The 123,139-nt window shown below is 45.2% G+C and overlaps 2 protein-coding genes, 3 long non-coding RNA genes and 1 other non-coding gene across 14 annotated transcripts; 5 read left to right on the top strand and 1 right to left on the bottom strand.

The window, feature by feature from the left end:
* Positions 1–32,124: 32,124 nt before the first annotated feature.
* Positions 32,125–34,470, top strand: LOC123585196. The gene is made up of 3 exons (XR_006705974.1): positions 32,125–32,228; positions 32,680–32,754; positions 34,400–34,470. It is a non-coding gene; the product is annotated as an uncharacterized LOC123585196 (long non-coding RNA).
* Positions 34,471–51,301: 16,831 nt separating this feature from the next.
* On the top strand, positions 51,302–66,485 carry POGK (pogo transposable element derived with KRAB domain). 8 transcript variants are annotated; one of them, XM_045453077.1, is made up of 7 exons: positions 51,302–51,411; positions 52,465–52,587; positions 52,845–52,978; positions 59,080–59,206; positions 59,959–60,057; positions 61,348–62,839; positions 64,647–66,485. In XM_045453077.1, exons 2-6 carry the CDS (start codon positions 52,524–52,526, stop codon positions 62,817–62,819), a joined length of 1,896 nt encoding a protein of 631 aa, XP_045309033.1. In that variant the 5' UTR covers positions 51,302–51,411; positions 52,465–52,523; the 3' UTR covers positions 62,820–62,839; positions 64,647–66,485. The 8 variants fall into 8 exon arrangements, with proteins under 8 accessions (XP_045309033.1, XP_045309037.1, XP_045309038.1 ...); XM_045453075.1 differs by lacking the exons at positions 51,302–51,411; positions 52,465–52,587 and adding exons at positions 51,474–51,587; positions 58,194–58,356; XM_045453078.1 differs by lacking the exon at positions 51,302–51,411 and adding an exon at positions 51,489–51,587.
* LOC123587115 lies at positions 53,931–54,064 on the top strand. The gene has a single exon (XR_006707169.1). It is a non-coding gene; the product is annotated as a small nucleolar RNA SNORA52 (small nucleolar RNA).
* Positions 62,831–86,168, bottom strand: TADA1 (transcriptional adaptor 1). Of its 2 annotated transcripts, none has more exons than XM_045453084.1 (8): positions 86,018–86,168; positions 80,613–80,704; positions 80,258–80,323; positions 76,069–76,166; positions 74,418–74,627; positions 72,834–72,985; positions 70,494–70,656; positions 62,831–63,392 (listed from the first exon to the last, which is right to left on the bottom strand). In XM_045453084.1, exons 1-8 carry the CDS (start codon positions 86,089–86,091, stop codon positions 63,213–63,215), a joined length of 1,035 nt encoding a protein of 344 aa, XP_045309040.1. In that variant the 5' UTR covers positions 86,092–86,168; the 3' UTR covers positions 62,831–63,212. The 2 variants fall into 2 exon arrangements, with proteins under 2 accessions (XP_045309040.1, XP_045309041.1); XM_045453085.1 differs by lacking the exon at positions 62,831–63,392 and adding an exon at positions 68,600–69,822 and having other exon boundaries at positions 86,018–86,163.
* Positions 86,169–86,171: 3 nt separating this feature from the next.
* On the top strand, positions 86,172–89,915 carry LOC123585195. Its single transcript, XR_006705973.1, has 3 exons — positions 86,172–86,698; positions 87,445–87,536; positions 89,897–89,915. It is a non-coding gene; the product is annotated as an uncharacterized LOC123585195 (long non-coding RNA).
* An 8,801-nt stretch (positions 89,916–98,716) lies between these two features.
* Positions 98,717–117,702, top strand: LOC123585191. The gene is made up of 3 exons (XR_006705972.1): positions 98,717–99,133; positions 105,208–105,353; positions 116,707–117,702. It is a non-coding gene; the product is annotated as an uncharacterized LOC123585191 (long non-coding RNA).
* Positions 117,703–123,139: the final 5,437 nt, after the last annotated feature.

Genomic DNA, 123,139 nt, shown 5'->3' with positions numbered 1-123,139 from the left:
ACCCACGAGCAGTAGTCTCCAAAAGTCGTTCAGCGTGTAAAAAGCCCTTTACAAAAAGAGGGCACCAATGCCCCTCTCCATACTTTGGATCCACAGCTCAGCACCTCCCAGCTACAGCACTCTCACTGCTCATTCCATTCAATGATGCATAAGCAGCAAAAGCCAACCAAGTCCCAGGGCCCTCTAGGTCCTTCTGAAGGAAGAAGGTAGGCCTGGTGCTGACAGGGCTCCCAGATGGAGACACTAGATGGCACATTTGCCTAAGCCCTCTGGTGTTTCTTCATCCTCTTACAGTCAGGTTTCCAGGAGCTGTGTTGGGCCCTGCCTTCTCCACTGATGTCCCCTTCCAAGTTCTGCAGGGTTGAGGCCCTCCTCATCCCCCTTGACACATCCTTGCTCTCTTATAGAAACAAAGTTTTCCCCACAATTCGTTCAGAATCAGTGTCTCAAGAGTCCTATCCTCTGCTGTCCACCTGTGAGTCTGATCCAGCCCTTGTGACTGGGGAAGAGATTTTGCCACAGGACTCCTTCTTTATTAATTCATGGGTTTCAGAACTATGTGACCATTCCATGTCCAGGATATTTGAAGGGGCCCAGCAGAGGATGTTTGGTGTGTATGCTAGGCCAGAGATTTGGGCAGGGAACTGGCCTCCTTCTGAGCTGAGGGCAAATGAAGCAAGACATCTTCTGTCAAGTGGATATCCATTCCACTGGAAATGTCGAGCTTTGGCCCACCTGATGCCCATTTCCTTCCCCTTGCTGTATTTCTGACAATTTATTCTTTTCTCCCTCAGGAGCCATGGAGCCATCACTCACTCAGCTGGCATCCCTGGCTAGGCCACAATCTCCCACTCTGCTCCTGTGTTCAGTGAGAGCTGTCAGGCTCTGCTACCAACAGAAAGAAGACCTTCAGCCCCTGGGTGCTTGGTGCTTGGCCTGCTGTGCTATGGAAGGTGAAGGAGAGCCAGGTTGCCTCACTGACCTGGATGATGGAGTTACCTTCATTCTGAGGAGAAGTTTGTACATGGGCACTGTGAACCAGGAGGTGGTGAGCATTGAAATAGCCCTTTCCTGGAATTAGGGAACCTAGTATTTGTTGCAGATTCCTGAAAAAGAGCCCTCAGAACCTAATAGCTACAACTCAAACACATGCTGCCTCACTCAACTGATGGGAAACGTGGCAGGGATAGACCAAGCCAGAAGTCACTGGCTCTGAAAGAATGAAGGCAGGCTTCTTGCTGACAGTGATCCCAGTTGTAGCCCTTCCGAGGGCCCCCTTGGCCTAAGCCCACAGTCCATTCTTATTCCAGACACAACTTGGTTGATAGGAGACTGTGCTGGGTACTTCATTCTCAACTTTCTCCCAGTCTCCTGTGTGTTGAAGATCTCTGGCAGTGTGTGCCTCTCTTGCCACCCCTGAGCCCTATTGTTGAAGAACAGTTTGCATGGACACCATTACTGGACAGTGTCTCAGAGTAATATCTTCTTGTTTTACTTTAGGGTTTGGTGGTGTGCTTGTGATGGTGATAGAAGTATTATATTGGGCCCTTCTCAATTTGGTTTCAGAATGATGTGGTTCTCCCAAAATTCAGGATGTGTGAAGTACCCAGGGAGAATGCTTGTAGGTTGGATAAGCCTGAGTTTGGGAGTGGATACCACCTCCTGTGTGGGACATGGGGAAGGGAATGTGGGGTCATCTTCCCTCGCTTTCCCCCATGCCCATTTGAAGGCACAACTTTGACTCTTCTTGTAGTCCTTCCCCTCCATTTTTGATTTTCTAACGTGGTCACAATTTACACGCTGAGTCTATGTGACTGTCCCATACCCAAAGGTGTTACAAGGATGGGAAGTGAGTTTCCAGACAGTTCCTGAGCCAAGGCATGGTTCCAAGTGTGTGACATTCCAGAGGGCAATTGATGCTCATGTCACTGAGCACTTGTTTTTCAGTAGTCTATTATAGTAAGAGTAAATAATTTCTCTTCTTTGGAAACAAGGTTCTCCCTGGAATTGTTTTAGAGCCCTTGTCTCAAAGTCATATTCTTTCCTATTATGCTGGAGTCAGGTACAATCCTGGTGAGTGTGCGATAGGTTTGGCCAAAGGGGCCCTGAAGTTTGGGTTTCAGAATTTGTGGACATCACCAGGCCTAGATCATCTGCAGGTGCCCAGTGGAGAATGCTTGTGTGTAGGCTAAGCCAGAAGTTTTAGGAATGGAGCTGGCTTCCTTTCTGGATTGAGAGTTGGTTAAGAAAGATATCTTTTTTGCTTATGGATGCCATTCCCTTTGGAGTTGCAACACTTTAATACTGCTTGTACTCATGAACATCACATTGCTGCTTTTCTAGCTAGCTCTCCATTCATGTCCAGGAGCCATGGCTGTATGAATGGTGCCAGTTTCCCAGTCAGTTTCTGAGGAAATTGAAGGTATATGGGTTTAATATCCTGGAGGAAACCTGGCTGTTCTTTCCCGGAGCACATGGTGTTGCTTAGCTGGCTAGGGTATGCACGTGCATGGGTATCCAGTTGGACTCTCACCTCTCACTAATGGAGATCCTTCATGTTGACTAAAGGAAGGTTTTCATGTAGGGAGGTTGTTCCAGGATCTGATCAGCACATAAAGTACATTTGGCTGGAATCCTGCACCAAGACCTACTTCCAAACACTTGCCCAACAGCCAGGAGCACATCCCTGCTACAGCTGTATCATTGCTGCCCCTATATACTGATGGCAAGGGCAGGACACATACCCAGAGACAAGTCTTTCCCTATGTTTCTGAGAGAAGAATCTGGGCAGGCTTCTTGCTGACAGGGCTTTCAGGTGGAACTTATGGACAGCACTGTTTACCAAAGCCCACAGGTATTTGTCCCTCTTGAGTCAATCAACGAGCTGGCAAAGACTGTGCTAGTCATGTCACATCTTTATCCCTGATGCTGAACTCTGACCCTCCCTCCAGCCATTTTTACCCCTTTCCTCCATTTTAACTCTGAGTCCTTCCTGGGATCCACTCCATGTGATTGTCTTACAGTCATATCCTGGGTCTTCACCTGAGGATTCTGGTCTAGTCATTGTGACTAGAAGTCGCATAGTGTGATGGTGTGGGTTAGTGTAAGGTGTTGGCCCACAATCCTACATTCAAGCTCCATCCCAGTCATTGCAAACAGCAGAACCTCCTTTTCTATTTCTCTCTGAGTTATCTTGAGTTAGTCACGTTTCCCAAATTCCTTGTTTGGTCAGACCTGGGATCCGGGCCTTGGCAGGAACAGAGTCATATTTAGGGCTAGGCATACCGCCTGGAAGATGGTAGTGGTCCATCTGCCTGCAGTGTAGAACCCCTCACAGAGTGCTGAGTTGAGGGCAAAAGTCAGGATTTGTGACAGGCTTTGGTTCCAGGTGCAAGGGCTAGGTTGATTGTGTGGTCCAGGCTTAGGATTTTACCCAGAATCCCACTCTGTGGCTGCATCTTGGTCACTGCATATGGCACCAGTAGCTTTTTTGTCCCTGGCCGCGTTATCTTGCATCAGACATGTGTCCCAAATTGTTTCCTCAGGACTACCATTCAAGCCCTATTAGGGTCAGAGCCATGGTTTGGCTTAGGGTTAGCGCATGGAAAAATGGTAAAGGCCTACTTGGAAGGCTCAGTTGAGAGAGCTCAAATGTAGGATTGTGTACGAACACCTAACAATAATCCACACCATCACCCTAGCACTGGACATTATCCATAAACCTGAACCTCACCCTAACACTTGCCCTCCTCTCAGACCATTGGGGAGTGCCACACACCATTGCTGTACAGGCCAATACCATCTCCTGGTGCTAAAGCTAACTTTAGCCATGGCTCTGGCTCTTTCCAAGCCTGAATGTTAGTGCGTCAGCATTAGGGTCAGGTTCTGTAGTCAAGAATACTCTATCTAGCATGGGTATCATTCAGAATATGAAGAGAGTTTCTCAGACTACCAAAAACTAAATAGTTCATGATGACAAAACCAGATCTTCAAGAAATATTAAAGGGAACTCTTTTGGTGGAATGGACAGATGAAAAGTGTCAGTATAGAGATAGAAAACACAATGCAGTTAAATGAATTTTTCTGTACATAAACCAGTCAAAGAACTCATAGAAAAGGATATAAAATGTAATACCGTACACCTCAAACGTGTGGAGGAAAGGAGAAAACAAGGGGTTCAGTCAAATTATGATCCGCTTAATGTAGACAGCTATATACAGTAGAGGTCATATACAAACCTAAAGGTTGCCAAATATCGAAAACCACTAATAAATACACAAGGAATTAAGATAAAGGAATCCAAACATATCACTAAAGAAAATCAGCAAAACATGAAAGAGAAAATGTGAAGAAAAGGATCAGAGAAAATATTCCAAAAAAATCACAAAGTAATAAAATGGTATCCACCAATAATTACTTTGAATGTAAGTGGGATAAATGATCCTATTAAAACCATAGGGAGGCAGAATGGATTACAAGACAAGACCCACCCACATGCTGCCTACAAGAGACCCATTTTAGACCTAAAGGCACCTGAAGATTGAAAGTGAGAGGATGGAATAGCATTTGTCATGAAAATGGTTGTCCAAAGAAGGCTGGAGTAGTTATCTTATATCAGTCAAAATGGATTTTAAAACCAAGTCTGTAACAACAGACAAAAAGGACGCTATATCATAATAAAGGGGACTATGCAACAAGATGATACAACACTTGTAAATATATATTGACCCAACTCGGGACCACCCAAATACATTAAACTCTTAATAACAAATGAAGGAACTAATTGATAATGATACAATACTAGCAGGGGAGTTTAACACCCCACTTACAGCAATGGACAGACCATCTAAACAGAAAATAAACAAGGAAACATGGCTTTTGGACGACCTACTGGCCCAGATGGACTTAACAGATATATTGAAATCATTCCAACCTAAAACAGCAAAAAACACATTCTGTACAAGTGCACATGAGACATTCTCAGAACACGTACCATGTTAGGTCACAAAATGGATCTCCACAAATACAAAAACACTAAAGTCATTCCATGCAACTTTTCTGACAACAGCACCATGAAACTGAAAGTCAACCACAAGAAAACATCTGCAGAGACCATAGATACATGGAGGTTAAATACCATGCTACTATGTAATGAATGTGTCAGCCAGGAGAAGAAGAAGAAGAAGGAGGAGGAGGAGGGGAAAGAGGAGGAGGAGGGGGCATGAGGGAGGGAGGAGGAAGGAGAGAAAGGAGAAGGAGGAGAAGAAGGAGGAGGAGGAGGAGGAGGAGGAGGAGAAAGTTTAAAACTGCATGGAAAGATCTAAAACTATAAAGAACTTGTCAAACTCAACACCCCAAAACAAATAATCCAGTGAAGAAATGGGCAAAAGACACACATACCCAGTTTTCCAAAGACATTCACATGGTAACAGACACAGGAAAAGATGCTTTACGTCACTCATCATCAGGGAAATACAAACCAAAACCACCATGGCATACCACCATGTCAGAATGGCTAAAATTAACAACTTGGGCAACCACAGATGTTGGCGAGCATGCAGAGAAAGAGGAACCCTTTGGCACTGCTGGTAGGAGTGCATACTGGTGCAGCCACTCTGGAAAACGGTATGGAGGTTCCGCAAAAAATTATAAACGAAACTACCTTATGACTCAGCAATTGGACTACAAGTAATTAATCCAAATGATATAGGAGTGGTGATTTGAAGGGGCACATGCACCCCAACGTTTATGGCAACATCATCGACAATAGCTAACATCTGGAAAGACCCGAATGTCCATCGACTGATGAATGGATAGAGAAGATGTGGTATATATGTAACATGGAATGTTCCTCGGCGATGAAAAAGAATGAAATCTTGCCATTTGCAACAACATGAATGGAACTAGACTGTATTATGCTAAGTGAAATAAATCATTCATAGAAAGACAAATATCGCATCGTTTCACTCATGGCAATTAAGAAACATAACAGATGAAATTAGGGGAAGGGAAGCAAAAATAAGATAAAAACAGAGAGGGAGACACACCATAAGAGACGCTTAAATACTGAAAACAAACTGAGGGTTGTTAGTGGGGTTTGGGTGCGGGATGTGCTAAATGGGTGATGGGCATTAAGGGGGGGACACTAGTTGGGATAAGCCCTGAGAGTTATATGTAAGTGATGAATCACTAAATTCTATTCCTGAAATCATTATTTTACTATATGTTAACTAGCTTGAATTTAAATTTTTTAAAAGTGCATGGACAAAAATTAGAATGAAAGCATAATTGTCCAAAACTGCTGGATGGAGCAAAACCAATTCTAAGATAGAAGTCATAGCAATATAGGTCTACTTCAAGGTGCAAGTGAAATATCAAGTAAGCAACCTACTCTTGCATCCAAAGAAGCCAGGTTTCTTACAAAAACCTAAGAAAGAAAGAAAGAAAGAAAGAAAGAAAGAAAGAAAGAAAGAAAGAAAGGAGAAAGAAGAAAGAAAGGGAAAGAAAGAAAACAATAGAAGGGATCAATTAAAGGAAAAGCTGGCTCTTTGAAAATAATCAATAAAGTTGATAAACCTCTTGCCAGACTTACCACAGGAAAAAAAGAAAACACTAAAATACATAAAATCACAAATGAGAAAGGAGAAATAACAACCAACACTACAGAAATACAATCTCATAAGGGAATATTATGAAAAAATACATGCCAGCAAATTACCAACCTAGAAGAAATGATTAAATTCCTAGAAACATACAAAAGACCAAAATTGAAACAGGAGGAAATAGAAATTTTGAGCAGACTGATACCCAGTAAGGAAATAAAGTCAGTAATGATAAAGTTCCAATAAGCAATATCCAGGCAGGACCAGATGGCTTCACAGGCAGATTCTGCCAAACCCTTAAAGAAGATTTAATACCTATTCTTAAACTATTCCCAAAAATAGAAAAGGAAGGAAAAGTCTGAATTCATTCTATGGGGCCAGCATCACCCTGATGCCAAAACCAGGTAAAGACACCACTAAAAAGAGAAGTGCAGGCCAATATCCCTAATGAACATACATGCGAAAACTCTCAATACAAGAATAGCAAACATCATTCACAACGCATTGAAAATATCATTCATCAGGATCAACGGGGATTCATTCCTGGGTCACAAGCGTGGTTCAATATGGGCAAGCCAATCATTGTGATACATTGCATCAATAAGAGAAAGTCTAAGAACCGTAAGATCTTTTCAATAGATGCAGAAAAAGCATTTGGCAATATACACCATCAATTCATGTAAGTAAAAAAAAAATTCAGCAAAGTAGGTTTAGAGGGAGCATAACTCAACATAATAAAGGCCATCTATGAAAAACATAGCTTGCATCATCCTCAATACGAAAATACTATGGGCTTTTCCCATAAGTCAGGAACAAAACAAGGATGTCCACTCTCACCACATTCACTGAACATACTACTGAAAGACATAGCCAAAGCAATCAGACAACAAAAAGAAATAAAAGAAATACAAATCAGTGTGGAAGAAGTAAATCTCTCACTATTGACAGGATAATATATATACTAAACCCTAAAGACTCCACAATAAAAATGGCTAGGACTGATAAGTGAATTCAGTGAAGTCTCAGGATCCAATATCAAAGTACAGAAATTTGTTGCATTTTCATAGACTAATAATGAAGCCAAAGAAAGAGAAATTAAGAAAACAATCCCATTTACAGTTGTGCCCAAAATAATAACATACCAAGAATAAATAACCAAACGGAAGAAAGATCTTACCCTAAAAACTATAAAACACTGATGAAAGAAATTCAAGATGGCACAAAGAGATATTTTTTAATGTTTTATTTATTTTTGAGACAGAGAAACAGAGAGCATGACCGGGGGAGGGGCAGAGAGAGAGGGAGACACAGAATCCCCAGCAAGCTCCTGGCTCTGAGCTATCAGCCCAGAGCCCAAAGTGGGGCTCGAACCCATGAACTGTGAGATCATGACCTGAGCCAAATTTGGACGTTTAACCAACTGAGCCACCCAGGTGCTCCAAGATGGCACAAAGAGATAGAAAGACATTTGAGCTCATGGATCAGAAGAACAAATATGTTTGAATGTCTACAGTACCCAGGGCAATATACTTATTTAATGCAATCCCTATCGTTTTTCACAGAACTAGAACAGACAATCATAAAATTTCTGTGGAACCATAAGAGACCACAAAGAGCCAAAGCACTCTTAAAAGAGAAAATCAAAGTGGGATGCATGGCAATTCCAGAATTCAAATTGTATTTGTTAGGATGTCCCTGGAAGGGGACAGCCCTCTGGCCAGCGCGCAGGAAGAAACATTGCCAGTGCGCCAGAAGAAACTGAAGGGCAACCAATCACCGAGCGCCAGCACAACCCAACGGAGAGCCCCGAGCGGCTCTCCAGAACGAACTGAAGGTCAACCAATTACGAGCAACAGCACAGCATGGCACGAGAGAAAGACCCACCCGAGCCTAAACCCGGAACTGCTACAGCTTAAATTCCCTACCCCACCATACCCGGGTGCGACTTCCCTGACTCCCTCCTTGAGTCAGGGAACCTCGCCCGGAACCTTAGTTCCCAATAAAGCCTTAAACTGCAAAAATTCTTTTTGACTCTAACTCCTATCTTTACCCCGCACAACGCCTGACACTAACATTTGGTGCCGAAACCCGGAGGGAGGGGGTAGCTCGCCTCTCTCGGCTGAACTCCCCCCTCCTCACCAAGCCAGATGCCAACCACCCTACTCTCAAGAGCCTACAGGAGCCGGTAAGTAGGACAGACCCCTCCTTCCCCCCTTCCAACTACGGCTGACACCCACGAGAGATGTCTAGCAAGTCAGTCTCCTCTCCTCCGCACGCTGTAAGGCCCGCACGCCGAAAGGCCCCTTATCGCAATGCGAGGGACTCCTCGCCTTGCCAGGGCAATGGGGAGTAACGAGTCTAAACTGCCTCGATCTCTTACCCGGCTCCAATGTCTGTTAAAAAGCTTCCGGCTCCTAGGCCTACAAGGCGAACTTCGTGGTAACCGACTCGTCCGCCTTTGCACTGTAGTCTGGCCTCAGTACAAATTAGATAATGATTCTCAATGGCCACCTCAGGGGTCTTTACAATACCAAATCTTAACGGATCTGGAGAATTTCTGCCATCGGCTGGGAAAATGGGGAGAAATACCCTATGTTATGGCCTTTTGGGACCTCAGGTCTCGCCCCCACCTATGTTCCTCCTGCCCCTCTGCATGTGTGCTGCTTGCCCGCCCACAATCCCCCCCCCCCCCACCGCGACGACCCCACCTCACCAACTTCCCCGATCTCCGACCGGTTAGAGGATCTGGCCACGCCACCCACTGGCCCTCGCCCCCCTCCATACCCCAAACTCCCAGCCGTCCCACCCTCGCCTCCCGTATCATCCCGAACTCACGCTCAGGCCTCTCCCAGCGAACAGACCCCAGTGGCCATCTTACCTCTCCGTGTGGTGGCAGGGCCTGAAGGCCTGGTTCGTGTTCTCGTCCCCTTCTCCCTCCAAGACTTGTCCGCCATCGAAAAGCGACTAGGGTCATTCTCAGCAGACCCCACCCAATACATTAAGGAATTCCAATACTTCGCCCAAGCCTACAGTCTCACATGGCATGACATTCATGTGATCCTCACCTCTACCCTCACCCCTGAGGAGAGGGAGCGCATCCAGGCCGCAGCCAGAGAGTATGCAGAGCAAACCCACATGACTGACCCCACTATGCCCGTAGGAGCCGATGCTGTCCCGGCGGCCGATCCCAATTGGAACTACCAACATGCAGGCAATGGTCACTGGCGCCGGGACCAGATGATCCAATGCCTACTAGCAGGCATGAGGGCAACCTCAAACAAATCAGTAAATTTTAACAAACTTCAAGAAATAATACAGGACCCCAATGAAAACCCCGCAGCCTTCCTTAGCCGGCTCACAGAGGCACTTACCCAATATACCAGATTAGACCCTACCACCCCCGCCAGGGCCACGGTATTGGCCACCTATTTTATTTCCCAATCAGCCCCTGATATTCAAAGAAAACTAAAAAGGGCCGAAGACGGCCCTCAAACCCCTATGGCCGACCTGGTAAAGATGGCTTTTAAAGTTTTTAATGGCCGAGAGGAAGCTCAAGAACAACAGTGACAGGCCCGTCTCCAACAAAAGGTACAATTACAAACCCAAGCCTTGGTAGCTGCCCTGAGGCCAGCCGCAGTAAGGCCCTCTGGACCACAGCCCCCTCCGGGGCTTTGTTTTAAATGTGGCCAAGAAGGCCATTGGTCTCGTCAGTGTCCCCATCCCAAAAAGCCTAGCAGTCCATGCCCATTGTGTCAGCAGATGGGCCACTGGAAATCCGTTTGTCCTAACCCAAGGGGCGACAGACTCGCAACGCCTCCACGTGGCGAGGCTTCACCCGGATTGGACTCTGCCTTCCAACTGCTGGAGATGGAGGATGACAACTGACGAGCCCCAGACTCAGTAACTCCGGTGACCCACGCTGAGCCCAGAGTAAAACTCCAGGTAGCGGTTCAGTCCATCTCCTTTCTGTTGGACACGGGGCTACCTATTCCATCCTGCCGGGCTATTCCGGCCCCACCACGCCGTCCTCCGTTTCGGTCATGGGCATAAATGGCACCCCCTCCATTCCCCCATGCACACCGGTACTCACCTGCTGCCTGGATGGCCTCCACTTCTCCCACTCCTTCCTAGTCATCCCCTCCTGCCCCGTCCCCCTGTTGGGCCGAGACATCCTCAGTAAATTAGGAGCCTCTATACATTTACCAGCTATTTGCTCCTCTCCCTCCCCCACTCATCTCCTACTGGCTGTTATCACGGACGACACAGACCACAGCCTTAACCCACACCCAGACCTCCCAATAGACCCAATCGTATGGGATACATCCACCCCAACAATCGCCACCCATCACCAACCCGTCCTCATTAGACTCAAAAATCCATCACAATTCCCATCTAGACCCCAATACTCAATCTCCCACACCCACCGACTAGGCCTGAAGCCCATCATTGATCGCCTACTCACGGAGGGCCTCCTAATCCCATGTCATTCCCCCTGCAACACCCCAATCTTGCCTGTAAAAAAGCCAAATGGCTCATATAGACTAGTTCAAGACCTCCAAATAATCAATGAAGCTGTAATTCCCATCCATCCAGTAGTGCCCAAGCCATATACCCTCCTCTCCCAAATCCCCCCATCCACGACCCATTACAGTGCTTGGTCTCAAAGATGCCTTTTTCACCATTCCCTTACATGCTGAGTCCCAATTCCTCTTCGCCTTCACATGGCAAGATCCAGTCACTTCTCTGGCCTGCCAACTCACATGGACGGTACTTCCCCAAGGATTTCGTGATAGTCCCCATCTCTTTGGGCAGGCCTTGGCCAGAGATCTCCTCAAAGCCCCACTCTCCAGTCACTGTACTCTACTATAGTATGTAGATGACCTTCTATTATGTGGAACCTCTTTCGACCACACCAAACAAGATACAGTCCAAATCCTAAATTTCCTGGCTAACCTGGGGTATCGAGTCTCCCCAAATCTGTACTAATACAGTCACATTCCTGGGAGTCTCACTCATACCTACTACCGAGGCCCTAACCCAACATCGCCTCCAAGCCCTCCAGACCCTGTCCCCACCTACCAATGCAGGCGAAATCCTCTCCTTCCTGGGTCTAGTAGGCTTCTTCCGACACTGGATCCCTAACTTTGTTATACACGCAGCTCCCCTATACAAAGCAGCCAAAGAAACCCCCCAAGGCCCACTCTCCAGCCCGGGATCGGTCGCAAGGGCCTTCCAACGGCTGGTCACATCTCTACTCACTCAACCGGTCCTTTCCCTCCCTAATGTTTCAAAGCCTTTCCTCTTCTACACAGATGAGAGGGCTGGAATTGCAACAGGGCTCCTAACCCAACCGTGTGGCCCTAAGTTACAAGCTGTCGCCTACCTTTCTAAACAACTGGACCCTACGTTCAGGGGGTGGCAACCCTTCCTTAGAGCACTTGCAGCAGCAGCCACTCTAACCCAAGACGCACTCAAACTCACCCTACACTGCCCCCTAACGGTGCTTTCATCGCACCGTCTGATCTCCTTACACTTAAGGCCCTGGCACACCTCTCCCCATCACGCATACAATTGTTCCATCTGCTCTTTATTGAAAATCCTGAAATATCGCTCCAACTCTCCCCCAGACTCAATCCTGCCACGCCACTTCCGCAAATCAACCCCAAAGACACTTCACAGCCACCCTTCCACTCCTGCACTGAACTTACAGATATTCTCTCCAAACCTCCATCTAACTTAAAGGACCGTCCCCTCACTTCCCCTGATCTTACTCTATTTGTAGACGGTGGCAGCTCACTAGTTGACTGCAAGGGCCACCGACGAGCAGCGTACGCTGTAGTTACATTAAGCCAAACTCTAGAGACCCAGACACTACCCACAGGAACCACATCCCAGAAGGCTGAACTCACAGCCCTCATGAGGGCTCTCCAATTGTCCAGAAACAAAAGGGTCACAATATACACAGACTCAAAATACGCTTTCCTTATTGCACATACACACTCCCACTTATGGGAAGAAAGAGGATTCCTCACAACTAAGGGTACCCCCATCATCAACGGGCCACTCATAGCGAAACTCCTTGAGGCCCTCAAGCTCCCACAGGAAGTGGCCATTGTCCACTGCAAGGGCCATCAACCCCTAACCACAGAGACAGCTATAGGAAATCACAAGGCTGACAACACTGCCAGACAAACAGCTCTCTCTCTCGACCCAGTTCCTATGGGCATCCTCACCGAAGATACAACTCCCGATTGTACCCCAGATGAACAAAAACAATACATGGCCCATCCCGATGCCCACACCAACGCAGGCTGGATCACGCTGGGCCCCCGACTGACCCTCCCAAATAGCCTAGTCCCTTCCCTACTAACAAAAATCCACAAAACCCTACACATTGGGCCGGAGGCCACCTTCCGCTTCCTTGAGCCCATTATGTACCACCCCCACCTACGACAACTGATCACCAAAACACACCAACAATGCACCACATGCACCGCAGTCAGTTCCCAAGGGAGGATGAGGCACCCAGGCCCCACTCATCAGATGCGGGGCCATCTCCCAGGCGAAGACTGGCAAATAGATTTCACTCACATGCCAAAACACAAAAAATTACAGTATCTCCTTACTATAATTGACATATTTATAGGGTGGAAAGACAGAAGTCTTCCCCACCTCATCTGAAGGGGCCTCCACAGTGGCTGAGATCCTACTCAAGGACATCATTCCCCGCTTTGGTCTACCAAGAAGGATACAGTCTGACAACGGGCCTGCTTTCATCTCAGCAGTCACCCAACAGGCCTCCAAAGCTTTGGGTATTACTTGGAAACTCCAAAAACCATACCACCCCCAGTCCTCGGGTAAGGTTGAAAGGGCCAGTGGCCTCATAAGAGACCATCTCACTAAACTCTCCATAGAGACTCGGCTTTTTTGGCCTCAACTCCTACCTATAGCACTCACCCAACTCTGAGCCGCTCCCCGAGGACCCACAGGCCTCAGCCCATTTGAACTCCTATACGGGCGACCCTTCCTGTTACCCCAACCCCTACCAAAAGATCCTCCTCTGGCTGCCTATCTCCCTTACCTCAGCCTGCTCCGACACCTGATTCGACAGTACGCTGACCTCACTCTACCAGCTCCCATCGATCTCTCCTCTCTCTCACTATCTGTAAACCCAGGAGACTCAGTGCTCCTTCGAGTAAGACAAAAACCAACCCTTGCCCCCCAGTGGGAGGGTCTCTACACGGTCATACTCACAACGCCCACGGCTGCTAAATTATTGGGCCACACCCCGTGGGTTCACACCTCTGACCTCAAACGGGCCCCCCCTTTACCCCCTATACCAGAAGAGTCGTGGACCTCCCAACCAACCGGCCCCCTCACCCTCAAACTAACCCGACAGGCCCCTTCATGATGGACCCTTCTCCTTGGTTTTCCACCTTCACACTCACAATATTACACAAGCTACAACTCTCCCACTCATCTGACCCCATCACCCTCCCCTTATTTCTCTCCTGGGTCTCTGACTGTTGGCTTCAGGGAACTCTCTCTGATTTCTCCCCCGTCAAAATCTCCTTCTTTACCTTTTTACTAACCATACTTATATATCATGATGATACTTCCCCGTTACTCCTTGTTAACATCATCCCCCTTATGCGCTCACAACCCTCCTATAGGTGGGTTTTTACCTATCTGAAACGTTTAATGGACACACCTCTATCATATCCTCTACCCTTTGCCCCATTGTTGGGTGCCAAAATCAAGTCACCTTTAAATTTCCCTCCTTCAACACACTCCAAGCCTCTACGCGGATTACTCCCGCCATTTGCTTTTTATATGACCAGACCGACAAAATATGCTCCCAGACCTCCCCCAACCAATATGGAGGATGCTCCTATCACTATTGTAACATACACTGGCTCAACCTATACTGCTTCACAGGACCAAGGACGGGCTGCTTCTGCTTAAAAAATGGCAACTTTTGGGGCGCCTGGGTGGTGCAGTCGGTTAAGCGTCCGGCTTCAACCAGGTCACAATCTCGCGGTCCGTGAGTTCAAGCCCCACGTCGGACTCTGGGCTGATGGCTCAGAGCCTGGAGCCTGTTTCTGATTCTGTGTCTCCCTCTCTCTCTGCCCCTCCCCCGTTCATGCTCTGTCTCTCTCTGTCCCAAAAATAAATAAACGTTGAAAATAAAAAAAAAAAATTAAAAAAAAAAATGGCAACTTTACCCTTACTGTCCCTGATCCATGGGATCCCCGCTGGCAAACCAGAATAAAGGGCAAACTGTATCAGAACAGCCACTTCTCTAACCCCATCTCCTCTTTAACCATCTATCGAACTTATGAGCCCTCTATGTCTCCTTCCCTCTCCAACCTTAAAGATCTTACCCAAGTAATCATGGACCAAGAAGACCAGCTCAACACACAACTACAGACACCCCCTGCACAACATCCCTTCTCATGGCTTACATTGATCAGACAAGGAGCGATCCTGCTCAACCACTCAGGCTTAACCAACCTGTCACACTGCTTTCTTTGTGCATCCCTTCAGCAGGATCCAGTAATAGCCGTCCCATTACCCACCCCCTTTCCCAACACCACTAACTCCATCAACCACCCCAGAAGTCAAATCTCCCTACAGATTCCCATCCTCACTGAGACCCCTCAAAGCAACATGTCTCACCCAATATGCTACTCCTCTCATGCCTCCCCAACTTGCCCCTCCCCCCTGCCTATGCCTAGCCACAACACTCCCCCAGGGGGATTCTATTGGTGTAATGCACAGCTTATAAACAAATGCCCAAAAATGCTTTTATCTGTCTCCCAGTCACCATTATCCCCCAATTCACCCTACACGGACAGGAAGAACTCCATCAACTCCTCAAACTCCATCTCCAAAAATGAGCCGTTTTCCTCCCACTAATGGTCAGACTATCCCTAGCCATGTCCCTATTGGCCGCCGGGGTTGGGACTGGCTCCCTCGCACACTCCATTACCTCCACCAGGGACCTGTCAAACAGGATCCAAATCACAACAGAAGCCTCAGTAACCTCCCTATCCACCTTACAAAGGCAGATCAACTCCATAGCACAGGTCACTCTATAAAACTGACAAGCCCTAGATCTCCTAATAGCAGAAAAAGGGGGAACATGCCCGTTCCTGAGGGAAGAATGTTGCTACTGAAAGGGCGGACCTACGCCGGCTGACTCCATCTTGTTCTGTGTCCTCCACCTTGAGTGACTATGTCCCCGACATGCCCCCTTTCCGGGAAAATCGCAGAAACCTCAGACCACACCTCCTCCCCTTGAGTAACTTCCCAATCAAAACACACCTGGCGACCTGCGTAAAAGGACTCCGACCCTTCCCCAGCCAATCGGCCGAGGCCACGACCCTTCCCCAGCCAATCGGCTGAGGTCACAGCCATTACCTCACCAACTGCCCCTAGACCCCAATAAAACCTTTGTGCTTTTGAAACTCGCTCTCTCTCCCCGGCATCTCACCGCTGCGTTGGTGCAGGTAGGGGATTGAGTTCGAGCTAGCTCGAACAAAGGCTCTTTTGCTTTTGCATCGGACTCGGCTCCCTGGTGGTCTTTGGGGATCACGAATTCTGGGCATAACATTTGGGGGCTCGGCTCAGGATCCCCAAGACCCCTGAGGGACCCCCGACCCAGAGAGCCTGACTGGCCACGGTTAGTGTCTGTTCGTTCCGTCTTTTCTGTGTGAGCTCATTTCTGAAATTCTGGTAGTGCCCGACGTGGTCTAAGTGGACGCACTGGAGGACCACGGGCCGGGAGTTTCGGAAGATGTTCCAATCCTCCCTTTTGGAGGGACGTGGAATCCCCTCATCGGTTTTGGAGGGACATGGAATCCCGCCATGGCGGCTGCCAGCAGTAAGCAGTAAGTTCAAAGGTCTGAGCTAGCTTTCAGTTTTGCTTCCATGGAGTTGGAAGACTGTTTCTAAGGGCCCTCTGTTTGTCTGCTTCTGTGTTTCTCTGTTTTGTTCTGTGCACTTACTAGACAGACGTTATGGGACAGACTCAGACTACCCCTCTACCCACCCTCTTGGCTTAAGCCCTTCCTAGCCCCACTCCCTCCGGAGCCAAAACCCATTCTTGCCTTGCGGGAGAAAGAGAAGAAGGAAAACAAGAAAAGTCTTGCCCAGCCTTCAATACCTCTCTACCCTGTCCTACAGGGGGGGACTGAAGAAGAATTAATTTTTCCTGCCCCGTATAACCCCCCCTAGGATACGGGAAGAATACCATCCTCCCCCTCTGGGGGAGGCAGACGCTGTTCCGAGAGCGGGAGGCAGAAACGCCTTCCAGTGGGAAGCCCGCTCTTTACCAGACAAAGGGCTCAGAGGGAGCAATCCGCCTCCGACTCCACTATTCCGCCCCTGGGAGCCACCGGACCCCCAGACGCGGAGGGGAATCAGCCCCATCACTATTGGCCTTGCGCCACTAGTGACCTCTACAATTGGAAAGCTCAGAATCCTAAGTTTTCTGAGAAACCGGCAGGGCTTATTGATTTATTAGACTCTGTTCTTTTTACCCATCAGCTCACGTGGGACGATTGCCAGCAGCTTTTGCAGGTCCTGTTCACGACTGAGGAAAGAGAAAGAATCCTCAATGAGGCCCGAAAACTAGTTCCGGGCGCAGACGGGAATCCCACCACCAACCAGGCTCAGATAGATGCCTCCTTCCCCTTAATTCAGCCCCAGTGGGATTTCAACATGGCAGAAGGTAAGGAGAGGCTCCGGGTCTACCGCCAGACTCTAATGGGGGGTCTCTGAATGGCTGCTAGAAAGCCAACCAATTTGGCCAAGGTAGGAAATGTACAACAGGGAAAAGATGAATCTCCGGCTACCTTTTTAGAACAGATCATGGAGGCAGGCATTCCGTACCTATACCCCCATGGATCCAGAGGCTCCAGAAAGCAAAGCAGCTGTTATCATGGCCTTTGTAAACCAATCGGCCATAGACATTAGGAGAAAATTACAGAAAATAGATAGACTAAGAGAAAAAAGTCTGCAGGACTTACTGGTGGTAGCCGAAAAGGTATATAATAACCGGGAGCCTCCTGAGGACAAGCAGGCTCACGCCATGGCGGCTGCCAGCAGTAAGCAGATTCGAGACCTGGCCAGAATACTACTAGCTACCACTGCTGACTCCCCCGAGGAATGAGACCGCCATCTCCGGCAGCTGGCAGACAACGCAAGAAACGGTAAAGGAACCACCAAGCGGGGGAAGCAGAGGCTGCAGAAAGATTAGTGCACATACTGCAAGGAGATAGGGCATTGGGCCTGAGATTGGAAAAGGCCAGCGGGAAGGGAAGCAAGACTGATGGAGTAAAAGTCCTAGAGCTAGATGAACTAAGTGATTAGGGGAGTCGGGGTTCGGACCCTCTCCCCGAACCCAGGGTAACTCTTAAAGTGGAGGGGATCCCTGTTGACTTCCTCGTTGACACCGGAGCAGAACATTTGGTCTTCCACACCCCACAAGGAAAACTAGCCAGCAAGAAGTCCTGGGTACAAGGGGCAACTGGTATGAGCCAGTATTCATGGACTACCTGAAGAACGGTAGATTTGGGGACAGGCCAGGTATCCCACTCCTTTATGGTAATACCAGAATGCCCCTACCCGCTGTTAGGACGGGACTTACCAAGATTGGAGCTCAGATAACTTTCAGACAAGGGGGGCCTCAGGTCACTGATGGCAAGGGCCACCCCATCCAGGTCCTGATCATGAAACTGGAGGATGAATACTGCCTCCACCAGGAGGCGCCCCTGAGAGAGGATAATATAGACAGATGGCTACGAGAATTCCCCTCGGTTTGGGCAGAGACGGGTGGGGGGGGGGGGCGGATAGGACTAGCTGCTCACAGGACCCCTGTCCTGGTAGAGCTCAAGCCAGGAGAAAGTCCAGTAAGGATCAAACAATACCCCATGTCTCAGGAGGCCCGGAAGGGGATCCAGCCACACACCCGGAGACTACAAAGCTTAGGGGTACTAGTTCCTTGCCAGTCTCCCTGGAACACCCCCCTACTGCCGGTCAAGAAGCCTCACACAAATGACTACCGAGCAGTACAAGACCTCTGGGAAGTAAATAAGAGGGTCACGGACATACACCCAACTGTTCCCAACCCATATACTCTCTTGAGCTCCTTGGCGCCCTCCAGGGTCTGGTATACTGTACTAGATTTAAAGGACACCTTCTTCAGTCTGCCGCTGGCACCCCAGAGCCAACCCTTGTTCATCTTCGAGGGGCATGATCCGGAGGAGGGCTACAGGGGCAACTCACCTGGACACGGCTACCTCAGGGATTCAAAAATTCGCCCACCATCTTCGACAAGGCACTACATGAGGATCTGGGTGAGTACAGAAGGGAGCACCCTGGCCTCACCCCCCTACAGTACATAGATGACATCCTGATTGCTGCCAACACGGCCAAAGACTGTAAGCGAGGTACCCAGGACCTGCTGGCTACCCTGGGGGCCTTAGGGTACTGGGCATCTACGAAGAAGGCTCAGATATGCAGGGAGAGGGTAAGTTACCTGGGATCTATCCTGGAGGGTGGACAGCGGTGGTTATCAGATGCCAGAAAAGAAACTGTCCTAAAGATCCCTACTCCCACCTCCTGAAGAGAAGTAAGGGAATTCCTAGGATTAGCCGGCTACTGCTGCCTCTGGGTTCCAGGTTTTGCTGAGATCGCCAGGCCCCTATATGAAGCTACCAAAGAGGGGAAAACATTTAAATGGGCTGAAAAAGAAGAAACTGCCTTTAATCAGTTAAAAAAGGCCCTCCTAAGTGCCCCAGCCCTGGGCCTACCAGACATTACAAAGCCCTTCCCCCTCTTTGTAGACGAACATAAGGGAACTGCAAAAGGGGTTCTAACTCAAGCCTTAGGCCCCTGGAACTGCCCGGTGGCTTACCTGTCCAAGAAACTAGACCCAGTGGCTGCCGGCTGGCCACCATGGCTAAGAATTATTGCAGCGACAGCACTCTTCGTCAAGGACGCAGACAAACTGACCCTAGGACAGGAGATCTGGATCACGACCCCACACGCCATTGAAGGGGTCCTGAAACAGCCTCCTGATAGATGGATGAGCTACACGCATATGACTCATTGCCAGAGCCTCCTACTCAACCCTCCATGAGTGCGGTTCCACCCCAGTGCAGCCCTCAATCCTGCAACCCTGCTGCCCGACCCTGACCCAGGTGCTCCACTACATGACTGTGCGGGAATCCTGGAACAAGTACATGGATTCCGGATGGATCTGACCGACCAGCCCCTCCCCGATGCCGAGGCTACTTGGTTCTCTGATGGCAGCAGCTTTGTGCGGGACGGACACAGGTATGCGGGTGCAGCGGTAGTCACCAAAACGGACACCGTATGGGCGGAGGCTCTACCCTCCAGAACGTCAGCCCAGCGAGCAGAGCTCATAGCCCTCACCAAGGCGCTGATGCTGGGAGCTGGAAAACCGGCCTAACATCTACACAGACAGTCGTTATGCGTTTGCCACAGCTCATATTCATGGGGCAATTTATCAGGAGAGGGGGTTACTGATGGCAGGATGGACTATAAAAAATAAGCAGGAGATACTTAACCTGCTTACGGCCTTATGGCTTCCTGCCAAGCTAGCCATTACCCACTGCCAAGGGCACCAGAAAGCTGATAACCCAGTAGCTAGAGGTAATCAAAAGGCTAACCAGGCAGCCAAGGCAGTAGCCCTTACTTCAGTCCCCACCATGACCATACAACTACCAGACCCGGGAGACCCAGTTTTACCAGACCAGCCCAAATACTCCCAGGAGGAGTTACAGCGGATCAAGAAACTCCCCATGGCCCAGGAGATAAAGGGATGGTGGCATACACCTAACAAGGAGCTCGTGCTGCCAGACCAGCTCGGAGTCTCAATATTAGAGCACATGCATCAGTCTACTCACATGGGGGCCCAAAAATTAAAAGACTTAATCCAACATGCCAGAATCAAGATTCGCCAACAGGACACCAAAATAGAGCAAGTTGTATCTGCCTGCAAAACCTGCCGACTCACCAACGCGAGAGCCACATCAAATAAAAAAGGAACCAGGCTCAGAGGCACCAGACCAGGAGCCCAATGGGAAGTCGACTTCACTGAAGTCAAACCAGGAAAGTATGGTTATAAATATCTTTTAGTATTTACAGACACCTTCTCTGGCTGGGTGGAGGCATACCCAACCAAACATGAAATGGCTCAGATGGTGGCTAAGAAGCTACTAGAAGACATCTTACCCAGGTATGGTTTTCCTGCCATGATAGGATCAGACAATGGACCAGCTTTTATCTCGCAGGTAACACAGGCAGTAGCCAAGGCGGTGGGGGCAAACTGGAAATTACATTGTGCTTATAGGCCCCAGAGCTCAGGACAGGTAGAAAGAATGAATAGAACCCTAAAAGAGACCCTTACCAAATTAACTATGGAGACTGGCGGGGACTGGGTGATTCTCCTACCGTATGCCCTTTACCAGGTTAGGAACACTCCTTACACCTTGGGTTTTACTCCCTACGAGATCATGTTTGGCAGGCCACTCCCTATTATTCCCAACCTTCTTGCTAAGTTTAAAGATCAAGAACTTTTTCCTTCCTTGAGAGGGCTCCAGAGGGCGCACGAGGACATTTGGCTGCACCTCTGTGCCAACTACGAGGCTGGCCCGACCCCGACACCTCATCAGTACAGGCTGGGAGACTGGGTCTTCGTCAAGAGGCACCAGCGAGAGACCCTCGAGCCGCGTTGGAAGGGACCCTACATCGTGGTGCTGACAACCCCCACCACTCTCAAAGTAGACAACATCGTGACCTGGGCCCATCACACCCATGTTCGGCCAGCAGACCCCTCCTCGATCCGGAAGGACTTCGTCACGCGATGGGCCGTCAATTGGGACCAACACAACCTGCTCAAGCTCCAGTGCATTCGACCCACCTAATATTGGTAACTCTGTTAACTCTGCTTGTCATCGGACATGCTGCCGGGAGTCCCCACGCCCCCCAAAACATCACCTGGCAGATCATAGACACCAGCTCGGGGACAATACTTAATCAGACCTCCCAGAGCCACCCCAGGGACACTTAGTTCCCAGAACTTTGCATAGACCTCCAAACTCTGTTCCCCTTGTCACCATACGCCCCCGGATTAAATGCAGCCGGTCCCATGATTGGGTCCGCAAGCTACATGACAAGAGGGGAATGAAAGGGTGGACCTACGCCGGCCGACTCCATCTTGTTCTGTGTCCTCCACCTTGAGTGACTATGTCCCCAACATGCCCCCTTTCCGGGAAAATCACAGAAACCTCAGACCACGCCTCCTCCCCTTGAGTAACTTCCTGATCAAAACACGCCCAGCGACCTGCGTAACAGGACTCTGACCCTTCCCCAGCCAATCGGCTGAGGCCACAGCCATTACCTCACCAACTGCCCCTAGACCCCTATAAAACCTTTGTGCTTTTGAAACTCGCTCTCTCTCTCCGGTATCTCACCGCTGTGTCGGTGCAGGTAGGGGATTGAGCTCGAGCTAGCTCGAATAAAGGCTCTTTTGCTTTTGCATCGGACTCGGCTCCCTGGTGGTCTTTGGGGATCACGAATTCTGGGCATAATAGCTACTACCTCAATGAATCAGGCTTAGTTGAAACCAATATAAAACACCTAAAGGAAATCCAAAAAACTCTATCCACCCGCCCAGGATCCTCAGACCCCCTAACCTCCTGGTGGCAGTCACCCCTCTTAACTTGGCTCCTCCCCATAGTCACCCCACTAGTTGCTATCTGTATAATACTTATGCTCTTACCTTGTTTTCTCCATTTCGTACGGAAACGAATGCATGAAGTTTCCCAGGTCGCATTTCATCAGATGGTGGTCCGGCCCTATTCCCGCATTCCAACCTCAGACCCCACATACTATGGAGTCACCCTTACACCCACGGGAAGCAGCCAGATCAGATCCGTCACCCATTATCACCAATAAGAGGTTGGAATGTTAGGATGTCCCTGAAAGGGGACAGCCCTCTCGCCAGCGCGCCGGAAGAAACTGAAGGGCAACCAATCACCGAGCGCCAGCACAACCCAACAGAGAGCCCCGAGCGGCTCTCCAGAACGAACTGAAGGTCAACCAATTACCGAGCAACAGCACGACATGGCACACGAGAGAAAGACCCACCCGAGCCTAAACCCGGAACTGCCTAAACCCGGAACTGCTACAGCTTAAAATCCCTACCCCACCATACCCGGGCGCGACTTCCCTGACTCCCTCCTTGAGTCAGGGAACCTCGCCCGGAACCTTAGTTCCCAATAAAGCCTTAAACTGCAAAAATTCTTTTTGACTCTAACTCCTATCTTTGCCCCGTACAACACCTGACACTAACAATGGCAACAGTCACCTTCCAGTGAAAGAGTTGAGGCCCCTCTCACTACTGAAAAAGGAGTGCCCTTATCTCTAATGCTCAACAAGGGCTCTAGTTTCATGAATTTGGTGAAATATATTTTGCTGGTTTGGTGGATGAGACATTACACCAAATCCATTGTCCTATTTTCATTTTTCTACTGATGAGTGAGGCTAGATGTTCATCACTTACAGCCATTTCCTGAATGTAGTCATTGTTCTCAGTTTTGGGGTGAACCTGCTGAACACACTTTCCTGACATCCCCAGAGGACACAGACTGTGACCCACGTCCAGCCAGGAAACTTCACTCCTTGTGAAACCACTAAGCTGTTAGTGACTGCCTTCTAACCAACGGAACACAGAGTGATAGGAGGTCAGTTTCAAGATTTCATGACACAAATTCTGTCGTTCCTTCTTACTTGCTTTGTCTTGTGTTCCATCTCTTTCTATGTCTCTCTACCTCTCTCTCTCTCCCTCCACTCTCCATCCTCATTTCTTCCCTCTGTCTTTCCTCTACCCCTGGAGATGGGGAAACAAGCACTTAAGTTAGGTACTACCCTGTGAGAAACCTATATAGGAGAGAAACAAGTTCCCAGGTCAAAAGATTGAAATAGGCTCTCAGTTCAAACTGAATTCTGACATTGCCTGTGTGGGTGACCTTGGAGTAAAGTATCACCCTGTTGAGTCTCAGATGAGACCACAGCCCTGGCTTCATAGAGACTTTGAGGCAGTGTCATGCAGCTAGGCTGTGCCTGGATTCCTCTCCCACAAAAATTGCGAGTTAGTAAATATTTGTAGTTTTAATATTTAAGGTATTGGGATAATGCTATTAGATAGGAATGAATAACTCATGGTCTACCAGGTCCCAGCATCTGGCCCATCCTCTGCTTCCCCCTGCTTCTCCCCTCCCACAATCCCACAGCCACACTTTCCACCTTTCTTATGTTTTCTGGACAAACTCAATTCTGTCTCCTATTATCTGCGCCAGCCATATCTTCTCCCTGAAACACTGAAGACATGTGCAGGATGGTTCCTTCTTGCCATTCTAGCCCCAGCAAATGTCACCTCAGTGAGGCCTCTCACTCCCTCCAGTGACTCCCCAGTCTCATACCCTCCAGTGACTCATTTTATCTTCACTATTACAGTTCTTGCCCTTTTTTTTCACATGTCTTGTCTTTCGTACCTTTGTTCATCTCCCCTCCAGACTGTGAAGACCTGGCAGGCAGGGACCCCTTTGTCATTGTAAGCCTTGCACTTAGGCCCACCAGATCCCCCAGCACAAGGTGAGTGCTTGGGGCAGTTACTGAATGAATAAACAGAAGGATCATGGAGCACTCCATCTAGATTTTGAACTGCTTATTCTATGGCGATAATTGTTGGTAACAGGAGATCCAAATTACGTCTGAGGCAGGAGAAATCCAGAATTATCTCCGCATGAACTTTCCCTGGTTCACTTCCTCCAGCAAAACTCAGTGGGAACCACGGACACAGGAGGCTGCCTGTTTCCTGGCGTCCAGCAATAGCACTGGAACCACAGGCATGAAGGTATTCAAACAAAATCATCACCCTTATGTGGCCGCCATGAAGGCAGTGGTCCTATAAGGTCCCAGGGTAAATCTCAGGACCTACAGCCTCCAGAGCTGTGCAAGGGATCCCAGGATTCTGCCATTACCTTTCTCGTCCTAGTCCCAGTGTATACTTTTTACTCATGAGGCATCCTCATGTCAGCCAGGACAATGACCCCCCCCCCATTTCCAAATGAAGACCCTGGGGGTCTAGCAAGAACTGTTACTTTATGTGGACTCTATACTCAGTGTATAGTGTCCTGACGTGTCTTCCCCTATCCCAAGTCTTCACCAACCTAAATCCCCAAGCCTCTCTAGGCTCTAAAAGGCTCCCAGAAAGTATAAACGCAGTGAGTCACCGATGGAGAGCCAAGGCCAATTGACACTTTATGATTATATGGAACTCTGAAGAAAACCACAGGTAACACAACACTATACAGGAGAACACGGAAGCCTTTTCTTCTGTAGCTATTATCTAAACTAAGGGGAGTTAGTTAATCATAATTCCAGGTGCCCACAGAGTTTGAATGCAGTACTCTAGTCCTTTCCTCTGGAGGCTGGGCCAAGGATAGTCCTGCATCCAGCAGAAACCTATGAACTTGAAGCATTCCTTGCCTATCTTTGGGCTTTTGAGCATGCAGCTATGAAAATGGATGCTGCTTCCCCATGACAGAGCTCACTCTAACCTTTTTATTATTTCTCTCTTGTCATTTCCCCGGTGTCCACTCTTTCTTGAACACACTTTCAGTATGTGTGTGCCAGTGCACATGTAGGGATTTGGACAGTAAAATGCCCCCAAATGGAGAGCAAGTAGGAACGATTCCTCCCAGAATATTAGCGTCTCTCATTTCTAAAGCAAACATGATGGGAGGGGGTTGAGACATGGCCTAAAATGGCAGAGCCCAGCCTTATCCTATGGACTCTTCCCACCTCCTGTGATCTGGTCCAGTCCTATTCTCTTGGTAAGATCAGTCACCCCATTTTACAATGAGAGATTGGATAACTACAAAACTACAAAAGCCAGTTCTCAAGAGGATGTGACGTCAGACTCCATTATCACTGGAAGAGGCAGGAAGTGCTCAACCACACCTGTATATAGGTATAAAGTGTACTGGTTTACTTTATACAGGCATCAAAACCTGCATAAAACAGGCAAATGTTTGAAGCCAATGAAGAAAGATCAGGTCAGTCTCCACCACCAGGTAGGCAGGACATCACTAACTCCAGTGCACCAATGTGCTCCCTGCCTTATGAGGCATAGTAATGCAGCAAAGACTCTTTACTTGTTGAAAGTAGGTTTTAAGCAACCACCCCACCACAGTACCACCTACTGTTCCCTGTAGAGAGAGGGCATGGATATCAACCAGGAAAAAACTCTATGTCTCAGAATCATACAATATGCTTTTATACCTGCCTCTGCTGCCAGGCATCCAGAGATCTGTCCTTCAGAAGGACATATATCCTTTCTAAAGTCACACGGTGTTCTAATGGTAAAGCTCTTGCTTTGGTTAGGGTTAAATTTGGGCACCTGTAGTAGATGTCAAAATACTAGTGCACAAACAGATACATATGTGTTTCTTTTTCATATAAATGAAACCAGGACATGGCTAGTCTATCACTGACTATACATTGTCCACCATGTGATCACATATTATTGATGTCCTGGCTCTAACATCTTAGTATAGGATTTCCTTTTTTAAAACTTAAAATAACAGAATCTATACTTAGTGCATTATGGTGTGGATAAAACATCCAGGCATTTACATCAAAATGAATTTGTCCTGAAAAAATAATTATAAAATAAATGCAGGTAAACTAGAACTGGTATGTTGAGCTATATATTTTTTATTGATCAAGTAATTAAAATGTTTTACTGTTTTTCCCTGGAAAACACTTTATCCACAAAAATTGTATGTTAATATATTTCTGATTTCAATGTTTCTTAGGCACAGAACCAATGTTTCTTAAGCATACATGCGTCCCTATGTGGTTTTTGTGTGTGTGATCAAAGTTCTCCAAGATAAAATGTCTGAGTCAGGATAGCAGAGTCAAAATGGAGGTGTAAAAATAGAAAATAATAATAATAATAATAATCTGCTCACTTTTTTCTATTTTTCCCCAAATTTTTGTTTAAATTCTTGTTAGCTAACATACAGTGCAATATTGGTTTCAGGGTTAGAATTCAGTGATTCATCACTTACATACAACACCCAGTTCTCATCGTGACAAGTTCCCTCCTCAACACCCATCACCTATCTAGGCCATCCCCCACCCCCCCAGAAAAAGAAATCAGTGCACTGATGCCATTACAATTGCACCCAAACTCATAAGATACCTGGAAATCAACCTAACCAAAGAGGTATAAGATCTGTACTCTGAAAACTTATGAAGGAAATGGAAGAGGACACAAAGAAATGGGAAAACATTCCCAGCTCATGGATTGGAAGTACCAACATTGTTAAAATGTCTTAACTACCCAAAGCAATCTACATATTTAAGCAATCCATATCAAAATACCACCAGCATCTTTCATAGAGGTAGAACAAACAATCCTAAAATTTGTATGGAATCACAAAAGACCCGGAATAGCCAAAGTAATCCTGAAAAAGCAAAGTGGAGGCATCATTGTTGAACATATTCCAAAGAGCACTTAAACAAAAAAAAAAAAAAAAAAAAAGGAAAAAAATGCCTAATGAATTATTGTGATGGACTCTCTTATTCCAAGAATGCTTGTTTTTATTTTGTTTTTATGCTTATATTTCAGCAGCAATAGAATGAAATCAAATGTCTGTCACTCAAATATTTAGAATAAAAGGGAGGGAATGAGAGCAGATGTGTTATCGTGAAGTTTCAATGTTTCTTTACGGCATTTTCTAATCAGACATGTTTCAAAATATTCAAGTCATCATTTCTAGGTGATAGTAGAATTTGAAAAAATCCAGGAACTACAAATGACAGACTGTCTTTCAAGTGAATTTAGATATTTCTATCTTTCTGTCAGATATCAGTTACCTGTTTGGAGATCACACAGAATTACTCGAAGCTCAACCTCTGGAGGGCTTCCCACTTTAGTCAAATATGTTATTATAATGTCCACAGCAGCTGAAGACATAAAACAAAGAGTAATTTGTCCCTATGTGTTTAATACAATCCCCCAAAATATATCATGCTGCAAAACAATCAGATTTTAAATCAGATTGTAAATAGAGAATATAAAAACCAAACGCACATCTTTTTTTTAATCTTCTTTTAATATAATTTATTGTCAAATTGGCTTACATACAACATCCAGTGTTCATCCCAACAAGTGCCCTCCTCCATGCCCATCACCCATTTGCCCCCTCCCCCACCCCTCCCCCATCCACCCTCAGTTTGTTCTCTGTATTTAAGAATTTCTTATGATTTGCCTCCCTCCCTCTCTGTTTGCAACTATTTTTCCCCCTTCCCTTCCCCCATGGTCTTCTGTTAAGTTTCTCAAGATCCACATATGAGTGAAAGCATATGATATCTGTCTTTCTCTGACTGACTTATTTCACTTAGCATAATACCCTCCAGTTCCATCCATGTTGCTGCAAATGGCATGATTTTATTCTTTCTCATTGCCAAGTAGTATTCCATTGTATATATAAACCACATCGTCTTTATGCATTCATTGATTGATGGACATTTAGGCTTTTTCCATAATTTAGCTATTATTGCATTTTTATACACATAGGGGTACATGTGCCCCTATGAATCAGCACTCCTCTATGCCTTGGGTAAATTCTTAGCAGTGCTATTGCTGGGTCATAGGGTAGATCTATGTTTAATTTTTTAAGGACCCCCACACTGTTTTCCAGAGTGGCTGCACCAGTTTGCATTCCCACCAACAGTGCAAGAGGGTTCACATTTCTCCACATCCTCACCAGCATCTGTAGTTTCCTGATTTGTTCATTTTAGCTACTCTAACTGGTGTGAGGTGGTATCTCAATGTGGCTTTGATTTGTATTTCCCTGATGAGGAGTGACGTTGAGCATCGTTTTATGTGTCTGTTGATCATCTGGATATCTTCTTTGGAAAAGCGTCTATTCATGTCTTCTGCCCATTTCTTCACTGGATTATTTATTTTTTGGGTGTGGAGTTTGGTGTGTTCTTTTTAGATTTGGGGTACTAACCCTTTATCTGATATGTCATTTTCAAATATCTTTTCCCATTCTGTCAGTTGCCTTTTAGTTTTGTTGATTGTTTCCTTTGCAGTGCAGAAGCTTTTTACCTTGATGAGGTCCCAAGAGTTCATTTTTGCTTTTAATTCCCTTGCCTTTGGAGATATGTCAAGTAAGAAATTGCTGCAGCTGAGGTCAAAGAGGTTTTTTTCTGTTTTCTCCTCTAGAGTTTTGATGGTTTCTTGTCTCACATTCAGGTCCTTCATCCATTTTGAGTTTATTTTTGTGTATGGTGTAAGAAAGCGGTCCAGTTTCCTTCTCCTGCATGTTGCTGTCCAGTTCTCCCAGCACCATTTGCTAAAGAGACTGTCTTTTTTCCACTGGATACTCTTTCCTGCTTTGTCAAAGATTAGTTGGTCATATATTTCTGGGTCCAATGCTGGGGTCTGTATTCTATTCCACTGGTCTATGTGTCTGTTTTTGTGCCAATACTGTGTTGATGATTACAGCTTTGTTGTAGAGGCTAAAATCTGGGATTGTGATGCCTCCTGCTTTGGTTTTCTTCTTCAACATTATTTTGGCTATTCGGGGTCTTTTGTGGTTCCATACAAATTTTAGGATTGTTCTAAAAGGAAGTGTTCTCTTAATTAATTAATTAATTAATTAATTTAAAAAACAGCTCTTAGCTTTGTTGATTTTTTCTATTATTTTTCTGGTCTCTATTTTATTATTTTCCACTTTGATCTTTGTTATTTCCTTCCTTCCTTCTCCCAACTTTGTGCTTAATTTGTTCTTTTTTTTTTCTAGCTCCTCGAGGTGTAAAATTAGGTTGCTTATTTGAGATCTTATCATTTTCTTAATAAACACATTTATTGCTATAAACTTCCCTCTCAAACCTGCTTTTGCAGCATCCCATAAATTTTTGGTATGTTGTGTTTCCATTTTCATTTTTTTCAAGATATTTTTTATTTCATTTTTTATTTCTTCTTTGACTCCTTCTTTATTTAGGCATGTGTTGATTTCCACATATTTGTAGATTTTCCAATTTTCCTTTGTGGTTGATCTCTAGTTTCATATCTTTGTAGTTGGAAAATTTACTTGATATGATTCCAGTCATCTTAAATTTGGGAAGGTTTATTGTGTGTCATATCATATGGTCTATCCTGAAGGATGTTTCATGTACACTTGAGAAGAAGAGGTATTCCGCTTCTATTGAATGGAATGTTCTAGAAATGTTTAAGTCCATTTGGTCTAAGGTAAGGTTCAAGTCCACCATTACCTTGTTGATTTTATGTCTGGATAATCTATCCATTGCTGAAAGAGGCCTATTGAAGTCACCTACTATTATCGTATTGTCCATTTCTCCCTTTAGATCTGTTAGTATTTGTTTAATATATTTAGGTCCTCCAATGTTGGGTACATATATATGTACAATTGTTATATCTTCTTGATACATTGATCTGTTTATCACTATATAATGGCCTTCTTTGTCTCTAGTTATGATTTTTGCCTTAAAGCCTATCTTGTCTCATATGAGTATAACTATCCGCACTTTCTTTTGGTTTCCACTAGCATGAAATATCTTTTTCCATTTTTTCACTTTGAGCCTATGTGTGTCTTTAAAACTGAATTGAGCTTCTTGTAGGCAGCATACATCTGAGTCTTATTTTTTTAAATCCATCTAGCCACTTTATGCCTTTTGATTGATGAATTCATGCCATTTACATTTAGTTATTATTGACCTGTGAGGGATTACTAATGCCAGTTTGTTGCTTTGTAGTTGTTTTGTATTTCCATTGCTTCTTTTTCCCTTTATTCCTGCCTACCTTTGAAAATTGGTGATTTCCCATGGTGGTATGCTCTATTTCCCTTTTCTTTATCTTTCGTGCATCTGCTCTTAGTTTTGTTTTGTGGTTACCATGGAGCTTACATAAGATATCTCATAGATAAAACAGTCCATTTAAAGCTGATAGCAACTTAACTTTGATCATCACTTTACTCCCACCTGTTCATATTACTAATGTCTTTATTATCTTCTATTAATATTGTATATTCTTTAACACATTATAGTAGCTACAATTATTTTTAATACTCTTATCCTTTGGCCTTTGTACTATAGTTAAGTGGCTAACACATTATCCTATTGTATATGTAAAGTTTCCTAGGTCTGACTATATATTTACCTTTACCAGTGTGTCATATACTTTTTTATGTTTTTGTGTTGCTGATTAGCTTCTTTTGATTTTAGCTTGAAGAACTCCTTTTGGCATTTCTTGCAAGGCAAGTCTAGCGTGGTGAACTCACTCAGCTTTTGTTTGTCTAAGATATTCTTTATTTCTCCTTATATCTCCTGAAGGATAACTGCCAGATAGAGAATTCTTGGCTAGCAACGTTTTTCTTTCAACATTTTGATTATGTCATTCTACTCTTTCCTGGCCTGTAGGATTTCTGCTGAGAATCTGTTGATAGCCTAATGAGAGTTCCTTTGTAGGTTACAATCTTTTTTTCTCTAGCTGCCTTTAGAATTCTTTCTTTATCCTTGATTTTTGACAGTCTTATTGTAATATGTCTTGGAGAAGGGTGTTTTGCATTCAGATAATAAAGTGATCTATTAGCTTCGCATATTTAGATGTTCAATTCTCTCCAGGTTTGAGAAGTTCTCAGTTATTATTTCTTTAAATCATTTTCTGATTTCTTCTTCTCCTGAAATCCCAATTTTCCTATTTTTTTTTTTTTATGGATCTCGTAGATCACACTAGGCTTTTCTCACTCTTTCTCATTCTTTTTTTGTTGTAGTTCACTTCTAACTGGGTTATTTCAAAATTCCTACTTTCTAACTCATTTATGCTGCCTTCCACTTGTTCTACTCACTGCAGATGATCTCTATTGCATTTTTCATCTCATTCATTGAGTTCTTCAGCTCCAGAATCTCTGTTTGGCTCTTTATTATTATTATTATTTTTTCTCTTTGGAATAAATTTAATTTTGATCACTTTTTTTGAGAATGTGGTAAATTGTCTGCATTTTCCGATGGCCTGTTGAGTTTGTTCAAAAAAGCTATTTTGAATTTTTTATCAGCTAGGTCACAAAATTCTGTGCCTTTGAGCTCAGTTATCAGAGAATTATTATTTTCTTTTTGTGGTTATATGTTTCTCTGATTTTTCGTGTTTCTTGTAGTTCTGCATTACGCTTTTTGCGTTAAAGTAGCAAATGCTTCCCTTAAATCTCTGCCAGTTGCTTTCAGATGGAGTATGCTGTTGTTATTATCTGGGGTTTAATCTCTTGGTATTGGTACATCTGCTTAACTCTTCTTGCTCCCTCTTGTGGCAGGATTCTTAACATTTTACGTCTTCTCTGGTTCTTACAAGTCACCAGGCTGACTACTAGAAACCTCTTCATTTTCCAGAAGATGGCACTACAGCTCAAGCTTGAGGTTTCTCTGTTCACAGACAGCGGCTGGTTTTCTGACGGCTCACTGCCTACAGGGAGCTCTCCCTTGATGCCACATGTGGAAGTGAGTACAAGGAGCTGGCCACACAATGGGAAGAGGTGTGGGTTAGCACTTGGGGCATTGTGGGTGCCTGTGCATCTGATAGAGAGATTCCTGGATATGGTATGCCCAGAGGTTTGTGAATGGATTTCCTGAAGACAGCAGTCAAGCAGGAATGCAGTCTCTCACCTGCCTCTTGCCCCAATCTTCTCTCTTCCCCCAATCATGGATGTCTCACATCAGATACACTGGGTGCTGTTGGGAAAAACAACAGGTTTCTCCAATCACTTCTTGTGCAGCTAGGGTAGTAGGCCCTCACTCAGTGCTATCTTTTTCCCCTAAGAGAGATTTAGCAGCTGCTGGATACATCAGCCTGGGTGCAGCGTTTTCTGGGGAAGTGGGGCAAGGGGGACACACTGGGAAAGTTTTTCTTACTACCACCTCCACTGTGACCAAACTCTTATTTTTTCTCTAGAATGGTGTGTTGGAATCTTCCCTTGGGAAGGCTGGACTTCTGCAAATTCTTTCCCATGCATGGGTATCTACTCAGGTCAGTACTCTCCAGGTTTCTTCCCAACCACGCTTTGAGGGATCTGAGCAGGCTGGCTGGCTTCCCTGGTTTTATGGCCCATACCAAGGTCTATTCAACTATTACTGGCTACACGGGTGTACATAATTCTTCCCAGATCCCTTGGCATAAGGTGCTAAATCCCACAACACCTACACAAGTACTTTTGTTCGTGGATAGTTGTATGTTTCAGTGTTTAAAAGGGAGAGTAAAGGGGCGCCTGGGTGGCGCAGTCGGTTGAGCGTCCGACTTCAGCCAGGTCACAATCTCGCGGTCCGTGAGTTCGAGCCCCGCGTCAGGCTCTGGGCTGATGGCTCAGAGCCTGGAGCCTGTTTCCGATTCTGTGTCTCCCTCTCTCTCTGCCCCTCCCCCGTTCATGCTCTATCTCTCTCTGTCCCCCCAAAAATAAATAAACGTTGAAAAAAAAAATTTAAAAAAATAAAATAAAAAAATAAATAAATAAAAGGGAGAGTAAAAAAAAGAAACGTCTACACCACCGTGATGCTGACACCACTCCTAGGCAGCACATCTGATGGCCTTGCTTGGGGTCACATGAGCAGCTGCAGTTAGACAACAGTTTGGCTGGGAGCTGGCACTTTTCTAACGGCCTCATCCACAGATCTGGTGGTCAGTTTGGGTTATGCACTTTGATCCACCTTCACATCATCCCACTAGCAGGATAGCACATAATTGTTTCCTTGGCAACAGGACTCAAGAGAGCAAGTGCTTATCAAGCCTCTGCTTGCTTCAGATTTACTGACGCTCGTTGGTCAAAATAAACCCCATGTCCAAATCCAGAGTTGATATGGAAAGGACCACATGGGTGAATCCTGAGAGCCATGATTTGTTGGGAGGTGGGGGTGGGGAGTGGTGGCAGTAATGTAACATGCTACCATAGTTATATAAGATTCAGTTTGAGAATTGGCCATTTAATTTAGCGACATAGACATTATTGATGTCCTTGACAAGTTCTGTTGTGGGGAGAAAACATGATTGGAAAGTGTTCAAGAGGACGATGGAAAGAGACATAGGAGATAATGGGAATCAACAACTCAAAGAGTTTTGTGGGAAGAGAGCAAAGAAAAGGTACATGGAGGGAGACATGACATAGAGTTTTTTTTTTTAAGAGAAATCTTGAAACATGCTTTTATTCTGATAAAAATGACTCAATAGATGATTCATGGGACCATTATTTTTCTATAATCATTGTAAGGCAACTGTTAACATCTGCTTTAAAGTTTTTCATGGCCAAAATTATTCCACCATGCTTGAGGTTTAGAACTTTAAGGGTTCCACCAAGCATGTGCTGAAACTGATCTAAAACTGATCCAGAAAAGTCTGCCTTTGTGTACAGGTGTTCTTCTATTCAGGGTGGGGTTTGTTTTTTTTTTTTTTTTTTTGGTAATTTTATAATTGGATATCAACTCTCCTCCTGCTGATGTGAATTCCAAAGCATATGGAATCTTCCAGTCATCAATATAAGACACTAGCATTTCCATCTCTCATTAGAAAATTGTGTCTTTTCTAGTTCCTAGCAAAAGCTAGGCTGGGGAAAATGATATTCAGAGAAAAGACCAACAAATAAGCTTCCATATACTCCTCCAAAATCTCTAAATTCACTCCTTAGAACAAGATTTGGACACCTAGGGGTGCTTGGCTGGCTCAGATAGTGGACCATGCGACTGTTGATCTCACGGTTGTAAGTTCAAGCCCGTGTTGGGTGTACAGATTGCTTAAAAATAAAATCTTAAAAAAAAGATTTGGACACTTAATGGATAAATAGTAAACATGATTCATTTATCACCTTACTGAATCATCTTCACACTGAGTTACATTTTGATGTGATTCCCACAACCTTCCATAAGAAACAACCACATTCAGTAGTTACATGTGTGTTCAAGTGATTTTTATTCTTTTCCATGAGCAAAGTGGGGTTTTTTTTTTTCCCAGATAAAAAAAGTAGTTTCTGTCCTGACATGTAAAGAGCTTGGAAAGGGTCATTCCCATTTTCCCAAGAAAAAAACTGGATAAACTGACAATAGCAATTCTTAGATCCATCAGAAAATTTAGGTCACAAGGCAAGCAACCTTGTGACCTTGTCTTACCAAAAAGACTAGTAAACATGGCTTTCTGGAAACATGATATAAATTGTAATCAAACGCTTGTAAAACTCACAATGTTATTAAGAGAGCTGTATTGACAAAAAGTGTCCCACACATATCAAACCCGGACGATTAAAAAAACAAAACAAACAATCTGACTCTGTTCAAGATAAAAAAGGATCTTCTGGGCTTCTGTCTTTTAAAGGCAAGGAGCTGATTGAGAAAGCTGCTCTGCCCCCCAAGAAAGGCATATTATTCCCGTACGGCCTCTTCAGAAGAGGCTAAGGAAAATAATGGAAAATGAAAGACTTCCTAGAGTGTAGAGCCACAGTGGTGAAGAACAATGAACTTTGGAGCCACTCCTAGGAAGAGGCTCAGGGCCCCCTAGGGCAGGAGAACCTGACACTTGCCCAGTTGTCTTTCAGAATTGCTATGAATATGGCTGCTCAGTCTCCCATTCTTCTCCCTTTTCAAATCTAAATGTTGACTTTGGTCATCCCATCCCTGTGCCATAACTCTATTTAAAGGATGCTGGGGTGGAGAGGAGATAACTTGCCTTCTTAGTTCATAGGCCTCCTGACCAAGCAGACATGATGTTGTAATCACATAAAACTTCAGAGGGGGTGGGGGTGGGGCATTTGGAATGGGTGTGAGTGTATTCTGCAAGAAGGAGGGTTGTGAATAATTTTGTAGGCTGAATTATTGGTTCTAATTATTTGCTCCCTTGTCATAGCAGTATATGTTGACATTTACTATGGGCTGAATTGTGGCCCTTCAAAATTCATATGTTGAAGTTCTAACCAGCAATATGACTGTATTTGGAACAGGTTCTTTGGAAGGTAAAGTTAAATGAAGTCATAAAGGTGGGTCCCTAATCCAATAGGATTAGTGGCCTCATAATAAGAGGATGAGAGAGAGCTCTCTCTTTCCACGTGCAGCACTAACGAAAGTCCATGTGAGCACGTGGCGAGATGCAGTCACCTACAAGCCAAGAGAATAGGCCTCAAAATGAAATTTCTTTTTCCAGCACCTTTATCTTGGATTTCCCAGCTCCCAGAAAAATGAGATGTGAGAAATAAATGTCTGCTGTTTAAGCCACCCAAACTATGGTATTTTGTTAAGGCAGCCTGAGCAGACTAAGACAACACTTTTACCATGATGCCATGGTGGACAGAGTGTATTTCTCCAGCTGTAGATGTTGGGCATGGCCATTGGACTTATCTTGACTAACAGGATGTTAATGAACATAGTATGAGCAGAGGATTGACATGTGCTTGCAGGGTGGGGCTTACCACTTATGCTCCAGGGATCTGTCATGAAGCGCTTCCTCTGGGTAACTGATTCATCTTCAACTGATTCAGCTTCATCCCATCCCTAAAAATCCGGTGGTTTATAATACAAGTATTTGTTTTTGTGTTCATTTGTCTTTAGGTCAACTATGGATCAGATGCTACAGGTTGGGCTAAGGTCTGCTGCACATGCTGTTGTCTGGAGACCAGGCTCAAGAAGCAGCTCCCCAAGGGAAACCCTTCATTTCCATTCACCAGAGCATCCAAGGCAAGTCCCACTGTGCAAGCACAGGTCAATTCTCTGCTCACATCCTGTCGTTGTGCAGCAAAAGCTGACTACTACAGCATTTGAATTTTAAGACTACATTTTCTCAAAGAATGATGTTCTCTATTATTCAGTGTTCCTTGTAAGACACATGAGAAATTTGATGTACTCTTCTCTGCTAAGAGAAAACTTTTTTCGGGGCGCCTGGGTGGCTCAGTCGGTTAAGCGGCCGACTTCAGCCAGGTCACGATCTCGCGGTCCGGGAGTTCGAGCCCCGCGTCAGGCTCTGGGCTGATGGCTCAGAGCCTGGAGCCTGTTTCCGATTCTGTGTCTCCCTCTCTCTCTGCCCCTCCCCCGTTCATGCTCTGTCTCTCTCTGTCCCAAAAATAAATAAACGTTGAAAAAAAAAAATTAAAAAAAAAAAAAGAGAAAACTTTTTTCTGTGGAAGAACTAGTTTGTTTTTTCCTTTCCAATAAAGAGGTTTCTCTGTAAAAAGAAGACAGGAAAACTACATCCAAAAATAGATGTGGGAAAATTACTTTAAGAACTATGGTATTATTGGGGTGCCTAGGTGGCTTAGTCTGTTGAGCATCTGACTTCAGTTCAGGTCATGATCTCGCCATCTGTGGGTTCAAGCCCTGCATTGGGCTCTGTGCCGACAGCTCGGAGTCTGGAGCCTGCTTCAGATTCTGTGTCTCCCTCTCTCTGCCCCTCCCCTGCTTGCATTCTCTCTCTCTCTCCCTCTCTCTCTCTCAAAAATAAAAACATTACAAAATTTTTTTAAAAAATTAAAAAAAGAATTATGATGTTATTGATCCAATAGTTTGTGGGTTCGAGCCCTGCATTGGGGTCTGTGCTGACCATGTGGTGAGCCTCCTTCAGATTCTCTCTCTCTCTCTCTCTTTACCCCTCGCCCACTCTCTCTCTCTCTTTCAAAATAAATAAATAAACTTAAAGGGGGGTGCTCCTGGGTGGCTCATTTGGTTAAGAGTCTGACTCTTGATTTCAGCTCAGGTCATGATCCCCTCCCTGGTTTGTGGGTTTGAGCCCCACATTGGGCTCTGTGTTGACAGTGGGGAACCTGCTTGAGATTCTCTCTCTCTGTCTCTCTCTGCCCCTCCCCCACTCTCTCTCTCTCTCTCACTATTTCTCTCAATAAATAAATAAACATTTAAAAAAAGAAATATGGTATTACAAAGATCTGAGAAAAACTCTGAACTAAAATATATCATAAGTAACCTCAATGGACAAGAAACCTGAAACCATGCCCTATAAGGAAGTCTTGAAGAAAACAGGAACATTTAGCGAAGACTTAAAGAGACAGAGCAGGGGCACCCAGATGGCTGAGTCAGTTAAGTTTCCCACTTCGGCTCAGGTCATGATCTTGTGGTCTGTGAGTTCAAGCCCTGAGTTGAGCTCTGTGCTGACAGCTCAGAGCCTGGAGCCTGCTTTGGATTCTGTGTCTCCCTCCATCTCTGCCCCTCCCCTGCTCACACTCTGTCAATCTCTCTCAAAAAATAAATAAACACTGAAATGTTTTGAAAAAAAATGAGACAGAAGTTTTTTAAATATTGACAAGATTGTTATGTTAGATTTGGTTTTGAGTCATCTCAGGCTGAGACTAGGAGCAATCAATGAATATTATAGAAGAGAGTGGGTTGTAGGCATGACAATAAGCTGAGAGATTAGGAAGAACCACTATGAATGGGCTCTATTGAGCTATCCTCTCAACTCCCACCCAGTGTAAATGAAAATGAGCTCTTGACCTGGGCCAGCCCTGAGGAGGAAGGTAAAGTAAGAGAGTTGCTGGATCCTTATCCCCAACTCTGTTTAAAGTCTCTCTGTCTGGTCTGACACGTAAAGAGCTTGGAAGTAACCACTCCTATCCTCACAAAAAGAAAATAAAAAGCCAAACAAACTGAAAAATCAACCAGTCCCTCAATCAAGGAATTGAGGTTACAAGAAAAATTGTCACCTCCCCCCCCCCCAAAAAAAAACTAGAGAGCCAGGCAAATACAAAGAATCATAGTTTACCAGGAGCAAAAGCCACAGTTGGTGCCTGGTAGGAACACATAAAGGACAATTGACTACTGGAGACTCTGCCTAGTCTGGCTTGAGATGTAAACATTCCCCCCACCCAACTTTCCTGAGATTTATGTCCAGAAACTCCACCAGGTCCTCAGGGTGAATATGGAAGAAAAATCCCCTTGTATTTCATACAGGGGAAGGGGGAAAGTAGCCATTTACAAATAAGCCCAGGGGCACCTGAGCAGCTCAGTCAGTTGAAGAACTGACTCTTGATTTCGGCTCAGGTCATGATCCCAGGGTTGTGGGTTCCAGCCCCGTCTCAGGCTCCACTCTGAGCATGAAGCCTGCTTAAGATTCTCTCTTTCACTCTGCCCCTCTCCCTGACTCATGCACTCTCTCTCTCTCTCTCTCTCTCTCTCTTAAAACAACAAAAAATTAAAAATAAGCCCAGAGTGCTCTGTTCTCCTTAACAAAGGCTTGCCTTCAAGGGAAACTGTTTTACCAGATTTTAAACAAATTGAGCTTCTCAGAGCAAATTGGGGGAGGGGAAATACCCAATTTCAGCCCCCTGTTCCAGTCTCATTTAAAGGGGAAGAGGGAGGAACCCGAGAATCAGAGACACAGGTTCGCTAAAACACTAAGACCTAATCATAGATTATAGTATGTTGCTCCTCCGCCAATAGTTTACCAACATATAAATGGGGCTCCAGTATAATAACAGGGGCTTAGAGCTAAAAGAACGATAAGCTAAAGAACTATAAGAGTCTCTAAGAATATCCAAAGACAACAAGGGACACAAAAACAAAGACACTGGAAGAAATTTTAGCCTCACCTATAGCAAAGAGTAAACACAGCCTAACTCCTAGTCCCCCAAACAATCCTTTTACCCAAGAGCTTATGTATGGCTTCTAACAAAAATTATAAGGTATGCTAAAAGGCCAAAAAAAAAAAAATCACAGTTTGAAGAGACAAAATAAACATTAGAGCCAGACTCAGATATGGCAGAGATTTTGGAATTATCAAACTGGGAAGTTAAAATAACTACAATTATTATGTTGAGGGCCTTACTGTAAAAGGTGTATAATATGCAAGAACAGATGGGTAATGTCAGTAGAGAGATGGAGATGCTAAGAAAGAATCAAAAAGAAATTCTAGAAATCAAAAACACTGCCACAGAAATGAAGAATGCTTTTGCTGGGCTCATCAGTAGACTAGACACAGCCAAGGAAAGAATCAATGAGCTTGAAGATATGTCAATAGAAACTTCCCAAACTAAAACACAAATACAAACAAAAAAACAGGAAAACAAACACAGAACTATGAGAAAATTACAAATGGTGTAACATACCCATAATGGAAATACCAGAAGAGACAGAGAAAAGAAAAGAAGAAATATTGAAGTAATTATAGTTGAGAATTTCCCAAAGTTAATGACTGATACCAATCACAGATCTAGGAAGCTAAGAAAATACCACACAGGAAAATACCAAAAAATATACGCCTAGGAATATAATATTCAAACAACATAAGATCAAAAACAAACAGAAAATCTTGAAAGAAGCCAGGGTAATAAAAATACCTTTCCTATATGGAAACAAGGCTAAGAATTACATTGGACTTCTTTTCAGAAACCTTGCCAACAGGAAGCGAGTGGAGTGAAAGAAAAAGCATCCCTGTGGTAGAGACAAAAATCCAGGCTCTCCTTTTCAGTGTGTGGAGATGTTATTGGAAAGTGACTTCTCAGACATGCTCTACATTTCCCTGCCCCTTTTCATATCAATGTCACCATGGAAGATGGACCCAGTCTGCCCCTGGACCCAGTCTGGTTTTGAAGGTGTGCCCAGCCTGATTTTTGATTCAGTACTGTTTTCTAAGTCAGACCCTTTCCAACCCCAGACCCAGTCCCACTCCGGCTAGTTTCTGGAACCAGTCAGGGGAGGAGGCCGGAGGTGGGGGCGGGTAGGGAGAAGCTCATATAAAGTCTGAAAATGCATAATGCCAAAGATTTGGAGCTAGGATCCAAAATCCAGGAATGGCTTATCCACCACCTCCAGAGGCAGCAAGAAGGCAGCAGAATTTAAGCTCAACCCGCCAGATCATGCCCACCAGGCTCAGTGTAGTCTGAATGAAGGAAGATGGCGGTGTAGGAGGACGCTGGGCTCACTTCATCCTGCTGATCGCTTAGATTCCACCCACATCTGCCTAAATAACCCAGAAAACCATCAGAAGACTAGCAGGATGGACTCTCCAGAGCCAAGCATAGACAAGAGGCCCATGGAAGAGGGTAGGAAGGGTGGAGAGGCAGTGCATGCTACATGCACTGGCAAGAGGGAGCCAGGGCAGTGGAGGGGCAGCCCGCCTGGCAAGGCAGAGCCCCCAAAGTCTGGCTTGCAAAAGCAGAGGGGTCGGACTGCATGAGTTCTGACAGCCAGTGGGACTTGACATCTGGAATGTTAAAAGTCAACAGCTCTGCTCTCAGAGAGCTGGGAGGGTGAGAGGACGCAGGGAGGGAGAATTGTTGAGCCCCGGGAAGACAGAGCTCAGCTTGGTGGGGGAACAAAGGTGCTGGCTAGTGCCATTTCTCTCTCCCATCCCCCGGCCGAAATTCCAAAGGGAACCAGTTCCCATCACCGAACTTGCTTGCACTGCGCAAACGCCCAACGCTGTGCTTCTGTGGATCCATCCCTCCGACGGGCCTGCCTTCCTCCAGGTGCTGTAGGGCCCCGCCCAAAGGGGACCACCAATGGCAAAGTGAGCTAAGCCTGCCCCCTCTCGCCCCTGTGCACCTTGTGGATCCACTCCATCGAATACGCCCTTGGCCAGATCCCATCGAAGCAGCACCACAAGCCTCGCAGTGTGCAAGTAGCCCACACAGGGGCCACACCATTCCAGTGAGTCCTGCCCCTGGGAGAGGGGAAGACAAGGTACACACCAGTTTGACTGTGGCCCCAGCGGTGGGCTGGGGCCAGACATCAGATCTGACTGTGATCTCAGCACCAACACAAGTCTCTCCAGACAGCACAGGGGATGTGCCCTGCAGTTTGGAGCTACCGCAGGGACTACCCAAAATGATGAAATGGAAGAATTCTCCTCAAAAGAAACTCCAGGAAGTAGTGACAGCTAATGAATTGCTCAAAACTGACTTAAACAATATAATGGAACAAGAATTTAGAATAATAGTCATAAAATTAATCACTGGGCTTGCAAAAAGCATAGAGCACAGCAGAGAATCTATTGCTACAGAGATCAAGGGACTAAAAAATAGTCATGAGCAATTAAAAAATGCTATAAATGAGGTACAAAATAAGATGGAGGTGGCCATAGCACCAACTGAAGAGGCAGAGGAGAGAATAAGTGAATTCGATGATAAAATTATGGAAAAAAGGAAGCTGAGAAAAAGATTTAAAAAATTCAGGAGTACGAGGGGAGAATTAGAGAACTAAGTGATGCAATCAAATGGAACAATATCTGTGAAGACAGAGAGAAAGGGGCTGGAGGTGTACTTGAACAAATCATAGATGAGAACTTCCCCGATCTAGGGAAGGAAACAGACATTGAAATCCAAGAGGCACAGAGAACTCCCTTCAGACGTGACTTGAATCGATCTTCTGCATGACATATCATAGTGAAACTGGCAAAATACGAGGGTAAAGAGAGAATTCTGAAAGCAGCTAGGGATAAACAGGCCCTAACTTACAAAGGTAGACACATGAGGATAGTAGCAGACCTATCTACTGACCCTTGGCAGGTCAGAAAGGAGTGGCAGGAAATCTTCAATGTGATGAACAGAAAAAATATGCAGCCAAGAATCCTTTATCCAGCAAGTCTGTCATTCAGAATAGAAGGAGAGATAAAGGTGTTCCCAAACAAAAACTGAAGGAATTCATCACCACTAAATCAGCCCTACAAGAGATCCTAAGGGGGACCCTGTGAGTGAAATGTTGCAAGGACCAAAAAGTACCAGAGACATCACTACAAGCATGAAACCTACAGACATCACAATGACTCTAAGCCCATATCTTTCGATAATAACACTGAATGTAAGTGGATTAAATGCTCCAACCAAAAGACATAGGGTATCAGAATGGAAAAAAAAAAAAAACAAGACCCATCTATTTGCTGTCCACAAGAGATTCATTTTAGACGTGAGGACACCTTCAGATTGAAGGTGAGGGGATGGAGAACCATCTACCATGCTACTAGAAATCAAAAGAAAGCTGAAGTAGCCATACTTATATCAGACAAAATAGACTTTAAATTAAAGGCTATAACAAGAGATGAAGAAGGGCATTATAAAATAATTGTAGAGTCTATCCATCAGGAAGAGCTATCAATTATAAATGTGCACCGAATACAGGAGCCCCCAAATATATATAAAACAATCACAAACATAAGCAACCTTATTGATAAGAATGTGGTAATTGCAGGGGACTTTAATACCCCACTTATAACAACAGATAGGTCATCTAGACACAGAATCAATAAAGAAACAAGGGCCCTGAATGATACATTGGATCAGATGGACTTGACAGATATATTTAGAACTCTGCATCCCAAAGCAACAGAATATACTTTCTTCTCAAGTGCACATGGAACATTCTCCAAGATAGATCACATACTGAGTCACAAAACAGCCCTTCATAAGTATAAAAGAATTGAGATCAGCCATGCACACTTTCAGACCACAATGCTATGAAACTTGAAATCAACCACAGGAGAAAGTCTGGAAAACCTCCAAAAGCACAGGGGTTAAAGAACACCCTACTAAAGAATGAATGGGTCAACCAGGCAATTAGAGAAGAAATTTAAAAATATATGGAAACAAATGAAAATGAAAGTACAACAATCCAAGTGCTTTGGGATGCAGTGAAGGCAGTCCTGAGAGGAAAATACATTGCAATCCAGGCCTATCTCAAGAAACAAGAAAAATCCCAAATACAAAATCTAACAGCACACCTAAAGGAAATAGAAGCAGAACAGCAAAGACACCCCAAACCCAGCAGAAGAAGAGAAATAATAAAGATCAGAGCAGAAATAAACAATATAGAATCTAAAAAAACTGTAGAGCAGATCAATGAAACCAAGAGTTGGTTTTTTGAAAAAATAAAATTGATAAGCCTCTAGCCAGGATTCTCAAAAAGAAAAGGGAGATGACCCAAATAGATAAAATCATGAATGAAAATGGAATTATTACAACCAATCCCTCAGAAATACAAGCAATTATCAGGGAATACTATGAAAAATTATATGCCAACAAAATGGACAACCTGGAAGAAATGGACAAATTCCTAACCACCCACACACTTCCAAAACTCAAACAGGAAGAAATAGAAAACTTGAACAGACCCATAACCAGCAAAGAAATTGAATCAGTTATCAAAAATCTCCCAACAAATAAGAGTCCAAGACCAGATGGCTTCCCTGGGGAATTCTACCAGACATTTATTTTTTTTATTTTTTATTTTTTTATTTTATTTTTTAATTTTTTTTTCAACGTTTATTTATTTTTGGGACAGAGAGAGACAGAGCATGAACGGGGGAGGGGCAGAGAGAGAGGGAGACACAGAATCGGAAACAGGCTCCAGGCTCTGAGCCATCAGCCCAGAGCCCGACGCGGGGCTCGAACTCACGGACCGCGAGATGGTGACCTGGCTGAAGTCAGACGCTTAACCGACTGCGCCACCCAGGCGCCCCTCTACCAGACATTTAAAACAGAGAAAATACCTATCCTTCTCAAGCTGTTCCAAGAAATAGAAAAGGGAGGAAAACTTCCAGACTCATTCTATGAAGCCAGCTTTACTTTGATTCCCAAACCAGACAGAGACCCAGCAAAAAAAGAGAACTACAGGCCAATATCCCTGATGAATATGGATGCAAAAATTCTCAACAAGACGCTAGCAAATCGAATTCAACAGCATATAAAAAGAATTATTCACCATGATCAAGTGGGATTCATTCCTGGGCTGCAGGGCTGGTTCAACATTCGCAAATCAATGTGTGTGATACAACACATTAATAAAAGAAAAGATAAGAACCATATGATCCTGTCAATTGATGCAGAAAAAGCATTTGACCTAATTCAGCATTCTTCCTTCCTTCCTTTCTTTCTCTTTCTTTTTAATTTTTAATTTTTTAAAATTTACATCCAAATTAGTCAGCATATAGTGCAACAATGATTTCAGGAGTAGGTTCCTTAGTGCCCCTTACCCATTTAGCCCACCCCCCCCCAAAGCCCCTCCAGAAACCCTCAGTTTGTTCTCCATATTTATGAGTCTCTTCTGTTTTGTCCCCCTCCCTGTTTTTATATTATTTTTGTTTCCCTTACCTTATGTCCATCTGTTTTGTCTCTTCAAGTCCTCATATGAGTGAAAGCATATGATTTTTGTGATTTCACTTAACATAATACCCTCCAGTTCCATCCACGTAGTTGCAAATGGCAAGATTTCATTCTTTTTGATTGCCAAGTAATACTCCATTGTATATATATACAACATCTTCTTTATCCATTCATCCACTGATGGACATTTGGGCTCTTTCCATACTTTGGCTATTGTTGATAGTGCTGCTATAAACATGAGGGTGCATGTGTCCCTTCGAAACAGCACACCTGTATCCCTTGGATAAATACCTAGTAGTGTGACTGCTGGGTCATAAGGTAGTTCTATTTCTAGTTTTAGTTTTTTGAGGAACCTCCATACTGTTTTCCAGAGTGGCTGCACCAGCTTGCATTGCCACAGTATCCTTTCTTAATAAAAACCCTTGAGAAAGTCGGGATAGAATGAACATACTTAAACATCATAAAAGCCATTTATGAAAAGACCACAGCTAATATCATCCTCAATGGGGAAAAACTGAGAGCTTTCCCCCTGAGATCAGAAACATGACAGGGATGTCCACTCTCACCGCTGTTGTTTAACATAATATTGGAAGTTCTAGCATCAGCAATCAGACAACAAAAGGAAATCAAAGGCATTAAAATTGGCAAAGATGAAGTCAAGCTTTCACTTTTTGCAGATGACATGATATTATACATAAAAAACCCAATAGACTCCACCAAAAGTCTGCTAAAACTGATACATGAATTCAGCAAAGTCTCAGGATACAAAATTAATGTACAGAAATCAGTTGCATTCTTATACACTAATAATGAAGCAACAGAAAGACAAATAAAGAAACTGATCCCATTCACAATTGCACCAAGAAGCATAAAATACCTAGGAATAAACCTAACCGAAGATGTAAAAGATCTGTATGCTGAAAACTATAGAAAGCTTATGAAGGAAATTGAAGAAGATACAAAGAAATGGAAAAACATTCCGTGCTCATGGATTGGAAGAATACTGTTAAAATGTCAATACTACCCAAACCAATCTACACATTCAATGCAATCCCAATCAAAATTGCACCAGCATTCTTCTCGAAACTAGAACAAGCAATCCTAAAATTTGTGTGGAACCACAAAAGACCCCGAATAACCAAAGTAATGTTGAAGAAGAAGACCAAAGCGGGAGGCATCACAATCCCAGACTTTAGCCTCTACTACAAAGCTGTAATCATCAAGGCAGCATGGTATTGGCACAAAAACAGACACATAGACCAATGGAATAGAATAGAAACCCCAGAACTAGACCCACAAATTTATGGCTAACTAATCTTTGACAAAGCAGGAAAGAGTGTCCAATGGAAAAAAAGACAGTCTCTTTAACAAATGGTGCTGGGAGAACTAGACAGCAACATGCAGAAGATTGAAACTAGACCACTTTCTCACACCATTCACAAAAATAAACTCAAAATGGATGAAGGACCTGAATGTGAGACAGGAAACCATCAAAACCCTAAAGGAGAAAGCAGGAAAAGACCTCTCTGACCTCAGCTGTAGCAATTTCTTACTTGACACATCTCCAAAGGCAAGGGAATTAAAAGCAAAAATGAACTACTGGGACCTTATGAAGATAAAAAGCTTCTGCACAGCAAAGGAAACAACCAACAAAACTAAAAGGCAACCAATGGAATGGGAAAAGATATTTGCAAATGACATATCGGACAAAGGGCTAGTATCCAAAATCTATAAAGAGCTCACCAAACTCCACACCCGAAAAACAAATAATCCAGTGAAGAAATGGGCAGAAGACATGAATAGACACTTCTCTAAAGAAGACATCCAGATGGCCAACAGGCACGTAAAAAGAGGCTCAACGTCACTCCTCATCAGGGAAATACAAATCAAAACCGCACTGAGATATCACCTCATCCCAGTCAGAGTGGCTACAATGAACAAATCAGGAGACTGTAGATGCTGGAGAGGATGTGGAGAAACAGGAACCCTCTTGCACTGTTGGTGGGAATGCAAACTGGTGTGGACGCTCTGGAAAACAGTGTGGGGGTCCTCAAAAAAATTAAAAATAGATCTACCCTATGACCCAACAATAGCACTGCTAGGAATTTACCCAAGGGAAACAGGAGTGCTGATGCATAGGGGCACTGGTACCCCAATGTTTAAAGCAGCACTTTCAACAATAGCCAAATTATGGAAAGAGGCTAAATGTCCATCAACTGATGAATGGATAAAGAAATTGTGGTTTATATGTACAATGGAATACTCCTTGGCAATGAGAAAGAATGAAATATGGTCTTTTGTAGCAACGTGGATGGAACTGGAGAGTGTTATGCTAAGTGAAATAAGTCATACAGAGAAAGACAGATATCATATGTTTTCATTCTTATGTGGATCCTGAGAAACTTAACAGAAGACCATGGGGGAGGGGAAGGTGAGAAAAAAAAAAAAAACTTAGAGAGGGAGGGAGGCAAACCATAAGAGACTCTTAAAAACTGAGAATATACTGAGGGTTGATGGGGGGTGGGAGGGAGGGGAAAGTGGGTAATGGGCATTGAGGAAGGCACCTGTTGGGATGAGCACCGGGCGTTGTATGAAACCAATTTGACAATAAATTTCATATTAAAAAATAATAAAAAAAATAAATGTCACCATGATCCTAACCAATGGAATATAAGCAAAAGACATATGTATTACTTTAAGGCCAAGAAAACGATGTGCCTTCTCCATTTTCTACTTTCCTTTCACTCTGGTGAATGAAGAAAACCACAGGATTCCAAGGGTGTGGCTGAGCCACAAGATGAAAGGAGCCTGGGTCCCTAAATCACAGCATAGAAGAAAGTCACCTGTAAACTGGGAATACCCACAGAGAACTATTACAGAAGTGAAAAATAAATTTCTATTGTTGAGACTCCTTTGGGAGTCTGTTATAGCAGCTTGTACTACAGTAGATATTACAATTCTCTTCTTCTTCTAGAGAAACCTTTAAGTGTTCCTTAACCCTCTGAGGTACTTGAACCACATTCTTCTTCTCCAGGAACCTTCTTTTTAAAAATTTTTTTAAATGTTTATTTATTTTTGAGAGAGACAGAGACAGAGCTTGAGCGGGAGAGGGCAGAGAGAGAGGGAGACACAGAATCCGAAGCGGGCTCCAGGCTCTAAGCTGTCAGCGCAAAGCCCGATGCAGGGCTCGAACCCACGGACCGTGAGATCATGACCTGAGCCGAAGCCGGACGTCCAACCGACTGACCCTCCCAGGCGCCCCTCTCCAGGAGCCTTCTAAGCCCTTCCAGAAACTGCCCAAATCAAGACTTCCCTTACCAGTTTATCAAGATCTCTCAGGAATATTTTAAGGCTTTACTGGGAAATATCCAATGTTGATATCCTATCTTGATCTTCTGAGGTTCCAGAATCCCAGAGAAGAGAAAGATACAGTCAGCAGTGACACACCCTTTCCCCTCTGACCAATTTGTTTCTGTCCTCGCCATCTAGCATATCTAGGAGTTTCCACCATGAGAAGGCAATTCTCCTTTCCCCTGCCTCAGAGCATACCTGTGAAGGCCAATATTGGGAGCCCTAAGTCCAAGGTTGCCCACTGATACTGTGTCTATTAGCTGTCACCACAAAAGGCTAACTAATAAGCCACCCCAGGACTCAATAGCTTAAAACAAAACAATGATCCCTTCGCATTTTCACAGGATGGCTGTGTAGAACAGGTCTCATTCTGGAGCCCAGGCTGGAGGGCTGTTGACTGGTTTTCTCACGGCAAAGGACAAAAGTCCCAGAGGTGCAAGTGGAAACATGTGAGACCTTTTTAGGATCTATGCTCAGGACTACACATAGTCATATTCTACTGGCCAAAGCACGTCATATGGCCAGGCCAAGTGATGGGGCATTGAAGTCCATTCTGCACACGTGAGGTCTCAGCAGGTATGCTATTTAACAGCAGGGTGAACTACCACAAGGATGTATTAATTCAATTTACCACAGTCCCTGAGAAATGGAGGAAGGAAGGGCTGGTAGCTAGGCTTACCTGTAGTCTAGGGGTAACGGGTATTTTCTGGGACTTGGGCTCTTTAGAATCCCTATGGCTTGTGGACTGCAATAATTCAATAGGAAGGAGTATGACGCCAGACCAATAGCCTCATTAAAGAACTATTATGTTAATTTCATAGGTGTTCAGCTCATATTTATTAAGCACCTACTGACAGAAACCCATCCTACCAATTATCAAAGCCATGCACTGTCTCAAAAATGAGCTTCAGTCACTCCCCATGCAGACTCAAATGAAGTCTTTTTGGGAAATGGAATTGCTGAATTAGAGTTGAGGGGAAGCTCTGACAACATCTGGCTGGCACAATTCCCTCTTCCTTTCTTTTTTTAAGTTTATTTATTTATTTTGAGAGAAAGAGGGAGGGCCTGCCACTGGAGGAGGGGCAGAGAGAGGGAGAGAGAGAGAGAGAGAGAATCCCAGGCAGGCTCTGCACTGTCAGTACAGAGCCCGATGCAGGGCTCAAAATCACAAATCATGAGATCATGACTCGAGCCAAAGTCGGACACTTAATGGACTGAGCCACCCAGGTGCCCGCAATTCCCTCTTTCTGAAGCTGAGGAAACCCGGGCAGAGACGAGCAGCATGACGTACAAGCGATTTCAACATGAATGTCTGGCAGAGCATTGTGCCTACCCCAGCACTTTGTTCCTGCGAGGAAGTCCTGTTAGCAATTACGGACTTGTACCAAGGTGGGCCCCATGGCAATAATTGAGATCTTAGGGCTGTGGGTCCAAAGTCAAGAATTCAGGTGATTGTCCTCTTCCCAGAAAAAAAAAAAAAAAAAAACAAAAACAAAAACAAAAAAACTAATCACAGCCACAGGAGAACATTAGGACTCTCAGAGTCTAAAACCCTTTGGTTTCTTCTCGACACTCTCCTCACTTTTCCATTTGAAGTCGCCATTCCTCAGAAAAGTTAAGGTGGGAATGTCAATCAACTTGGGCTAAGAAGTCACGCCTGTTCTAACAATGCTAATTTTACACACAAAAAGAACTGTTCTTGAAAGCAAACAAGAAATGCTAACATCTTCCTCGCTCCCCTCCCCGTATTTGAATAACGTTCTCTTTCAGTTAAACTTGCTCTGGTCTGGGGTCATCCACCACAATTACACTTCAAAGATGTGCTTGTCATAGTACGTTTTACCAATTGGGAGCTCCACAGCTCCCCATTAGCCTCTCCATGACAGAGAGAAGTAACATTCACAAATGTTTACTTATTCATAAGCAACCAGGAATGACCACAAACACTTGGAAAGAGATGCCTTTCCCAGGAGCTACTCAGATCTCAGGGACAGTCAGAGAAGTTTGACAAAAACTCTTGACTTGATCAAATGTTAGTCGGTCTCCTCTGAGCCCTCTTCTCCGGGAGGCCTCGGTCTTCGGATCCTCCTCCACTCCTGGGCCTGCGCAGCCCAGCTTCCTCAAGAATCCTGCAGACTCGGTTTAGAAAAACTTGCCCCCATCGTGGAAATCTGACCGGGCTGGCCGGCCGGCAGCAAGATTCCTCTCTCCCTACTGTCTCCTCTAAACGAATTTCTGCCCACTGACTCCCTCACTTTGCCTGTGGGCTATCCTTCGCCAACTTTTAGAGTTGAGCGGGTATCTCTCCCTTCGTGTGATAGTATGGACACCTACTCCCATATTTCTAAATAAAGTCCTCCTTCCTGTTTTAACAAGTGTCAGAATGATTTTATTTTTTCCTTAACGACTTCCCAACAAAAACCGAAACCCAGAATCTTTTTTTCTGGAATCAGAAGGGCTTCGGGGCTTGTCTGCTCTTTTTTGTGGAGCATTTTGACGATCCTGCTACAGAGAGAGAGTTATGTCCTCCACGAGATTACAAGCTTGGGCTTTAGCAGGTAACAAGTACTCCTATCAGGAAGTTCCTTCTTCGTATATACTACGAACGAAGTTCTGGACCTATGCTTGCCAGAATCCGAGCACGGTTCGGCAAAGATCCAGGACCCCTCTTCAGCCCCCTTGGTCTACTCTTCCTAACGCGTCCCTTGAAGCGTGGCGAGCCTGCCTTGAGTGCTCACCCCAGCAAATGCAAACCACCGGTGAATGCAAATCAGCACAGGGATAAATGCTCCCAGGTCACACGCTCTGCTAAAGCAGAAATCCTTTATGCCCTTCCTGCCTCCGGCCCGCCGAGGGCGCCCACAGCGCACGGGAAGCCGACGACCGCGGGGGAAACGGGGCGGGCGGAGGGCACGGCGCCGCCGACCGGCCAGAAGGAGCCGCGAGGAGGGTCGAGAACTCCGCCGGGAGGAGAGTGCCGCGCGGATCTGCCGGAAACCGCGCCGGGAGGAGGGTCCGGAGCTGGCGCGGGCGCCGTCTCCCGGCGCCGCCGAGGCCCGCTGACATCAGCCGCGCTCCTCCCCTCTCCTCCCAACACCCTCAGCTCGCGGCCGGACCCTCCTCCTCCCACCACGTGTCCTCCCCGCTCCCTCCCGAGGGGCCGCGCGCACGGGAAGCCGGAGAGGCGGCAGGGATGGCGCTGTGACAGCGGGGCCGGAGCCCTCGGCGTCTCCTCCCGCGGCCCCGGCCCGCGTCCCGGCCGCTCGGTGAGTGCGCGCGGGCGGCGGGCCGGAGGCCCGGGGCGGCGCGGCCCTTCCCGCGGCTCCGGGGCTGCGCGGCGGCGGCAGGGGCGGGGGCGCGAGGCTGCAGCTGCGGCGGCCGCCGTCGCCTTTGTTGCGGGCCCGCCTGGTGGCAGGCGGCGCCGGCTCCGGCCGCCCGGCAGGTGCGCCGGGGACGGGGAGGGGGCCCGGCGGGGAGGCGGGCCGGGGGCGGCGGGAGCCGGGGGCGGCGGGAGCGCTCCCGGCGCGGGGCCGCGGAGAAAGGGAAATGGGACAAGATGGCTGGAGATATCCGAGCGCGCCCGGGGGCGCGGCGGCTGCGGGCGGGGCGCGGGGCCGTGGGCGGGTGGGCGGTGGCGGCGGCGGCCGCGGCCCTGGCCGCGGGCACCTCGCCGCGGGCACCTTTGCTGCGGGGCGGTGCCACCTCCGCCCCCACCTCCTGCCCGGGGGAGGCGGCGGCAAGTTTGGGCCCCTGCTCCGGGGATCTGAAGCCTTTTCCGCCCGCCCCTGACCTGGCCTTGCCGTGTTCGCCCGTCCCTTTTGGCAATACCGAAGAAGCACACTGAACTCTGGAAGGATCTTTTCTTTCGAAGCCCGGGAGGATGCGGCCCACGAGATGCACACTCACTCCACACCTAGGAGTTGCCCGCGCCCCTAGAGGGCAGGAGCGCGGCCCTTTGTATTGGCCTACAGCTGGACCCAAGAGAATATTCTTTTCGCCACGGAGGCATTTCCCGGTGGGGGTGGGCCCTAACAGATTTCTGCACCTTCTCGGGTATCCAGGCATACACCTCACTGTGTGTCACTGAATCTCGGGTTTGGAAAATCTCCTAAGGCAGAATGACTATTTTCTGAACCGGCTCATGGACAAAATCTTTAGCTTTGGAAAATCCAGGTGATGAGTATTCTGGGCCAGCCAACTTCCAGGTGCTTAACTGGCCTGTAGGGAGAACCCAGTTGAGCAAGTGTCCGGGCTGTGTTCGGACATCTTCATTGGTAAAGAAGCTAACACCCCTCTCCTGCCGCTTATTTCATGTTCAGGTGGCACTGGCTGTGAGAAAGTTCTGCCTTTCAAAGCACTCTTAAAACCTCTCCCAGGAATGTTTACCCACCAGCCCGTTCTGCCCCTGGGTCTCTACAGAACCAGTCTGGTCTCTTACACAGGTAGCCTTTTTAATATATGAAGGCATACATATGAAGGTATACTATCTGCCTGCAGCCCCTCTTAACATAATTAATATGCCACCTTCCAGCTTCCTGGTGCTTTTCCTAAAGCCCTTCCTCCCCAGGCCTGACTCTTCCTTCCCTTATTCCAGCCTGAACAGTGCTTGGGGATAAGAGGTTTGCACAGGCACCCCCATCCCAGGCTTCGGAGAGTTCACACTAGTGCCTGATTTTTCTCAACTGAATCTTGCTTGCAGAGATGGATTCCACAGCCTACACGCTCAACTTGACCCTGAAAGAAGAAGAAGAGGAAGAAGAGATTCAGAGTCGGGAACTGGAGGATGGCCCCACAGATATGCAGAAAGTCCGGATCTGCTCAGAAGGTGGTTGGGTAAGTAGGAAGATGGGTCCACACAGCTGTGAGGAGAGGTCTGGGAGCCAGGCTTGTTTTAAGTCTCCTCCTCAGTCAAGCATAGGAAGTAAAAATAGCCCAGCCCAGCCCGGTATGTTTGCATTCCTGAGAAAACAGTCCTGTGGCTTTAAAAGGCACTGTGAAGACTGGAGCTGGTTATGGGAACAGTCTCTTCAGCCATGTGGCTTATCGTCGTTCGGACTGGAAATCTGAGAGGCTTGCCTCTCTCCTGTGCCCCTGAATCCCCTACGTTTTACTTAGTGCCAGGCACGTCGCAGACACCAGCTAAATGTTTGCTGACCTCTGTTAAAGAAAAAATGACTCTGATGCTTGTGACGACGGTAAGGAAGATTGGTCGGGACTGTTGAGATGGGTGTCCGGACTCTTGCAGTGGGAGAGAGCTGGGGCTCAACACTGAATACAGTGAGACAAGCAGGGATTTCCAGCCAGGGATCCAGAGTGGGTGAAAAGTTACTAAGAGGGGACATCAAGAATAGCGGGATTCTTGCTAAAGGCAGACTAGGGTGATCAGCTGTCAAAGGTGGGGGAATCTTTCTAAGGTAAAATAAAGCAGGATTCTTGCCAAAACTGGGCCAGGCAGGCTGAGGACAGGAGGGGAGCCCCCATGGAGGCCTGGTAGGGAAGAGGGCCCAGAGGAACGTCACTGAAGTTTGGGAAGGAGAGAGTCTTTTACACCCACTGCTGGCTGAAGAGAGCCTTTTTAAATAAGACTCGGGGCGTTGAGCTGACAGGAGGAGAGCTTCAGTCGGTTCTGTGTGAGGACGTCTTGTGATAGCAAACACAGGAGAGGGGCATTATCAGCCTGCCCGAATCGAGGGATTGGGGTGGTAGGCAGCAGAGAATATGGAACATATCCAAACAGAAGCATGTGATAGAATTAGAGTGAATTTATAAAAATATAAATGCAGCGTGGCCCATCCTAATCCCCGCCAGTCTGCCTGGGGCCTGCCAGGTTTTGCTTGTGCACCAGAGAGCCGTAGAAGCCTCCCCCAGAAAAGTGAACAGGCTTCAGCGTGCCTGTGCCCTGGGCACTTCTGGACACCCCGGGGGCGGGGGGGGGGGGGAGGGGAGTGATGTAAGTGCAAGAGATATTTATCCTTATAATCGTGTATAATTATTCACAGTACATCCCGGACATCATGACATTTAGGCATGAATGGTAAAAACTTTAAATATGCAACAAGTTGCATTCCTTTTCTCCGGCGAGTCCTGTGTATGAACATTATCAGTATCCATTCTATTCCTTTGTTTCCAGTAGGAGATTGGTATTCATAGAAACATGGCTCTCCCAAATGTCCGGTCCAGCTCCCCTCCCACACAAGAGAACTGGGGAGCAGAGAGGTTATCTAGTTTGCCCCAAAGTTACACATGTATGCTGACATGTGTTCTTAAAAAAAATAAATGTCTCTCAAGCTGGACCCTTAAAAGCAGTGCATTTTATTGTATGTGTGTCATACCTCGATGAAACACAATGCACCACCAGGCTCTGGGTTTTCAGTCTGGCTCTGTAGGCTGCACTGCCATTTTCTTTTTGTGTTCTCTGCTCACCCCCACCGCCTCTCTAGTTCTGATCTTCGCAGCTGGGGAGACCTTCGAGGACAGGAGTCAGTCCCATTTAGCCTGCAGCAAGACCTCAAGGCAGTAGAAACCCTGGGCTTTAAGGCTAAATTGGCCAACCCAGAACCTCTAGATAGCATGGAGAACCTTGGAAAATGGGTGCAGTAAAGGTGGACGTTTAAGTGTTGTCGGAACAGTGAGAAGGGAGCAAGGCGAAGGCCATTCTTAGCTGGGAAGGAAGGAGGTCGCTGGAAGAGGGGGGCTGGTTTTTGTGGCCTCCAGGCAGTCTGCCCCCTGTCCGCGGTTATTGAGCACAGTGGTGGTGTTAAGACAAGATCCCTAGTCTCCTGGAGTTGCCAGTCTCGCAAGGAAGGTGGGGAAGTGAACATAATTCATAGCACAATATTCAGAGTGCAGTGGGTGAAGTCACCTCAAGAGCAGGGTCTCATTCAGCTGGAGAACTCGAGAGGCTTTGTTCAGGGGGCAAGCATGGACCTGGTCTTAAGCAGTGGGCAGGTTGGCTCCCAGGCCCATTTCCCTCCTGGGGACATTTGGCAATATCTGGAGACATTTTTGGCTCTTGCGATTTGGGTGGGGGTTGGGGAGTGGGAGATCCTACTAGGCATCTCATGGGGAGAGGCCACGGACACTGCTAAACATCTCCAATGCACAGGACAGCCCTCATGACAAAGAATTATCTGGCCCAAAATGTCCGTAGTGCTGATGTTGAAAAACCCTGTTCTAGGGCATTGAACTAGGGAAAGAAAAGAGATGAATCTGTTCCTTAAATATGTATTTTGGTTGTAGAGAATTGTGTTAGGGTGATCAATAAAAGCCTTTCCAACGTAAGAACTATGCTATATATTAGGATAATATTCCACAGGAGAATTGGAATAGAAATAGAATTTCAAGTAGAGAAAAAGAGGAATGTACCCTGAACTGAGTCTCGTTCATAAGTGGCACTGGCCAAGGGAGGAGTGAGGGCTTGCACTCCAGACACAGGGAAAGCAGGAACAGAAGCGCCCGAGAGGAACGCTCCTGTGCAGAGTTGGAACAGCTCCCGGAGCTGGAAGCAGAGAAGGTGAGGGAAGTAGGGCAGGCCCCGGGGCCGGCCAGCCAGAGGGCGTGGCGAGCAGTGCTGAGGGGTGTGGTTCTCTCCCCAGGAGCTCTGCGGGACAGGTCCCTTGCCCATCTCTCTTGCGAGGGCCAGGGCTCACTACAGTCTGCGTGCTAAGTGGCCTGCTGAAAAAGTCTGGGCTTTGGAGTCAGACTATTTATTTATTTATTTATTTATTTATTTATTATTTATTTAACGTTTATTCATTTTCGAGAGACAGAGTACGAGTGGGGGAGGGACAGAGACAGAGGGAGATACGGGATCCGAAGCAGGCTCCAGGCTCTGAGCTGTCAGCACAGAGCCTGATGCAGGGGCTTGAACTCACGAACCGCGAGATCATGACCTGAGCCCAAGTTGGACGCTTAGCCAACTGAGCCACCCAGGCGCCCCTGGAGTCAGACTTTCTGGCTCTGTGACCGTGGGCAAGTCATTTAGCAGCTGTTTCCTCACCCATAGAAGTGGGGTAGTGATTCCCATTTCTTTATTATTACTTCAAGGATTCAATAAGATAATTATTTCAACACGCAAGAGGGACTGCCCCACGCAGATGCTCTCTCGTGCACTGGTAATAGCTGTCTGCTCTGAGACCTTCGTTACACAGCTTCGCCAGCGTGCGGCTGTGCGGGGTGTAGGTACTTCCCGACAGTTCCCCTTGGAGATGGGCTCTGGAATGCCCACTTGCCGGCAGGGCAGGGCAGTACCTGCAAGCCGAAGGAAGAACACCTATCTGATGCATCCTGGGTCTTCTGAGGGAAGGGAGGAGGACAGGGATGGAGGGTCCCTACCTGTGAGGCCAAGAAAGGGCCTCCCGACTTCGGAGTTTTGCCCGGGGCAGGCCCTGTTTACCTTCTGCTGTGCTCAGCCGGATAAAAAGCCTCTGTGGAGAGAGAGGAGGCCTGCGCCACGGGGCCTGGCTGAAGGCTCGCTCACTTCTCACAGAGGGTTGCTGTGAGGAGAATTTCTAAGCCACTGGACTGTGCGTCTTGGAGTATAATGTGGGCTTGTTTGAAGATCCTCTGTGGCTCAGCCATAAATATGAGGACGTGAATCTGGCACCAGTCACCCTCCAGCCACCTTACAACTTCGGGGCTCCTGAGATTTTTACCAGGCCTAGGACGTTTTACTTCTGTGAGTGTCGGTAGCCCCTCTGAAATGACAGGCGTAGCCAGTCCTGTGTCCCGTTTTATCAGCAAAGGGAAAGGGACTATAAATAGGTATGGCCTGGATCTGGAATTTCCTAGGGAGAGAAAAGGCCAAAAGGAGAGTTGTTCAAAAGGCTGGGAAGTGAGAAGGGGTGGGGTGGAAAATTCCTGGCTGACAGGCTTTCCAGATTGATGAAGGTCTGAGGAAAGCCTGGAGATTCATCCCTTTTTACCTCCTAGTATTTCACACTTACTCCAAAGAGGAAGCTTGGTTTCGTAAGAGACTAAATTTAATGAGTATTTGAAACTATTCTAAGTGGAACAAGAGAAAGGAAATTTGGATATCGTTTGCTTAAATCTTTTATTCAGATATACATTTTGGGGGCACCTGGGTGGCTCACTCAGTCGGTTAAACTCTTGGTTTCGGCTCAGGTCGTGGTCTTGTGGTTTGTGAGTTCGAGCCCTGCATCGGACTCTGTGCTGATGGCGAGGAGCCTGCTTGGGATTCTCTCTCTCTCCCTCTCTCTCTGCCCCTCCCCTGTCACACTGTTTCTGGCTCTCTCTAAATAAACTTAAAAAATACTTTCTTAAGTGATTACTATCTACAAGAAGTGTCCTAAGTTTAGGGAGATGGAATAAACATAGGTTTTGCCCTCAATGAGCTTGAATTATACTGTAAGAAGCAGACAAGTAAACCAAGAGAATACTGCTTTGTGATAAGTGCCACCGTAGTGTGGAGCCCAGGGTGCCACAGGGATGTGTAGTGGGCGCACAACCCACGTCAGGGTGAGCTTCCCAGGGAACGGCACATCTGGGCTAAGTCTTGGAAGGTGGGTGGGTGGGTGTCAGCCAAGCCAAGAATGGGGAGGACCTCTGAGGCAGTGGGAGAGCCATGTGGGGGGGACACGAAAAGTAAAAGAATGGTTTGCTCAGGAAACAGCAAGCGCTGAGAACCACTGAGCACGGAGGTAGGGGAGAGTGAAGGGCTGGTCGCCAGGGAGGCCACTTTGCTCTTTGTAGGAGCTAGAGCCTTGAACTCAGACAGTGCTAGGTCCACATCTCAACCCTGCCATTTGTTGGCTGTGTGACTTACAGTAGCAACAAGGCCTCTCCGAGCCCGTTTCCTCCTTGGTGAAATGAGGTTGTTGGGGAAAACAGATGAAGCAGACACAGCCTTTCCTGGGAAGTACTCCCTACTTGTAGAGTGCTGTGAGTGGGAAGGGAGGACATGGACTTGGCGAATAAGGAGAAAGTCCAGTGTGTCCAAGTGACTGATGGCTGGACACCTGAAGAAGCTACACACTGGGCAGATGCTAATTTCCTAAGCTGGTGAAAAAACAGTCTCACGATCACCCAGGCTCTGGATTCGGCCTTGGGGAATAGCTTTGAAAGCAGTAATCCTGAAACCCCGGCCCAGTGATTTCTTACCACCGAATGTGACAAATTTTGGAGTGGGATTTTTAATGACTGAAAGAAACAACATGGGAAAAAGAAGAGCAGAGTCGAGTAAACAAGAGGAGGTTGGTTTGGGTGGCCCGGCCCCTCCCACAGGGGTGGGGGAGCGGGGTCAGTGGGGAGAGGGAAGGAGAGCCGCCTTTGTCCTTGGCCGAAGGTCTAGGCATCAAAGCAAACTAGTTTGCTCTGCTGTTTCATTACATAAATTTAAGCTCTAATTAGCTCTTCTCTCCTCCTACTCTTGCTCTCGCAGATTGGAAAAGGCAGGATGAGGCCCCCTCTCTCACTGGCTCCTCCCTGGGCTTTGGGTTCTGAGTCAAATGCTAGAGCTGGTACCCCAGGAAATGGAGAACGGTGTCCAGGAGCTGCCCCCACCCCCATGCCGGGCCAGGGATCTGTGACTTGGGGGAGGGCGGGGGGGGGGGGGGTGTGTGGCTGGGTGTGTGTATTTTGGTGGGGGAACTGCCTCAGGGTGTTTACTTGGGAGCAGTTGCTCCTGAATCTGGAGCCGGGGCTGAGCCCAGATCGGCTGGCCCTGCAGCGTGTGTCCCGATCTGGTGATCGCTGCTGGGGAGTTTTCTTCTCAGGGTGCTGCTCTCCTCCTCTGTGAACCGAGGCGGTAAGCGACCCTAAGCAGGGCGTGCGGGACCTGTGCCGTGTCCTTGTTTTGCCTCCACTCGCCTAGTGAGTGTGGATGGGCCGTGTCCCCCGGTCAGAGCCCCTCCCCTGTGAGATGAAGGTGTGTGAGTCTGTGTCTGCTTATGCCTATTAGTTGTTCCCTGTTCCAGGTGCCGGCCCTATTCGATGAGGTGGCCATATATTTTTCCGATGAGGAGTGGGAAGTTTTGACGGAGCAACAAAAGGCCCTCTACCGGGAAGTCATGAGGATGAATTATGAAACTGTCCTGTCCCTGGGTAAAGCTTTGTTTTTTCTTTGTCTCCTGGAAGCTCTGAGCCCAGAGAATTGTTTCCATGTCTCTTCTCTGGTGTATCCAACATCCCTTTCTCCTGAACTTGGACTCTGTCCCCTCAATGCCTGTGCCCATTTGATTTCCTGTTTTTGACTTCGGCAGGATATAAATATTGTGTCCTTCTACTTAGCAACTTGCGCCAGCTCTCAGAACCATCCCCACTCGACCTAGGCATTCGCGTAAAAAAAGACCTAACCTAAGAAATGTCACCACAGATCTGGGCCTGTGTTTCATATGTTCCTCAGGAGGGAAGGCAGACTTCATTGCTACCCCGTCAGCCTCAGACGCTTGGGAACTCAGCCCCAAAGAATCCTCGTTCCCCTCCCGGCATTGATGATCCGTATCATTAGAATGTAACCAGCTGGAGGGATTTCCTAGTTTCTCATCTAGGTACCAGAAGGTTCAATAGGTCAGGGGCTGCATCCTGCTAAATGAAGTTGTTTTTGTTGTTGCTAGCACCAGCCCTCATTAGCAGAGATCCCTAAATTCCCTTGGACAGACTTCTTTCCTATCATGTTTTTTCTTTAGTTACCCCTCAGCCCGTTCCCCCTGGCTTTTGTAAACCCCCACATTGAGAGAGTGTGTGTTGTGTGTCGGGGTGGGGGAGGGATTCCCTAAGTAGCATAAAGTACTGATTTTGGCAGGGCTCCAAGGCAGGAACACACAGCTATTACCTGTTTTATTTCCTATAAACAGAATTCCCATTCCCTAAGCCAGACATGATCACTCGGTTGGAAGGTGACGAGGAGTCTCAGAATTCTGATGAATGGCAGCTCCAAGGAGGAACCTTGGCAGGTACTACAATGAAATCACCCCAGCATCCATCCAGTGGGAGCATTGTGAACCTGGACTTTAAGTTTCCATGTACCTCGTGTGGGGTGTTTAAGAGTTGTGGCAAGGTTATGAGGCAGAAAGATGATGGGCTTTGGATGTTCAAAATCTTTCTAGTGCTGTGTGACTTTAGGCCACTTCATTCACCTCTCTGAGCCTCCATTTCTTCCTTCGTCAGCAGTGGGTAATAAGTCTCAATGTGCAACCTTGTACGCGCATGAAGTAAATTGAAGTTTGTATGGCGTTTGGTCCTGTGCATATGCTGGGTGAAGGAGGCCACCTCAGTAGCGCACCATATACGTTTGAAGACTAAGGAAAGTAATGCGACAAAGCACATGGCCGGGGCGATTTACCCTGGTTTCTTGTCCATCTCTTCTTGGATAGAAAAAGCAAGAGCAGCTGTAGTACATGTGTGAGTAGGTACGTCTGAGAAGCACATGGCCCTTTATCAACAACATAGTTAGGATAACAGTTGGCCAGATACAGCTTCTAAGCAGCCAGTGATTTTATTCACCTTCTCTCTATAGGGAAGAGTTTGAAATGCCATATTTCATTGATTCTAAGACATGTTTCCCCCCGCCCACCACATTAACATCTCTGAAATTGAGAACCCCTCTTGAAATTGATGGCATTTTTTTTTTTTCTTTTCCCATGGTGTATCTTGCAACTGATGGCATCTTAGTTTGGGTGAGACACGCTATCTTCCCAAGTCCTGTTCAGTTTCTGCGACCACTTTGTAAATATAGAAGTTCTGACATCGGTGTGAGGGGACGAAGTATGCTTTTGCTATAGATTTTCTTGGCGTAAGGGACGTGAGTCAGGCCATCCCTTTAGCAGTGCATCTAAATTCTGTACCTACTGTATGGGTCACATTTGGCTTCTCGTGCCCACAAAAACCGTTTTGACCAAAGCGTGGCCCACAAAATGATCGTGTGATCCAAGTTTGGTCCCTGTGTTCAAGTCCCAGCTCTGGCACTTTGTAGCTCAGCTCCCTTGATGTATTACTTCACTTCTGTAGCTCCACCTGCAAAGAAGGAGTAGCGATACACAGGTATTGTGGGAAGTAGGTGTGGCGATCTGTAGGAATCGGCACAGGAGTAAGGACTTAGGGGAACGCCATCTGTTACTAAAGGGCCTCCTTTGGGTGAACCTCAGATTAGGGTATTCTTAGCGTTTTGACCCAGGAAATCGGAATAGGCCAGAAGGCATTTTTCTTACTGTCGTTATGTTCGCCCCTCCCTGTTTGTCTCCTAGAAAATGAAGAGACTGACGTCAAGCCCCCGGACTGGGCGGGTCCGATGAACGCCACCCCCCACTTTCCTCAGCCACAGCACCTGGACGGCTTTGGCCTCCGCCTGCCTCGGGACCTCACGGAGCTGCCCGAGTGGAGTGAGGGGTACCCCTTCTACATGGCCATGGGCTTCCCGGGGTACGACCTCTCGGCGGACGATATTGCCGGGAAGTTTCAGTTCAGCAGGGGCATGCGGCGCAGTTACGACGCGGGGTTCAAGCTCATGGTGGTGGAATATGCTGAGAGCACCAACAACTGCCAGGCTGCCAAGCAGTTTGGAGTGCTGGAAAAGAACGTTCGGGACTGGCGCAAAGTGAAGCCGCAGCTGCAGAATGCCCACGCCATGCGGCGGGCGTTCCGCGGCCCCAAGAACGGGCGCTTTGCCCTGGTGGACCAGCGCGTGGCCGAGTACGTCAGGTACATGCAGGCCAAAGGGGACCCTATCACCAGGGAGGCCATGCAGCTGAAAGCCCTCGAGATCGCCCAGGAAATGAACATTCCGGAGAAGGGGTTCAAAGCCAGCTTGGGTTGGTGTCGAAGAATGATGCGAAGGTATGACTTGTCCCTGCGGCATAAGGTGCCGGTGCCCCAGCAGCTGCCCGAAGACCTGACGGAGAAGCTCGTCACCTACCAGCGGAGCGTGCTGGCCCTGCGCAGGGCGCACGACTACCAGGTGGCGCAGATGGGGAACGCCGACGAGACACCCATTTGTCTAGAGGTGCCCTCGCGGGTGACCGTGGACAACCAGGGCGAGAAGCCCGTCTTGGTCAAGACGCCGGGCAGGGAGAAGCTGAAAATCACGGCGATGCTGGGTGTCTTGGCAGACGGGAGGAAGCTGCCCCCGTACATCATCTTGAGGGGCACGTACATCCCCCCCGGGAAGTTCCCCAGCGGGATGGAGATCCGCTGCCACCGGTACGGGTGGATGACGGAGGACTTGATGCAGGACTGGTTGGAAGTGGTGTGGCGTCGGAGGACCGGCGCGGCGCCCAAGCAGCGAGGGATGCTGATCCTGAACGGCTTCCGCGGCCACGCCACGGATTCCGTGAAGAGCTCCATGGAGAGCATGAACACCGACATGGTCATCATCCCCGGAGGCCTGACCTCGCAGCTGCAGGTGCTGGACGTGGTGGTCTACAAGCCGCTCAATGACAGCGTCCGGGCCCAGTACTCTAACTGGCTCCTGGCCGGGAACCTGGCGCTGAGCCCCACCGGGAACGCCAAGAAGCCGCCCCTGGGCCTCTTCCTGGAGTGGGTCATGGTCGCGTGGAACAGCATCTCCAGCGAATCCATCGTCCAGGGCTTCAAGAAGTGCCACATCTCCAGCAATCTGGAAGACGAAGACGACGTCCTGTGGGAGATCGAGAGCGAGCTGCCGGGAGGAGGGGAGGGACCCAGAGAATGCGATACCGAGAGCGCGCCAGAGGGCAACTGACCGCTGAGGGGAGAGCCCAGGTAACCCGCAGGCACACGCACACGCCCCGCACCTTCACGGACAGGCCTGTTCGTGTTCCGCGGACACCTTCCCCCTTGCCGTGATTTTCTGCGCCTTCGAGAACTCTCAAGCCTGGGCTGCCGTACCACGGATCAGAGGCCGTCAGCTCTCCTTTAGGTCCAAGTGCCGTTGCCTGGCTTACTTTGTGGGTGTTCTGCTCTGAGGCCTGGCCCTCCCCACAAGGAGTGAGCTGCCAGAACACTGAATCTGAGGGCTGTCATGTTCAAATTATTTGGGCCTGATGGAGCGTGGTCTGTCTGACGTTGCTCAGTCCGCAAAGAATTTGGTCTGAAGAGCCAGCTTTTTCCTTCCCCTTATAAATCCCGGGGAACGTCAGGGCCGGGGTGTGTATCTGACACGCTTGGAGCGGCTGTGCTCCCTTCCGCTGGCCTCCGGGGCCGGCCGGCGGTACGGGGAGAGCACCGGGCGCTGGGGCCTCCGCGCCCAGACTTCGCGTGGTCTGTTCGGGAGCCCACTTGGCACAGAAAAACGATAGCATAGGTCTGCTTCTCCCTAGGAGTTCAAGAGAGTTTTAAAACATTATCTTATTCTCATAATGACCTTCACATGGGTGGTGGGAGCAATTGCAGTAATTGCTTGTCCACTGATGTCCGAAAGGATATGTTTCTAAATTGAATCTCGGCACCAAAAAGAAAAAAAGAAAAGAAAACAGGGCACATAGCTAAGACTACCATGAATAAGGTCTGAGGACTGAGAGCAAAAGGTCTGGAATTTTCAGAGTTGACTATAGAAGGGCAGCTTCAAAAGGAAGTGGGGGACAGGGACTAACAGCTCTAGTGGATGTGAACTTAACACGTACCACCCCCCAGCACACACACCTTGGGGGAGAACAGCCAGCCAGGCACAGCGGGAAACCTACAGAAGGAGCAAGCAATTCATTTTACCCTCTTGCTCTCATTTCCCTAATTGTCAATTAATTTTTTTCCCTAGACACAACGTCTAGTATGAAGAAGGTCATTCCTTCCTTTACAGAGGCCCTAAAACCGTCTTGACGTGTCTTCTTCCTTTTACAGCGTAACTAAGGGGTCCCATCCTAGTTGCTTTTTCCTCCAAAGGAAATGCTAACCGAAATCTTTCACCTCACTCCTCGCTGTACAAGTGCAAGAGGGACGTAGGTCTCCTTCCCTGCCCTCAAATCAAATTGTACTCATACTGCCGAACCCCGCTGTGATTCTGGGACCCCTCGTAGAATGGTGGAGTCAAGGAGGAGTTCTCAGTGTTAAATTCAAATCACCAAAATTGCTTTTTCTGTCCCTCTCATGTCCCCTACCCTTCCCCTCCAGGAATTCAGCCTTTTTCTGCTAACCATGGTCAAACTTTGAATTCTAGTGAGTTGTTAATCCTTGTCTTATTTGTTTTTTTCCCTCTCCTTGTTAAACAACGTCTGTGCATTTTTTTTTTTTTTTTTTTTTAATTTTCTAAGCTCTTTGCTACCAGAAGAGGAAAGGGAAAAGACAGGGCGAGGCTGCAGCTGTGAAGATAGGCATTTACGTCCGATATCAACCATGACCTTCCGCCCATCATGACCACCGGTTCTCTGTTCAGCTGCCCTTTTGTGAACTGAGGAAGTGATAGAAGCAGTTAGGGATTCTCAGCAAACGGGAGATTTAATAGTGGACAGATGGGCATAAAACTGGTTCTCATCTATTTGGAAATCTGACTAATGGAATAATCATGTTTGCTAAAATGTATACGATTTCTAAAATCCAAGGGTTAATTCACACTTAGGTTCTCTCTGTTTTCCAGCAATTGGAACTGTTTGAAACAGGTGAGAGGAAAATCCTCAAGAAGATTCCTCAAAGTGTGGACGCACAGGGAGCAGCAGAAGGCCGGGGGGGCTGGAACAACCCCATGTCTGGACTGTGCACCCTGTGCTGTGACATAGCCCACCCCCGCCCCACATCCACGTGTCAGAAAAGTCTAGGACCCTTGATTTCAGCAGAGACATGATTAGGGAAGAAACTGCTTCTGCCCCATTTTTTGTTTTAGAGATTAATCCATGTGTCCATCAAAAGAAACCTGTAAATATGAATGAACAAAGGTATTTGTTCCTGGAGAAGAGACCGTTTGTTCAACACCAACAGGAGACTCCTATGGGCCCAATTCCACTGATGTCCTCTCTGTGGAGAAAACCTCAAGTAAATGTTTTCTTTTGCCTTTAAAAATGCTTCCAAGAGTACAGCCTGTCCCCACACAGGTCAAGACTGCAAAGACGGCTTTGTAGAAATGAGTCCCATACATACACCTGCTACTTACACATTTCCTCTTTTGGAAAAATGAGATACTAATGATAAAATTCAGGCATACTGGCCTGGTGCCAGCAGATGGCTTTTCCACAGACGAACTAGGTTAGAGTGGAAGATACAGGTTAGGAAACTATGCTGTTTTATTTCTCTTCCCAATCTCGTTGGCAGCTAGAATTTTTTAGGGTCTTTGGTGGCCCTCTGTGTCATATTTAATGATGGGGCAGCAGTTAGTATACAAGCTCTTCTGTTTCTCAGGCTGCCTGCAGAAGTCACTATAAATGATCTGCTATCTACATGGTACAAGGCTCATTGACTCATCGGATACTTGGTTTCTTTAATATTTTGATCACAAGGGTATGAGAGGACGTGGGCCTTTAGCCACAGCTGTTTCAAGACTTCTAATCTCCTTCTGCCCTGCAGGAATAGATGGGAGGTCTTTGAATTTTTACATTCTAGTAATTTGCATTCCCACCTAAGTTGAGTGTCACGAAAACATTCCGAGCTATCTATGCTACAAAAAAATATGCCAGGACCTTCTGGACAAAGCCATTGCCAGAAATGTCATTCCAATGTCTGATCTGAATAACAGGCTACCATAACCACTTTTCCTTCTGGTAGACTCTGCTCATTTATATACTATACTGTTCTTGGCATCCTGAAACACCTATTTCTACTCAGGTACTCATTTTCCTATTAGTGACTCACCTTTGTCATTTGTTTAAAACCAGTTTTCCTCCAAGGTAGGAAACTTCACTTAGTTTCTGGTATATCTGAATAAGTTTGAATATTGGAATTGTTCCCCATTTGCTTTCACCTGTACTGTATTATTTGTTGTCTCAAATGGCATCTAAATATTTTCCATTCCAGAAGTTTCCATTCCCTCCACTTCCACTTAATTTATCCTCCACTACCCTGGTCCCTGGCCCTTTCCTCTTTATGTCCTGTTTTACTTGCTTTGGGAGCCTAAATGATTTTATAAGATCTAATTTTGGGTTCTTGCATTGGAGCCATAGTTTTCTTGCAGAGAAGAGTAGAAAATGGGTTCAACTCCTATTTCATTCCACCAACATCTTCTTGAGTCTCATCATCAGCTGATAGATGATGCCTTACAGGTTGCATAGCACTGGAACTTTCCTAGAGTAATGGCTCTACTGTCAGGGTTTTTCTGGGCTCATTCTTCCACTGACTTAATTATGATCTATGCTTAACAGAGTCCCAGTACAACTATTTTGCAGAATGGCTATTACCCTAGAATTACTATAGCACATATTGAGACATAGTTGTACTCCCCGGTAGATAGAAAATTGACCCCAACAATAAACTTTGATAATAAAGACAATAGGCTATGGTGCTTTTATTTATTATTTACCTCTAACATTGTGAAAGGTCACATTTCAAACTATCTTTTATGCTATATTCTCAGGTCTGGGGTGCATGCATGGAATATCCTTGAATCAAAAAAATGTTCATGGGATGGCAATATAAATGTTGGTGTCAGAAGACAGGGAAGAAAAATGATAACGTGGTTTTAAACTCAAAAGTCCAGGGGTGGGGAGTTGGGGGGAGGCCTGGCATAAATAGCTTTTTTCCTCATTCAGTCATGTTTCAGATGTTCTCGGGGATGGTACACTACCAAGTCCCGTGAAGGAAATCCATAAAGGGATATTAATCTTAAATGGGTGAAGACATGCTAGCAAGTTGAGGAGATCAGAAAACGTAGTTTTCACAAATTTCTTTAAAAATGAAAGCATGAAGAACCTACCTGCCCTTTCCTGGTGTGCTTTAAGTTAAATTACTCCTGGCAATCTACCATGCCCATAGATTCAATTAAATAAGTAGTGGTCTACTCTCTAAGAAGTCTCCAGACTTTTTTCCTTTTTTAAGCCATCAGAATCAAGCGCTGACCCAATCTGTTGGCCATAGCATTTAAGTCTGACCCCTAAAACCAAGCTTCCTTACCCTTACTCTCCATCCTGGAGGCATTTTGGCAGGAGCCAAAAAATGTGAGGGAACACAGGCATTTATCTAATGGTCAAAGAGTAATCCTTTAGAAGTTTGTGAGGTCTAATTGGGAACCTCAGGCAATGGTGTTGGGGGGTGCGTGCCGAGGAATGTGTGCTTGGTTGATCGCAGCAGAGGGTGTTCAAGGTTATAAGAATGTGTGCTAAGCCAGCATTCTGGGTAGAAAGTAAGGTGGGCATTATCAAACCTGGTTTTGCAGTGATAACACCTATATATGAAAGATAATTACTGAAACTCCTGCAGGAAAAATAAGCTTTATTCTAAGTCTGAAATTATCTGGTTTCTTTTTAAAAAAATTTTTTTTCAACATTTATTTATTGAGAGACCGACACAGAGCGTAAGCAGGAGAGGGTCAGAGAGAGAGGGAGACAGAATCCGAAGCAGGCTCCAGGCTCCAGGCTCCAAGCTGTCAGCCCAGAGCCCGACGCGGGGCTCAAACTCACAAACTGCAAGATCATGACCTGAGCTGAAGTCGGTCGCTTAACCAACTGAGCGCCACCCAGGTGCCCCTGAAATTATCTGGTTTCTAACACCGTTTTCCTCATTGACAGTTATTTTTCTAAATGCTTGGGAATAAGCAGTCACAGTTTCACTCAGGATCCCACAGTTGGCAACACTGCTGGAGTGGAAGCTAGCCTTTGGCGGACAGAGGTGTTCCAATCTTTCAAATCCTAAGTATCCCTCTACCTTCAACCCCATCTTTCCACTTTACAAAATGATTCTTAAGGAAAACTGGCACAGAGAGCAGATTTTCACGTAGGCCGGAAACACAAGGCAAAGGGAGTCCTCTGGCATCCTGTGGTCCCACCAGAGTAGGTGCCTGTAGAGGTGAAAGCCAGGGCCGCCCATGGACGCTGCCATTGCAGTGGGCGGCAGGACGTGGCTGAGGCTCCCAGCTGCCTCTCCACGTAAGGACTCCATGAAACTTAACACATACTTCGCATTAAGTTCCCGGCATATGGATGGCTCAAAACAAAACCACTACGTTCAGCTAGGTATCAGTCCAAATTCTTCTAAACCTGAAAATTATCTAAAAAAGGACTTTTCAGACTTGTGCCGAGAACTGAAACTAAGCTGTTTATTTATTTTTTTTCTTTTTGTCTACACATTCCAAAAGGAAAGAAATGACATGATCTCAAGGTTTGTGGGTTCAAGCCCCGTGTCGGGCTCTGTGCTGCCAGTACAGAGCCTGCTTAGGATTCTCTCTCTGCCCCTCCCCTGCTCCTGCTCTCTCTCAAACTTTAAAAAAAAAAAAAAAAAAGAAAGAAAAGCAAGCAATGACATACCTAAGTTGGAACCTGTTTTTTAATCTTTCTCATCTAGTACATCCCTCTAAAAGTCTGCTAAGATCTCCTAAAGCAGGGCTTTTCATACTTCAATGGAAGGCAGTATTCCTTATACGTTTACTTTAGTAAACACAGGAAAGGGAAGTTTTCTCCCAAAAGGTTTATTTGTCACATTTAAAGTACAAAACCAAATAGATCCAAATATTGAACCATGTATACATATCTATACATACATTACTTAGGCCTACACAACCCATCTGTACATTCTAATATAGTCACCAACACCTTCTCTTTAGTAAAAACCATCACCTCTAGAAAAACAAACTTTATTATTAGTAACACTGCCAGATGTAAATTATGTTCACTTTATCATCTGAAAGGAGAGGAACAGATACTTCATAGGAATTAGGAAGTTTCTAAGTATAAATCCCGTATGTTTACGTGGGCTTCTTAAAATATATTCTATAGGAATAATCAACAGGTGAGACTACCAATAAAAGTCTTTGGGCGTATTAACTGTAAAAGAAACTTAAGTTCTGAGAAGAAACTTCATAAGGTCAATTACATTCCAGAGTTTTTATTTTGGCTTTTAATGCAAAGAAAGGACTTTATCTTGTCTAACAGCACAGCATTTCTAAGCCCTATTTTCTACGGAGTTGTAATGAATTTTTAGGGAGCTACCCAAATCTGTTAAAAAATTAAACCGGTCACTAAAGGAGGTATATGATTTTTAACACTGTGTAGGTTATTTCAACCAAAATGCGAGAGCACAGTTCTTCAGGAGAAAGGCAGAAATTTTAGGCTTGCCAGATACAGAGTATATGCTGTCACTGAACACACAGATGTCCTGCTGATCACGGGGACTAAATTATAACGGCTTCTTTGTTCTAGGATGTCATCTACCTCACATGCAGACCCAAGGATACTAAGCCTCAGATGCCTAAAAACATCATTCCCGGCACAGACTTTTTCTCAGTGCTCACTCCCATAACTGGGAACACATACAGACATACAGAGATATGGGTCATTATCAAAGTCAGATTTGTGTGAACGGCTTCACAGTAGCAATGCAAAAGGTACTCAGTGCCACATTTCCACAGGAAAGGCTATATTTACACCACACACTTCAGTCTTGAAATGTGGACCCCCCAAAACATTCAATTCTCAATAACCAATGAATTTGCTGAGGCCCCCCTACCCTCAAGTCACCCTAGTTCAGCAGAGCGAAAGCCCCTCCTTGGCTGCGAGGCGCTGGCGGTGGACTTTGTCTTGCTGCAGCTCTTCGTGATTTGGATGCCAGAGTTTCGTGATGATCCTTTCAATGTTGAGAGCGTACACGGTGTGTGTGGGAATGACTTCCCTGTGTACCTGTGATTAAAACAGTAGCGTGCCTCCCGTTACGCTTCGGTATATCCCTCTTCCCGACACGCACAATTAAAAAGTAAGGTTTACATCAACGAAACACTCACACACCAACCTCTAAGCTACAAGCCAGAGCCTAATGAAGCTCCAACTAGGAACAAGAAAACAAAGAAATGACAAGCTTCTGAAATAGGAGCGGGAACAAGAGGATTTCTTTTTTCCCCTTTTCTTTTTCACTGGGCAAGTGCGGGCTGGGAGAGGTAAGTTAGGAGGGAGGTGTGGGCCCCGGATTTGAAAAATGACGGTAGTACTAATGGCTTGAATAACAAACAACAGGGGCACCTGGGTGGCTCAGTGGGTTAAGCGTCCGGCTCTCGATTTCGGCTCAGATCACGATCTCACAGTTCTACGGATCTGAGCCCCACGTTGGGGCTTGGGCATCTCTCTCTCCCCCAACTCCCACACTTGCTCTCATGTACAATGTCTCTCTCTCTCTCTCTCTCTCTCTCAAAATAAGTAAAGTGACTTAAAAAAGATAAATAACAAACAATAAAAACTGAAAACCAAAAAGCCAAGAAGAGGAAAAGCTACTGAATATCTTTGTATCTTTGCAAACTTAAAGAAACTCTGAACCTATCCATAAATCTAGGTAAACCTTAAGGAGTCAAGAGTTTTACCTGCAAAGCTTCAAAAAGGTCATACATGTTGACTGGAGGCAAAGCTGCAGGCAGAGTGTCCCCAGAGCATGCCAGCAGGAGGGCGGCCTGCTGCTCGGCGTCATCAGGGGGCGGGTGAGAGGCCGGGTTATGACCCGCACAAGGAGCAGAAAAGGCTGGAGGACTGAAAACAAAGTATTTTCAAAACATTCCCAATAACTATGAACGAGACAAGCGGATAACGAAAATAGGAATGGGCTTTTAATACATCTTGCAAAAATATCTTAAAAATAATTAAAAACCCAATTAGAAATTACTTTTTAGCTAGTATATTACATGAGTGGCCTGTAATTTTAATTTTTAAAGGCAGCCCATCTGGCAGGCTGGAAACAAAATGTAGAGCAACTAAATTTACACTCCTCTCCCCACAATGTTGAAATATTTATTAAGCTCAGGATGCTGGGCCAAAATTGTTTCCTGCCCTTCAAATGCTTCTAGTCGGCAGCGGGGGAGAAAAAAGACCTTAACTAAAGGAGAATGAAATTGAAAAACTGACTTGGGAGAGGAAGATACATGTAACTGGAGACAACAGGATTGAAAAATTACATGCAAGAAGACACAGCGCAGAATAAGCAACAGGCAAAAATGGAGGATGAAGAAAACCCAAATCTTGCCAGTTTCCCAAAACAGGACCCAGATACAGTATCAGCGGGGAAGTCGGGCATAATTGTTGTGTCCCGATACAGCAGGAGATGACCTATACAGTTTCGAAGAACACCCAGAAGGTAAAACAACAGTGAGGAGGCAGCTCAGACGAACGCACAGGCGGGCAGAAGCGTGGGGGTGAGCACCGGACAAAGGCGGCCCTGTTGGGCAAACAAGCAGTGACAGGGAACCAGTCGCCCTCCAGGGGCAGGCCAGTGGCGAGGGGGCAAGCTCGGGAGGCCTGGCAGGGTCACAGACGCTGCTCTCAGCATTCGCCCACTTTGTCGGTTGGGTTTTTCTTCTAGAAAAGGAGGACTTACAAATGAGAACAAATACTCCCACACAGACATGCCTGAATGAGACTGAGAATAGAAATCTTCACATTTGACGATCTAAATATAAATAGTGAACCTAATTTAAGATGGCGCTCTTCGGGACGCCTGGGTGGCTCAGTCGGTTAAGCATCCGACTCTTGGTTTCGGCTCAGGTCACGATCTCATGGTTTGGGAGTTCGAGCCCCCGTGCCAAGGCTCTGCGCTGTCAGTGTGGAGCCTGCTTGGGATTCTGTCTCTCTCCCTCTTGCTCCCTCTCTCTGCCCGCTTCCCTGCTCACGCTCTCCCTCGCCCTCTCTCAAAATAAATAAATAAACTTAAAAAAAAAAAAAGAGGATGCTCTTCAAAATGGGCCTTGTGAGCCACCTCAAGGTTTTCAGCCATGTGGTGTCAACACTCTTGGCCGTGTCCAACTCTCTTCTTGGTTTTCCCACCCTACACTCTTTCCTACCACACCTCCTCCCTTCCTTTCTTGTTAGTTCTTCACTATCATCACTCCCACCAGGTTCCGGGTCACACTTTTCTCTCTGAACTTGTACCTCCCTGTCATCTCCCTCACCAACCAGCTAACGAGCGCTCAAAGAAACCCAGTCACTTCAGTTACCACAAAGACCATTACATCACTGCTTTTTCTTTCCCAAAGGCTTAAAATTTGGACTACATTATTTGCAGGGAAGGCAGAAAGGAAGCAGAGGGCTGAAAACAGACAACACACGGATGAAAAGAAAGGTAACCCAGGTCATCTCGTAAAGCGAAGACTGAGGACATTAGAAGTCCTGGGAGACCCTCCGTGGAACGTGGACGGAGGAAGCCCAGAGACGGGGACAGGGACCAGGCTGCACACCAGCATGCCAAGAACAACCCGAGGACACCCAACACAGGCCACTCTCTCAAGGTAGAGCTATAGAACCTGGAGGAACACCTCCCACCCCTCCTCCCGCCATCAAGATACCCAACCCTGACCCAACAATCATAGGCCGTGCTTCTGACTGAAAGCCCGCCTCCACAACCAAGCGGGTGCTGCCCCTTATGAGCCCTCAGAACTCCTCACCTCGGGGAACCGCTCCAATCCACCTGAGAAAGTGGGCCCGGGGCGCTTGCCATAACCACATGCGGCAGCCAAACTCTGCGCCCTCACTTGTGACAAGCGATACCAAACTAATTCACTAGTTATCGTGCAAGGATGCAACTTAAAATAAAACTGCACTGCTCTCAAAGGTACCTTAGACTGACAGAAACACAATTATTTAACAGTGGTCTAACACATAATAGTAGTGTACCAGCTAGAAAGGATGGATGCAAAACCACAAGAAACTTCATATACCTTTCTATTAAGCTGTTGTAAGCTACTACGCTATTCTTCAGGTATGGCTGTGGGGTTACGTTACTACCAAAGGCATATTTAAAATGACCATCACGTAACCGATAAGCTTTCCTTCTCGACACAACTGATGTCAATATATCTTTAAGGTGATTCTGTAAAAACAAAGAAAAGAAAAAGAACATGAACTCCTGTTTAAGAGCAAATCATAAAACTTCCATTGACCAAAAAATGTTTCCTAGCATTTAGCAGATGGAGATATGAGACAGGCTAGCATGTGGTGGAACCAAAGTTCACCAAAAGGCCACAGAACCACATCAGAGCAGGAAGGTACGGGAAAGAGAGAGATGCGTTGTTTTTATTTGGTTCTATTTAATAGGTGCTTGCTCTACATGTATTTATTAAAGTTATTTATGGTTTCTAAATTGACTCCTCTCTCAAAAGAGATTTTCAGACGGTTTTAAATAAAAGTACAAAAATAAATACATAAAATTTCTAAAAGGAGGCAAACTACCCTGAAACCTGGTTTAAAATAGGACAAAAAGTTCCAAGATGTCAGATTTATTGGCTACAATGCCCAATCTACTAGAATCCTGCCATAAAAGAACCATGGCTCTCTCAAAAGTCACATACACAACAGATATATAGGAAATAAACCAAAAATTAGGTATTTGATACTTCTTTATGAGAGCCAAGTACACAAGGGATAGAAAGTGTCTGTGAAAATAAAAAGAGCTGATCCCAGCCTGCCATTAATAACAGGTGAGGCAGGATCACCTGTTTCAACTATACCAGTAAGATAATCTCATATCCAGGCCTTCATGATACAATTTGTAATTTCCACACACTGAATTTATTAAATGTGTATAACTTCATGAGATAGCGATTATAATCTTTGAGGTACATGTGAGGAAATGGGAGGCCCCAAGTACTGGAAGAATTACCCAGTATTACCTGACATATCCGTGCACTATAGAACCCAATGCGCATTTTGGCAAATAACTAAATGAATAAAGTGAATGGATAAATGAGTGGGCTGAGAGAAGGATCCTACTGTTTAGACACCAAGTCTAATGCTCCTTAAATGCTGGGACACAACAAAAAACAGTGATTTTCATCGTTAGGATTCTCAATCTCAATTTTTTTCCTTAAAAACTGTGCCGGTGTTAACAAATTAAACACCAAAACACGCCAAAGTGTTATGCCATAAGTAGCCTCTCTGAAAAGCTAACTGAAGGCAACTGCATGGACTATGAGGTGTTTCTCCCCTCAAAAGAAAACAATTCCGGGGTGCCTGGGTGATTCAGTCGGGTAAGGGTCCGACTCTTGATGTCAGCTCAGGTCTTGATCTCAGGATCATGAGTTCAAGCCCCGCAATGGGCTCCACATGGGCATGAAGCCTACTTGAAAAAAAAAAAAAAAGAGAGAGAAAAAGAAAAAGAGGGAAAAAAAAGAAAACAATTTCAATGACGACAATTCTGACATCGGTAATATTTTGATTCTTTTCTTCCAGTACCAACTTTCAACAACACACACAAGCTCGTTACATTCAACCTGTAAAACTGTTTCTGCCACCAGCAAACCAACCTCCACCGCGTAGACAACAGCTGAGACGGCCTCCTCCGTGACGTTGTCCAACCCGTGCTCGTAAGCTGTCACTATCATTCTCCCTTCAAGCTGACCCCGGGTGGGAAGCATCATTGTGTGGGAACAAAGTTTCAACTCATCATCATCTTGGGGATCCTTTGCCACAAACTGCTGGGCTCCCGAGAGGGGATTTTGAGGCTGGAATCTATGCTATGGGCAAGAAAACTTTTCAAAATGATTCATCACAGTGGCAAGTAAGAAGACACGATATATTGGGCTTGAGCTCCCACAAATTAATGCCACCAAAACAATACTACAGGATTTAAAAAAAAAGAAGTCACTCATGCACAAATAATCACAGATTCACACCCATTACATGGTAATAATGAAGACATGAATTAAGGGGAATAATGGTAGTATGCCCAGCAGTTTATTCTATTCAACTGATACCTTGGTGATCACAGAATATACGGCTCTGTGCTAAAAATAACAATTAGGGGAAAGGAGAAGATATAAAACTATTTTCAAACAACTCAGAGCATTCTCAGTATACTTGTAAGTAAGCAGGTTCTGAAAGTAGAAATATATAGTAATACTTCGTTTAAGCTCTAAAAAAAAGCATAGCTAACCAACATAACAGACCTAATAGCAGATATTCCAAGAGAATGCCAGATAGTATAAACTATCTTGCTATCATCTTCTACTTACAATTCTCAACACAGAATCTTGCTAAGACACAGTCATTCTAATTATTTAAAATAGTTTTTCTCAAACTGTTTCCACTCCTAAAACCTCTGCCTCCTCTGGTAGACTCTGACAGCCCATGTGTATTCTCCATCATCAGTGGTAGCTCCTGCTTAAGCTCAACATATGAGATTTAAGAGCGAAAATGGCTTGTCCCTGTTTGAAGTTTGTATTATAAAAGAAACATTGGTTGTTTTTTCCATTGTCCAAGTATAAAACTGTATTTTATATCAAATATCCCTTTTTAAACTAAGGTATGCCTCTCTAGAGGTACTGATGCCCTCCATATTGAATAGTATCGATAGAAAACACAGAGCAAAGGTAGAAATGAATGTTTGTTGATGTTAATCAATAAAGCTATCAACACCCAGTCAAACCTATAAAAGGAAGACTTTTGGGAAATTGTTCCCCAAATACAAAAGGAAAAAACAATTTATCCTAAAATGTTTGCAAATTTTATGGCCAAATGCCTTCATGACTTCTCTGCTGATTCCAAAAGGCTCAGGGCCTAGCTGGGCATCGCCAGGATCCTGCCAGAGGCCTCCAGGCCTCCTGGAGCCGTGGAACAGAAGTCTTCAATGTAAGAAGCATTCCAGAAAAAGATTTAAGAGGAGAAATAATACAGGCATACTTTTTGAGTCATTAAAAAATCGTTAGGTACTAATGAAGACATATTCATATTTATGCAGTAACAAACTAGAATTATAAAAATTCAGACACCTGGGACTCACACTCTTTGAGACTCTTGTCAACCTCAAATATAATAACACCTTTCTTCCCCAAATCATGCCCTCCTTTTTTTCAACTCTACTACCAGTATTTTAAGATTTATTTAAAAACTAAAGCCCGTTCCATCACACCAGCACTTAAATCGGTTGTTACCAAGATCTACTGGAGAACAACCTACGTCAAATTTCTGACGAACAGAAGAAAGCTTTTTCTTTCCCTTTGGTTTTCCAGGTTTAGCTGCAGAACCCCCCGTCCAGGGTAAAGATCCAGCACCCTCTGTAAGACAGAAAAATAACCATAAGAGAAAACAGAGACAGTTGTCAACTGTTGTGTTTGGTTTCATTATAGGCTAAAAAAGTATGGAATGCTCAAGTAATGAAAATAATCAATGCTGAAATTCAGATCTTCTCTATTTCTCCAGGCAAAATTATGAATTCTCTCAAATCACATTTTTTTCTAGCTGTAACCAAAATTATTCCTTTAGGAAGGCAAATTTGTTCTTCATATTTTAAATTAATGTTTATTGGGTGTTTTGTTTGCTTTATTAGTAGCATTATAAGTAGAATTACCAAAGTAGGACAAAATTTTCTAGTTCAAGATGGTGAACTGAGCACATGAATGTATCTCACCTCTCTTTCTAGACCCTACTAAAAAAAGGTAATAGCAGAAAGTAAACAGCACACATCCACAACTGAGATAGAAAGGAAATTGAAACAAGATGAGATGTCAACAAATTTCAACAATGGGCTAAAAAGGTGTTCACTCACATGGAGACACACAGAAGCCATAACCTAGGCTAGGCAAGGTTCGGAAATGAGGTGGAAACAAGTTAACCTGCAGAGCAGAAATCCACAAAGAATCTGGATTTGGAGAAGGTGAGTACAGTGGAAACCAGGGAGGGGTCAGTGAAGCCAAAAACAAGATCAATGGAGGGTCTACATTCAAAAGTCGTCTACACAAACCCCTTCCCCCTCACCACTAGCAGTGGGCTCAGTACAAAACAAAAATGCAGGGTCTCTTATTCAAACATTTAGAATTTCAAGGCAACCACAGTTGAGCACTAAGCCAAGCGTGGGGCCCTTCTGAGTTCACAGGCAGTTCACAGGCCCCGGAGCCAGCCCTGCTCTCTCCCATACATAGCACAGTATTTACAATGGCAGGGGGATGCTGTTGGGGGGTATGGAGGACAAGAGAGTGGAGAACTCTCCTCTAGTTAAACTGGACCAAATTTCTGGGATTTACTAAGGTGGTTGATATGGATATTGACACCCTAGAGCACAGCTCTCTGCATGCTGGCATGAGGATCCCCAGTTTAGCTGGCCTCCTGTCAGCTCAGTCTACAGCAAAACCCCCACACAACTGTATACTTCATTCTTAAATGTGAATCACCCGACATTTGATGACAATCTATAACAGAATAAGAAAGACCCAGATAAACAAACAGAAATAGAAGTCCTAGATTAAAGAAAATAGAAGTCCTAGATTAAATAATTCAGGGGCACCTAGGTGGCTCATTCGGTTGAGCGTCCGACTTCGGCTCAGGTCATGATCTCACAGCTTGTGAGTTCGAGCCCTGCATCGCACTCTGTGCTGACAGCTCGGAGCCTGGAGCCTGGAGCCTGCTTCGGATTCTGTGTCTCCCCTCTCTCTGCCCCTCACCTACTCGCGTTCTGTCTCTGTCTCTCTCAAAAATAAATAAACATTAAACAAAAATTTTTTTAAATAATTCAAGCAACACGGACTTCAAAAATACTTTCTAACTGGTATATTCAGAGAAGCCTGAAAAGACGTGTGTCCATAAAACAAAAAGAAGGTATTATAAAAATTGCTGAATTAAAGAATGCATTGGGCAGAAAGGCTGAAAGAACTGAGGAAATCTCATAAAGCATAAGCTAGATGTCTAAAATCAGTAAACCCAGAAAGAGATTGAAGCTCCAATGAGGAGCTAGCAAAGTCCTACCAGAAGAACAAAAAACAAAGTAGTTGTCTTTGAGAAAAGTCTAGAAGTGGGAAGAAGCTTTTCATTATAAGACCTTCTGTATGATTTCTAACCATGAGCACATTTATATATAGTATTAAAGAAAAACAATCAAAGCAATTCAAGCTCATTACAGTACACTTGAAAAAAACTACACCCCAAAATTTTTATACGAAAAAAAAAAAACATCATCTTAGCAAAAACATTATTTCCGTTTTGATGTTTTTTTGAAGAATGAGTTTTTAAAGCTTTGAAAAAAAAAATACTCCAAGTTCATCAGTTAAAAAAGGGCTGTTTGGACACTTACCATGATGAGCACTGAGTCATGTACAGAATTGCTGAATCGCTATATTGTACCCCTGAAACTAAACTCTGTATGTTAACTACACTGGAATTACAAAAAAACAAAAACAAAAAACAAAACAACCTGTTAGGGAAGTCAAGCTCTTCTCTCCACCGCTTTAAATGTCTCTGGTACATCCAGGTCTCACTGATGAGGTCAGCCAATCTTAGAAGATTCCCAAAGAAACCCACCGCTGCTGGATGGCCCAGATGCTAGGTGATGCCACCGATGTGTGGCCAACACACTCCAGGCAAGGAAGCAAAGCTTGGTGAGTCAGGCCTGACTGACAACCAGGACAGCTTTCCAGCGGCGGGCAGATTTAGGGGTGGATCCAACACTTCCATCCACTGGCTGGGTTATTTCTCTATCAAACCCCCAAAATGTATTTCCTCAAAATGAAATTAATAGTTGCTGGCAACAAAGAGATGATTTGTATTAAAAGTAAAATATAGAAATGTAGTTCTTCGTACTTGCGGGTGGGTTTTCTGTTTTCCTAAGCTAGGTGGGAAAGATGATTTTTAATAATATTATTGATCGAGTGACCGCTGTGTAACAGACACTTTGCATTCTTTTTAATCCTCACAGCAACTCTTCAGGGTAGGTATTAGCCTCTTTATAGATTAGCAAACCAACTTCAGAGAAAACAAAATGAAAGAAAAAGCAAAACAGAGAGGGAGGCAAACCATAAATACAGAGAAAATATATTTTAAATACAGAGAACAAACTGAGGTTTGCTGGAGGGGAGGTGGGTGGGGGGATGGGTTAGGTGGGGGGATGGGCATTAAGGAGGGCACTTTTGGGGATGAGCACTGGGTGTCATATGTTAAGAGATTAATCACTGGGTTCTACTCCTGAAGCCAAGACTACACTGTATGCTAACTAACTTGAATTTAAAAGAAAGAAGAAGGAAGGAAGGAAGGAAGGAAGGAAGGAAGGAAGGAAGGAAGGAAGGAAGGAAGGAAGGAAGGAAAGAAAGAAAGAAAGAAAGAAAGAAAGAAAGAAAGAAAGAAAGAAAGAAAGAAAGAAAAGGAAAGAAAGAAAGAAAACAAAGAAAGGTTTTTAATCAATGATCAACACAATCACCACAGGCCCTTTAAAAACAACAACAACAGGGGTGCCTGGGTGGCGCAGTCGGTTAAGCGTCCGACTTCAGCCAGGTCACGATCTCGCGGTCCGTGAGTTCGAGCCCCGCGTCGGGCTCTGGGCTGATGGCTCGGAGCCTGGAGCCTGTTTCCGATTCTGTGTCTCCCTCTCTCTCTGCCCCTCCCCCGTTCATGCTCTGTCTCTCTCTGTCCCAAAAATAAATAAACGTTGAAAAAAAAAAAAAAAAAAAACAACAACAAAAAATTCAACTTAATCTACAGTAGGCGGTACCTACAAATCGAAGTTTTTAACAACAGTTCAGGATAAGTTTTATTGTGAGGCAAATTGTTTAATGTATTTAATCATTCATTTTTGACTACTTGATTAAAATAAGATGGATGAAAGAAGTACCTTGTACCACTTAAACTCCAAACAATTTGGGATAAAGGGGTCATTGTTTCTACCTATACCTAATTAGGTTGAAGTGACAGATTTAGCTTCTACCTACCTCCCCAACGTGCTGAAGCTCTAACCTTCCAGGTGCTGGTATCTTACTTGAGAATACAACTGAAAGCCCAGGTTCTCACCACATGTTGTGGTTTCCCCTCCACCTAACCCTAACTCACCTTCCCTGCCTCTATGGAAACCCTCGTCTAATACCAGCTGCCCTCAAGTTTCTTCACCCTGACTGCCCACCCACTTCCTCACTTGTCTGTCATTTAAGTAATCTAAAATGCAGCTGAGTGCACAGTAAAGACCAAAGTCAACATAAGCACAGGGAAATCACCTGCTTTACCCAGGTTCTACAAAACAATCTGCACCTACATAATAAATTTTTTCTTGTGAGCACTTCAAAGAACATGTCGTTTGCACACAACAGATGTGTCTGTTAACGGAAGCGAAAGCCCAGGGCTCTGATGGCTCTGTTGACTGACATCCCTGGAAGTACTTCCGCTCCCTTACCTGGGGTAGACACCAAAATCTGACAGCGCGTAAGAATAGCCAGGAGGAAATCGTTGTGAGAATGGACTGAAAAAGGGAAGATTGTCACAAGTCAAATACAAAATATTTACAACATAAGGAAACCATTATTTGACTCTGGATATCCCCTACCCTGCCATTCTTTACACTTTATTTGAAATATCCATATTATTAAAATAATCTTACACACCATTAAAAACCCCATTTTATTTTTTTAAGTGAAAAGACTTACTGCAAAATTTGCTGCAATTTATTATTGCAGTTATTTATTTGCAATTTATTGCAAATCTGGGAAAACTTCAAAATAGTAAAATAACTCCCCAGATAATTATTTTACCATTATCCTGCGTGAGAAGTCTATGAGCTTCAAGGTCAAACTCTTCTTTGCTGATCTTCTGCTTGAACCACAACTTTAAGTTAGCCCAGTATCTGCAGAGACAGAAGCAGTATTAAGAACCAAGGATTTTGCTCCTTTCCCAAGTTTACCGTACCTGCTCCAAAACCCAGGGAAGGAAATTTTGCATTCCCCACCATATGGGCAGAGTTGTGCATCTCCCCCCAAATTTATATGCTGAAGCCCTTGACCCCCAGCACCCAGGACGTTAAAGAGGTGATTAAATTAAAATGACCTCTGGGGCGCCTGGGTGGCGCAGTCGGTTAAGCGTCCGACTTCAGCCAGGTCACGATCTCGCGGTCCGGGAGTTCGAGCCCCGCGTCGGGCTCTGGGCTGATGGCTCAGAGCCTGGAGCCTGTTTCCGATTCTGTGTCTCCCTCTCTCTCTGCCCCTCCCCCGTTCATGCTCTGTCTCTCTCTGTCCCAAAAATAAATAAACGTTGAAAAAAAAAATAAATAAAAATAAAATAAAATAAAATAAAATGACCTCTTTAGGGTGGGCCCTAAACCAATGTGATGGGTGTCCTTAGTAAGAAGACATTAGGACTGTGACACACACACAGACCAGACAGTAGCTATCTATAAGCCAAAGGCAGAGGCCTCAGAAAAAACAACCCTGCTGAAGGGTGTTGTCAGACTTCCTTGATGTCAGACTTCCAGCATCCAGAACTATGAGAAAACAAATTTCTATTGTTTAATCCACCCCATCTGTCGTATTTTGTTACCACGGCCCTTGAAAACTAATACACCTAGGAATCAGAATACTGACAGAAGGGGGCGCCTGCCTGGCTCAGTTCGTAGAGCCTGTGACTCTTGATCTCACAGGGCCGCGAGTTCAAGGCCCATGTTGGGTGTGGAGCCTACTTAATAAGAAAAAAGGAAAAAAAAAAAAGAGTATCAACAGAAGAAAAAGGAAGAAAAGTTTTTCCCCAAAAGGGACTGACAGGTTGTCACATAATTGGATTCACAAATCCTTTAGCCAAAACCACAGCTGTACCCTTCCTTCCTCACTGCTGCCTTTCTAAAAGACCTATCCTCCAGAATCTTACATTTAATATTTATATTTTAAAAGTATTATTATTGGGGCGCCTGGGTGGCTCAGTCAGTTAAGCGGCTGACTTCGGCTCAAGTCATGATCTCGCGGTCCGTGAGTTCGAGCCCCGCGTCGGGCTCTGTGCTGACAGCTCAGAGCCTGGAGCCTGTTTCAGATTCGGTGTCTCCCTCTCTCTGACCCTCCCCCATTCATGCTCTGTCTCTCTGTCTCAAAGATAAATAAACGTTAAAAAAATTTTTTTTTTAAATAAAAGTATTATTATTAAAAGTGTTAACTTTTAAATATTAATTTCAAATACACTAATTTTCCAATTATTAACTACAGTTAATAATACTGTATTGTATATTTGAAAGTTGCTAAGAGTAGATCTTAAAAGTTTTCATAAATAAAAAAGTTCTCATAAGAATTTTTATATATCGTGACAGATGTTAACTAGACTTACTGTGGTGATCATTTTGCAATATATACATGTATTGAATAACTGTTGTATACCTGAAACCAATATAATGTTATATGTCCATCATACCCCAATAAAAAAAAAGATTTATATTTTAAAAAGTATATGTGTTTTATGGGTTGGGAAGTGGTCATTAATACTGATCCTGGTAACCTCTTTCCTTTCAGATGATCTCAAGTTTTAATCTAACTGGCTGAAGTAATGAGTTTCTAAAACACCTCACCACAATGAAAATACCGTGGATATGAGAAACTTAGTGGTTTGTAAAGTGAAAACCAACCACTAATCATAAAAATCACTAGTTACCTGGCAGGAAAAAACACAATGATTTGATCCCTTTATACCTTAACAACAGTATTAGAGATAGGAGTAAAATATGACTTCTCACATCCACAGCCCTTGATTCAGTGCTGAAAGAAGCTGCTCTTTGTTCATGAAACAATTAAAAATTACTCAGGACACGTCTTACAATCACTTTCAATTCACACTTAGCTACTTTCTAATGCTAATTTGAGTTCCTAACAGAGGAAAAAAAAGAAAAAAGATTTCTAAAGAAGACGGTCTGATGCTCTCACTGCCTTATACCCTCGCAGGTCCTCTCCTGTACACAGATTAGCTTCAATTCACCTTAGTATGTAACTCTGTATGTAACTGGCTATGTGTGCCCATCACTGCAAGCAAAGCTTTGGGTTCACACGCATTTTTTTTTCCCCAGGAGAAAACCTATAGCTTTAACAGGGTCAACGTTGCCCAAGACCCATTTCACTCAATAGCAAAATGTTTAGTTTTAGAGCTTGGCATGACTTTTCACCTGATATTCACACACTCGTTAGTCAATAATAACTTCCCAACAACGGACACTTAAATGTTTTGGTTTTTTTTTTTAAGGATGCAGGAACTATTATGAAATGAAATAAAGCTCCACAGGAAAAAAAAGTATTTTCCCGTCCCATTCTATCCAACAAAAGAGGGCAGTGACATGAGACAGCTTCATTATTTAAAAGCCCTGGGCCACTATTTTATAAGAAAGGTGCAAATATATCCATATTTTGAGGGTGAACTTATTCCAGAAGTAAAACAAGCCTCTACCAGGAAGTTCTACCAACACGATGCTACCTATCTCCTCTAATGGCAAACTTTCCAGCCGTACCCCTTCCAAGATTCAGAAGACCTGCTCCCCAATCCTGGTGCCTATGTTAACTTGCAATTAACTAACAAATGACTGCTTTCCTCAAAAGAATTGAGAACAAAGTTAGTTAACCTCTATGAAGGTGAGGATGATGGGTGACAAGTTTAAGTGGGTCAGACTAGGAAGCACTGGGGACACCTGCAGTAAACTAAAGAACATATGATCGAGTCACCAAAAAATTCAACACCTATTTAAACCGGACACTCCTTGGGTACTATACAAAGGAAATTAGCTAGTAAAGGCCATGTCTTTTCTAGAAGCTGGTGTGGGCATGCAACCTAACATAAGAGACATTCGGACCCTAGATAAATTGAACACAACTCTTCTCTGGGGTCCTTATACACTTTCTCTGTTTTACCTACCACCAAGGACCATGTTTAAATGGTCAGGTTATATATAAACCAAAGCATACTACTCATGAAGAAATATGAGAAATTACTGGATGGCAACATTACAGAGTATTAAACCAAGAGGCACTTTTTAAGGAGCAGGAGAAAAAGACAATGAAAGAATGGAAAAACAAATGCAAAACAACACTGTACCACTAACTACTCATGGCACAAAAGCATATTTTGATTACATTGTTAGTGGAGATTTACACTACAGATACGTCAAATTTAGCTTTACCATCTGTATTTGACCAACATCTGAGAGCCAGCATTGGCCTTTATAGGACAAATAGGGAATACTAACTTCAAATTTCTGGCAAACCTGTGTGGTAAGTGTGGGATCATAGAAGTCACCATCACATCTAATCAGTAAATTATACACACAAGCCAGGTCTTTCAGATTTATTATAGTTCGGAAACACTCACTTTCAGATATTCGTAAGCATCCTAGACGTAACAGAGTAAAAGTCAACTGTGCTTAAAAATGTAAATTTTAGCCGTCAGTATTGCCTATTAAAGTAACTAATAATTTCCAATTAATTAAATAAGCAAAGAAATAGACTGACAGCAAACATGACTATTAAAACATAATTTTAGGTAGGGGCGCCTGGGTGGCTCAGTCAGTCAAGCGTCCAACTTCAGCTCAGGTCATGATCTCATGGTTCGAGAGTTTGAGCCCCGCATTGGGCTCTGTGCTGACAGCTCAGAGCCTGGAGCCTGCTTCAGATTCTGTGTCTCCCTCTCTCTCTCTGCCCCTCTCCTGTTCACTCGCTCGCTTGCTCTCTCTCTCACAAAAATAAATTAAAATTAAAAAAAAATTTTTTTAAAACATAGTTTTAGGTAGAACATTTTATCTTTGGGAGTCAATAAATGTTCACAAAAAATTAAATAATTATGCCAAAACAACAATTTTAATTCTAGCATTTGTAGAAATTTGATTTATTGACGTTCATAAAATAAACTTTAAGAATTATATTTTGTTTTTAGTTATTCTGTTTAGGCCATGAGTGTTTCAAGAAGTCTTACATGGGAATTCTGCATATCTTGCTAGGATAAAAAGCAGAATGTCAACTCCACTACCCCAAAATTTCACAAGAAGGAAAAACTCCACAAAAATCATGTATGACATCCAAGTAACTTCAATCTAGTCATACTAAAGAATATAAAGAAAAAGATGAGAAGAAACCTTGCCCCGCCAGCAACATGATATTTAAGTGAGCATCTACTGAGTAAGCAAATGTGTGGAATATCACAGAAGTCATCTAGCAGCAACCACATAGGCATTAGAATTTTAAACATTTAAAATTTGCTACTTATAGCTTTGGAAAATAAAATTATAATAATATTTTCCAACTCGTTCTTGTATGTCAGAAATACATTATCTGGCTTCAGCCTTGGCTGAATTATTGATTTTACATCCCGCCATTCAGCATCTGACCTCTGATTGTTTACTCGGTCCCCTGCTATAACCTAGGTCTGGCTGGGCGCTTGTTCCTTTGGAACCCCTTGTAGGGTATCAGAGCCAGGAATCAGACACTGGGGGTCTAGTGACTTTTGAAGGGTTACGTAACCTCTCTAGATCTCAGTCGTCTCATCTATCAAATGGGAATAATAATTGTATCCACCTCACATCTCTGTTGTGAGGCTTAGATGAAATGGTACATTGAGAGTGCTTAAAAGGTGTTCAATTAATGTCCACTACCGCGATCATCACTATAACTGCAGCGATGTTCGGTGACTTATCTTAAACGTAGGGTCTATCCACCTTCCGAAACTACTCTCCATGTTCTTTCTTAAACGCAGTGTCTACGCATCACCCGACCTCAATGAACTTCCGCCTCCAGGAAGCCCTCCAGGGTCCGGCCGCCGCGCGCGGTGCCTACTCCAGCCGGGGCGCGTCGGGCTCCGGGTCACTCGGCCCGGGGCAGGCCTCACGCGAACCGAACTCTGAGAGGGGCCTGCAACCGTTCGGTAGTCCCTTGGGCGTGGAACGCGCCTCTCCCGCCCCACCCAGAGCAGAGAGCCCCGGGCGAATGCGCCCGCCCGAGTCCCGAGGGAGCCAGGGAGGCCGGCCCGTCCAGCTGAGCGAGTCCGGGTTCCGCACCCGGAGCCGGCCGAGAAACCCAGAGGCCCCGCCACCCGCGACGCGAGGCAACACAGGCCTCGGAGCGGCGGGAGGCGTCTCCAGGGTGGGTCGGCAGCCCGAAGCCTGAGGAGGAGCGGCGCGGAGACCCGGAGGCTGCGCCAGGACAGCTCTTACTGTTTCACGTTGTCCCCTAGGGCCTCGCTCAAGTTCTTCTTGGCCGCCTCCAGCTCGCTCACAAAGGTCGCCATTGCTCCCCACGTCTCAGCCCGACCGCAGACCGCTCTGCCACAGTGACCAACAACCGAAAAACCAATTCGGTGAGAGCCTCGGCGCAGCAAGCTCAGCCCGCCCCCGTCTGTCCCGCCCCTAATCGCACAGCAGAAGTTCGTTTGGTTTTCGGCTCCGCCCGCCTTTCTGAAGAGAAAGTGAGGAGGCAAATTCGCTGTTTTCTCAGTCCTCCTCCTCCCGCCCCCTCGAGTCACGTGATCCATTTGGTCCGGCCTTTCCGCACCGGACTTCAACACTTGGCCGCAGGAGCCAGCTGCGGCACCTGCCGGGGTGTTGTATCACAGTACCTTCAGTTTGTTACCGGCTGGGCAATATTTTCAATTCTTTTTAAACGTTTATTCATTTCTGAGAGACAGAGAAAGAGAGCAAGCAGGGGTGGGGCAGAGAGGGAGGGAGACACAGAACCTGAAACAGGCTCTAGGCTCCGGAGCTGTCAGCACAGAGATGATGACCTGAGCCTAAGTCGGATGCTTAACTCACTGAGCCACCCAGGCACCGGTGGGCAATTTCTGAATTCCGCTCTTTGTCCTTCCACCTGGATGAGTTTCTTCCTCCGCAGGTCAAAAAGTAAATGCAGTATCAGTTTTGTTCTCTTTCTTCGCCTTATATTTCGCCAAGCACTCATTTAATATGCCACTTAATAGATTGTTCTTGTTAATTCTCTGCCTCGTCCAGCTAAAATGTAAATTCCATGTGGAAAGGATTTGTGTTTTATTCGGTGCTGTTTTCCCCAGTTCCTAGAGCAGTGCCTGGCTCTCAATAAATATTTGCTGAATAAATGAAGTAATTGTGAGAAATAAGGAAAATAAACACAGAAGGATAGAGAAAAAAGAAAGAAAAAGTGTTTACCACCTCCAGACAAACTTAACTGATAGACATTTCTCCCCCACCTGCCACACTTCCCATAATTTATAATCTTGGTCTATCTTCAACTGTGCATCTTGGTGGGGGGGTTTTAAACTTAACATAATTATATAAATATTATCCTCTGGCATTATAGTGTCTTTATAATCATAATTGTAATGGCAGCTTGTTAAACACCCCCACAAAAAGAATGTGCACAATAACTTGTTTCCTAACTGTTAGCCTGATTGTTTCCATTTTTTTTCTCTATTAAAAGCCTTACTGTAATACACAATGCATAAAGCTTGTCTTCATTTAGGATTATTACTTTAGAATAGAGTCCCACGAATAGACTTATTGGTTTAAATGGTAGGGATATTTATAAGAGTCTTGGTGTATATCGTCAAATTGCCTCACAAAGATTGAAAATAATCCTAATTGCTTTTAAATCTTGTGCGATTACCCGACAGAGGCCCCTTCAAGCTTATTCGTTTGTTCAGCAAATACTATTATGTATCTGGAGCTCTATTGTGGGCTGGATTTACGAAGATGAACATGGCAGGTAAAGTCTTACTATCTGTGTTAGAAAACTCCAGAGAAATTTTGACTTTTAAAAAGTAGCTGTCCACTTCCACTTTTTCTTGGCTACCCCCTGTAGACTGAGTAGAAAGCCAACCTCAAATTAGGTTAGTAAATGCTTTATTCACAGTGTTACTGAGGACTGGAGCCCAGGAAACATTCTTCCCAATTGCTCTGAAGACCTGCTTGGAAGCTTGTTATATATTGTGTATGCAAATTATATACAGAAAATTATTATATATTCAAAAGGGGCAACAGGTATATGTGCTTGCAAGCAGTTCCAATACTTATGTGTCACAAGGTATAATTTGTTGTAATTATAAAAATGAAGGTTTACTGATTTCCACACAGACGTGAGGAAGACCCTTAAGTCACCTTAATATATGTTTCTATCATATCTGATTGTTTAAAAATATTGCTTGCGGGGCGCCTGGGTGGCGCAGTCGGTTGAGCGTCCGACTTCGGCCAGGTCACGATCTCACGGTCCGTGAGTTCGAGCCCCGCGTCGGGCTCTGGGCTGATGGCTCAGAGCCTGGAGCCTGTTTCCGATTCTGTGTCTCCCTCTCTCTGACCCTCCCCCGTTCATGCTCTGTCTCTCTCTGTCCCAAAAATAAATAAACGTTGAAAAAAAAAATTTAAAAATATTGCTTGCATGCCTCTGCTTAGCCTGATTTTCGGCTCTTCCTATTCTTGATTTTTCCCCGAGAAGGTCACAGAGGCTGACCTCAGTCACCTATTGCAGTTTGAGTGCATACCACTGAGTATTGAACAAATTTCAGGCCCTCTAAACTGGCATTCGCATTTTCTTACGAGCTGGACTCTGCCTATCTGTCCAACCCGCGTACATCCGGGCCTGTCCCCACTACCCCTTAGAACGCACTTGCATTCCAGTTACTTGACTTTCTATAACAAACCATATCACTCAGTCCCTTTACACATATCTCTCCCTCTGCTGGTGTTGACACCCGTGGGTGGCTACCTACATTTCTTGCAAACAGGTCCAAACGTATGTAAGTACCTGTCAAAGGGCCAATTCAGCAGCACGAGACGTGGGCACAAGGAAATGTTTAGGTATATCTTCCAGGAACAGTCCCTGTTTCTCATCTCCATCGCTACTTATCCCCTAAGAAAAATATGACATTCATCTCTTTACATCTATCCTTGTTAACACCCTAAGTGGATGCATCTAGTTCAATGAAATACTCCTTTCTCTCTCATCACTTTATACACCTATTAGCACCAATTTCAGTATAATTATTCCATTAAATGTCCATTGAAACTGTAGTGTTAGGCTATATAACATACACAGAAATCTGACCAATGTGCTTAATAGAAATAAAGAGGAAAACCACTTGTAATTTGGTGATTTAAAGAACCTAATTCTAAATCTTCTTTTAGTGATAGCAATAGTTACACAATGCATACTACATGCAGACAACTATTAAATAGCTTCAGAGAGGGGCGCCTGGGTGGCTTGGTCAGTTAAGCGTCCAACTTCGGCTCAAGTCATGATCTCATGGTCTGTGAGTTCGAGCCCCGCGTCAGGCTCTGTGCTGACAGCTCAGCGCCTGGAGCCTGCTTTAGATTCTGATTCTCCCCCCCTCTCTCTCTGCCCCTCCTCTGCTCACGCTCTGTCTGTCTGTCTCTCTCTCTCTGAAAAATAAGTTTATAAATAAATAAATAAATAAATAAATGGCTTCAGAGAATGTAAGTGAAAGTAGTGCATAAAGTGTAAAGAATTCTACAAATGTTAGTTTCATCTGTTTTTTAAAAATCTATTTTTTTATTAAATTTTTTTTTCAACGTTTATTTATTTTTGGGACAGAGAGAGATAGAGCATGAACGGGGGAGGGTCAGAGAGAGAGGGAGACACAGAATCGGAAACAGGCTCCAGGCTCTGAGCCATCAGCCCAGAGCCGGACGCGGGGCTCGAACTCACGGACCTTGAGATCGTGACCTGGCTGAAGTCGGATGCTTAACCGACTGCGCCACCCAGGCGCCCCTAAAAATCTATTTTTTGGACTATCCCATAGCAATTTTCTCTTCCCCAACAGCAGGCTAGTTTTAGAGTAACTAGTAAAGCCAACTCAGTAGGATAGCGGGAACAGACAATACAAAATAAGAATTTCCATTATTTACATTATCTATATCTTCTTTCCACTTCATTCAGATGAACAGTTAAAGGTTGATGGTATTATTTATAGATCGCCTCTTTTTATGCAACTTCTTTCAACATGTAATTATATAAATCATAAATATATGAGTATATAAATATAATTGTGTACAAATAAAATACAAAGGAAAGCCCTGAAAAAAACTTATTTTCATACCAATTTTTTTTAGGTATCTATGAAAGTCTGGCCCCTGCTTGCTGAATTCTTCCAAAAGCACTGGATCTTTGTCAATAGGATTCGATGTTGGTGGAGTTGTGAGATGTCTCAGCTCTGGAGATTATGTTATTACTGTCATTCTTCCTCCCAGGTACCATATTTAGGATTTTTAGACCTATTTATAAACCACTGACTCCTTGTTTACACTGGCTGGTGCCTACCGCAGAAGAAATACTTGTTGACTGACTTTCTTAGTCCATTCATTAAAATTGGCTTATTAACCTTCTTCCCAGAGCACTGCCAGCAAATGTGTGAGCTCTTCCATTTCAGGCATCAGCAGCTCTGCTTTACTGGAAGGACTCTTACAGTTCAGCTTTAAAATAGTATTGATAATATTTTAGTTGCCCTGTTGAATTTACCATTATAACATTCACTATAATTTGTAATACTTACTATGTGGGCTATGCATTTATATACAGTTACACACAATGGTACATAGGGGCTCACACTCAATATATGTGTCTGTCAGAACAAAATACTTTAGAAAATTCTATATAGTATTCTTCCTAATCCATATCTATATTGATATACAGAGTTTAATATAGTTAAAGGTTATAGACTAGTGGGGCACCTGGGTGGCTCAGTCGGTTAAGTGTCCAGCTCTCAATTTCAGTTCAGGTCTTGATCTCAGGGTTGTAAGTTCAAGCCCTGCATTGGGCTCCATACTGGGCATGAAGCCTACTTAAGTGAAAAAAAAAAAAAAAAAAAAAAAGGTTATAGACAAGATTATATTAGGCCCGAGTTAAATTTATGGCTGAAAACAATTAAAGAGGCAGGTCACCCTGACACCACATGTATTTATTTTATGTCTGCCAGAAGGAGGTGAAGAGGTTCTTAATCTTTTTTTATGCCATGGACTTCATTAGCAGTCTGGTGAAGGCTTTGCAGCCCTTCTCAGAGTAATCTTTCTAAATGCATGAACTACATAGAGGGTTACATTCTAAACAGTTTCATTGGAACACAATTCTATCCTTGGGTCCCAGCTTCAAACCCTCTGAAGCTCTTCCTCAGGCTGCTACAACAAAATATCATAGACTAGGTGGTTTAAACAACAGAAATTTATTTTCTCACAGTTCTGGAAGCCAGCAAATTTGGTTTCTTGTGAGGGTTCTGTTCCTGACTTGTAGAGGACCATCATCTTTCTGTATCTTCACGTGGCCTTTCATGAGTGTGTGTGTGTGTGTGTGTGTGTGTGTGTGTGTGTGTGCGCGCAGGGAGGTAAGGAGGGAGAGAGCACATCTCTGGTGTCTCTGCTTCTAAGGACACTAATCCTATTGGATTAGGGTCCTACCCTTATATCCTCACTTAACCTTAATTACTTCCTTAGAGGCCCCATCCCCAAACACAACCACACTGGGAGTTAGGGCTTCAACATATGAATCTGGGGGCAGGGGGCGGGGTAACAAACGTTCAGTTCAAAACAGTACTACAGGAAGTTAACAATAGTTCCCATGTCCATTCTCAGAAGCTCTTGGAGATTAAAGTTTGAGGACTCTGAGAAATGGAAGAATTTAGAATCTAGAGATTCTAGTAGATGAAAGATACATACCTAAGCAACCCCAAGAATACTGAAAAGTAAATGCTGTTTTTACATGTGTTTTGATACTATCATGGTTGTAACTTAACTTGATCAAAGCATTTTTGCTGGAGTTAGTCTCAGAATAGTCTCAGAATTTAAGGGACAGAATAAAGAAGTATGATCTATAATATAGATGGAAAATAATTAAGAACAGTCTGGGGCACCTGGGTGGCTCAGTTGGTTAAGCGTCTGACTTCAGCTCAGGTCATGATCTCACGGTTTGTGGGTTCAAGCCCCGCTTTGGGCTCTGCGCTGACAGCTTGGAGCCTGGAGCCGGCTTCAGATTCTATGTCCCCCCCTTTCTCTGCCCCACCCCTGCTTGTGCTCTGTCTCTGTCTTTCAAAAATGAATAAACATTAAAAAAATTTTTTTCATAAATAAAAATTAAGAACCAGTCAACCGTACAATACTTACACATTATAAAAGTCACCTGGGTGACTCAGTTGGTTAAGCGTCCGACTCTTGATTTTGTGGCTCAGGTCATGATCTCAAGGTTCGTGAGATCAAGTCCCACCTCTGCACTGATGATACAGAGCCTGCTTGGGATTCTCTCTCTCCCTCTCTCTCTCTCTCTCTCTGCCCCTCCCACTCATTCTCTCTCTCTCTCTCTCTCTCAAAATAAATAAATAAACTTTAAAAACCCTTTGAAATGTAAATAATTCTACAAACATTAGCTAGTCTAGTTTTGAAAATCTATTTTTAAAAGTACCCTATAACAATTTCTCCAGTTAGGGAAGTATGAGTAAAAATGTAAGTATTGTAAAACACTAAAAGAAGATTTAGAATTAGGACAATCAGAGAGCCCTTCTGTGGCTCAGTAGGTAGAGCAGAGGACTGTAGGTGTGATGGCTAGAGGTAGGACAATCAGAAGAGAATAGAGACCCAGTAGAGCTTACTATTCAGCTAAAAGGGCAGAATAGGGGCCAGAGCTGGACCATAGACTAGCTTCTGAGGGCACAGAGGGGCGGTCAACCTTGGGCATAGCCCCTAAGATCTCCCTGGGATATTTCTATGCCCTGAAGGGAATCTCACAAGCAGCTCTTCATTCTTTTGCTGTTTCTCACTCTGAGAGCCTGACAGTAAGACCCCTTTGGTTCTGTGATGATAGTAAAAACACTACAGACTGTAATGAGACAGCAGATAGCTCTGAGAGCTCCCATTAGGGATGAAGGATATCAGAGGTATTTGTGGGGCCATCCTGTAAACTGTCTCAAGCACAAATTCTTAACCTGAATATGTTGGAAAACAACCCCTTCAAACCTCTGTAAGCAGCTAGCCAAACTGAAATTTGGAAAACTTGGCTGAAACCTTTGGCCACTACTCAGAATGTGAGTAAGACCTTCTCCAGGGTGCTAAAAAACATTTTTGTGTAGTGATGGAGGTCAAGCATTGGAGGGATCTTTGGCACTTGGGGCAGGTGGAGATTCCAAACGGACATACTGGCTGGCCCTGGAGTTGCACGTGACATCCAGACCGTGCTGCACGGAGACTAGACTCCACACCTCACCGTCTGGAAAGAGGAAAAGCCACAAGTGCTGATCCAGAAAAACACACCGCTGTCTGCAGTTGTCCCGAAAAGCCTGGCCTCAGGGAAGAACTTGATAAGTAAATTTTTAGATCTGGCCAGTGCTTCTTGTTTGAAATCCAGGAGGTGCTTTGCTGCTACAGCTGCAGTCCGATCCACCTGCTGAAGTCCCGAGTTCACTATCCTCGTCAGAAGCATTAAGCCTGCTGGGAGGAAACCGGCATTTCCTCCAAAGTAAGGAGCTCGGTCTTGCATACCTTTTGTTAGCTTTATGCCTAATTTCTTTAAAATTTTTTGTTGCTTTTGTAAAGACATCTTTGTCATCTGTTCCCCTATTATATTATCTAATTTGTTTTGTTCATGTAACGGAACGCAAGGAAGGCAACATCGCATAGGGTTCAAAGTGCAAGCTTTAGAGCCAGGCCGCCTGAGGTTTGAATCCTGGCTGTTCCTATTCTAGCTCTAGGAGCCTAGGAATTACCTAATCACTCTGCCTCAGTTTCCACACCTAAAGGTGGGCACAGCATTCGTACTTACCTCCGGGTTGTTGTAAGAATTAAACTGTAATATGTAAAAAGTACATGAAAGCCCTTGACACAGTAGCAGACACGTAATAAAAGCATGTGATAGCTGTTATTATGCTGATCTTGTATAGAGCAACGTTGCTAAACTTAGTAATTCTAATAGTTTATCTAAGTTTATCCAATAGTTTATGTTAGATGCTCGATGTAGGCAACTATATTGTCTGAAGGTAGGGGAACGTTGTTTTCCTTTTTTTTTTTTTTAATTTTTTTAATGTTTATTTGTTGTTGAAGGACAGAGAGATGGAGCGTGAGCAGCGGACGGGAGAGAGAGAGGGAGACACAGAATCTGAAGCAGGCTCCAGGCTCCGAGCTGTCAGCACAGAGCCCGACACGGGGCTCGAACTCACAAACTGCAGGATCATGACCCAAGCCGAAGTCGGACACTTCACCGACCGAGCCACCCAGGCACCCCACATTGTTTTTCTTCTAATTCTTAGGCCTCTTAGTTCATTTTCTTGCTTTTTTAAAAAAAATATTGGCTACAGTAGCAGTATACAATGATGGAAATGTTCTATAGCTGGTTCGTTCAATATGGTAGCCACATATATGGCTATTTTAGCAGTTGAAATATGGATAGTGAGATTCAGGAACTGAATTTTTTAGTTAAGATTTGAAAAACCACCTGTGGCCAGTGGCAACCATATTGAGCGGCCCAAGGCCAGACCCTCCATTAGGGCGTGGGGCTGTGGTGCTATTAGTGGGCATCTTTGCCTTTGGCCTTCATCTTCACATTTCACCATTAGGTATGATATTTGCTGTATACTTGGAAAAGATGCCTTTTATTCCTAGTTTGCTGAAAGTTTTTCCATGAATTATCCTTGAGTGCATGAATGGGCCTCTGCATCTGTTCAAAGGATTGTGCTGTTTTGCTGCTTTACTTTTTTGGTGTGGTGAGTTATACTGATAGATTTTGTTTCTGATGTTAAACCACTCTTGTATTTCTGGGATGAGTCCTTGATTGTAACACATTTTCAAAATACACTGCCGTATTTGATTTGATAATGTTTTGTTTAGGATTTTTATATCTATGGGTAATACTAAACACTAAATACTAAATACTAAAACTTTTGCATACTGTCCTTGTTTAGGTATAAACATTGCATCATTATTTTTTTTATTTAAAAAAAATTTCTTTAATGTTTATTTATTTTTGAGACAGAGAGAGACAGAGCATGAACAGGGGAGGGGCAGAGAGAGAGGGAGACACAGAATCGGAAGCAGGCTCCAGGTTCTGAGCCATCAGCCCAGAGCCTGACGCGGGGCTTGAACTCACGGACCATGAGATCGTGACCTGAGCTGAAGTTGGACGCTTAACCGACTGAGCCACCCAGGCACCCCTAAACATTGCATCATTAAATGAGTTGGGAAGCTTTCCTACTTTTCTATCCTCTGAAACAATGTTTAAAAAAGAAGAGGGGCGGGGCGCCTGGGTGGCTCAGTCAGTTAAGCGGCTGACTTTACCTTGGGTCATGATCTTGCTGTTTGTGAGTTCGAACCCCGCGTCCAGATCTGTGCTGACAGCTCAGAGCCTGGAGCCTGCTTCAGATTCTGTGTCTCCCTCTCTCTCTGCCCCTCCCCTGCTCACACTCTGTCTCTCTCTCTCTCTCTCTGAAAAACAAATAAAACATTAAAAAAGTTTTGTTTTTTGTTTGTTTTTTTTTTAAAGAAGAGGGGCTTTTCTGTTCTTTGAAAATTTGAGAAAATTTCTCTGTGAAATCATCTGAGCCTGCTCTGGTGAAGAAGAGAATAGATTTTTTTTTTTAATATTTATTTTTGAGAGAGAGAGAGACGGAGTGCGAGTTGGGGAGGAGCCGAGAGGGAGGGAGACACAGACTCTGAAGCAGGCTCCAGGTTCTGAGCTGTCAGCACACAGCCGGATATGGGGCTCGAACCCACAAGCTATGAGATCATGACCTGAACTGAAGTCCGACGCTCAGCAGACTGAGCCATCCAGGCGCCCCTAGATTTCTTTTTTGAATTTCCAATTCCATTCCCTGATTATTTGGGTTTCCTATGTTTTCTTATATTATTTTTTGTTAATTGATGTGTTTTTCTGTATACTTGTCCATTTCCTCTAAGTTTTCAAAGGAGCTCTGTGTTGATAGGTACTTATTTGTGGGGTCAGGATGGGCTGCTGAAGGTAGATGGCTGCTTTGCATATGGGTGGACGGAAGATAACACTGTTACAATTTTTCTGACACCTCAAAGCATGACCCCCACCTCTTGCCTAATTCACGGAAGCTTTATTCCAAAGAAAATCAGGAGGGTCACGTGATAAAGGAAAGCCCGAGTTGTAGGTTCTTTAATGTTGGGTCCCAGCTTTTCCACCACTTCTTTCTAAAGAGGCAGTTTGGGTTCTTGGATTTGCAAACCCAATTTGGGTTGCCCGGTCTCCCTTCGGGCAATTGGAGCTATCGCCGACCTGGGATGTCTACGTTCAGCCCCACCCAAGGGTACCCCGCCAAGGCTGCTCTAGGGCAGCCCCCAATAATTTCTGCGTGGAGAAAAAGGAACCCCCTCCCGGCCCGGGCGGGTCCTGCCCCTCCCCGAGGAGGTGGTGGTCCAGTGGTGACCAGCCGGCTGTTGGACTGGAAGTGACATTGCGCAGGTTTCGGTAGCCTCGAGCGCAGAACGGCCTTTCGGCCCGGGGCCAGCGCACACGCTGGCCTCGGTCCCGTCCCCTTGGCCTAGGTTGAGTGTCGCGAGCAGCGACGCACGTGCGTGCTGGGCTCTAACAAGTCCCAAGAACCCACCTGCTCTGGCGGCGAGGTCGGTGGGCCTGGTCCCGCGGGAAGGACATTCTGTGCGGTCGCCCAAGTCCTGGGGGCGACTCCGCGAACTCCGGGTCCTAGCGCCGCGCACACGCCCCTCGGATTTCAAGCCCCGCCTCCCGCAGGCGTAGATGGAACCGGTAGGTGGCTTTGGGCAGAGGAATCTTTCTGCGGAGCCGGGCAGTGCTGGGTACAGCACCAGAGCACCTGTCTCCGAGAAGCAAGGCAAAGATTCAGAGCTGGTCCCCGCCGCGGCCGAGGCGTCCCGCAGCAGCTCCGCCCGTCTTTCCTACCTGCGGGAGGGACCGCGCGGGCGCGCACCGACTGGCCGGTGGCTGCTGGCCGGCCACAAGGGGGTGATGTGCGCTAATCCCTCCTCCGGGACGCCGGGGCTGCCGGCGACGATTTCGGGTCTTAGGCTTCCGAGTCCGGAGCACCGCACCCCTCTCCCCGCCCCTCTGGAAGCTACGATTGGCCACTGGCGGGGCTCGGGTGGCCCCTTGGTAGGTGGCCGCTTTCCTCCAACGGATTTGAAGCCTTCCGACCCCCACACCTTGGACGTCCAAAGGTGGGTGTTCTCAGACCCTCCAAGAATTTTGAAGGACGCTGCCCACTGGACTGCTCAGGTTTAACTGGTCGACAGTGACCGCACATTAGGCCACCATAAAGCTTCTGCCAGCGATGGACTCGAAAGCATTGCCAAACTCCCAACAAGGTTGTTACCTACAGGAAGAAATTGAATTGCGATATTTGGGAGCAGTCTGGGAGCTGAGGACCAAAGGGGCCTTAGAGCAGTGGGGGTGGTGAAGGCCTGCAAAGCTCACCCAACCCTGAGAGCTTGGGCTTGGAAGGAGAAAGAGAGCAGAAAGTCCCCTGTGAGCTGCCTTTCTCATCAGACCCTAATTAGTAAAGATAGCTGGCTCCTGTTAGGAGCCAGGCAAAGCTACTGACGTTCCCTCCTTTAGTCCAGACCATAACCCACTGGAGGTACCAACGGCTGCTATCTGCATGCCACAGGGGAGGAAACTGAGGCCCAGGAAAAGTAGGTTGTCCTAGGTTATAAAATGAGTGGCAGAGGTAAGACTGGAACCCAGGTCTGACTGATCCCAGCCCACGGGCTTATCTCCTTTGCCGTGATAACCATAATAATAAACGTTAACTCCCCTGAGCACTTAATGTCTGCCAAAGCGTCAAGCGGAATGTTTTCGTAATGCTTTGTTTAATCTCCACAACAACCCTATGAGGAAGATTCCGTTATTATCACACTACCTTACATTTACATCATGTAGGGGCCACTTTTAGGCAACAGACTTGAGCAATGGAAACTTGAACAAGGCAGGGCCCACAGCCACCACCTGAGCTGAATTAAGCCACCCACCTGCAGACCTCCGTAGGCCCTAACTGACCAATAGGCCACTTACAACCAGGCACAGTTACCAAAAAAGGGACACTTGCGAACTTTCCCACAACTCCTCACTCTGCCCTTTAACTACAGCCCCCACCCACCGCTGCTTCCCGGCAGACAGTCTCTCCTTTGCTATCCTGCCCGCTGCTCCCTTGCGGTGTATTCGATAAACTTCTATCTCCTTTGCTCTTCCTTGGGTGAATTCTTTCACCACGCGTGCCCCAGGCCTCCACCCAATCAGGTCGCCCCAGGTACAGTACCTTGTTAATACCATAGTACTCTGTTTCATCCTCCCCACAACTCTCTGAGGTGGGTACCGTTCTTATCAGTCTTATTTGACGGGGAGATAAATTGTCTTAGAGGGGTGAGAAACTTGCCTACAGTTAGTTACACAGCTAATCCCTGGCATAGTTGGAGTTGAGCCCAGCCAGTCCCACTCCCGAGCAGATACGCTAGCTACTGTGTTCTAGTGCTCACTCTATTATAGGTTGTGGGAAGTAAGGGAGATGATTCATTTTCAGAAATAGCAAATAAAAGCTGTGCTGTCTAATTAACAATAGGTTTACAACCTATTGGAAGTATGTACGAACCCACGCCCCCACCCCACCCCCACCTTACAACGGAGTCCCAAACCTTAGACATTTCACTTCCTGGTTCTTCTTCCTGCCCCCCCCCCCAACCTCTTTGTTTCAGAGGCTTATTTTCACAGGCTTCCCGGTTCTTCTTCCTCCCCGCCCCTCTTTGTTTCACAGGCTTTGCAATGGGCAGAGGGAGGAGGAACTGAAAGTCCCTGCGTCACCTCAGGGAATGTACATTTGTTCCAAACAGACTACTTTTTGCCTTACATGGGCATAGGCGACACCCAGGTAAGGCTGTAACCTCTGTAGTGCTCGGCCAATGAGGAACCAGGGGAGGGACCTGCGTGCTGGGAGATAAATTGTCTGCTGTGACTGCCCCAGTGTGCCTGTCCATCAGACACCCGCTCTTGCAAGAACATTGATTAAAGCCTTGCTTTGCTGTGCTCCGAGTCTCCGCATCCCTCCTTTGACTGGGTCGGCAGGGTGATTTCTCACAGGTGTTTCAGACCACCTCTTCCCAAGGATTTCATCTGAGACAAGCTGAAGAGCAGTGAAAATTCCTGATGCCCTCCAACCACTACAGCCTACGCCATCCTTTCAACCACCTGCCTTATACATTATACTACAGCTGCCTGCAATCCCATGATTCCTGCACACTGTGGGGACAGAGCTCATGCACATGCTGTATCCGTGTTACAAGAGACTCCTCTACGCGCTGCCCTGGCCTCAGCCTGTGCACATCAGCCAGGTTAGGAGATTTAGGCAGAATATTCTTTTCTTTCTTTCTATTTTTATTTTTATTTTTAGCAAAAAAAAAAAAAAAAAAATGTCTGGTGCCTGGGTTTATTGCCTCCCCCAGTTACCATGTGTCCTGAAGAGTCCAAACCTAGAAAATAATATCTGAACGGTTGACTCCAGTCCAGGAACAGGAGGCAAGTTCCATCCAGGTTTCTCCCACATGGAAGTAGGGCTATTGCCTGTTCTATGTGTTATTTGAAACAAACTCTGTGACATTGTATCTGTTGGCTTTACTCTTAGGTTCCCCGGTAGGGTTCTCGAGGCTTGGGACTTCAAAACAAAACGAAAACAAGCAAATAAAACATGCTACTCCTCCATCATTATGATCTGTTGGGACCCTCTGTTTAAATTTGTGTGTGGAGAAGGTTACGGCCCGTGTAGACCAGATTCATGAAATTTGGCTGCTTCTAGGACAAGTGACTTTGAGGGACGTCTGTCTAATACCAAATGGACAGTAACGGGAGGTCACTTCATTACTAGCTATGAGGCACTGCTAAGCAGCCTCATACCCCACAGTACCTACAGAATTGCTGGGAGACTGGGACGACGGGGTTTTGTAGGATGCCAGTAACAGGGGCCTCAGCCTTTTCTTTATGTGCCAGTTGGAAGGAGGGCACCGTCTACCTAAGGCCCATCACAGCCAGCTTCTGATCAGATGGTAATGTTAATAACCAGTTACCAAGCACTTAATATATCCACACAAATTACTCTCATATCCGATCCAGTCGGGTGGTTTCCATGTCATGAGGGGACCCCTAGGAACCAAACAGTCCAGGGCAATAGAATTGATTCTAGTTGCTTACTCTGGGGAGCTCCAAGGGACCTACGGGAGACATGAAAGGTATCCACCCTCCATTTCTGAAATCTGGTAAGGCCCAAGATGACTGGAGTTTGCTTTCTCTAACAGAACTATTTCTGTTTAATTTGCCCCAGTAGAACTTTGATGAAAGTAGTTTCTCAGCTTTGGTGTTAGAATCACCTGAGGAAATTTCCAGTAACTCCATGCCCAAGCCACACTCCAGACTGATTAAATTAGAACGTCTGCAAAATGAAACCGAGGTATCGGTATGTTTCGAAGCGCCCCTCCCCCAACCAGGTGATTTCAGTGTGCAACGGTTCCTCACAGTTTTCCTCCTAAACGCCCCCCCCCCCGAGTGGTTTACGGTGCAGAGCGCCTGTGGCACCTGTTAGAGCAGAGGCCTGTGGGCCGGGAACCTCAAACATTCCTGGAGGGAGTGAATGCTGATGTGACTGAGTTAAAAGAGGCAAGTTCCAAGGTGTTTGCTACGGCTCAAATCAGAAATCAATTTTACAGGATCACTTTATGCAAAGGAATATAGATGTGTTGAGGGCATTCGAGGTTGGAGGTAAATTGGCCTCGGTCACACGGTGGAGACTGAGCCTGGGCCTGGCTCCTCTGATAAAAGTAGTCTCATCTGATAGCCAGCTATGCGCTGCCCTTTGGTTGTCCTTGAACTTTAAGAAAATACCCACCCAAAGTGAAAATCTGGTTGGGGCTAAGCTATGGGGATCAGGGAAGAGTATAGGGTGAACTGGTAAAACGGGAGTAGTGACCTACCCTGTTTAGGCTGACAGGGTGGCTGGGCATCGCGGGACACAGTCAGCGGTGACATGAGCAGAGGTCACAGGCGGGGCAAGGAGCAGTGTCCAGAGCCAGTGTGGCAGAAATACAGTGGTGTCAAAGGCTGACTAGCACTTGTATGAATCCTCCTGCCCTGGGGACTGCCCAAGTCCCTCTCATCCCTGAACGTGAGGCTGGAGGTTCTGTGTGAATGGATGGGAGAGAGGGGCTAGGAGGCGTTATTATCTGGACGTTGATAACAACCTGTACTGATGAGCCGGTGAAGCCTACCGCATATTGGTATAATCAAATGGCACAGGAGTATACCTCAAGCCCAACTCAGATTTCCCATTAAAACAAAGCCCCACTCCCCACCATTCGTAAGTTTCTCTTGGGGCCATAAGTGTCAGATAGGCATCTTTATGATTGCTGCAGGGAAGAAAGTGTGTGAGTAGCACTCTCTCCCCACAAAAAAAAAAAAAAAAAAAAAAAAAAAAAAAAAGGTATCCTGGCAAGCAGATCTCCAAACCATCAGGACACTTTATATGTAATACATGTTATATTAGAGAGTAAGTTCTTTGAATAAAAAGCTGTTCCCTGGCTGGTGCATTCATGACTAGCAATGACCGAGTCAAGCTCGTGCTTGTCTGAATCCATGTGGTCTTTGAACTCTGGCCTCCCTGAAATGAAAACACTGGGAAAAAAGAGCCAATAACCTCCACCAAGAGAAACAGTGTCATTTTGAAACATCTGTAACAACCTGTTTACCTTTTTCAAAATCCTCACCAACAGAGTCACGCTATCCCTCTAGTCATAATTTCAAGCACTTTGTCTCCATAGTGATGATTCAGGCTCCCGTTGCCATGGTGATCATTCTATAAGCTAAACACTTCCATCAATTCTTCCCTTCCTTCCCATTACCATCGTCAATGCCGCAGTCCAGGCGCTTATTATGTCTTCAGTACCTAGCACCGAACCTGACAAATAATAGGTGGTCACTGTATTAAAATAGCTCTTACCTGATGTTTCCACCTCCAGGCTTTGTCCTGTGGGTTTTTACCCTTTATCTTCTTCTTCTTCTTCTTCTTTTTTTTTCCTTTGCTGGAATTTTCAAATTGCCAAAGCAAACGTATGCTCATTTTAGACAACTCAAACAATACAGATGTCTACAAAGTTAAAGTAAACATCCCTCTCCTCTCCAAAATAAATTCTGGCTGGATCAATGATTTAAACATAAAAAACGAAAGAAGTTAGAAGGATTTATGATCTGTGATAAGCAAGATCATTTTCAGTAAGAATGAACTCCAGAAGCCATCAAGAAACAAAATATATTTGACCATATAAACATTGCTAAAGCTGCACGGGAAAGGGGCGATACTCCAGAAAGCAAATGACAAGATGCACAACCTCACTCATAATTAAATAAATGCAAATAAACTACAGTGAATAAAGATATGAGATTGTTGTTTCACTGATCTGATTGGCAAACATCAATTTTTAGTGGTGCCTGTTTCTGCAAGACTGAGGAGAAAGTGAGCCTTTTCATAAACTGTTGGTGAAAATGTACATTGGTGCATTCTTTCTGGAGGATACTTGGACAATATTTATCAGAACTAAAAATGCCCATCTCCTTTTACCATTAATCCCTCTGCCTTAAATTTACCCCATATATAGTTGCAAATGTTGAGCAGGATGTATGTACCTGTTTACCTATTTAATGCTACATTGTTTGGAAGCAGCAAAAGATTGGAAACATTCAGTGTTCAAAAGGAGGGGTCAAATTAACTGAATTACAGTAAACCTATAGAATGGACTAAGGATGACCCTGAGAAAAGAATAAAGTAGTTCTATATCCTCAAGAGTCAAAAGAGCAAGGGGGCACCTGGGTGGCGCAGTCGGTTAAGTGTCCGACTTCAGCCAGGTCACGATCTCGCGGTCCGGGAGTTCGAGCCCCGCGTCGGGCTCTGGGCTGATGGCTCGGAGCCTGGAGCCTGTTTCCGATTCTGTGTCTCCCTCTCTCTCTGCACCTCCCCCATTCATGCTCTGTCTCTCTCTGTCCCAAAAATAAATAAACGTTGAAAAAAAAATTTTTTAAAAAGAGTCAAAAGAGCAAGTAGCAGGACAGTGAGTAACATTTTTACAAGAATCAATGTATATATGATGTGAATATAGGCATTAAAATATTTTTTGGCAATAGGGGTGCTTGGGTAGCTCAGTCAGTTAAGTGTTTGAATTCACTCAGGTCATGATCTCACCGTTCATGAGTTCAAGCCCCACGTCGGGCTCTGTGCTGACAGCTCAGAGCCTGGAGCCTGCTTCAGATTCCGTGTCCTCTCTCTCTCTCTCTCTCTCTCTCTCTCTCTCTCTCTCTGCCCCTCCCCCACTCGTGCTCTGTCTTGCTCTGTCTCTCAAAAAATAAATGTTAAACAAATTTTAAATAGTTTTTGGCAATAAATTACAGGAAACAGTTATCAGTGGGATGTGAGCTGGTGTGAAGAAAGGAAAAAAATGTTCACTTTTATGTATGTGTTCACTTGGTATATTTTCCCTCTTATACATGTTTCATGTACGACCTTTCAAAAAGTGACCACAGGAGTTTCCCTTTCTCTACTTCTCCAACAGCAATGCCCGGAGATACTTTTTACATTTAGTTTTTTTTTTCTGTATGTAGATAAGAAAGATACAAATATGCATTTTTGCACATGCACAATTACAGTGTTTTGTTGTTATAAAAATGGGATTTATATAGTTCTGCAATTTGCTTTTCCTAATTTATATATCATTCACATCTTTCCATGTAAAGACATACTGCATAAAATTTCGTAGCTAATTAGCTGCCTACACTCTCTGATTCACTGATTGAGCACATGTGCGTTAAGCACCAAACGGATGCCAGGCCTTGTGCCAGGCAAATGGGGACGAAACGTTGAATCAAACAGTCCCTGTCCTCAGGAGGCTCACACCCTAGCAGAGGAGAGGAACGAGTAAAGGCATGTGGTCGGGGTGGTCCTTGCAGTGAGTACCTACCTCACCCAACTTGGGATTCAGGGGACTTCTGAACCTGCCTTTTCCTCAAGCACCCACAGGAGTGCATGGACAGAATTTTCCTCATTCTAGAGTGTTTTCTAATAGGCTTTATTTTTTATAGCAGTTTGAGGTTCACAGCAAAACTGAGAAGAATACGCAGAGTTTCCAAATACCCCTTGCCCGTACGTACATAATGTCCCCCCACTATCAACATCCCGCATTAGAGTGGTACATTTGTTACCATCGTTGTCATTGTCCTTATCAGCCAAAGTCCATAGTTTATATCAGGTTTCACTCTTGGTGGTGTACATTCTATGGTTTTTGACAAACGCATCATGACATTATGGCATCACTGTAGAACCATACAGAATAATTTCATTGCCTTAAAAGCCCTCTGTGGTCTGCCTATTCATCCCCTCCCTACTTCCTAATCCCTGGCAACACTGATCTTTTCACTGTCTCCAAAGTTTTGCCTTTTCCAGAATGTTATATAATCGGCATATACCACATGCAGCCTTTTTAGATTGGCTTCTTTCACTTAGTAAGATGCATTTAAGTTCCCTCAATGGCTTGTCAAGGCTTGATAGCTCATTTCTTTTTAGCACTGAATAATATTCCATTGTATGGATATGCCACGGCTGATTTACCCATTCCCCTGCTGAAGTACATCTTGGTTGCTTCCAAGTTTTGGCAAGTATGAATAAAGCTGCTACAAACATGCACGTGCAGATTTTTGTGTGAACATCACTTTTCAGCTCCCGTGGGTAAATACCAAGGAGTGCCGTTGCTGGATTGTATGGTGAGGTTATATTTAGTTTTGTAAGAAACCACCAAACTTCAAAAGTGGTATAGCACAGTGTATTTCCGAAATGACTTAGTCTTGTCCCTACAGTACCTATAAGAGGTTATGCTTTCAGAGACTCCAGAAACTTCCCTGCTCAGACAATGTTTTCCCTCTAACTGAAGATGGCTCTCCCTCTGCCCTTATGTTCCATATTCTTAGTTTGAGTCTTTGAACTCTGTCAAAATGCAAACCCCTATACAATCGGTAACAATTTTCATTGTTATCAATTAGGCATATTGTGAACAGGAATAAACACACTGAGAGTGTTTTAAATATTTTTTTTTCAACGTTTATTTATTTTTGGGACAGAGAGAGACAGAGCATGAACAGGGGAGGGGCAGAGAGAGAGGGAGACACAGAATCGGAAACAGGCTCCAGGCTCTGAGCCATCAGCCCAGAGCCTGACGCGGGGCTCGAACTCACGGACCGCGAGATCGTGACCTGGCTGAAGTCGGACGCTTAACCGACTGCGCCACCCAGGTGCCCCGAGAGTGTTTTGATAAAGCATGAAGTGACGGTTAAGGGGAAGAAATACAGTATATACAACTGGTCTATCTTCTTCTTCTCCCAGGAGTGTTTGCTGTATCCAGAGAGACAGATTGGTCCCGTTTAATCTAATAAACGGAGAAGGAGCTAACAGTCACCAAGCTCTGGACTGGAACGGGGGATACAGAGGTGAAGAGCTCAGTTTGTGTCCTTGTGGAACTCACCACCCAGGTATGTACAAACACACTTTTGATATCACAGAAGTACTATAATTGCAAAAACCATTTATTGTTGATGTTTAAATAGTCTGCCTGGTTGTCAGTTGCTGTGTCAAATCATGTATTGCAATGTTTGATGCAGAAAATATGGTTGGCACTAACAGAGGAATTAACCACAGAAGTTTAGCAATGAGCATGACTGACTCAGCCTGGAGGGTCTGGGATGTCTTCACAGAGCAGGCAAAATACTCAACCGTATATTGACCATTCCTAGCACGGGGAGAGACAGGCTTTAAGGCAGACAGGTCAGTGTATGCAAAGATGTGGAAGTGAGAAAGAGCATGGTCTATTGGGAGAAAGAACAAGGTCGGGAGTGGCCACAAGAAAAGGTGTCTGTGTTGGGAGGGGCCGGAGGGATGGGGTGGTACAAGAAAGGATTAAAGGACTTTTCCATCATGGGCAAGAAGTTGACCTTGTACAGTAGACCTGTGCTGTCCAGCAGGATAGCCACTAACCATACATGTCTCTTGGGTGTAGGAAATGTGGCGAGTGCAGCTGAGGGGCAGAATCTTTTTAATTTAAAAATGGAAGTATTCTCGGGCACCTGGGTGGCTCAGTGGGGTAAGCATCTGACTCTTGATTCAGCTGGGGTCATGATATCGTGGTTCCTGAGATCGAGCTTCACAGCCAGCTCTGTGCTGACAGCGAGGAGCCTGCTTGGAATTCTCCCTCTCTCCCTCTCTCTCCACCCCTCCCCCGCTTGAGGGCACACAGGCTTTCTCTTAAAATAAATAAACTTTAAAAAAAGGAAGTAGTCTAAACTAAGTAGAGGTAGATTGCATGTTGATAATATTTTAGATATGTTGGGTTAAATAAAATACATTATTGAAATTAATTTCAACTATTTCTTTTCACCTTTTAAGGATGAGGCTACTAGAACCTTTAAAATTACATGATTAGGGGTGCCTGGGTGGCTCAGTCAGTTAAGCATCCAACTTTAGCTCAGGTCATGATCTCAGGATTTGTGGGTTCGAGCCCCGTGTCGGGCTCTGTGCTGACAGCTCAGAGCCTGGAACCTGCTTTGGATTCTGTGTCTTCCTGTATCTCTGCCCCTCCCCTGCTCGTGCTTTGTCTCTGTCTCTGTCTCTGTCTCTGAGAAATAAATAAACATTAAACAATTTTTAAATTACATGTTTAGCTCATGTATATTTCTTTCGGACAGTGCTGCCATAGGCAGTTGGGAATCATTGAGAGTCTTTGTGCAGAGAAAAGAATGTGATCAAGTTGGGATTTTATAAGTACAAATCTGAGAGTGGAGTGAAGGATGGCTTGGTGGGAGAGTGCACCTAGGAGTAAGGTGACCAACCAGTTAGAAGTCTATTGCTATGGTTCACTTGAGAGTCAATAAGGACATACATGAGGCAGCAGGAATAGAATGGAGGAGTTACATTGAAAATATATTTAGGAAGGGAAGTTGAGAGGGCTTAGTAATGGATTGGCTCTGGGGATGTGTTGTACGATAAAAGAATTTAGCTTTTGTTCCTGCTTCCTGGGAGATAATCTCAAAACCCTTGGAATCTCCCAAGTGATAGGAGTGTCTTTGTTATTCATGGTGGACCCCTTGGACCACACTTGAGTTATGCTAATGAAGTTACTCATGGTGGGCTTCTAGATAGTTTCAGGATGGGGGCTAACCATGCCAGAAAGACCCACTATATGACTGGGGGTTGGGGCTTTGAGCTAAGTGATATCAGCTGGACCTCCCAACCTTGGCGAAGGAAGGAGGGTTTCACATTTGGGACCTTCCCAGACCTTTTACTATGGTTTCTTTTGGGGGCTAGTCTTGATTTGAATCCTTTATTATAAACTGTAATCAGAAGTATAACACTTTCCTGAGTTCTGTGAGTCATTCTAGTGAATTATCAAACCTGAAGAGGTTATGGAAAACCCTTCCATTTTTAGCCTATTGTGGTTGGCATCTGAAGTGGGAGCAGTCTAATGGGGGGATGTGCCCTTAACCTATGAAGTCTAATCTAATTCTGTAGAGCTAGTGTCAGAGTTGCTCTGCAGGGTAAGAGAGAACAGGTTGAGGATGATTCCACAGATTCTAAATTAAAAATGTAGGGAATTCAGGAGATGCAGATCTGAGTCAGAGCAAGGGAGGATGAATTGAGTGCTATTCCTGTCAACTTTGAGGAGGCTATTGTCTTCAGGAGACTTGTTGAGATGTCTAGGAAGCTACACAGTTGGAGTTCAGGAGAGAATCTGGGCTGCAGAAGAAGATTTTGGAGTGCCCCACGTACAGGATGTGGAAATAGGGATTTTTCTGCCTTTGTGTCCTCTAAAGCCCCCTTGCTCCTCCCATCCACAGTCCTCCTGCTAGACACATCTTCCTGCGCCTTTGCCTTTTCCACCAAAACTGCATCGAAGTTATTCCTTCCTCTTCGTGCTCTTCCCACTCTGGCCTAAAGTGATCCCTAGAACTGCCTTCCTGCCCAAGTGTTGAGCCAATGATCTGGATAGGGTAGATAACCAGGTGGCTGGAAGCACACCCTCCCCACCCTGTGTGCAGTCCATCTGCTCATACCAATTTTCATCTGATAATCTGCCTACACGACTCTTTCCCTTTTCACCTCTTCTTCTGGATGGTGAGGACACATCTTCGAACCTTTGCAAGGTTAAGCTTGTCTTATCACTCGTACATTATATAACATGATGAGATAGTTCATTGTTTTGAATGCCAAAGGCATTCATATTTCTTTTTCCAAACAAATATTTGAGCACCTAGTGTGTGCTTACTGTTAAAGACATAAAGATGAAAAGACACGGTTGCTACCTCCAAGGAGTTCACAGTCTGAGGGAATTCAAACACTTATATGCTCACCAAATTCTTTTGATCGTTTGATTATGTATAAATTTTATTTGAGGAGGTTATCTAATATAAATCCATTTTATAAGCTGACAGGGGTTAGTATATTCAAGACGAAACCGTTCTGCTGACTTCTCAAGAATTGCCCACAGAAGAAACTGGATGTCAGAAAATTAAATGTTTCTTAATTTTTGGGCTTTTAATTGACACCAAATGTTTATTCTTTTGTTTGTTTTTTTTAGCATTTTTTCATATCCTATCTATCTATCTATCTATCTATCTAATCTATCATCTATCTGTACAAGCTTCTCCCTACCCAACCCCCTTTCCACTGCTCTAGCACTACTGTGAATATGGACAAGTGGTCTAGGGAAAAAGAAAGTTATTTTGGGACAAGCTCTATGAAAACATAATGCAAATAGATCTATAGGAGTTCCAAAGATCGCCATCGAGGTCAAAGGATGATGCGAGAATCGGCTCTATTCTCTTGCTGCTTTGGACTATTCAAAACCTGGCAGCATCCACATCACCTGGGAGCTTTGTTAGAAATGCAGAATCTCAGGGGTGCCTGGGTGGCTCAGTCAGTTAAACATCAAACTCTTGAGTTTGGCTCAGGTCATGATCTCATGGTTCATGGGTTTGAGGCCCACATCCCTCTGTGTACTGACAGTGAGGAGTCTGCTTGGGATTCTCTCTTTCTCTCCCTCTCTCTGTCCCTCCTCCACTCATTCTCTCTCTCTGTCTCTCTCTCTCTCTCCAAATAAAGTAAACTTTTAAAAAATGCAGAATCTCAGGCCCTACCAAGACCTACTAAATCGGAATCTGGATTTTTTTTTTTTTTAGATTTTATTTTTCAATAATCTCCATACCCCAAATGGAGCTCAGACTCATAACCCTAAGATCAAGAATCACAGGCTCCACTGACTGAGCTAGCCAGGCACCCCCAGAATCTGAATTTTTCACACGATCACCAGCGATTTAGAATTTGAGAAGCACATAAAATTTGCACATAAAATTTGAGAAGCACTGCTCAGAGAATTTCATGTGGAGTTTTGTGAAATGCCGTTACTATGCAAGGGAAATTAAATTTCAGTCCCACTGTAAACACTGACTGCTTGGTAAAGACTCTTGATGTAGTGGTGATCATTTTTAATGAGCTGGTGGAGAAAAGAGCTACCTCTTGCTTAAACACATTCTCCCACCTTAAATGTGGAGAAGAATCTTGAAAGAAGGAACTTTCTTTGCTCAGCACAATTGTACAGATGGGCTGTGTATTCAAGGTGGCCCTGAGCAAAGTGAACTCAGTTTCTCCGTTTCTTGGGATGGAGTTGGGGGAAGAAGTTGGTCTCATGAGCGACAAGACTCACTTGTCACTACCTGAATGTCAGGACTGTTTTTTTTTTTTTTAATTTTTTTTTTCCAACGTTTATTTATTTTTGGGACAGAGAGAGACAGAGCATGAACGGGGGAGGGGCAGAGAGAGAGGGAGACACAGAATCGGAAACAGGCTCCAGGCTCTGAGCCATCAGCCCAGAGCCTGACGCGGGGCTCGAACTCACGGACCACGAGATCGTGACCTGGCTGAAGTCGGACGCTTAACCGACTGCGCCACCCAGGCGCCCCTGAATGTCAGGACTGTTTTAGAGCACAATGTATCCCCTCTTTTGGTGACTTAAGAATTCAGATTTCAGAATTCAGAATTCAGATTTTCTTTCCTTGGGTTTCAGCTCTTAAAGGTTTTGCTTGGGATTCAGATGTGTACCTTCTTTTGAGTTAGATGCCTTCAGACTCGAGGGCTAAGGGTTTGGTTGGTCTCTTGGAGCTTGATTATATTGTAATTATTCAGTCACTCTGGGAACCAGGAGCTCATGGAAACTCCACTGATTAAGATATATGGTGGTAGTTCCTTGCTGTGCCCCTGTATTAATTTCCTGTGGCTGCATTAATACATCACCACAAATTTGAGGGTTTTAAACAACAGAAATGTGTTTTCTCACAGTTCTGGAGGACAGAAGTTAGAAACCAATCTGTCTGCAAGGCATGCTCATTCTGAAGGTTCTAGGAAAGAACCTTTCCTTGACTCTTCCATTTCTGGTGGCTCTTGATGTTCCTTGGCTTTAGGCTACGTAACTCCAATCTCTGTCTCTGTCCTCAGGTGGCTTTCTCTATCTCTGTCTTTTCTCTTCTGTGTCTTATAAGGACATTTGTCCTTGAATTCAGGGCCTACCCAGATAGTCCTGGATGATCTCATCTTGAGATCCTTAACTCCATTACACCTTCAAAGATTTTTTTTTTTTCCCCAAATCAGGTTACATTCACAGATTCTTATGGTTAGAACATAGACATATTTTGGGGGGAGCTACCATTCAATACACTACAGACCCCAGCAAGCTGTGTGGCTCCAGACAGGACCCCTAAGCCTCAGGGTTCTCATCTATGAGATCTCTTGAACTATAGCACCAACATTTTGTGACTCTAAGAGTCTTTTACTTGAGAGTTCTATCCCTAGGCAAAATACAACAAATAAAGAAAACACTCTCAAGTATTTACTTTTGTAAAGTAATCTTTTAAACTCTTTTAATCTTTATGGCTTGCTGTCTTTACATGAATTAACTAATTAAGCAAGTATTGGACCAGGACACAATTCTCAGCAAGGTGTTGCAATACAGTTACAAAGAAAATAGTAAGATTCCTGCTGCCCTCTTGGAACTTACATTCCAGGTAAGCTCACATTTTATGCCCCTGGAAAAGAGAAGCAATAAAGAAGTAACAAGTAAATACTCGAGCTAGCATTACACACCATGTAAGAAAATAGAGCGATGGAGAGAGGCACCGGAGAGGTTGACCAGGAAGTCTTCTCCAAGGAAGGGACCTTTAAGCTAAGGTATTAAAATTGAGGAGGAGCGAAGAATAGGGTAGTTCAAGAAACTGACAGGAGGCCACTGAGACTGGAGTAGATTTCTTGAAGCTTCCACGTGATCAATGAATTACGGAGAACGAAAAGCAGCAGCATATGTGAAAAAGCCTGCAGGATTTTAGTTGACAGTATGTCAGTACTGTGATGTGACTGTCACAGACGTCTGTGTGGTCTTACACTGTGCCGGCAGAAATCTGGTCTCTGGCTCAGGAAAGACGATGATCCTCCACTGTCCTGTGCTATGTCCTCTCACTATGGAGAACACCCCCATAGTGCTGTGTTCCATTCTGGGCACTGCAGGTGGCCCAAGTAAAAGTAGATCGATTAAAGACCATCTTGGACGGTGCCATGTTTAAAAGAAATCCAAATATCACCCCAAATGACTTTAAAAATAACGTAGATCTTCACTCTAGGTTTTCTTGAAGTCACAATACAGATGTTTATATGAGCATCACAAAGAAACAATCTTAAACATTTTCTTTTAGGCATCTCTTGCAACAAATTCCACACACCTGCCAGTCTCAGCTTCTCTTCTCTCTGTTGCTGTCCTTTCTTTAAATTCTTTTAACGTTTATTTATTTCTGAGAGAGAGAGAGACAGAGTGTGAGCAGGAGAGGGGGCAGAGAGAGGAGGGAGACACAGAATTTGAAGCAGGCTCCAGGCTGAGCTGTATGCACAGAGCCCAAGGTGGGGCTTGAACTCACAAACTGTGAGATCGTGACCTGAGCTGAAGTCAGACGCTTAACCAACTGAGCCACTCAGGCACTCCTATTGCTGTCCTTTCATACCTTCCACCCCACTGCTGCCTCACAAGGACCCCCTTCAAAAAGTCTGAGCTGTCCATGTCTGCCCCTTGCCCGCTGATGAGTATAGTTCCCTCTGATTTCTCCTCTCACAACAAGCAGCGTGCCTGACACAAATAGAGCCTTTCATCTCCAGGCACCTACTTTAAGATGTCCATGGAGGCTAAATGCATGAGATGTTTCAAAGGTAAAATCAACAGGACTCAGTAATTGGTTGGTCAGTCGTAACATTCGCTAACATTTATTTTGTTCTTACAACCTGTCACGGCCTGTGCTACTCTGTGAAGTAATGTTCTTATTCTTGTTCAAAAATGGGGGAACCAAGCTTCAGAAAGGCCCTACATGTTGTCTAAATCAACAGAGCTATAAAATGGCAGCGCTGGGATTTGAACCAAAGAAGTCTGACTGTGGGCGCAGGGTAACTAACTGGGACTGGTGAGGTCATCAACACAGCCAGGAAGAATAAGGGAAAGGACAGGCCTTTGGTTTCAGGAGGGTCATGGGCCATGCTAAGTTACTGTTACGCCATGTTAAAACTCCCACTTAATTTCTAAGGTTAAATCTAAAGACTGCTTGTTTTCTATTTTCCTACCTTCTTTGTTCAATCTTCGTAGTAACGGTTAACTCTGATTTTTAAAATTCAACACCCCCAAATCCTCCTGAAGAAATATAAAATGATAGATGGGGCACTCCAAAGAAGAGTCAAAATCAGAAATGAAGCACTGAGAGCTTCATAGATTTGCCTGGTTTCTTTGGCTACCCTTCCATCCTTAGCATTGAAGCTGATGGCTTGGGGTACAGTCTGGGACTAAAGTGGGTTCAGACGCTGTGTGTCTGATGCAAGCTAATTGTGTATTGCCCAAATGCTTCATGCCCCCTGGGTTTGTTAGGTTCTTGGTAGCAGCACCTATGATAGGGAATAAACCCTGTTCTCTTCTTGGGGGAAAAGAGATGACCCCAACGCACATCAATATTACAATCATTGGTGCCTCAGGGTTATCACAAAGGTTGACTAAGACCTTCTCCTAACAGCACCTTTCCATGGTAAACTCTGAACAGCTTTCAGACAAATTTTTTTTAATATGAAATTTATTGTCAAATTGGTTTCCGTACAACACCCAGTGCTCATCCCAACAGGTGACCTCCTCGATGCCCATCGCCTCCTCTTCCCTTCCTCCCAGCCCCCATCAACCCTTAGTTTATTCTCAGGTTTTAAGAGTCTCTTATGGTTTGCCTCCCTCCCTCTCTAACTTTTTTTTCTCCTTCCCCTCCCCCATGGTCTTCTGTTAAGTTTCTCAGGATCTGAATGCAAACTGGTGCAGCCACCCTGGAAAACAGTGTGGAGGTTCCTCAAAAAATTAAAAATAGATCTACCCTATGACCCAGCAATAGCACTGCTAGGAATTTACCCAAAGGATACGGGAGTGCTGATGCATAGGGGCACTTGTGCCCCAATGTTCATAGCAGCACTCTCAACGATAGCCAAATTATGGAAAGAGCCTAAATGCCCATCAACTGACGAATGGATAAAGAAATTGTGGTTTATATACACAATGGAGTACTACGTGGCAATGAGAAAGAATGAAATATGGCCTTTTGTAGCAACGTGGATGGAACTGGAGAGTGTTATGCTAAGTGAAATAAGTCGTACAGAAAAAGACAGATACCATATGTTTTCACTCTTATGTGGATCCTGGGAAGCAAATTTCCTATTCATAGAATGGTAACCAAGAAAGCAACTCACCCAGGTTGGGCCTCCCTGGAGATCAAGTATGGCTTATAATACTGTATTATTCTTATCAGTCCTCTCTTCACACTCCCCTCATTCTGGACGGAGGCTCCTTTTGACCTCTATGGCACAATCCCACTTTATTTTTTGTATTCAAGACCTGGTTTCCGAAAATGTCACAGGCCTGACTTAAAAAAAGAGAGACAGTTTTAGAATCCTTTGTGATCATCCTCCAAACCAAAAGACTGGGTTTCTAAGACCCGGAAACCAGGACGAGAAAGGGTTTTATTTTGCTGCCTCCTGCCCAGATCCCCTACAGGGCTACACGGACCCATCAGTCTCAGACAGCGCATTTGTGTCACCAAAACAAAGTCACTGGTATTCACATGCCATCATTCGTGCCGCAGTTTTGCCCTGTGGGTCCCTTTGATATTAGAAAGAACCTTCCCTGTTGGTGCCAGACAGACTTCAGCTCTAGTTTTCTTTCTTCTGATGGAGGCAAAAATCTCTCCCCCTCTGTCTGCTAAGGCTTGCACAAATCTTTCCCCCACTTCTCTAATTGGAAGAAAGGAACAAAGAGCTGAAATGCAAGAACGTACACCCTTAATCAATCCTTCCTCTTGTCATTCCCAAGAGAACTCGATCCCCCAGTCTGCCACTCCTCCCCACCTATGTCATCTCCTGCCCTCCGTGAAGCATTCCAGACTCAGAGGACAGTGACCCCAATTCTAGCAGTTATTCGTCTAAAGCCAATCAGAACACGGCGGACCAGAGACAACAAATTCAGGCTAGCAGAAAGGACTTGCATTACATGCTGAAAGGAATGACTTCTCTTTCTGTCCTGCCGGGTGCGCGCAAAACAAAACAAAACAAAAAACGAAAACCGTTGCCCTAGTTGCTGACCGCGAAGGGACTCACCTTGAGGACGAAGCTTCAACTTGGATGGCAAAGAGCAGAGTTGGAAAGAGACCACTAATAACACAAATTTAAGCCACTGAAGCAACCAACCGCTGTGGCCTGTTCTACCTTTTTTGGCTAATCACCTTGCTTGTTGTTTTTAACAAGTGTGTGTCAAGATTTCTGGTTTTGTTGTTGCTGTTGTTTTGTCATTTTGGTTTTTGAGGGTTTTTTTTTTTTTTTTTTCCTCGTCAAAAGATCCCACCCTGCCTTGACCTTCAGTCTCCTCCTCTTCAGGACATCCTATCACTGGCTCATCAGTTATTCATGTCAGAGACATAGGAATCAGATTGGTTTTTACTCTTCCTGCATCATCTCCAGAACTTAATCAATCAGAAAGCCTACTTGCTCTAACCTCCAAAATATCTTCGTAATCCGTCCTGTACCTCCATCTATTCCATTGTATCTCACATAAAATCTGCAATAGTCTTCTAACTGTTTTCCCTTCTCACTAGCCGGTCTTCCTATAATCTGTTATCCATGCAGATCTCAGAATGATCTTTTTTAAAAAAATTTTTTTAATGTTTCTTTATTTTTGAGAGCAAGAGGGGGAGAGAGAGAGAGAGAGAGAGAGAGAGAGCAGGGGAGGGGCAGAGAGAGAGGGAGACACAGAATCAGAAGCAGGCTCCAAGCTCCGAGCTGTCAGCACAGAGCCCGACGCAGGGCTTGAACCCACGACCGTGAGCCATGACCTGAGCTGAAGTCGGACGCTTGACTGACTGAACCACCCCGGTGCCCCATTAGGATGATCTTTTTTTAAGCACAGGTCATGCTATTCATGTGTTTAAAAACTTTCTAATGACTTCTCACTTAGAAAAAATCCAACTATTTCATAATTATAGTAAAGACTATATCACTATAATTAAAGATCTCAAATAGAAGTTTATTTCTCTTTCATATAACAGTCCAGGCTGGCAGGACAATTCTTCTCCATGAGGGTATTCAGAGACCCAGCTTCCTTCCATCTTCTCACTCTGCCCTCCCGTAGGCTGGCATATTGTCTTTATTTGCAAGGCTGGTCACTCAAGGGAAAGGAAAAGAGAGGAAGTTAAAGACGAGCATTTTTCCCTTCAACCAAGTGAGGTGGGTGTTACATACACCTCCTTTGTCCATCTTCCATTGGCAATAACTTTGGTGGTATGGCCATACCTCACAACAAAAAAGACCAGGAAGCTTAGTGTCTGGCTACCAAAGAGAAAAGGAAAATAGATTTTGGAAGGTTGACTACCAATGTGTGCTTATTGTGGCCTTCAAGGCTTGTATGACTGGTCCCTGCAGCTCCTCCAATATCATCTCCTACGTCATCCCTAGCGTACTAATTCTGAGCCATGGTGGCTTCCTTTTTACTCCTTCAACATTCTAAAATCATTCCTACCTTAAACCCTTTGCACTCACTCTCCCTTTGCGTGGAGCACTGCCCAATGAGCCTCACATCTGGGTGCCTTCTTAATCTCCAGGTAGCAGCACGAACATTCTCTTCCTTCGAGAGGACTTCTCTGACCACCCTTCCCAAACTTGCCTACCTCTTAGCTGTCAATGGCTATAACTCTGCTTCATTTTCTTCATAATGCTGATAGTTTCATGAAATCATCTATTTGTTTGTCTATTGGCCGCCTACCTCACTGGAATTTGAGCCTTCCCACGAAGGGAGAGGCTTTATTTGCCTTGTTCTTGTTTACCGAGGTTACAAGCTCAGTGCCAAGAACATTGTATAGACATGGTAGACGCCTAAACGATCCTTTTAAGAATAAACTAGGGGGCGCCTGGGTGGCGCAGTCGGTTAAGCGTCCGACTTCAGCCAGGTCACGATCTCGCGGTCCGTGAGTTCGAGCCCCGCGTCGGGCTCTGGGCTGATGGCTCAGAGCCTGGAGCCTGTTTCCGATTCTGTGTCTCCCTCTCTCTCTGCCCCTCCCCCATTCATGCTTTGTCTCCCTCTGTCCCAAAAATAAATAAACGTTGAAAAAAAAAAAAAAAGAATAAACTAGAATAAAAAGATCCTAAGCAATATATCCCTACCTCATCCCTTTGCAATTGCCTTCCAGATCAACATTTGAGACTTTGCATTTATCCCTTCTAATTTTACTTTCTTAGATTTGGCCCATTGCCCTGGTCTACGGATCTCTCTTGGGATTCGATCCTGGACCCGTCCACCACCTGGCCCAGGATCAGCACCCGCGGATCCTCCCAGCGTCCCAGGCAAGTTGGCAGTCAGCATCTTGCACTGTGTCAATGGGCACTCACCATTCCCAGGGTCTCTAATTTATGTTTCCTCTTCATTTCATCTCCCTTTTGAATATGAGCTCCTACAATCTCTACACTGCTTCCAAGCAGGAATTATGTGTCTTGAGGAATAATGAACCAAGATTCGGGAGATGTGGGTGCTAGGTTCAGCGCCGCCGCACTGTTGTCCTTTTTTTTTTTTTTTTTTTTTCCAAAAAAAATCACTTCATGAACGTCATTCCCCCTCTTTGTGGTCTTGATTTTCCCATACGTAAAAGAGAGGGGAAAAATGCCTGCTCTGCTTTCCTCACAGAGTTGTTACAAGAATCAGATAATGATGTATCTAAACATGCCATGGGACAATCTAAAACCCTTTTGAAATGGAAGGTAGGACTCCAGAACAGCCAGAGCCAGATGACAGGAGTCAGGGAGAGTCTGTGCCATGTGGGAGACTGCTAGGGAGTCTCCAAAACCATCATTCCCCACCCCCACCCCATTCACCGTATCCAGTAAGGCATCTTGGCCTCCACCCCCCCGCCCCGCACCAACCCCCGCAAGTTTTCATGTCAAGCGTGGAGACCCCTCCTCAGAGAAGACGTCCCAAAAAATCCCTCTGTGCTCGGTGGCAAGAGGGGAGTCTTCATAAGAAGGGAGACTTTTAAAGTGCTGTTACAGCCAGTTTAACCTGTGGCCTTATCATGGCACAGGTTGAAGTTTCTCAAAAATTGTCAAAGAAGATTGCATTCGTCACAGCAACGAACCCTTAGAATCTTCTTTTCATATGTTCCTCAAGAGCTCAAATAAATGATGGTGATACCCTAAATCTGCGTCTTTTTCACAATGTTTGTTTATTTATTTATTTTTGAGAGGGAGAGAGACAGAGAGAGAGAGAGAGAGAGTAAGAGAGCACAAGCAGGGGAGGGGCAGAGAGAGAGAGAGGGAGGGAAACACCGAATCCAAAGCGGGCTCCAAGCTCTGAGCTGTCAGCACAGAGCCTGACGCGGGGCTCGAACTCCTGAACTGTGAGATCATGACCTGAGCCAAAGCCGGATGCTTAATCAACTGAGCCCCCCAGGCTAAAACTCTGTGTGTCTGTAACCCACTAAATGCTCTACTCTTTTTGACCTTGTCCTTTACTCCCCTCTCCCATAGCCCAAGCCTTCCAGGTGAGTCAGGCCACGCTTGGATCCTCCGCATCTTCTCTCACTCATTACCTTGTTTGATGCTCGAAAATTGCAGACACTGAGCTGGCCGTTCAGAAATGGGTGTACACGGAAAGAGAAAGAGGTTGACGAGTGCTCCTAACAGTGATATTTTCTACCTATTTTGCCAATTTGTTGCCTTTCAGACTAAAAGAATTTGCGGCTCAGATCGGGTGGGGAGGAAGGGCGCAGACACAGGGACCATGGCAGACACAGAGACTGAGCAGATTGCTGAGCAGCTCCTGAGTCATCCTCCCCATGACCCGAATAGAACGTCTTCCAAGCCCCTCAAGTTGTCCGATCCTAATGTCTTTACCTCGTATACATAGCTTATATTCTCGTTGGTTCTCTTGAGCATGGGGATGGGCATTGGTGAAAACTCATGCAAACAGCTGTTGGCCTGTGGACTGGTTGCCTCCTTCAATAACCTCTTCAGTAACCTCTGTGGATATGATATGGATATGAATCCTCAGATGGAGTGAGCACCTGAGGTTAGCAGCCAGTGCAGTGCACCTCAGGTATTTCCGCCTCCAAAATCTTTGGCCTCTTACCCATGGCTTACAAGTGAAAACAAGCCCCATCCCCTGCCCTCCAAACCCCGCTAGGCTTGTACGTCATCGTGAAAGGGAGCAGCTTCTTGACAAGTCCCTGTTAAAGGTTTTCAAAGCTCTGCTCTAGCATGCAGCCAAGGGGAGAGCCCTCGAGTGACGGAGATCGTTTGTATTGGCTGAGATGTGACCTGGATGTAAAAGTGTTTGGACACATTCAACCACATGGCCAGCCCTCCCAAGGTCAGAGCTTTCAGCCTGTCATACATGATCCTGCTTTGGGTTAGCGAAGCTAACACTGAAGAACCAATGCTGTGCCATGCACCATAGTGATTTAAAGGAAAGAAAGAAAGGAAGAAAGGAAAAAGAAAGAAAGAAAGAAAGAAAGAAAGAAAGAAAGAAAGAGGAGGGAGGAAGGGAAGGGAGGAAGGAAGGAAGGAAGGAAGGAAGGAGAAAGAGGAGGGAGGAAGGGAAGGGAAGGAAGGAAGGAAGGAAGAAAGAAGAAAGAGGAGGGAGGAAGGGAAGGGAAGGGAAGGGAAGGAAGGAAGGAAGGAAGGAAGGAAGAAGAAAGAGGAGGGAGGAAGGGAAGGGAAGGGAAGGAAGGAAGGAAGGAAGGAAGAAGAAACAGGAGGGAGGAAGGGAAGGGAAGGGAAGGAAGGAAGGAAGGAAGGAAGGAAGGAAGGAAGGAAGGAAGGAGAAAGAGGAAGGAGGAAGGGAAGGGAAGGGAAGGAAGGAAGGAAGGAAGAAGAAAGAGGAGGGAGGAAGGGAAGGAAGGAAGGAAAGAAGGAAGGAAGGAAGGAAGGAAGGAAGGAAGGAGAAAGAGGAGGGAGGAAGGGAAGGGAAGGAAGGAAGAAAGAAAAGAAAAGAAAAGAAAAGAAAAGAAAAGAAAAGAAAAGAAAAGAAAAGAAAAACTTTCAAAGGACTTGCATTGCAGTGGGTGGACAGACACAAAAAGAGACCAGTCTGAAATAACGGGTTGAATGCGGCAACAGGACGAACAGTGCTGGGGAGCTCGAACCTGGGGCTCTTAGCTCAGCCTGATGAGACCAGGGCTTCCTGGAGGATGTGACACCCAACATGAATCCTAAAGCGTGCCTAAGAAAAGGCACAAAGACAGAAGAGGGCATCCTGCAATGAGGGCAGAGGTGCAAAACAATACGCCCATCCGGTTGCCACAAATGGTTCTACACCTGAGAGCATAGCAAAGACATAGAAAAGAAGCAGAAGGAAGAAACTGGCAACGAAGCTGCAATGGCAGGAAGGGTCAGAGCACAGAGAACCTCTCGTGTGTCCTCGGGGACCTGATTTTGTGTCCCAAAGACTGTGGAGAGCCAGAAAAGTTTTAAGAAGGGAGCGACGAAGTCATTACTTTGGTCTTTAACTGTTTGTCATTTGAGTTTTCTGCTCAGGACATATTTGCACATGTGGAATTTCCTAACTGGGGGTGATTATCAAGGTGTTATGTGGCTTGGGTGTGAATGTTCAGGCTTTGCCCTGGGTGAACTGTGTGCTGCTAATTTTGTTTGTTTGGGGGAGACGGGCTGGATCCAGGGGCCCAGGAGCCCATCGGTTCGTGGCACACGGCCCAGGGCCCCCCTTTGTGTGGGCCAACACTGCCTCATGGCAGGCACCTTCAACAGCAAGGCAGAAGCAGAGAGCTCCCTTTTATGCCTCAATTCTTACAGTGAGAGTCTTGAGGTAATTTTTTCTTTTTCTTTCTCAAACTGTGAGGAGCATTTGGCAGCTTTATAAAAAAAAAAAAAAGCTGGTTTCCTAAAGTCAAGAATTTAAAATATTTTATTTAGTTTTGAATTTCCTTGAGAGATAAAAATGTGTCGATAAATTTCTTGGAATGAGAGATATGTTTGCTGTGAGGCAGAGCTGTTTGCCAAATCTTGAAGATGTTTCTCTCTGAAGCACTGAAAGTGGACGCGACAGGGGCGCCTGGGTGGCGCAGTCAGTTGGGCGTCCGACTTCAGCCAGGTCACGATCTCGCGGTCCGTGAGTTCGAGCCCCGCGTCAGGCTCTGGGCTGATGGCTCAGAGCCTGGAGCCTGTTTCCGATTCTGTGTCTCCCTCTCTCTCTGCCCCTCCCCCGTTCATGCTCTGTCTCTCTCTGTCCCAAAAATAAATAAACGTTGAAAAAAAAAAAAAAAAGAAAGTGGACGCGACAGCCCTCAAGTGCCTGGAGAACTTTATTTATTTATTCATTCTGAGAGAGGCAGCACTAGCAGGGGGAGGGGCAGAGAGAGAGGGAGAGAGAGAATCCCCAGAGGGCTCCACGCCGTCAGCGCAGAGCCCTGTGTGGGGCTCGATCCCCCAAACGATGAAATCATGATGCGAGCCAAAATCAAAAGCCAGACACTTAATCGACTGAGCCACCCTGAAGAGTCTCCATGGGAAAGTGAGCACTCCCCAAGGTCTTATCATGAGGAGCACCTTGGACATGGTGCTCGCTTCTCTTGAGAGAAGAACTCTTAATAAACAGATCTTTCCCCCTCAAGAATCGGCTGCTCTAGACACATGAAGAGATGCCCAACGTCACTAATTATCAGGTAAATTCAAATTAAAACCAAAAGGAGATATCACCTCACACCTGTCAGAATGGCTGGTATCGAAAACACAAGAAATAACAACAGGGTGCGGAGAAAAAAGAACACTTTCACGCTGCTGGGGGGAATGCAAACTGGTGCAGCCACTGTGGAAACAGTATAGAGGTTCCTCAAAAAAATGAAAAATGGCATTACCAGATGATCCAGTAATTCTCCTGGGTATTTAAGAAAACAAAAGAAAACAAAGAAACAAAACACTAATTCAAAAAGGACATATACATGCCTGTGTTTATTGAAACATTATTTACAATAGCCAAGATACGGGAGGAACTCAAGTGTCCATTGATTGATGAATGGATAAAGACGATACGGTTATATATGTACTATGGAATATTACTCAGCCATAAAAAAGAACAAATCTCGCCATTTGCCACAACATGGATGGACCTAGAAGGTATCATGCTAAGTGAAGTAAGTCAGTCAGAGAAAGACAAATACCATATTTCACTCAGACGTGAAATTCAAGGAACAAAACCAACAAGGAAAAGAAGGGACAAAAGACACACTCTTAAATACAGACAACAAATTGGTGGCTTCCAGGGTGGAGGTCGGTGGGGGGGGGGGGTGGGCGAAACAGGTGAAGGAGGTTAAGAGTGTACTTATCATGATGAGCACTGAGAGATGTATAAAATTGTTAAATCATTATATTGTACACCTGAAACCACTATAACACCATATGCTGATTATACTCGAATAAAAATAATATTCTAACATCAGAAAAATCTGCTGCTCTAAATTTGTTAAAATGTGTTCAATACTTTGAATTCCTGAGCCAAATGCTGGACTAGAAAGGAAGTGTAATGTCATGTGTAATTTATTTATTTATTTATTTATTTTTCAACGTTTATTTATTTTTGGGACAGAGAGAGACAGAGCATGAACGGGGGAGGGGCAGAGAGAGAGGGAGACACAGAATCGGAAGCAGGCTCCAGGCTCTGAGCCATCAGCCCAGAGCCTGATGCGGGGCTCGAACTCACGGACCGCGAGATCGTGACCTGGCTGAAGTCGGACGCTCAACCGACTGCGCCACCCAGGCGCCCCATGTCATGTGTAATTTATAGTCCGATGAGCGTGAGATATCAGTTGCTTGGAAATAATTAATGAATTTTTTGAAAATACATATTTTAAAAGTCACATGATTTAATGTAAAAATTACATATAAATACCCATCAAGAAACTTTCCATACCAAGTGCCAAAATTTTCTGGTCACAAAATGTCCCGTCAAGGCTTAGGGGTTTGAGGTGGCACAGTTCTATTGTTTCATGACCAATGCCACGTACACATACATATATATAAAGATTACAAGTCAAATGAGGGTTCCGAGGGACAGATAAGTCCCCCAATGCAGGGGACCTGTATTAGAGAATGCCACTTTGGTCTGAAACCAAGGTGCCTAGAGATGACTCTACCCAAGTGTGCCTTCCGGTGAGAGAAGGAAACACAGAGATGCCAGCCATCCCTGAGAACAAGAAATGAAAGGGGACGTGGGACCAGAAAGAAGGGGCTTTATGCTGTGAAATATGGCATGGTGAAACTTCAGACTCTCGGGAATCTAGTTAGTCTCCCTTTCCTGCTTGTACAGAAAAGAATGAAAATATGGACAGGGAAGCAAAAAAGTCTCCAGTTCTACGGAACTATGAGAGGAAAAGGGAAGCCCGTGCCCAACATCAAGTGTTTGTCTTGAAATGGTCTAGAACCTCTGGCAACAAGTAAGGGTGAATTATCAGGGGACAGCGCTGGAGGTAGGATAGAAGAAAGAAGAATAACCCTAGAAAGAAAGGAAAAGTCTTAACACGGTGACACAGAGTTGGATTTCTGAATTCGGAATGAGCTGAGTGTAACCAAGGAGATGTGCTGGTATGTGGAAGGGGCTGGTGGGATCTTTTAATGAATTGCAGTGAAAACAGCCTCCCCAATGCCCTGGGTAGGCATGTTATGTCTG

The sequence above is a fragment of the Leopardus geoffroyi genome, chromosome C3, assembly GCF_018350155.1.
Source record: "Leopardus geoffroyi isolate Oge1 chromosome C3, O.geoffroyi_Oge1_pat1.0, whole genome shotgun sequence".
Taxonomy (NCBI): domain Eukaryota; kingdom Metazoa; phylum Chordata; class Mammalia; order Carnivora; family Felidae; genus Leopardus; species Leopardus geoffroyi.
This window is presented reverse-complemented; position numbering and strand designations above follow the sequence as displayed.

Bases quoted from the DNA above. Each gene is read 5' to 3' on its own strand.
- POGK (XM_045453075.1), top strand. From the start codon at position 52,929: ATGGCCCCACAGATATGCAGAAAGTCCGGATCTGCTCAGAAGGTGGTT. The intron at 58,357-59,079 runs GTTGGTTTGGGT...TCCCTGTTCCAG, and splicing joins AGTCGAGTAAACAAGAGGAG to GTGCCGGCCCTATTCGATGA. The intron at 59,207-59,958 runs GTAAAGCTTTGT...TCCTATAAACAG, and splicing joins TGAAACTGTCCTGTCCCTGG to AATTCCCATTCCCTAAGCCA.
- TADA1 (XM_045453084.1), bottom strand. From the start codon at position 86,091: ATGGCGACCTTTGTGAGCGAGCTGGAGGCGGCCAAGAAGAACTTGAGC. The intron at 80,705-86,017 runs GTAAGAGCTGTC...CTGTCTCTGCAG, and splicing joins CTAGGGGACAACGTGAAACA to ATACTGGGCTAACTTAAAGT. The intron at 80,324-80,612 runs GTAAAATAATTA...TCCCTTTTTCAG, and splicing joins ACTTCTCACGCAGGATAATG to TCCATTCTCACAACGATTTC.